Below are 144,179 nucleotides of genomic sequence, written 5' to 3' on the forward strand. Positions count from 1 at the left end.
CAAAAACACAGATGGACTTATTGAGGAAAACAAGGGGAGCAATTTCAGAAAAGCTGAATTTAAGTCCGGGGGTAATCTCTGAGGTATTTCAATTACCTTTTACTTATGTTATTGGAGTGCCTAAATGTTCAGATGATGATTTAAAGAAGTAATTTGGTCCTAGAGAGGGAGGAAGGAAATATTACATGCTTAAGAATGTTGATTACTGTAGACGGGAACAACTTAGCTATCATTGTTGACCTCGTGATGTGGACTTGAGTTGGAGACATGATGCTCTACAATGTCAACTAGTCACCCAAGCCTTAGAATGTTTGCACAACACAAAGGTAGCATGGAAGTGAGCCTCAACGTCAATTTTGTCCCAATTTTGTGACAAGGAAAGTATGATCCTAGCATGTCTAGTTTTGAACATTTCTCGCTATTGGTGTGCAAAGGCCTTGGTATGGGGCTTACACACTACAACACATGTGCCCATCCCCTTTTGCGATGTTTACACCATATTAAAAATATAATTTTAAATTTCCAGCTAGGGCTTGCCAAAAACATTTTTCCTAACCGAAGAAAATACGAACACACCTAAAACTCTTTCGGTTTTTAGGTTAAAATTTGAAGTATTTGCCGGTAATTATATACTAAAATCTGTTGAATTTTTCTGTTTTTGTCAAGGCAAGCTCAGAAACCAACCAAGATTTTGCAATTTTAATCCATTAAAAATACTCGAAGGTGAACACTGTTTCTACCTATCAATGACGACATAGTACCGTATTGGTTCAATGTTACTATGGAGCAAGGCTCCATGCTTGGACATGCAATCTTAGCTGCCCATATTTTTGTCCATCCCCTGAAATGCGGGTCCAATCTCTCGGCGCGAAGTTTGGGCAACCGGTGTGTGAACTTCTTCTGCACAATCCTTAGCTGACACGTGGCACCAAAGGTGACATTTTAAAATGCGTGCGCCACACTATACGGGATCACCCATTGCCAGTGAATTGGCGATGGGTGCCCGCGATTATGGAGCTGCCTTGGAAGCTCTCTCCTCTCTCATCACCAAGCGTTCCCGTGGCGATGGCACCAACCGGGGCGACTCCTTCGATCTCATGCCTCGCTACTTACAGGTATGGAAAACTGAGAGAGAGAGAGAGAGAGAGAGAGAGAGAGAGAGAGAGAGAGTGTGTTGACGGGGGACTTGGGCGAGCGTCTATGTGTTTTTGTTTTTGGTCATTTCCTTCTTGGGGGTGGAGTTGACCCTGGCAACGAGGTCTTTGTTATTGGCAAGGGTTGCATGGTTCTCCCCTAGTCGAGCTACTGCTCTAGCAGTTCTTATGCAGCCACCTTGCAAGTGGACCGACTCTCAAACTGTGCGTCTTCCTTTTGCGTTTGTTCCAGTTTAAAGACCGTTGGTTTCCTACCTCTCATTGTATCTTGTCGTTTGGCTTAAGCTGTAATTTTCAACATGCAAATTCTGGCAGCTTTTGGGACTAATTATTTACTCTAGTCGACTCCAGAGCCTTAGATAATGAAAGTAAATGCTTTTGGACTCAATTGTCAGCATAGAAGGCCAAGAGCCTATAAATTGGTGGACAGAGCCAATTTGCAATACTCAATGCGTGGGCAAACACAGTTGTAAACAGTCTCTGATGATAACAAAGAAATACCACGAGGGACGTTCAACTTGAGGGTCAACACTCTCAAGAGGGAATTGTGTCTCTTGTGTCGTTTGCAAAGTGCAAGTGTGATCTTTTACATTCTGTTCAAGTCTTTCAATTGCAGTTTTATGTGTTTGATAAGTATTAGAGCTCAACCTTCTTCTTGGTCTCACAAATTGATTGCTCATTTTCAATAGAGGCTACTTTGAATCCAACCCTGACTTTGGCAAAGGCAATCAATGTAACTTCACAGAACCCTCCTATTTCTGAGACTTTCGCAACGATTTCCTTTGATTGCAAATATTTGGTTGACCTCTTTGAGAATTGCAGACAACTACTACTTTGGAGCAGTATGCACCTTATATGGAAGGTTGATTTACAAAATTTTTATGAGATTTTGGGATGCTTGGTCAGTACCTTCTTCTCAACCTCAATCCTTTGTTGCTGCAATGCCTCACGTGTTCCTTCTATTCCACTGAGGTCTATGCGATTTTAGCTCTTCATAAGCTTTTCTACTCATTTCTGGGCCTGAAATTTTGTTGTCCTCCGGTTTCTAATCCTCTTACTCCTCCTGCACAATCTTCTACGATAGGAGGTGTTTTCTGCACCATTCTGCACCATGGCTAATGAGAATTCTATTTTGCAGAGTCCTCATGTTTATAGTTCCTTCTTCTTTGCCACCACCCCTCCCTCCACCACCTTTAAAGTAGATGACTTTCATAATGAATCTCCCTCACTTTGATGTCCTTTTGGGCATGCCATGGTTAAACAAGAAATTTGCAGCGTTTGATGTGCGGAAGAAAGTCATCACTTTACCATAAGAGAGAACAAATTATTTTTATGGATGTGGAATCTTCATAAATATCGGTTGTATAGTTTCTGTTGTTGGATTGATGTAGTGGTGTTAAATTGCAAGAGGGGGCTATGTGTCTAGAGGGTACAAACCAACACTGTATTGATGTTCTGGATTTAACGCGTGATAGAATGGCTTAGTAGTGTATGCTTTGCTGCGCATGACTACGGAGCCATGTATGACATTGGCAGAGAGACCCAACGTTGGATTGATCTGTCATGCGAGAACTTGAGCTCTTGTTGCATTGCGCACCAGAACACTTGATACAAACCATCATTGTATTGATGTATCAACCCCCCCCCCCCCCCCGGATCTTAAAGCGTGGTCGTACACAAATGTATACATTCTCTGAGGGCCAACACTCTTCCGAGGGAAACTACGCCTCTCTCGGGTTGTCTACAAAGTGCAAGTGTGATGTTTTTTTATTTTGTTCAAGTTTTTCAGTTGCAGTTCATGTGTTCCGGTGAGTCATCCATTTGGCTGGTGATTAGAGTGATATGAAAGCTCAACCTTCTTCTTGTTCCAACAAGAAAAACAATCATTTTATATGGAGTCTAATCTGAATCCAACTTTGATTGAGGCAACCAATGGACCTTTTGTTTTCAAGACTCCCGCAATAGTTTCCTTTGGTGGACCTTGTTCCTTTGCTCTGCCCACCAATTTACAGGCTCTTTGCCTTAACTGCTTTTAGACTCAGTTTTCATCATAGATTTTTAAGTTTCTTTTGTCAAGGCCAAGAGCGTGTAAATTGACCCCAAGTCGTAAGTGAGATACTCAATGTGTGGGTGCACACAGTTGGGCGCTCGACTAGAGGGCCAACGCTCTCCAAAGGGGAACTACGCCTCTACCATGTCGTCTACAAAGGGTAATAATAAGAACACAAGCTCAAGAAGCTTCTAACTTCATGAACATTCTTCAAATCTGGCCAACCGCGGATAATGTCAATCTTGGCTGGGTCCACTTGTACTTCTGCTGCTGAGACGATGTGTCTCAGAAAGTGTATCTCCGACAAGAAAAATCCACTCTTTTTGGCATTGATAACTAATTTGTGATCACGCAATGCTTGAAAGACCTGTAGCAGATGGTGTCGATGTTCTGCTTCATCCTTGGAGAAAACTATAATATCATCAAAGAAAGTGTCGATAAAAGATCGACGCTCTTAGAAAATCCTATCCATCATTCGGTTGAAAGTTGCTGGACCATTGGTAAGTCCAAAAGGCATCACCAAAAATTCATATAAACCAAAACTTGTCCAAAAGGCTGTCTTGTAGACATCTCCCGGAGCGATTCTGATATGATGATTTCCGCTTTTCAAATCATCCTGCTGAAATAAGAGAATCCCTGAAGTCGGTGAAGAATATCGATCCTTGGAACCGGAAATCTGTTCTTGATAGTGATTTTATTGAGATCTCTATAATCCATACACATTCTCCAAGATCCGTCTTTCTCGGGAGAGCAGTAGGGTGAAGTACTTGGCTGGATAAGACCCTTTTCAAGAAGGTCTTCCACTTGGTTCACGATTTCTTCATTCTGGGCTCGACTAACACGATAAGGTGGCCGGTTCGGTGGTGTGCTTCAAGGAATCAGATCAATAGTATGATCCTTAGGACAAGATGGGGGTAACTCGCCTGGCAGGCCTTTAGAGAAACAATCAGCATGTGTGTGGAGAAAATCTTGGTTTTCTTTGTCAAGTTCAGACATGTTTGTTCTGTGTTCGTCATTTAACTCTTTCAAATAGATCGAGTAAACAAAAAGACTGGATTTCATTAATTTTGAAATGGCCGAAGCTGATACAATAGGGACGGACTCGCCCTTCAGTTTTATATCTAGTATAATTCTTTTGCCCTTTTCATTTGTCAAAGTCGCTTTCTTGGCCCGATAGTCAACCACAACGTTGTTCTTATGGTACCAAGGGACTCCTAGGAGGACGTCACACCCTTCCAAAGGCATGATGTAGAAGTCCTCATGCCCTAAGTACCCCTGACAATGCAAACGGAGATTTCCAATGGCAGGCGTAATGGCTCCCGTCCGGGCGTTGCTAGAACTGCCTTTGTTGGTGGCCCCATCCTATCGGGTGTAATCTCGAGCCGCGCCGCCAAATTCAGGTGAAATGAAGTTGGCCTTGGCTTTTCCATCGAAAAAGATAAGGGCTTCCTGATCTTTCACTTTGCTCCAAGCTCGGCAAAGTTCTGTACTTTCATCTATCTGGCTTGGGTCGGTTTCATGCAATCTGGTACCTGTTGTGCTTTCATCTTGCCTTTTCTGCCACGTTCCTCTACTGCTCTAGAACTCTCTGGCCTGTCTTTAGCCTGTCCTTACTGTGCCTTTTTGGGGCACTTTGCGGAGATGTGCCCTTGTTCCCCGCAACCAAAACACTTCCCCTCTTTGAGATAGTCAACCCTTTCTCTAAGAGTCAATCCGAGTCGTGTATCTTTCTTTTCTTGGGTACTCTTTTTCTTTCTACTTTCATTGTTAGAGGTCTGTCTAGTCCTTTGAGTCAAGATTTCATCAGTGGGTTAAGTTAAATTCCCCGAATGTATCGAGAAACCCCGTTTCGCATGACCCATTAATTCTTGAATAGAGTCCGACTTTTGTTAAAGGCAGTAATCTCAGATCTCTGTACGGTGTCTGCAGCAACAAAACCGCTCAATCTGTTCCTTAAAGGTGACCTTCTTAAATGAAGAGGTCGATAGAAAAGAGTCCCAAAACCTCTCGCAAAATAAGCATCCAAAGAATCTCCCTTGGTCATTCGAAGATGGTTTCAAGCGGTTCTTACATCCTGTTCGTACTCCAAGGTCAGCCAAGAAGAAATAAAGAGCTGTTTGAATTTCAACCACTTAACTAGAGCTTCTTTCCTCAGAAGAAGAGTGGACCACCATGTTCGAGCAATTCCTTTTTAGAAAAGATTCAGCCCTCCTGATCTTGGAGTGCTCTGAGTAATGCCCTCCAAATAAGGCTATGTCAAACTAGATGAAGGCCAAAGCCCTCGAAGCATCTCGGAATCTAGAAACATATTTTATTGACTGTCCAACCCTCTTTAAATTCCTTAGTCTTCTTACTCTTGTCTTCGAGGAAGTCGTATTGGTTGGCTCTGTTGAAATGCTTCTGCTTCGCGTAAACGGTTAAACATGTGGTCGTTAAAGTCCGAACTGTCAGAGGATGACTTCTCCGTAGAGCTATCAAAAACTGGTCGGAATCTGAGTTTCTTTGCCTTTTCCTTGCTCTTTCCGAAGCTTTGCTTTTTGCTTCGCTTCTTGCCCTTTCTGTCCTCCTCATTCGAATCGGAAGAGCTAGAAGAACTGTCAGAAGAAGAGGAAGAAGAACTGGGTAGGCCTTCAAAACGCACACGCTTCTTCTGCTTTCTTGCAAATGCAAAAGAAGATTGACGGCCCAAGTAACCAAGGTAGTTAGTTCCCTTCTTGCGCTTCTTCAATTGCTTTTTTGATGATTCTTCGAGTCCAAAAGCTTATTGATATGGGTCTGAACCACCTCTTGAAGTTCTTGTTTAGGGAATATCCTCTCCAGTGATTAGCAAAGATGAAGTTAACCCCTTCGAAGAATTGCTTGAGAAGGATTCCTCTTCACCAAATATTTCTTAGTTATTGGAAGATTTTGAACCAGAAGTCTTACATCACATGAAGGATTTTGAAGATCAATCTCTTGTTGCAGTCAACCTGATTAAGCCAGATTCTTCTTAAAAGTCTTTGAATGATGCAGTGACATGGGATTTAGCAGTCAAAGCAAAAAGGTTTCGCATGAAGCAAAGGTTCCAAATAACTCAAAGACTGAAGGTTTTCGGAGGTTCAATGCTTTTCCAAAGTTCTATCAACATCAGAAGTCATTTCTTTGACACAGGCTCTCATTTTAAATGGGAGGGAATGTCACGGTTGTGACGTATTCTTTGTCTTTGTATTATCTTCTTCGCTTGATTCTTTTGCAGATACAAAGATGCACCAGATCCGAGACCCCCCAAATCTCCAAAGGATGTCTCTTCACCCAAGAGTCGCACCTGTTCGGCGAATTGTCACAAAGTGATGACGTGGCGGATAGCAAAAACCCTAATTTATGCCAGAAACCCTAAAATTCCTGCAAACCCTAATTTTTGCCAAAAACCCTAATTTTTGAAAATCACGGAGGTGGAATATTATTATTATTGTTTTTTATTATTATTTTTATTTTTGGGGAAATTTTGAGCGACACAAATCTCAGTTTTTCGCTTTGATTTGGGAGAAATAAAGAGAAAAAGAGAACTTGCTTTTTACTGACTCTCATTGAGAGAGAGAGAGAATCTGCTTTTGCCTTGAAGCTTTTGGGGCTCTGCTTTTGGGCATCCCTTGTAACCTTTAAATAAGTGGTGAGGGTCTCACTTCTGAGGGCATCTGGACGCAGAGTCTGAGAGTGAAACCCTAACCGCTCTCTTGTACTTATAAAAAGAAAACCGAAAGGGGCGCCAGTCTTTGGGGCCAATATCTCTAGGCACGGAACTCCGCCGGGCCAGTGTACATCTATTGTGATCTGTGACTTGTTTTGAAGTGGTTATTTGGTGCTGTCGCTGTTGATTCTTGACCTGGAGTGTCCAAGTCTGTTACAGTGGTATCAGAGCACGGCCGATTTCTCTTCTACGGGAAATCCGATCCCCGAATTTTTTTTCCGCGGCACCTATGGCTTCACGCAAGGATCAGTCGACTCCCTCTGCATCTGGAGATGCGGGCTGGGATCACAACGAAGATTCAGGCAGAGAGTATGGCCCGCCTCGGCCTACTCAGGCGAAGCAAAGAGAGATGACGCGTCGTCAATTGATTGGCGATGCAACGAAGATGATGCTCAGTTTTGCCAAGGACCCGAAGATGGCAAAATATATGCCTCTTTGGAAGGTACAGATGGAGTGGCAGAGAACCACAACACCACTCCCGAAACCCGCTCTCAAGAAACCTTCTGCCTCCAAGAAATATACGGAGAAGGAACTAGAGACCGTGGTTGATGCATGGATTGCTCAGCTTTTCGACGTGCAAAAGAAGGACAAAAAGCATGGCAAAAAGCAGAAGAAAGGCACTGACTTCCCGGGATATTTGGGTCATCAGTCGACTTTTGACAAGGCAAAGAAATTGAAGAAGCGCGTCAAGTTTGAAGACCTACCCAGTTCTTCTTCTTCTTCTTCTTCTTCTGACAGTTCTTCTAGCTCTTCAAACTCGAGCGAAGAAGACAGGAAAAGCAAAAAGCGAAGCAAGAAACAAAGCTTCGGAAAGGGCAAGAAAAAGGCAAAGAAGGCTAAATCTCGTCCAGAGACTGACAGTTCTACTATGGACTCGTCTACAGACAGCTCAGATTCCGATGACGGAAAGTTTTATGCGAACAAGAAGAATTTTTACAAAGCCAACCAGTATGACTTTCTCGAAGATAAAAGCAAGAAAGTCCGAGAGTTTAAGGAAGGTGGCCACTCGATCAAGTTTGATACTTTTTTAGGATACTCAGATGCTTCGAAGGCTTTGTCTTTTATACAGCAGTTTCACATCGCTTTCGCGGGAGGACGCTATTCAGAGCACTCCAAGATTCGGAGAGCTGCCTCTTACTTTAAGGGGAATGCTCGTACTTGGTGGTCCACGCTTCTTTTAAACAAGACTGCGCCAGTTACATGGCTGAAATTTAAGAGGCTCTTTATTTCTTCTTGGTTGACGGAAGAGTTTAAACGAGATATACGAGCTGCTTGGAACCATCTTCGGATGACCAAGAAAGACACAATCAATGCTTATTGTGAAAGATTCTGGAGCTCTTTTCTACCCGCCTCTTCATTCAAGAAGATCTCGTTCAAAGAACAGATTGAGCGGTTTACCTTGGGTCTACCTACAGAGATCCGAGATCACTGCTTGGAACAGAAGTCAGCTTCTATTCAGGAATTGATGAGTCATGCGAAGCGGGGCTTTGCCATTCACTCTGGCAGTCTGACCTACCCCACAGATGAGGCCATGACACAACGAGCCGAACAGACTTCTGGGAATGAAAGTAGAAAGAAAAAAGAGCAACCAAGAGAAAAATGATGCACGACCCAAGCTTACTCCTGAGGAGAGAGCTCGCTTCATCCGAGAGGGGAAGTGCTTTGGATGCGGGGAACATGGACATATCTCCGCGAAGTGCCCTGATAAGGCACAGAAAGAACAGAATGATAAAGATGACCATAGGTCTGAGAGTTCGAGAGCAGCTGAGGAATGTGGTAGAAAAGGCAGATAGAAAAGCAGAACTGGTACCACATGGCGTGGGACCTGCACCGAATCTAATGATGAAAGTACAAACTTTGCCGCTTTTGGGGCAAAGTGCAGGATCAGGAAGCTCTTTTGAAGGAGCCAAGGCCAACTTCTTTTCACTTGGAATTGGCGGTTCGATTTGGAATTACGCCCGACAGACTGACGCCACAGGCGGAGGTAGTTCGACTGGCACCCGGATGGGATGTTGCCATTACACCGAGCATTGGCAAACTTTGTTTGCAATGACAGGGGTGTTCAAGGCACGCGAGTGACGTTCTCCTCGGGATCCCTTGGTACCACAAGAACTACGCCGTGGTTGACTACCGGGCCGAGAAAGCAACTTTGATAAATGAAGGGCTTAGAGATTGTACTTGATGAACTTCAGTTTCTTACTCATTCTTTTGGAAGAGAACTGAACGATGGATAAAGGTTGAATATGTTTTGACCTGATCAAAAGAACGCCAAGATTTTTCTCCACACTCATGCCGATTGCTTTTCAGTGGGCCTGAAGATCAAACCATTGATCTGATACCTGGAAGCACGCCACCGAATCAGCCACCTTATCGTGCGAGCCGAGCATAGAATGAAAAGATTATGAACCCAGTGAAAGACCTCTTGGAAAAGGGTCTTGTCCAGCCTAGTACTTCACCGTATTGCTCTCCAGTGTTGTTGGTTTTGAAGAAAGACGGATCTTGGAGAATGTGCATCGATTATAGCACTCTCAACGAAATCACCATCAAGAACAGATTTCCGATTCCTAGGATCGATGATATACTCGACAGGTTACAGGGGTCCTCGTGCTTTAGCAGGATTGACTTGAAGAGTGGATATCATCAGATGAGGATAGCGCCAGGAGATGTCTACAAGACAACTATTCGGACGACTTTTGGGTTATTTGAGTTTTTGGTGATGCCTTTTGGCTTAACCAATGCTCCTGTGATATTTAACTGGATGATGGACAGGATTTTTCGAGAGTACATGCTATTTGTTGGCACTTTCTTTGACGACATCATTGTTTTCTCCAAGAATGAGGCAGAACACAGAGATCATCTGCTTCAAATCTTTGAGGCATGATGAGATCACACGTTAGTGATTAATGCAAAGGAAAAGTGAATTTTTCCTACCAGAGATACACTTTTTGGGACACATTGTGTCAGCAGCAGGAGTGCAAATGGACCCGGCCAAGATAGAGACTATCCGTGATTGGCCAGATTTGAGGAATGTCCGTGAAGTTAGAAGCTTCTTGGGACTGTGTTCGTACTACAGGCAGTTCATACGAAAGTTTGCAGAGGTTGCTTCCCCTTTGCATACCTTGACACAGAAAGGAGTACCTTTTTCGTGGGGACCCACAGAGGTGATTGCCTTTCGGACATTGAAAGAGAAATTGACTACGGGACCTATTTTGACTTTGCCGGACTTCCAGAAGTCATTTGAAGTATATTGTGATGCTTGTGGTCGTAGTCTGGGTGCGGTCTTGATGCAAGAAGGCCATGTCATAGCTTACGAGAGCCGTTTGTTCTTTAGGCCGGAGATACAGCACAGATCTATGAGAAAGAGCTTTTGCCGGTTATCCATGCTCTTACTCAGTGGCGGCATTACCTTCTCGGAGCGGATTTTACTGTCTTTACAGACCATCAGAGTTTGCGCTACTTCTTGTCACAGAAGCAGCTTTCGGAAAAGCAAATGCGGTGGGCGAACATCTTGTCATAGTTCCACTTCCAGATTGTCCATGTGCAGGGACAGAAGAATGTGGTGGTAGATGCTTTGTCTCGGAAACCGTTGGTTCTGGCTATTTCCGCGATACATCATAGGAGCTTCGAGGATATGGTCGATCAGTATGCCACAGATACAGATTTTGCAGATATTTTCACACGGATACGGGATGGGGAGATAGTAGCTGGATACTCCCTTCGGGAAGGCTACTTGATGAAAAAGACTATGTTGTGCGTTACACAGCCGTTGAGGGAAAAGGTTATGACTGATTGCCACTGTCCACCTTTTACTGGTCACCGCGGCATTGCTACCACCATGAAAGGGGTAGAGAGATATTTATTTTGGCAGAGACTCAAGAAGGATGTGGAAGAGTTTGTGCGCAGTTGCTTGGTATGCCAGAAGGTCAAGTTTGATAGGCATAAGGCACAGGGATTGTTACAGCCTTTACCTATACCCACTCGCCCCTGGGAAAATATTGAAATGGATTTCATTTTTTTGATCTCCCGAGAACACAAAATGATCACGATGATTTTCCGATTACATGGCACGTCTGAGACGATTCTCTCCGACAGAGACCCCAGATTTATGAGTTGGTTTTGGAAGGCAATTTGGGAGAACATTGGCACGCTATTGCAGTTCTCGTCATCGTGCCACTTGCAGACTGACGGGCAATTTGAGATTGCCAATTCAGTGATTTTAGATTTATTGAAGTCTTGTATCTCGGATCAGAAGATTCAATGGGAAAAGAACCTACCTTTGGTGGAATTTTCCTACAGTAACACGATACACTCTTCGACGGGGAAGACGCCATGTGAGATTGTTGAAAGTGCTGCAAAGGTTCCATCCTTCCTGAGCACGGAAGATTAGATATTGGAAGCGGATGAATATTCACGAGATTTGGATACGGCTTTTGCCAAGGTTCGCGAGACTTTGCAGGAGTCTCAAGAACGACAGAAAAAGGCAGCGGATCGCCATCGTCGCGACTTGAAATTGAAGGAGGATGATTGGGTGCTCTTACTTTTGAGCCAGACACTTGGAGGATTCACAATGCATTGCATGTGAGTCTCTTGAAACTTGTTAAGGGTGATGTGCCTGATGATGGGGAGCTTGATGAGCAACCCTAAGTGGAAGAAAAGGAGAAGATCCTTGTTCCTGAACAGATTTTGGCACATAACGATACGAAGAAAGGTAAAGTCCGAAGGCGGTTCTTGGTTAAGTTCAAGAACTTTCCTGCATTTGATGCGAAGTGGATGGAGGAGGAGGACCTAGCAGATACTCCTCGGATTGTGAAACTTTACCTCGATGTTTTGGTTTAGCATAGTCTACTCCAAACAGAACCCAGAAACTCAGCTTGGCCGAAGATCTGGTGCAGTGGGATGCACAAGAGGGGAGTTACTCCGCTCCTTTGTCAACAGATGCCTCGATTTTGATACTAAAGTCACTGATGTCTCTTTGAGCTTCAGGGATACTGAGAGCTGACTGTATTCTGCTGGATGACTTTATGAAATGGAATTCCTGATTATGATACTGATTTGTTCTTGACTTCTTGTGAGTGCAGGAACTGATAGACGAAATGACTGAAGCATTTTGGTCTGATTGATCTCGAATAGACATGGTTGCAATAGGGGTTAGTCAATCGGACATCGATGAGGTCCCGATTGGACCTAGATGTGATTGCTAGCTACATTGCCGATAAATCATGGTCTAAGATCCGAATGAATGTTGAATGTCATGTGATGTCTGGTGATGCCCTGCGATGTCGTGTGATGTGACTGTCGATTTTGTACATGTGCTAGATGTGTGTTCCTAGTACGTAGGTACTAACAGTCAGTGTTTGCTAAGACGGTTTATGGCTTTTGTCGGTTTTGCAGGCGTAATCGCGGTCGATTACAATGCTTTCAAGAGGGGGGTATGTCACAAAGTGATGACGTGGCGGATAGCAGAAACCCTAAAATTCCTGCAAACCCTAATTTCTGCCAAAAACCCTAATTTCCGGAAATCACGGAGGCGGAATATTAAATTTGTTTTTATTTTTTTATTTTTTATTATTTTTTTTTTTGGGAAATTTTGAGCGACGCAAATCTCAACTTTTCGCTTTGATTTGGGAGAAAGAAAGAGAAAAAGAGAACTTGCTTTTTACTGACTCTCATTGAGAGAGAGAGAGAATCTGCTTTTGCTTTGAAGCTTTTGGGGCTCTGCTTTTGGGCATCCCTTGTAACCTTTAAATAAGTGGCGAGGGTCTTACTTCTGAGGGCATCTGGACGCAGAGTCTGAGAGTGAAACCCTAACCGCTCTCTTGTACTTTGATTTGATTAATATAAAAAGAAATACCGAAAGGGGCGCCAGTCTTTGGGGCCAATATCTCTAGACATGGAACTCCGCCGGGCCAGTGTACATCTATTGTGATCTGTGACTTGTTTTGAAGTGGTTATTTGGTGCTGTCGCTGTTGATTCTTGACTTGGAGTGTCCAAGTCTGTTACACGAATAGCCATGCCTTTTCAACGAATGGCTGCACCTTTACGCCGAAGGGTCACGACTCTACATCAGTACGCGACCATTGGCCTAAAGTCATGTCTCTTGACCTATGGTCATGTCTTTTCATCATGTCTCTTAAGTTTCTATATAAGAACACCCTTCTAATACATTTCAATAAATCAACACACATTCAGTCTCTTGAGTCTTTGTCTTTGTTCTAGTTTAGTTTCAGTTTTTATCTAAGTTCAGTTATGAATAAACACACATAGTAAGAGTGTTCTTTACGAGAACTCCTTCCCTAGAAGCGTTGGCCCTCAAGACGAGCGCTCCCGAAGGGTATTTCTTTTATGTTGCAAAAGAATACTAGTTGTTGTCACAAGTGCTCAAAGACTTCTTGATCTTCACAAGACTCAAGCCTTTGACGTCTTCAAGAATTGCTCAAAGAGAGAGATCGCTCAAAAACAGATGATCCCACAAATGCCCTCAAGAGGTCTTTATATAGGTAAAGGCTTAGCCTTTTGGGTGCCCTTGATTCTTGGCTTTTCAATTGTCCGACCTTTGGCTTCTCATTTGTCCGACCTTTAGCTTTTCATTTGTCCAACCTTTGGCTTTTCATTTATCCGACCTTTGGTTTTCCATTTGTTCAATCTCTTGGCTTATAAAGAGAAGGGCACCTCACTTTCTAGGGTTGATTTGTGTTATGCGCCTCACTTTTAGGGCTGATTTGTTTTGGCTTTAGGTATTTTTTAACTTATTTGTCAAAGTTTTGGGTAGGGCAATTTGCCTAGGCTAGTATTCTCATCCCCCAGTGTATAATCATGCCAAGTTGGTTGGTTCAATTGTGTGTGTGTGTGTGTGTGTGTGTGTGTGTATGTGTGTGTGTGTGTGTGTGTGTGTGTGTGTGTGACAATCTTGGTCACCTCCAAGACGAGAATCCAACATGACACACGAAAGAATCATTTAAAATACTTCAAAACTTAAAATCACATTTCAATTTTGGTTGACACGGCTCGGCGTAGCTCCGTGCCGAGAGAGATGGGCCCCAAAGACTGGCGCCCCTTTCGGTATTTCTTTTATATTAATCCTTGAGCAAAGTATAACTCCCGAAGGGGTCCTTTGCTCTCAAACTTTGCGTCCAGATGCTCTGAAGAGTGAGGCCCTTGGGCTCCTTATATTCTTACAAGGGATGCCAAAAGCAGAGCCCCAAAAGTAGTCAAAAGCAATTGGCTCCAAAATCTGCCCTAAAAAGCATCAGCGTAAATTGCGGAATTCCGTACATGCTGTCAGCGCAATTTATGGAGCTGCCATGTCATCAGCCTGACATCGCAACTTGCGGGCAGTCCGTACTGTTCTGCCACGTCATCGTTTGTCTGCCACATCATCATTCTGCCACGTGTGTGTGTCCAGGTAGCATGGCCACGCCATCATTTTGTGACACTCTCTCTCTCTCTCTCTCTCTCCTGCTCATTTTACACTTCCACATTGTCAACTTTGACAATACTAGTCCCCTTGCACAACATTTTCTGCTAAACTAGGTCTTGTGAAAGCGGACTACAGAAACCCATTCAAAGTATTTGTTACTCTTCCATTCTAAGAAGGTTTTTCCAAAATTGCGAACAAAAGGGGGCTACCAGCTGATCAAATGTCTCCTATGGTACAACAGTTAGATACAACAGGCTATATCATATAATGGAAAGTGACAAGATTCTCAGCTTTCATAAAATCTTTATGGCTGACACTCTATATTATGCGTGTAGGTAGCTGGACTTGACGAGCCTCTTTCCAAGTTGAGTATCATTCATGTTGCTGGAACAAAAGGCAAGGTATATTGCTTTTAGTGTTTGGATATGAAATCATAACTACTTTTTAGATATCAAAACTTATTTGCTGGGTTGATGTAGGGATCCACGTGCACATTTTCAGAGAGCATTTTGGGAGAATGTGGTTATAAAACAGGTCTTTTTACTTCTCCACATCTTATTGATGTCCGAGAAAGGTTTAAAGTTAATAGGTCAGCCCTCAGCTATTTTTGACTGTCTTCTTTTAACAAATAAAGTCCAATTTTTTTTGATGATTACTTATTGTAAAGAATTCACCAGGGCAAATGTGTCAGAGCATGTTTTTTTGAAGCACTTTTGGTGGTGCTGGGACCAGTTTAAGGTATGCTGCTTTGGTGATTTCAAGCTTTTATAGATTTTCAGTTCTTTATTATGAAGTGGCCTCCTTCCTAGGATACACTAAATCAAACCACTGCTTTTACTTGACTGAATGTGTTTGCCAGATGAATGTTGGGATTGATATGCCTATGCCAACATATTTTCGGTTTCTGACATTGTTGGCCTTCAAGATCTTCATTGAAGAGAAGGTAAATCGTTAGCATGTATTGGGAGCTTATTTTGAAAACAAATTTACTAATTTAACTCTGGTTGCATGAAATGAGGTTGAGATTTGGACTATTGTTTTAGTGGGGGGGGTTTTATGGAGAGATGCTCCAGTTGCAGGGGGCTTGGAAGCTTATGTTAAGCGTAGCATTTGAGATCATCAATGATTGCGAGCGGAGCACTTGAGGGGGGTGTAGAATTCAGAACAAACAACGATCATCATGTCTGATTTGATGTTTGTAGGTGGTTCACAATGCTGATGTAGTGCTAAATTCTTGAGGTCGTGTTTTTCTTTTGGTGTGGCAGAATCAGCATCTGTTAAATGTTCTTTCCCTCTGTTTCCTACATCATAGGAACATGTAATGGTGTAAGCTGTAGAAATATAGAAGAGGGCTTCACCCACTTGATGGGATCTGATGCATATTTTTTCTTGTCCCACTGAGTATCAGGAAAATTCTTTAGCAAGGCACCATTAGGCTCGTACATTTCAGAGAGCATTTTTTAAACAAATTTGTTGTAATTGTCCAACTCTTGGAATTAGTCCTTTAAAAAGTGCAGTCTTTACTAAGTCTTTTAAACTTTTTTTTTTGCAGGTGGATGTTGCTATTTTGGAAGTTGGGCTTGGTGGAAGGTTTGACGCTACCAATGTTGTAAGATTTTGTTTTTTGTTTCTTCTAAGAAAAAACTAACTTTTCCTTTTGTAGCACCGTGAGTGCAAAAATCTGCAAAGACTGAGATAACAGAGGTGTAGTCCCAGAAATTTTGATAAATCGATCAAAGGTTTTATGCTTGGATCTCAATTTTGGATCCCCTAGGTTCCAGCTCCAAACATAGGCGCACATGTACCAGGAGTCATACATCCAGAATGGTCTAGAAAGGGTTTCAAGATAGGGGGTGGCTGTGCTATAAGTGTGCTAAGGTAGAAGCAATGTCCATGGAAGTTGGCTTCTCTCCTCTTGGATTTCTCTATATTCATTCTCTGTTTTCTTTTGGAGTCACCTATGGACTTCTTTTTATAGCATCTTTTTTTTTTGCTTTTTTTGTTGCAAGAAGTGGCCGCTTTCTATTACTTGAGAAACCCTCAGAGCCCAAACGGTGCTGAAGTACAAAACTGAAATACAAAAAATGCCCGAAGGTGAGTCTGACAAAACTATATACAACTAGCCACATAGGAAAAAACTGAGAAACGAATGGTTAGGGGAAAAAACCTCTCCTAAAGAGAGTTAAAAGTGCCCTGGCCATCTAAGGGGGAGAGGATGACAGCTGCCTTTGAAAGATAGGCACTCCCCACCAAAAGCAGTCTCTGCAACTGCCACCAAAGTCCAAAGATGACCAGAAAGCCACCAGTCGTGTCATTGAATAAGGAACTTGCTGCCAAGGCAGCTGTTTGATGTCGGGTGAAGCCCGTGAACTGGTATCATCTGAAACCATAGAGTTGAAGAAGCACATAGTAGAGGGAACAGTCGATGACGAAGACGATAAATAAGAAGCAACTGGCATTACCAAGAAATTTACTGGGGAAATTTTTAAAGGAACCAGCAAGAGTGCTAAATTGGAGCTGCCAAAAAGGTCTCCTCCACTGGAGAAGACAGTCCACTTGCTGAAGGTGGCTCCTATAATCCAAAGCTGGGGAGGAAACTCCAAGAAGACAATTCAGCAGGCTCCATGGCTCGCTAGGAGAAGACCATCGGTAGAAAATCCGGTAGAGAACGTAAAGCTCAACCCAAGTGCACCTCAATATGCCAACACAAACAAGCAAAAGCAAAAACCAAACCAAACAAAACAGTAAGACATGCACAAGAACAAAACAAAAACAAGTAAAAAACGAAGAAAAACAAATTAAAAACACTCTACGAGACAAAACAAGCTTCACACCCATGCGCGCGTGCACACACTCTTATTACTTTTGAATTTCTATTGTGAAACCTCAAAATGAGGAAAATCCATAGAGTATATCATATACAAGAAATGCCTAATTTCATAGTGAACAAAGGCACAATCGAAACACATCTAAGAAAAGGGCATACAATGATGGGTCAATCTCCTATGGAGATAGACAATCATAAAGAGACTAATGCAAAGATTGTATGAAAAAAGAGGTGGTCTAAATTTGCTGTCAAAGGTGCAGTGGAAAGAGTGAACAACGGGTGATGATCTCATTTGCAACCGTGAGCAAACGTCCTCTCAGGGCCTTGCAACCAATTTTTCACGATAGATCTACTCGAAAATGTCCTCCGATCGTGCCTCGCCTACTGAACGGGCACAAGAGGGGGAGGAGAGGGGCGATGAAGTGCTAGAGAGGATGCAATCGCTAGGCAAAGCGTCACAGAGAGGAAAAACGCTAGTGAGAGAAAAATGCTAGAGAGACGAAGCGTTGTACACACACACACACACACACACACACTAGAGAGAGAGTGTGCCCCAAACGTTGACTGCTGTGCTAATCATTGATAGGTCCAAAAGCATTTATAGGGACAAGAAAAAAATGCCCTACCTCATCTGGAACCCCATGACTTGGGAAAATGGGCCAAACTCCCAATAACATGTGTAAAGTTTCTTTAGTGACACATTGCCCACATTTTAATAGGAAAACTACATAACACTAGAGACTCCGACCCTAGGAAACCCTAGGAATAGGGGTCCTGCCTCATGCAAGCCTACTGGGTGGGAAATACCATGGAATGCACCACCCAGAACGTACGTCTACCTCAGGTACAGCCGGGCATAGCCACAAGTGACAAAACAGCCCTCACTGGGAGATACTGGAGCCCCATCGGCGGACAAGAATCTGAAACTCTTAACACCCCCTCTCAACTCGTAGATGAGGAACCAATCCAAGGGAGCTGGCATGAGAGGATAATGTTACTTGTGGTAGAGGTTTGGTGAAGATAACAACAGGGTTGTCTTCTCACGATTATAATGGTACTGTATCTCTATATGCTTGGTTTGGGCATGAAAAACCGGGCTCCTTGCAATGGCTATACAACTCTGGTTGTTAGACTAGATCGTGGTCGTCTACTGTGGCAAGCCAATCTCCGAAAGTAGTCTTCGTAACCACACTGACTCACATGTAGCATTGCAAACAGCCCTATACGCTGCATCTATGGATGATAAGGCAATTGTAGACTGTTTCTTATTGCTCCATGAAACTGTTCCCGAGCCAAAAGATAAGGTGTAACCTTTAGTCGACCATCGTCCATCCGGATCTCCACTTCAATTTGAATCACTTCATCCTCGAAGAATGATCTTGGAGTCCTTACCTTTAGCCGCAATGAAAATGCCTAATGATTTTGACTGCTTTAAACACCGTAGATCTCAAAGAGCATGCTCCATATGTTACTTCGCGAGTCTTTGCATGAAAGAACTGAGAAGTCCCATCGAAAAACTGCCATCAAAATGGGTGTTGAGTACCCAAATAAGGGAATCGACCAGCTTCCGATAGCATGTGCTACATCTAAGGGGTCATACTGTGACAACTTCAGGCTGGGATCCATAGGAGATGAGATAGGTTTACACTCAAATCATACCAATGCTTCCAACAACTCTTGGACATAGCGCTGCTGAGAGAGAAAGATGCCTCCCTCTGTTCGCCATATTTCCAACCCCAGAAAGTAGTGAAGCAAGCCGAGATCTTTCACCTCAAACTCCTTAGCCAAAGTCTCCATAGTACTGCGGATGTGCTCAACATGGCTACTTGTAATCACAAGATCCTCCACATAGAGGAAGATGCTCTAATACGACTGTTGGGAGTTGAGAGCTTGTGGGTGCCTTAGCCCTATCAGTGTTGCTTACTTTCGCTCTAGTGCTCTCTATCAAATGTCCCTACCTGGTCAGTCCAAAAAAGGATGGTTCATTAAAAAATTATAAACTCAATGGCATGTCTCAATTAACTCACCTCCCAACCTTTATTTTCCTTGGTAATGTCCCCTTTCACATTGGCCACATTACCCTTGGAAAACTTCCCAAGCACTTGGCCTTGAATATTTTTTACATTCCTTGCCAGCACATGGATGCTCCCGGACCATCTTGACCCTCTTGGCTGGGTCCTCACATTATTTATCTTCTTTAATATTTTTCTAGATCATCCTAGGCCATCTCAAGCCTCTTGACCGGGTCCTTAAATTTGCCGTCTTCTAATAGATTCCGTTGCCACGTTAGCCAAACTAGATTTATTTGGACAGATCCTCTGAATACGGCCAGGTTCACCAACAATTGGTTGCTTGGAAGTTCTGCTAAATTCAAAACTATCTCCCTTCTATTGTATTTACTTGTAAGTTGATTTTGTGGATGTCTATCCAGTCAAGACAAAAAAGCCATATCCAAAGATCTATAATTGGTCCTCCTGATCCACTGCCTCCTCACCCATGTCAAGTAAGTGCTCTAACCGCGTCGATGGCGGTGTCACGTGCTCCGGAACTCTCCGCAGTTGTCAGTGCCCTTCCGGAATCCGCATTGTTAAGTCAATGCAAAGTCACAAGGAAATAGAGACAAATTTAAACTTGAAACATACAGAAAGCAAAACCTTCCAAGAGTAGATCTCCACACTGCTTTGGCAACACAGAGGTACACTGGGCTGAAATGCTCTCCAAAATCAGCCCCGTGTCAATGATACTTGACTCAACACTCTCCTGCCAGCTGGATAAAAATTGCTAGTGAACCTAGCTCTGGGCTGGAACCACCTCTCTTGCTATCAAATAGTAGCCATGAACATGCCTTCTACCTTGCAGGGAAAAGCAGCAACATTCCTTCCACCCTACTGGCTAAACAATACAGATCCAAGAGGTTTCTTTGTGACAAATCCTTGGTAAATCACCACCAGCCCCCTCTAGCTGCATAACTACAAAGTTAAAATCGCAGCCAAGAGCTGCCCCACTGCTGGCTAAAAATCAGCACTTCCTCTTAAACATAAGGAGAGTCGTAGACAAGGCTAGGTTCTGACACCATGTCAGAGTGCAGGGGAAGGGGTGTGGACACGAGAGCGCAAATGGAGGAGAGAGAAATGAAATGATATATTAACGTCTGCAAAAGGCCAAAATGACCTATGAGACCAAACTGATTACAATGGTGAGTCTATTACCAAGTCTGGGTACAAACAAAGAAAACTACAAACTAGAAACTGAGATAGGAGTGCTACCGACTCCTATGGGTGGCTGGTAAGCTGAGCAACCGTATAATGCCACAAAGGCACAAAGTGGGGATAAGTGTCACCATGATACAATATAGCAGTAACATGAAGCCTATCCTAGGTGTCGTGCTAGAATCCTGTGGATCCTGTGCCGCAATCTCCGTTGGTGCTGCGTGGCTCCCCTCCTCAGTCGTGGTCGTCTCGATCTTCCCAACTCTAAAGCTCGGTCAATGAGAGTACCACTGGTGTGTGTCTGGGTGGGAACCGAGCTTTGTGGTGGTGGTGGCCCCTCTGCCTCTATGGTGCTCGGACTGAAGAAATCTGAGATGCGTCTCTGGGACAATCTCTGTCTATACCCTCTCAATAGAGAGTCTCTATGTCTCTGTATCTCAAGTAGAAATAATCCGAGACATCTCCGATCCTGATATCTCACGACTCTATCTAACCAGTCAAAACGATCTCTGAATAAACAGTGAAAGCGTCCCCGAATTTCATAGTAGATTGTGCAGTAACATATGAAGTGAAACTCTGTCTCTGGCTCTGCATGGCATAACTGACATATCCTCTTGTCTGTTGGTATGCCTCTGATTCTACCTGTCTCAATCCCAAGCTGGTGTGAAGATGTGCGTATTTGGCCTACGGCACATCGTAACCCATGAGATAGATGTGTGTCCATGTAGTTGGGCCGTGTGACAAAACCGTCTGTCGTGAGCTGGAGAAGATGCTCTCTATAGAAAGCCCTCTTCGTACCCAACTCCCGTGATGGCTCTATCCATGTCCTGGTATCAAGCTGGATCTTATGTGTCCATGTAGTTGGGCCGTGTGACAAAACCGTCTGTCGTGAGCTGGAGAAGAAAGCCCTCTTCGTACCCAACTCCGGTGATGGCTCTATCCATGTCCTGGTATCAAGCTGGATAAGATCCTTCGGAATGAGTCTAGTAATCTCCATCTGTGTAAGAGCCAAAGATGGTGCATCAAGAGAATATTGGAAAGGGGGCAGCCTGTGCATGCTGAAACCATGAGCTCATCTGTGCATACCAACATGATGTATCTCCTTGTAATGCCAGCTGTCTGGATGACTCAAGAGCAAGCCTAGTATATCTGTCCCTAGTGGTGTCCCATAAGCTGTGTACAAATGATACTGATCTGGTAAGTGCCTCAATCTCCATAGGTGGGGCAGCCAGCTCCGCTCGTATGATGTCATGTGGAATTGAGGTCTTGGCTCTAATCAGCCCAGAAATCATAGATACCAAGGGCCTCTCCATATTACTCCATCCAACACTGTCAATAGATGGTCCCCAAACCTGAACCCTGTAGTGCATAACTGAAGCGACCAAAGTGTCGAAGAGCCAGAGCTTTGTTCGAGGTTCTTGGAGCTGAACCTACGAACAAATCCTCTCTAAACCGCCTAGGGCTGCATAGGCACGAGTGAATCTAGTGTCTACTGCCGCTTTCAGTGTGAACCTCGGTCCACTAAAGACCACCCCAAGATATGGAGTCCAAAGAGAGAGAGAAAGAAAGAAGAAAGAAAGAAAGATTTTTAACGTCTATGTCAGGCCGAAATCGGCCTATGAGACAAATCAAATGTACATGGTGTGTATGTCATCCGTCTATCGGAAAGACAAATGAAACAAAACTGATACAAAACTGAACTGAATGTAGGTAGTGGAGTATCTGAGGAGGGATGGAGCTCTATCTCTAGGGGTATATGCATGTCTATATGCTCAAGGTAGTACAATCATGAGAATGCATCAAGCTATCTAGCTCCATCCTGTACTAATGGGGGGATGTAAGATGTGGTACATGGGCGGGTCTGGTGCCAAGGCTACCCGGATGAAAGCTGTCGGGTCGGCCCTCATCTGAGCCACTCGCTCCTCAGTGGCACGGCGCTCCCGGGCTCGGATCTCCTCGATCTGTCGGTGGTGGGAGCTCGCGTCCCTGTAGCGTGTGACTCGTGGTCGTCGTCTAGCTCGGCTCACCTCCGCCTGTGGGAGTGTCACTCCCCTCTGAGTGTCTCGTGAGGGAGGGGCGGCAATCCTCTGAAAGAAGTCTGTGAGCTGCGACTGTCTCCCCTCTGTCTGTGTAGCTGTGTGTGGCTGTAGTAGTGTGTCCCGATGGCTTTGTATCTCTAGTAAGAAACGTCCGAGCTGTCTCTGATCTCGAGAGTCCATGATCTCTCGGAGAGTGGGCTGTCCTCTGAATAAGGCCTCATACCTGCCTCTGATCTCAGTGTATGCTCTGCATCTACATACAAAGTGCTCCTCACTCTCCACCTCCTCTGTGCAGGCTCTGCAGACTCGCTCCTCCCTGGGAACACCAATATGTCTCCCGATCTCAATCTCTAACCTGTGTGAAGCCACTCTCAGCTGACCAATCACCACCCGTGAGCTATGTAGCATCTATGTGTCCATGTAGCGTGGTCTCTGTATGAACCCCCCAGACAATATGGTGAGAAACTGGTCTCTGTAATCTGACATCCTCGTCCCCAAGCCAGGTGACTCCCAGACTCTCCTAGTGTATAGCTGCCACAGATCCTGTCTCAATACCAAGTTCCTCTCACTGCGAGAGAGGTGAACATATGGTGAGTGGGGGTCGTATTGGAATGGTGGTAGGCTCTCCATGTCAAGACCGTGTTCCTCAAACCATGCTCTGACCTGTGAGTACCATGCTCTCTCATGCCCACTCTCTGATAGCTGTATAGCTGCCTCAAATGCTCTACGAGTAAGTCTGTCAGGAGGTAGCTCTCTCATCCTCTGGATGAAGCAGACTGTCTGGAATAGTGCCTCTACAACCATAGGTGGTGTGGCGAGCTCGGCTCTAATAATGTCATGTGGCACTGTCTTCTTGCTGCGGAGCAAGCGTGAGATCATACATACCTGTGGCCTCTCAAGCTGTGTCCACTGGTCAGCTGTCAATCCTGGTGCCCATACTGCCGCCGAGTACATCAAGGCCGGGGTGACTAAGGTGTCGAAAAGCCACCCCTTCGTGCGGGGCTCCTGAAAGTGTGCCTGGTGGCATCTCCGCTCTAGCATGGCCAGAGCTGCATATCCTCGGGTGAGCCTATCAGCAGCAGCCTGCCTCATAGTAAAGGGTCCTGGTAGGCTGGTGAATGTGATGCCAAGGTAGACATAGGAGGTGACTACATCAACCTGTCCTCCTGCTGCTGTGAAGGTGGCAGCGCTCCTCACTGCACTGGATGTGTGAAAGATCATAACCTTGGTTTTGCCAAGGTTCACAGTCAACCCCCTGTGTATGCTGAATTCGTGCAAGGCCTCAAGATGGCGTTGCAAGCCCTCGGGTGACTCTGAAATCAACACAATATCATGAGCATATAACATGATGTGGACCGGAGTACCTGCCAAGTCGCTCCCCTCTCACCCTGCTCGCAGTATGTAGTCGGAGATCTCGTCGATGTAGAGCCCAAAGAGTGTCGGGGAGAGTGGGCATCCTTGCTTAACACCAATGGTGCTAGCAATGGTCTCTGAAAAACCGCCTGGGCAACGAACTCGACCCGTCACCCTCTCGTAGAGAGCATATATGGCCCAAATCACTCTGTTGGTACCCCAATGCTGTGAAGGCGCTGGAAGAGTCTCTCGCGTGGGACTGTGTCAAAGGCCTTGCGGAAATCCACAAAGCAGCAGTAAAGCCTCTTCTTCCGCGCCTTTGCCCCATCAATGAGGCAGCGCAGAACGAAGATGTGATCAGTGGGGGAGAAAGCTCGTCTGAAACCTGCCTGGCCTGGAGCTCGTAAACCCTCGATCTCTGCGTAGCAGCTGAGCTTTGCCTCAAGTACTGCTCCATATAGCTTGGCCATCGTGTGGCCAATCATGATAGTCCTGTAGTTCCCTGGGTCCAGGGTGTCGCCAGATTTGTGGATAGGCACTATGGTGTGCTGTGTCCACTCCTCTGGGAAGCCCTCCCCTATAGCCCGGTTGAAGACATGTGCAATCAACGGGGCTATAGTGGAGGCCGCATAAATGATGTGCTCACTCTGTAATCCAGTATGGTCAGCTGATCGTCTGTGCTGCATGCGGCGTATGGCCCTCTCTACCATCTCTGTTGTAAAGAAGGAGGAGCACGTGGGGCGTGGCTCGTGTGGCTGTGAGATAGGAGGCTGCCCTGGCACCTCATAAAGTCGCTCTGCATAATCATGCCATATATGTGGATCCTCAATAGCTGTAGTCGGACTTGGCTCGCGCAGGGTGCGCCATGCCGTCGCGCTATCCATGCTCATGAATAGGCGGTATAGCTCAAGCTCCTGTGCCTCTTCGAATGCTCGCCGCTTTTGGCGTGTCAGCGTCTTCATATGCCGTATGGCCTCTCTCTCTGTGATCTCTCCTAAGGCTCGCCGTGCACGGAGGCGTCGGTATAGCTCTCTGCACTCATCATCATACCAGCGGTTCTGAGGCATAGTCCCGGGGGGGGGAGTGCGTCCTGTGTGAGTGGTGTGGGGAAAAGAGCTAATAGCTGAAGTGTGGAGAACGGAAGAGATATGTGATGTGAGAACTGAGAGTGGTGTGGATGGGTGGAGGAGGCATGGGCCATGCTCGACCTCGGCCGAGTAAAGAGAGGCTAGCTCATGTGTGAAATGGATGGTGGTGTGTGGAGTGTGTGCTGTGGAGCTGTGTGGGATGGTATCTCCGGTGATGGAGAAAGAGAGGTATGTGTGGTCGGCTCCGATGGGTATGGGTGGAATGGTGAAGGATGTGATAAGGTGTGTAGCCTCCCTGGGTCCCAGAATATAGTCGACCGTACTCCCCCCTCCCTCTGCAACTCCATGTGGCATACAAGTCAGGCCCCCTGAGGTGGGCCACTGGACCATCCCGTTATAAATAACGAGACGGTGCTGGGAGCCAAGTCGAAGTAGATGTCGTCCGTAGGCTGTGACTGGAGCTCTGTCTGCTGTATCTCTCATAGTAGCCTCCTCATCTAGAGTGTGTAGTGCCTCTGGGTCCTCGTGGTCATATGCCTCACACTGCTCACTGCGCGTACGAGCATTGAAGTCTCCCATAAGGAAGACTTTACCCAGTGTGGAGTACTCCATAATCTCCTCCGTGAGGCATGCGTACGGTGACTCCTGCTCAATAGGGGCGAATCTGGAGCCTGTGGGAGCAAAGTAGCAAAGGGCAATGTAGACGATCCTGTCTCGTGAGAGCTCGAGGCGAATCCACATGTAGCGGGCCTGTGGGTCCCGGGCAACAATGTGTAGTCTGCTGTGAAGCCCCTGTCTAAAGAGTATGGCCACTCCTCCTGAGCCGCGAGTGGTGTGCTGGCGCATACATCCCCGATGTAGAGACTCCCACTGGAATCCATGTATCCGTGGTAACCCTCTCTCTGGGCTCTCGTGTGTCTCTGTAAGTAGAATGATGTCTCGACCTCTCATCACCTCCTCAAGTCTCTCTGGGTGTGTCCATAGGTCTCCATTGCAATTCCAAACCGTGACATTAATCTCCTCGTGTGTCCCACAGGCCGCGAGTCCCTATGTGATGGTGTTGCCATCAATGATAACCCTACCATCTCGATATATTGCCTTCTTCCCTTCTTTGCGGGCTTGGTGGACTCTAGGCATGCACGCGCGACGGTGATCTTGTTGCATCTTTGTGAGGTCATCATCAAGATAAATCGGGGGGCCTTCTAGCCCTCTCAAGATGACCCTCTTTCGGAGGAAAGAAGTTCGAGACTCCTCGGAGGCGAATTGGAGGATGAGAGCTCTCTTCTTTGGATCTTTGCCGGCTCTCCAAACTTTGGAGAAAGGGATCTCTTCTTCCTTGTATCCCACTTTCTTGCATAAAGATTTCCCATCGCTCTCGGGTGTAGACCCTTCTTCTTCTTTGATGCCGGTCACTCGCACATTGAGACGGCGAGCTTGTCGCATCTTCTCCTCCTCGATGGTTGTGTGTACGATGAGTACCTCATCTTTTTGGGCTTCCTCTCTTGCTACCTTCTTGATGTTCTTTTTGACCACTTCGACCCATCCTTCTTTGGTGGCCTCTAATTTGTCCTCAATGCTTGCGGTGAGGGCTTTGGTGATCTCCTCCTTGAGGGCTTCCTTAGCCTCCTCTTTAATCTCTCCTTCCTCGGGGGTGAGGGATGTGATGGAAGCGTGAAGGAGATCGATTTGTGCCTTCATCTCTTCTTGCTCTTTCCTCCATCTCTCCCTCTCCTTCTTGTTCTCCCGTTCCCTTCTCTCCTTCTCCTCTGGATTTCCGCTCTCATGTCCTCCTTCTCGTCGTTCCATAGCTTGATGAAGGTGGCTTTCTCCTCCTCCCATATCTCTCTCTCCATCCGCCATTCTTTCATGTCCTTCTCCAATTGTGCAAGCCTCTTGTTCGTGAGCATGAAGGTTGTCTTCATTGTCGATGTCGGCATCTTGATGATGGGGGAAGACATGGTTGTCTTCGTAACTACCCTCTCTTCATATTGTGAAGAAGAGAGGAGAAGGGGAAGAGAGGGAGTACGTGTGTGTATGCGTGTATGTGTGTGTGTGGGTATGTATCTGTGTGTGTGTGTGTGTGTGTGAGAGAGAGAGAGAGAGAGAGAGAGAGAGAGAGAGAGAGAGAGAGAGAGGCTGCGTGAGAGAGAGAGAGAGATGGCTGCGTGATGGGGAGCGAGGAGGGGCTGTGTGAGAGGGAGGGAGGGGCTGCGTGAGAGAGAGAGAGAGAGAGAGAGAGAGAGAGAGAGGCTGCGTGAGAGAGAGAGAGAGATGGCTGCGTGATGGGGAGCGAGGAGGGGCTGTGTGAGAGGGAGGGAGGGGCTGCGTGAGAGAGAGAGAGAGAGAGAGAGAGAGAGAGAGAGAGAGAGAGAGAGAGAGAGAGAGAGAGAGAGAGAGAGAAGACCAAGAAGAAGAAGAAGAAGAGAGTTTTAATGTCGTAGGAAACTATCCCAAGAGACCTTGAAGATCTAGCCGACGAGGAGTTGAACTCAAGACTTGTTATTCAAGAGGGAAATGGCATAACCAATCTACCACACTTGGGTGATGGAAATGTTATATCATTTTCCTCTTTTTTTAGTAGTGCACACACACACACACACCCACGCACCCGAGAAGAAGAGAGTTTTAATGTCGTAGGAAACTATCCCAAGAGACCTTGAAGATCTAGCCAACGAGGAGTTGAACTCAACACCCGTTGAGAGAGAGAGAGAGAGAGAGAGAGAGAGAGAGAGAGAGAGAGATGATGAAATGAAATGTTATATTAAATGTCTTCAAAAGGTTAAAATGACCTATGAGACCAAACCAGTACAATCCTGATGAATTTGATACAATGTCAGGGTTCAAAATATAATGAATATGATACTATGGAATCCTAAAGTTGCTAGAGGTGAAACCAAGCAGCTAGCTGGGCTAGCTAAATCACAGTAGATCCAACATCGGCCGTTGGCGGATCTCATCAATCTCTCCATGGTGCAGTATTATGACCGGGCGTCGTGCATGTTGGGCCAAAGTGATCCGAATCCTCTGATGTAACCTTCGTCGATACTGTGTAGTCCTCTGCAGTTGTGGGCGTCTGGATCTCCCCAGCTCAGTCGCTCGCTCGATTAGCGTGCCTCTGGTGCGAGGCGAGTGTGGGCTCTGTTGCGGTGATAGCTCCTTCGGGTGTCCAGTGTCTGCTCTACAGAAGATTGTGATCTGTCTCTGAGACTGGCTAGCCTCTCCTCTCATTAGGCTCTCTCTATGTTGTCTGCACAGCTCGAGCAAAAACAAACCAAGGCATCCCTTGTCCTGGTACCCCATGACTTTGGAGAGTGGTCCAAAACCCTCTTTGAACAAGCAATGAAAGCGGCCTCGTATCTCATAGTAGACTGGGCAGTGGCATGTGCATTGTGTAGTGCAACTCTGTCTTAGGCTCTATGTGACACAAGGGGCATATCGTGGCGTCTATTGGTACTCCGTTGTATCTCCCAGTCTCGACCCGAGTTGGTGTGAAGATGTGCGTATCTAGCCAATAGCACATCGTATCCCATGAGACAAGTGGGTATCCATGTACATGGGTCTCATCACAAAGCTGTCCTCCGTAAGCTTGAGAAGATGCTCTCTGTAGAAGGCCATCTTCGTGCCCATCTCTTGTGTTGGTTGTATCCATGTCCTCCTGGTGTCTAGCTGAGTCAGGTCCTGGTGGATGAGCCTGATGATTTCGGACTGTGTAAGAGTCAAAGAGGATGCATCCAGTGAGTATTGGAAGGGGGGCAAACTGTCTATGCTGACCCCATGCGCCTGAAACCATGATGTCATCTTCCCATACCAACGTGCTGTGTCTCCCTTCATGGCTAACTGTCGCGAGGACTCAAGTGCAAGGAGAGCATATCTGTCCCTGGGAAGTTCCCATATGCGGTGTATGAAGGAGACTGATCTGGTGAGCGCCTCAACCATTAGTTGTGTGTGTGGGGGGGGGGGGGCAGCTTGCTCTGCTCGTATAATGTCACATGGTACTGAAGCCTTGGCTCTAATGAGCTGCGAGATCATAGATACCAGAGGCTTCTCCATGTCCTCCCATCCATCAGTACGACCCGACCTCCCGTGATGATCCAATGAAGGTCCCCATATCTCAGCTCCTTAGAGCAATGCAGAAGCCACCAGAGTGTCAAAGAGTGAGAGCTTCGTCCGAGGCTCCTGAAACTGAACCTGTGAACACATCCTCTCCAATCTACCCAATGGTGCATGGGCTGTGGTCAGTCTAGTTTCTGCTGCTCTCCTCAATGAAAATGCTGGTCCACCAAAGACCACTCCAAGGTAAGTGTAAGCATCTGTATACTCCACCGTCTCGTGGTGGTATGTGATCCTTACTTGTTCCTTGATTTCCTGGATTTCATCTATTACCGAGGGCTGAAGTTCGCCTTCCTCTAGTCCACTGCTTACTCTATCAGCAAGCTCCTGTTGAAGGGCTGAGACTTCTTTTTTGACTGTCCGTATCTCGGCGTTTGGGTTCTCTTGTTTGAGGGCTAAGACTTCTTCTTTGAGTGTCTGTATTTCTGCGTTAAGGCCCTCTTTCTCCTTCTTCCACTGTGCACCTTCATTGAAGACCATCTGAAGGAGGTTGTCCTTCTCCTTCCACCATCCTTCCACCATCCTTCCATCTCTGTTTTCCACTCCTTCATTTCCCTCTCCATCTGCGCCATCCGCTTGTTCGTGAGCATGAAGGTTGCCTTTGCTCGCGACTTGCAAACATGTGAGACATTGACGGCTTCCGTGTCCTGTGTAGGGTCTTGTGCAGGGGAGATTGCTTCCATGTTTTGTCGTTCATGAGATGTATCGGGCTCACTTACCATTTCGCACGCAAAATTTTACACTGAATCCTACGCGTATGATTTCCCGTATGATGCCTTGCTGAGCTACGCGTATGATGACCCTCCTACACCTAATGAGTAAAAGCGCCTACCTGAGTGAATGATGTTACCGCCTACACGTATGATGATGCCGCCCGTGTGCTCTTGCTTCCGTCTACGCGTATGATTTCTTTGTCTGCATTGTTTCCGCCTGCGTATCTGACCGCCAGCTTCTGCTGTCCAGCTAGGGGGCATGGGGCAGCATCGTGAAAGGGGGGCAACATAAGGGGGAAGGGGGTTGTAGCGTGCAGGGGGCGAGGCTGCAAGGGGCAGCGCGCAGGGGGTGATGCGAGCAGGCAGGGTCAGGGCAGACAGGGTGCGAGCAGGCAGGTAAGGGCGGGGCAGACAAGACGCGAGCAAGGGGTCAGGGCGTGAGCAAGGGTTGACGCGAGCAGGCAGGGGCGGGCACAGCAGGGACTCCTGTCTAAGGCGCACGCATTAGGGTTCGCGTCACCTGCTGCCTGTGTGCGCGTTGCCCAACTCTGTGACCTGCTGCCTGTGCACGCCTTAGGGTTCGCGACCTGCTGCTTGTGCACGTCTTAGGGTTCGCGACCTGCTGCCTGTGCACGTCTTAGAGAGAGAGAGAGAGAGAGAGAGAGAGAGAGAGAGAGAGAGAGAGAGAGAGAGAGAGAGAGAGAGAGAGAGAGAGAGAGAGAGAAAATGAAATGTTATATTAACGTCTTCAAAAGGCCAAAATGACCTATGAGACCAATGTGTTACAAAATGCTGAATCTAATACCTTGTCTGGGTACAAAAGAACTAGATACTACTACTAGAATCCATCCTCATTTGCGTTGTGGATATCGAGAGAGTATGGCTCGTATCCTCTGTTGTAGTCTCCGTTGATGCTGTGTCGCCCCTCTCCTCAATCGTGGCCGTCTGGATCTCCGTAGCTCCAGTGCTCGGTCGACGAGAGCTCTGCAATGATGACTGCTCCTCTGGCTGTCCCATATCTAGTGAAAAGAAATCTGTAATCTGTCTCTGGGACTGTCTCTCTCTATCTCTCCCCAGTAAAGTGTCTCTATGTCTGTGTAACTCAAGTAGATATAGCCCAAGACATCTCTGATCCTCATAACTCATGACCCTAGAGAAAGGACCGAAACCCTCTCTAATATAAGCAATGGAAACAGCCCCGTATCTCATAGTACACTGTGCAATGACATATGTAATGTAGCTTTATCTCTTGCTCTAGCTGGCATAAGCGGCATATCCTGATGTCTGCTGGTATCCCTCTAAATCTACCAGTCTCAATCTCCAGCGGATGTGAGGATGTGCGTATCTGACCAATGGCACACCGCAAACCATGAGACATATGCGTGTCCATGTAGCTGGGTCGAATGACAAACCCATCTCTTGTGAGGTGGAGAAGATGCTCTCTATAGAAAAGCCATCTTCGTGCCCAACTCCTAAGGCGGCTCTATCCATGTCCTCCTGGTATCCAACTGGATCAGGTCCTGACGAATGAGTCTAGTAATCTCCACCCGTGTAAGAGACATCGAGGGTGCCTGAAGAGAGTACTGGAAAGGGGGCAGCCTATCCATGGTGAAACCATGCGTCTGAAACCATGACGTCATCTGTGCTTACCAACAGGAATTGTCCCCCTGAAGAGCTAACTGTCTAGAAGACTCAAGGGCCAATCTAGCATATGTGTCTCTAGTAGTATCCCACAAGCTGTGCACAAAGACGACTGATCTAATAAGCGCCTCAATCTCCATAGGAGAGGCAGCTAGCTCTGCTCGAATGATAGTGTGGGGTACGGAGGCCTTGGCTTTAATGAGTCGAGAGATCATAGATACCAAGGGCCTCTCCATACGTCTCCAACCATCCTAGCGAACAGAAGGTCCCCATGTCTGCACCCATACAACATAGCTGAGGCTACTAAGGTATCAAAGAGCCATAACTTTGTCCGAGGTTCCTGGAACTGAACCTGCGAACACATCCTCTCCAAGCCTCCCAAGGCCGCAAAAGCTCTAGTCAGTCTAGTCTCTGCTCCTCTCCTCAAAGAAAACCTTGGCCCAGTGAAGACAACCCCAAGGTAAGTGTATGCATCTGTATACTCTACAATCTCTTGACCATATGTGAAAGTCGGTGCTGATCTCCTGATCCACTGTGGTGTGGTGTTAAACACCATAACCTTGGTTTTACCAAGGTTTACAGACAATCCACTATCTTCTGCAAATTTGTGTAATGCATCCAGTTGTCGGTGCATACCCTTTGGTGAGTCAGAGATCAACACAATATCATCAGCATATAATAACAATGGGATGCATGTCCCTGCCAACTGGGCACCTCTATCACCCACTCTGTCAATGTAATCAGACACCTCATCAACATACGTACCAAATAGAGTAGGAGACAATGGGCAACCCTGGTTCACCCCAATGGTGGAGTGAACTAAATCAGATATCCCCTCCGGAGTGCGTACATGTCCCATCACTGATCTGTATAGAGCCATAATCCCCCAAATCAACACTATGGGCACCCCCATCTCATGCAGTCTGCGCATCAATCGAGCTCTGGGTACCATGTCAAATGCTTTGCGGAAATCCACAAAGCTACAGTAAATCCGTCTCCCATGTGACTTGCCCTGCTCAATGATGGCTCTGAATGTCAGAATATGATCAAGAGTGGAGAAACCCCTCCTGAAACTGGCCTGGCCCTTTGCTCGTACACCCTCACCCTCTGCCCAATTATCCAATTGCTGCTCAAGAATGGGTGCATACAACCGTGCCAATGTGCCCAACCATAATAGTGCAGTAATTTCCAGGCTCTGTAGGATCACCTGCTTTCTAGATAGGCACAATATTAGACAATCTCTAAGTTTCAGGTAACCCCTCACACATGGCACGATTGAACAACATTGCAAGAACCTCTACCAACATATCCCTAGCATGTGTAAAGTGCTCTGCTACTAGACCATCATGATCATATGCCTTGCTGGTGCTCATCCTGTCAATGGCTCTCTTTACCATCTCAGTGGTAAAGAAGGTGTTGGTAGGTGGGCATAGCTTTGTAGGATCTGGAAGGGGGTCTTGTCCAGGAACCGTATATAACGAGGAGGCATACTGGCCCCACACATCAAGAGAAGTAATCACTGGGGGAGGGGAGTGCTCATGAAAGAATCGCCATGCCTCTCCCGAGTCTCTACTCAAGAACAACTGATACAAGTCTCGCTCCATCTAGGCCAAGTAAGCTTGTTTCTTCTGTCGCACAAAGCGTCGGGAAGCAATCTGAGATGTCTGTAAGTGATGATTCCTAAAAGAAGATCCCTCTGAAGCTGGGCTCTCATCTCTCTGCACTCCTTATCATACCAACTATTCTGGGGCATGCTCCAAGAATATTGCCTTCGACGCGGCTGAGTGTGTGGGTATGCCTCTGATGCTGCACCATGCAGTGTCTCAGTCAGTAAAGTGGTGCACTCCTCCACTGAGAGGCCAGGACCAGTTGTGCATAGACGGCTATAGATCTCCTCGGTATAAACCGAGTCAGTCTCTGGTGTAAATGTATAACGGGTATGTGACCTACCTCCTGATGTGTGGGCTGTACTATACTGAAATGAAACAGAAAATGTCAAAAGTGCATGATCCACTGCTACGCCCACTGGTCTGGCTCCCACTATGAAATCCTGATTACAAGGAATAAAGCTCGGCTGTGCCATAACACATAGTCCACTGTACTGGCCCCATGTACTGCCCTTGTGTCTGTGTGGAAAGCATGTGAAACCGGCTGCTCCAGGAATTGCTGTAAGCCATTAAGTATGGCTAACCCATGTGCAGTCGTCATCTCCGTGAGGTATCTCCCATACTCTGTGTTCTCTCTGTCATGTGAGCATCTGTCAAGCCCCAACTCACCCACATCTAGCTCTCTAAGCATCTCATCTGAAGTGTCGTAGAAGATTGTTTGAGAGTTGTCCGTTCGGGCATTGTAGTCCCCTAGGAGGATGATATCACCATCCCTAGAAAACTCCCATATATCATCATCTAGTATAGAGAAAGGCGACTATCCTCTGGATGCAACATAGGCTCACGTACTTGGGGGTGTGGGGAGTAACATATGGCAATGTATAGAAATCGGCCTGTGTGAGCTCTCAACCTCATCCACATGTATCTAGCATGATCATCTCTTCATACAATATGTAGTAGTGGTTGTAACTCCTCCCTAAATAGCACTGCTACTGCTCCTGAACCTCTACTCCCATGCTCAGATCTCGCGAATGTCCTATGGGCTATCTCCCATCTGTATCTCTCCACATGTGGCATAAGCTGGTCGGGGGCCTGATGCGTTTCTGAGAAGAAAACAATGTCCCTATCTCTGAAACTGTCCTCAAAGGCACCAACGTCCAACCTTATAGATCCATTACAATTCCAAGTAGCCATTGTCAGTGTGGTCCCATAGGTCTCACACCGTCATGTAGAGCGCCGCTCTACAATCACCACCCGACCATCTCTGTAAAAGGCCATCTTTCCCTTCTTCCTTGCTGCCGTAATCTCTGGCATTACCTCTCTCGTATGTGCAAGCTGTGAGAGAGTGAGATCATCACTGAGAAAAATACCTGTCTTCTTGAGAGTAGGCCTCTTTCTCAAGAATTCCTTCTTCTCTTCCAAGGAGGGGAAGCGTAGTATGAGAGCTCTCCCTTTCGAAGATTCTCCCGGGCCATCACTCTTCTTGCCCACTGTCCATGTCTTTGTGTGTGAAGGCTTGTCCAACCCCATCATGGTTGTGAGGCTTGTGACCTCTTTTTCCACATTGTTTATCTCCTTGAGGCCGGTTACCCTCACATGTAGATCCCGCATCCTCCTCCTTTGTTCCTCTTCGAGGGTCATGTTAAAGTGGGTGTACAAGGAGCTTCCTTACCTTTCCCTTTCTTGGCAACCTCAATCCATTTTTTGGCCTCGTCCACTTTCTTTTGTGTTGCGGAGATGACCGCGGCCCATGACTTCTTCTCCTCACCTTCCTTGATGACCCGTATTTCTTCTCTTATGGTATTCAATTCTTCCATCATGGATGACTGAATTTCGCCTTCTTTGAGCTGCCCACTTTTTGCTTGAAGATTTCGGATGACGGAATCTTGGATGACCACTTTCTCCTTGAGCGAAGTGATCCTCTTACACATGCCATCTCTTTCTTCGGTCCATCTTTGAAGAATAGTGCTCCTCTCCTTTCTCTACTCTTTAACTTCGTTTCTCCATCCTCTCATTTCCTTCTCTATTGCTAACATCCTTTGCTTTGTCCGGATGAAAGAGGCTTTGTGAGCGGCCGGTGAGGGATGCGTCTTCTTACACGTGGGGGAAGCCGTTGACACTTCGGACGCTTCCCATGATTGAGAGAGAGAGAGAGAGAGAGAGAGAGAGAGAGAGAGATGAAGAAGAAGAAGAGAGTCTAAAACAACAAAAAAATGTAAGAAACCCTAAAAAACAGAAAGAAACGCTTGTGAAACCTTAAAAAACAGCAAAAACACAGATTTGAAACCCTAAAAAACAGCAACAAACAGTGGCAAAACCCTATAAAAACGTATGAAACAGACACGAAACCCTATAAAACAGCAAAATACAGTGACGAAACCCTAAAAAACAGTAAAAAAACCCTAAAAACAGCAAAAAAATAGTGCGAAACTCTAAAAACAGCCAAAAGGCAATTTCGAAACCCTAAAAACAGCAAAGAAGAAGTGGCGAAACCCTAAAAACAGTGAAAGACCCATGCGCGAGAGAGAGAGAGAGAGAGAGAGAGAGAGAGAGAGAGAGAGAGAGAGAGAGAGAGAGAAAGGAAGATTTTTAATGTCTATATGAGAGAGAGAGAGAGAGAGAGAGAGAGAGAGAGAGAGAGAGAGAGAGAGAGAAATGAAATGAAATGTTATATTAACGTCTTCAAAAGGCCAAAGTGACCTATGAGACCAGAAAGTTACAAGGTGGTGGATCTGATACAAAGTCAGAGTAACAAAATAACAACAATACAAAACAAAGATATATACTATGGGATCCTAGACCGGTCGATGTGAACTAAGCAAAAATGGGCGGCTTGCTGGGATAGCTGAATCAGAGGAGATCTAGCATCGGTCGTTGGCGGATCTCATGAATCTCCTCTACGGCTAGTAGTCTAACCGGGCGTCGTGCGTGCCTGGCCAAAGTGCTCCAAATCTTCTGACGTAGCCTCCAGCAATGCTGTGTAGTCCTCCGCAGTCGTGGGTGCCTGAATTTCCCCAGTTCAGTCGCTCGGTCGATCAGTGTGCCTCTGGTGTGAGACGAGAGGGAGCTATGCTGTGGGAGTGGCTCCTGCGGCTGTCGTGTGTCTGCTCTGAAGAAGTTTGTGATCCATCTTTGAGACTGGCTAGCCTCGCCACTCATCAGGCTATCTCTGTGTCTGCGCAGCTCGAGCAAGAACAAACCCAGGCATCTCTGATCCTCGTATCCCATGACTCTTGAGAGTGGTCCAAAACCCTCTCTGAACAAGCAATGGAAGCGGCCTCGTATCTCGCAGTAGACGGGGCAGCGGCATGTAGTGCAACTCTGTCTCAAGCTGCATGTCACACATGGGGCACGTCCTGGCCTCTGGTAGTACTCCGCTGTATCTCCCAGTCTCAATCCGTAGCTGGTGAGAAGATGTGCGTAACTGGCCAATAGCACATCGTATCCCATGAGACAAGTGGGTGTCCATGTATCTGGGTCTTGTCACAAAACCATCCTTCGTAAGCTGGAGAAGATGGTCTCTGTAGAAAGCCATCTTCGTGCCCAATTCTTGTGATGGCTGTATCCATGTCCTCCTTGTGTCTAGCTGGGTCAGGTCTTGGCGGATGAGCTTGGTTATCTCTTAGAGACTCTGACTGTGTAAGAGTGAGAGATAGTGCATCCAAATATGAGTACTGGAATGGTGGCAGCCTGTCTATGCTGAACCCATGCGCCTGAAACCATGATGCACTCTCCCCATACCAGCATGCTGTATCTCCTTGCATGGCTAACTGTCGAGAGGACTCAAATGCAATGCGAGCATATTTGTCTCTAGGAAGTTCCCATGTGCGGTTTATGAAGGAGACTGATCTGGTGAGCACCTCAACCACTAGTGGGGGGGCCGCTAGCTCTGCTCGGATAATGGCCCGTGGTACTGATGCCTTGGCTCTAATGAGCCGTGAGATCATAGAGACGAGAGGTTTCTCCATGTTCCCCCATCCATCAGTGCGACCCGGCCTCCTGTGGTGATCCAATGAAGGTCCCCATATCTCAGCTCCATAGAGCAATGCAGAAGCCACCAAAGTGTCAAAGAGCCAGAGCTTCATCCGGGGCTCCTGAAACTGAACCTGCGAACACATCCTCTCCAATCTACCCAATGCTGCGTGGGCTCTAGTCAGTTTGGTCTCTGCTGCTCTTCTGAGTCAGAATGCAGGTCCGCTAAAAACCACTCCAAGGTAAGTGTAAGCATCTGTGAACTCCACAGTCTCCTGGCCGTATGTGAATGTAGGTGCTGACCTCCTGATCCATTGTGGGGTGGTATTAAACACCATAACCTTGGTTTTACCAAGGTTGACAGACAAACCACTTTCGTGGGCAAACCTATGCAAAGCATCCAATTGACGTTGCCTTCCCTCTAGAGATTCGGAGATCAACCCAATATCATTAGCATATAACAAAAGTGGAATCCATGTCCCTGCCAACTGTGCACCTCTATCACCATCGCTCTCAATGTAGTCAGAAACCTCATCCAGATACATACCAAAAAGAGTAGGAGAGAGCGGGCAGCCCTGCTTCACCCCAATAGTGGAGTGAACCGGTGTAGAAAGTCCCTCAGGGGTGCGTACATGCCCTACTACTGATCTGTACAATGCCATGATCCCCCAAATGAGCTCTGTGGGTACTCCCATTTCGTGTAATCTGCGCATCAATCTAGCTCTTGGTACTGTGTGAAAAGCTTTGCGGAAGTCCACAAAGCTACAATAGATCCGTCTCCCATGAGATCTGCCCTCCTCAATGATGGCCATGAGTGTCAAGATATGGTCAAGAGTAGAGAAGCCTCTCCTGAACCCTGCCTGCCCAACTGCACGCATTCCTTCCCTCTCTGCCCATCTACGCAACTGTTGCTCAAGAATGGATGCATGCAACCGTGCGAGTGTGTGTCCAATCATGATAGTGCGATAATTCCCAGGCTCCATGGGGTCTCCTGACTTGAAGGTAGGTACAATCGTAGATAGGCTCCAAGTGTCCGGGAGGCCCTCACACATGGCACGGTTAAACATAACTGCTAGAAGCTCTGCTAGTAGGTCTTTGGCATGCATGAAATGCTCAGCGACTAAGCCATCATGATCATATGCTCTCCCAGTCCTCATCCTGTCAATGGCTTTCTTCACCATCTCAGCGGTGAAAAAGCACATGTGTGTGGGCATGGATCGGGGGGGTTGGGCAGCGGCGGTTGTCCAGGTACTGTGTACAAAGATGATGCGTATTGTCCCCAGGTCTTTGTGGAGGTAACAGCGGGGGGGGGGGGGGGGGGGACTACTCATGAAAGAGCCGCCACGCCTCACGCGAGTCCTGACTCAAGAATAGCTGGTATAGATCCTGCTCGAGTATTGCCAAAAAAGCCCTCTTCTTCTGCCGCACCAGCGCGTCGGAAGTCAGTCTGTGACTGTTTGTGAGTGACGTCCCCCAAAAACACCTCCCTGTGAAGTCTAGCTCTAGTCTGGCGGCACTCCTCATCGTACCAGCTGTTCTGAGGCATGCTCCCCGATCGGTGTCTCTGCTCAGGTTGGGTGTGTGGGTATGCCTCTGCTGCTGCATCATGTAATGTCTGTGTCAGTATATTAGTTAGCTCCTCCAGAGGTCGCCCCGGGTCGTGAGTGCATAGGCGTTTGTAGATCCCGTCTATGTATACAGAATCCGTCTCCCGTGTGAAGGTGTAGCGAGTAGGGGCTGCTACCCGTGGCCTGTGTGCTGCACTGAACTGGAAGGAGATGGTCATCGACAAAAGAGCATGATCCACTGCCACTCCGACTGGTCTGGGCCCAACTGTGAGATCCTGGATACTAGAGATGAGATTCGGCTGTGCCATGACATAGTCCATTGTGCTGGCTCCATGTCTGTGTGGGAAGCATGTAAAACCTCCCGTAGCAAGAAATCTCTGTAGGCCATTCAAGATGGCCAATCCATGTGCGGTGCCCATGTCTATCAGGTGTCGCCCATACTCAGTATAATCCACATCGTGTGATAGACTAGACAGGCCCGTCTCTACAACATCTAGCTCTCTCAGCATCTCCTTTGAAGTATCATAAAACACTGTCTGGTGATGGGCAGTCCCACAGAGAAAATGAAATGAAATGAAATGTTATATTAACGTCTTCAAAAGGCCAAAATGACCTATGAGACCAATCAGTTACAAAATAGTGAATCTAATACCATGTCTGGGTACAAAAGAACTAGAAAAGAACTAGAAGTGGAACAAAATACTACTACTACTACTACAATCTAAAACTACGTGGGTGTAGCAGCTGATACAATAGGTACCCGGTAAACTGGATGTAACAGTGTGTGAAACAAAGATGGAAGAAATGGTGAGGATCCATCCTCATCTGCACTCTGGATGTTGAGAGAGTATGGCTCGAATCTTCTGTTGTAGTCTCCGTCGATGCTGTGTAGCTCCTCTCCTCAGTCGCGGTCGTCTGTATCTCTGTAGCTCCAATGCTCGGTCGATGAGAGTGCCAGTAGTGGTCGAATGAGTGTGGGACGAGCTCTGCAGTGGTGGCTGCTACTCTGGCTGTCCCATATCTAGTGAAAAGAAATCTGTAATGTGTCTCTGGGATTGCCTCTCTCTAGCTCTCCCCAGTAAAGTGTCTCTATACCTGTGTAACTCAAGTAGATATAGTCCAAGACATCTCTGATCCTCATAACTCATGACCCTAGATAGAGGACCAAAACCCTCTCTGAATAAGCAGTGGAAACGCCCCCGTATCTCATAGAACACTGTGCAATGACATATGTAGTGCAACTCTGTCTCTGGCTCTCTCTGGCATAATCGGCATATCCTGCTGTCTGCTGGTATCCCTCTGAATCTACCAGTCTCAATCTCGAGCTGATGTGAGGATGTGCGTATCTGACCAATGGCACAACGCAAACCATGAGACATATGTGTGTCCATGTAGCTGGGTCGAATCACAAACCCATCTCCTGTGAGGTGGAGAAGATGCTCTCTATAGAAAGCCATCTTCGTGCTCAACTCCTGAGGCGGCTCTATCCATGTCCTCCTGGTGTCGAGCTGGATCAGGTCCTGATGAATGAGTCTAGTGATCTCCACCCGTGTAGGAGACAACGAGGGTGCCTGAAGAGAATACTGGAAAGGGGGCAACCTGTCCATGGTGAAGCCATGCGTCTGAAACCATGAAGTCATCTGTGCATACCAGCATGAAGTGTCCCCCTGTAGAGCTAACTGTCTGGAAGACTCAAGGGCCAGTCTAGCATATGTGTCTCTAGTAGTATCCCATAGGCTGTGCACAAAGGACACTGATTTGGTAAGCGCCTCAATCTCCATGGGGGGGGGCAGCTAGCTCTGCTCGAATGATCGCGTGAGGTACGGAGGCCTTGGCTCTAATCAATCGGGAGATCATAGATACCAAGGGCCTCTCCATACGTCTCCAACCATCCTGGCCTACAGAAGGTCCCCATACCTGTACCCCATACATCATAGCTGAGGCTACTAAAGTATCAAAGAGCCATAACTTTGTCCGAGGTTCCTGGAACTGAACCTGCGAACACATCCTCTCCAAGCCTCCCAAGGCCGCATAAGCTCTGGTCAGTCTAGTCTCTGCTGCTCTCCCCAAAGAAAACCTCGGCCCAGTGAAGACTATCCCAAGGTAAGTGTATGCATCTGTATACTCCACAATCTCTTGACCATACGTGAAGGTCGGTGCCGATCTCCTGATCCACTGCGGTGTGGTGTTAAACACCATGACCTTGGTTTTACCAAGGTTTACAGACAATCCACTATCCTCTGCAAAACTGTGTAATGCATCCAACTGTCGCTGCATACCCTCTAGTGAGTCAGAGATCAAGACAATATCATCAGCATATAACAACAATGGGATCCACGTCCCTGCCAGCTGGGCACCTCTATCACCCTCTCTGTCAATGTAATCAGACACCTCATCAACATACATACCAAATAGAGTAGGAGACAATGGGCAACCCTGTTTCACCCCGATAGTGGAGTGAACTAAGTCAGATATCCCCTCTGGGGTGCGTACATGTCCCATCACTGATCTGTATAAAGCCATAATCCCCCAAATCAACACTGTGGGCACCCCCATCTCCTGCAGTCTGCGCATCAGTCGAGCTCTCGGTACCATGTCAAATGCTTTGCGGAAATCCACAAAGCTACAATAAATCCGTCTCCCATGTGACCTGCCCTCCTCAATGATAGCTCTGAGTGTCAGAATATGGTTAAGAGTGGAGAAACCCCTCCTGAAACCTGCCTGTCCCTTTGCCCGTACACCCTCACCCTCTGCCCAGTTACTCAACTGCTGCTCAATAATGGATGCATACAATCGTGCCAGTGTGTGTCCAACCATAATAGTGCGGTAATTTCCAGGCTCTGTAGGATCACCTGCCTTGAATATAGGCACAATAGTAGACAACCTCCAAGTCTCAGGTAATCCCTCACACATGGCACGATTGAACAACACTGCAAGAACCTCCATCAGCATATCCCTAGCATGTATAAAGTGCTCCGCTACTAGACCGTCATGATCGTAAGCCCTCCTGGTCCTCATCCTGTCAATGGCTCTCTTTACCATCTCAGTGGTAAAGAAGGTGCTCGTAGGTGGACATGGCTCTGTAGGATCTGGAAGGGGATCCTGCCCAGGAACCGTATATAACGATGTCGCATACTGGCCCCACACATCAGGAGAAGTAATCACTGGGGGAGGGGAGTGCTCATGGAAGAGTCGCCATGCCTCGCCTGAGTCTCTATTCAAGAACAACTGATACAAGTCTCGCTCCATCTGGGCCAGGTAAGCTCGTTTCTTCTTTCGCACAAGGCGCCGGAAAGCAATCCGCGACTGTCTGTAGGTGATGACTCCTAAATGAAGATCCCTCTGAAGCTGGGCTCTCATCTCTCTGCACTCCTCATCATACCAACTATTCTGGGGCATGCTCCCAGAATGTCGCCTCCGATCCGGTTGAGTGTGTGGGTATGCCTCTGATGCTGCATCATGTAGTGTCTCAGTCAGTAAAGTAGTGCACTCCTCTACTGAGAGGCTTGGAGCAACTGTGCATAGACGATCCCAGATCGCCTCTGTATAAACGGAGTCAGTCTCTGGTGTAAATGTATAACGGGTGTGTGACCTGCCTCCTGATTTCTGGGCTGTACTAAACTGAAAAGATACGGACAGTGTCAAGAGAGCATGATCCACTGCTACGCCCACTGGTCTGGCTCCCACTGTGAAATCCTGAATACAAGGAATAAAGCTCGGCTGTGTCATAACATAGTCCACTGTACTGGCCCCATGTCTGTGTGGAAAGCATGTGAAGCCTGCTGCTCCAGGAAACCGCTGTAAGCCATTAAGTATGGCTAGCCCATGTGTAGTCGTCATCTCCGTGAGGTATCTCCCATACTCAGTCTGCTCTCTGTCATGTGAGCATCTGTCAAACCCCAGCCCACCCACATCCAACTCTCTAAGCATCTCATCTGAAGTGTCGTAGAAGACTGTCTGACAGTTGCCCGTTCGAGCATTGAAGTCTCCTAGGAGGATGATATCACCATCCCTAGAAAACTCCCATATATCATCATCTAGAATTGAGAAAGGCGACTGCCCTCTAGATACAGCATATACTGACGTACTGGGGGGGAAGTAACATATAGCAATATATAGAAATCGACCTGTGTCAGCTCTCAGCCTCACCCACATGTATCTAGCCTGATCATCTCTCCGTACAATATGTAGTAGTGGTTGTAGCTCCTCCCTAAACAACACCGCTACTCCTCCTGAACCTCTACTCCCATGCTCAGATCTCGTGACTGTTCTGTGGGCTGTCTCCCATTTGTATCCCACCACATGTGGCAACAGTTGGCCAGGGGCCTGATGAGTCTCTGAAAAGAAAACAATGTCCTTGTCTCTGAAACTGTCCTCAAAGGCACCAACATCCAACCTCATAGACCCATTACAATTCCAAGTCGCCATCCTCAATGTGGTCCCATAGGTCTCGCACCGTCATGTAGAGCGCCGCTCTACAGTCACCACCCGACCATCTCTGTAAAAGGCCATCTTCCCCTTCTCCCTTGCCGCTTGAATCTCGGACTTTACTTCTCTCATATGCGCAAGTTGTGAGAGAGTGAGGTCATCGCGTAAGAAAATACCTGTCTTCTTGAGAGTAGGTCTCTTCCTCAAGAATTCCTTCTTCTCTTCCAATGAAGGGAAGCGTAGTATGAGAGCTCTTTCCTTTGAAGATTCTCCGGGGCCCTCACTCTTCTTGCCCACTCTCCATGCCTTTGTGTGTGAAGGCTTCTCCACCCCCATCATTGATGTGAGGCTTGTGACCTCTTTTTCCACATTGTTTATGTCCTTGAGGCCGGTTACCCTCACATGTAGAGCCCGCACCCTCCTTCTTTGTTCCTCTTCGAGGGTCATGTTGATAAGAGTGGGTGTACAAGGAGCTTCCTTACCTTTCCCTTTCTTGGCAACCTCAATCCATTTTTCGGCCTCCTCTACTTTCTTTTGCGTTTCGGATATGACCGCGGCCCATGACTTCTTCTCCTCATTGATGTTGTCAATTTATTCCCTCAAAGAGGGCTGAAATTCCCCCTTTTCAAGCCCATTTTTTGACCGTGTTTCCAACACTTCTTTGTGGAGGTCCAAAATGCTATTCTCCAACGTGGCGATCTTGTTGAGAAGATGATCCTTCTCGTCCTTCCACCTCTTCTCCTTTTCTTCATTTTCTCGGAGGAAAACGGTCTTCGCGTTCCTCCAATCTTCCATCTCTTTTCTCCATGCTTTCATTTCCAATTCAATGATGGAAATTCGTTTGGAGTGAAGCATATATTTGAGTTTGCTTGTTGCCATAGGTGAGGTTGGGGATGACATGAGAGAGAGAGAGAGAGAGAGAGAGAGAGAGAGAGAGAGAGAGAGAGAGAGAGAGAGAAGAGAGGATTGATGTTTCTAAAGTGCAGAAAATGCAGCAAACCCTAAAACGCAGATCTGTCCAACAACCCCCCAAAAAAAAAATAAAAAAAAAATCGCGAACCCTAAAATACAGGTCGCGAGCCCTAAAAACAGGTCGCGAACCCTAAAATACAGCAGCGAACCCTAAACGAAAGCATGGTAAAGAGAGAGAGAGATGGCGTGATGAGAGAGAGAGAGAGAGAGAGAGAGAGAGAGAGAGAAGTCAGTATGACAAAATGACAAAACAAATATACTATGGAATCTTGGACTGCCAGGTGTGAACGGGGCAGAGCAGCTAGCTGGGGTAGGTAAATCACAAGAGATTCAGCATCGGTCGCTAGCGGATCTCATCAATCTCCTCCATGGTCAGTAGTCTGACTGGGCGTCGTGCATGTCGCGCCGAAGTGATCCGAAGCGTCTGATGCAGCCTTTGTCGATACTGTGTAGTGCTCCGCAGTCGTGGGCGTCTGGATTTCCCCAGCTCGGTCGCCCGGTCGATCAGTGTGCCTCTTGTGTGAGGCGACGGGCTCTGCTGTGGTAGTGGCTCCTCCGGGTGTCGAGTGTCTGCTCTCAAGAAGTCTATGATGTGTCTTTGAGACCGGCTAGCCTCTCCTCTCATTAAATTCTCTCTGTGTCGGCGCAGCTCGAGTAGAAACAAACCCAAGCATCTCTGATCCTCGTACTTCATGACTCTAGAGAGTGGTCCAAAGCCCTCTTTGAACAAGCAGTGGAAGCGGCCTCGTATCTCGTAGTAGACGGGGCAGTGGCATGTGTAGTGCGACTCTGTCTCTGGCTGCATGCCACACAGGGGGCATGTCCTGGCCTCTGCTGGTACTTCACTGTATCTCCCAGTCTCGATCCGCAGCTGGTGTGAAGATGTGCGTATCTGGCCAATAGCACGTCGTATCCCATGAGACAAGTGAGTGTCCATGTATCTGGGCCTCGTCACAAAACCGTCCTCTATAAGCTAGAGAAGATGCTCTCTGTAGAAAGCCATCTTCGTGCTCAGCTCCTGTGCTGGTTGTATCCATGTCTTCCTTATGTCTAGCTGAGCCAGGTTCTGTCAGATGAGCTTGGTGATCTCGGACTGTGTAAGAGTCAGAGAGGGTGCCTCTAATGAGTACTGGAAGGGGGGCAATCTGTCTATGCTGAACCCATGCACCTGAAACCATGATGTCATTTCACCATACCAGCATGCTGTATCTCCCTACATGGCTAATTGTCGAGAGGACTCGAGTGTAAGGCGGGCATACCTGTCTCTGGGAAGCTCCCACATGCGGTGTATGAAGGAGAGATGATAAGCGCCTCGACTACTAGTGGGGGGGCAGCAAGCTCTGCTCGGATAATGGCACGTGGTACTAAAGCCTTGGCTCTAATGAGCCGTGAGATCATAGAGACCAAAGGCTTCTCCATGTCCCCCCACCCATCACTGCGACCTGTCCTCCCGTGATGATCCAATGAAGGCCCCCATATCTCAGGTCCATAGAGCAATGCAGACGCCACTAGAGTGTCAAATAGCTAGAGCTTCGTCCGAGGCTCCTGAAACTGAACCTGTGAACACATCCTCTCCAATCCGCCCAATGCTGCATGGGCTCTGGTCAATCTAGTCTCTGTTGCTCTCCTCAGTGAAAATGCCGGTCCACTAAAAACCACTCCAAGGTAAGTGTAAGCATCTGTGTACTCCACTGTCTCCTGGCCGTATGTGAATGCGGGCGCTGACCTCCTGATCCACTGTGGGGTGGTATTAAATACCATGACCTTGGTTTTACTAAGGTTGACAGACAAACCACTTTCGTGGGCAAATCTATGCAGAGCATCCAAGTGACGTTGCCTCCCCTCTGGAGAGTCGGAGATCAACACAATATCATCAGCATAGAGCAATAGTGGAATCCATGTCCCTGCCAGCTGTGCACCTCTATCACCATCTCTCTCAATGTAGTCAGCAACCTGATCCACATACATACCAAATAGAGTAGGAGAGAGCGGGCAGCCTTGCTTCACACCAATAGTGGAGTGAACCGGTGCGGACAAACCCTTTGGGGTGCGTACATGCCCTACTACTGACCTGTACAATGCCATGATCCCCCAAATGAGCTCTGTGGGTACTCCCATCTCCTATAATCTGCGCATCAATCTAGCTCTGGGTACTGTGTCAAATGCTTTGCGGAAGTCCACAAAGCTACAATAGATCCGTCTCCCATGTGATCTGCCCTCCTCAATGATGGCTCTGAGTGTCAAGATATGGTCAAGAGTAGAAAAGCCTCTCCTGAAACTTGCCTGCCCAGCTGCACGTAGCCCTTCTCTCGCTGCCCATCTACTCAGCTGCTGCTCAAGAATGGATGCGTACAATCGTGCCAATGTGTGTCCAATCATGATAGTGCGTTAATTCCTTGCTCCATAGGGTCTCCTGACTTGAAGACGAGTACAATCGTAGAAAGGCTCCAAGTATCAGGTAAGCCCTCACACATGGCACGGTTAAACATAATTGCTAGAAGCTCTGCTAGTAGATCTTTGGCATGCATGAAATGCTCAGCCACTAAGCCAATCATGATCATATGCTCTCCTAGTCCTCATCCTATCAATGGCCTTCCTCACCATCTCAGCGGTGAAAAAAGCACATGTGTGTGGACATGGATCGGGGGGGTCGGGGAGGGGCGGCTGTCCAGAAACTATGTACAAAGATGATGCGTACTGGCCCCAAGTCTCTGTAGAGGTAATGGCAAGTGGGGGGGATTGCTCATGAAAGAGCCGCCACGCCTCACATGAGTCCTGACTCATGAATAGCTGGTAAAGATCCTGCTCTAGTCGAGCCAAAAATTCCCTTTTCTTCCGCCGCACAAGCCGTCGGAAGTCAATTTGTGACTGCCTGAGTGATGTCTCCCAAAAGCACCTCCCTTTGAAGTCTAGCTCTAGTCTCGCGGCATTCCGCATCATACCAGCTGTTCTGGGGCATGCTGCCAGAACGGCGTCTCTGCTCAGGCTGGGTGTGTGGGTATGTCTCTGTTGCTGCATCATGTAAAGTCTGTGTCAGTAGGCTCCTCAGTGCACAAGCGTCTGTATATCCCATCTATGTATACAGAGTCCGTCTCCCGGGTGAAGGTGTAGCGAGTAGGGGCAGCTGCCCGTGGCCTGTGTGCTGCACTGAACTGGAAAGAGATGGTCAATGACTGAAGAGCATGATCCACTGCCACCCCAACAGGTCTGGGCCCAACAATGATATCCTGGATACTAGAGATGAGGCTCGGCTGTGCCATGACATAATCCACTGTGCTGGCTCCGTGTCTGTGTGGAAAGCATGTGAAACCTCCCGCAGCGGGAAATCTGTGTAGGCCATTCAAGATGGCCAATCCATGTGCAGTCCCCATGTATATCAAGTGCTGTCCATATTTAGTATATTCCCCATCCTGCGATCGTCTAGATAGGCCCGTCTCCACCACATCCAACTCTCTCAGCATCTCCTCTGAGGTATCATAAAACACTGTCTGATGATGGGCAGTCCTAGCATTGAAGTCCCCTAGAATGATAATGTCACCATCTCTAGAGAACTCCCATATGTCATCATCCAAGATAGAAAAGGGGGATTGTCCTTTAGGTGGTGCATATACTGACGTACTCGGGGGAAAGTAGCAAATAGCAATGTAAAGATATCTACCTGTCTCTGCTCTCAATCTCACCCACATGTACCTAGCTTGCTCATCCCTGCGAGCTGTATGTATCAATGGCTGCAGCTCCTCCCTGAATAACATTGCCACTCCTCCCGAGCCCCGCCCTCTGTGCTCCGATCGTGTCTCCTATCTATAGGCTGTCTCCCATCTGTATCCGCTAATGTGAGGCATAGACTGCCCGGGAGACTGATGCGTCTCAGAGTAGAAGATGATGTCTCTCCCGGAAAAACTCTCCTCAAAAGCACCTACATCAAGACGCATAGATCCATTACAATTCCAGGTAGCACCTTTGAGTGTAGTCCCATAGGCCTCACACCGTCATGTGGAGCGTCGCTCCAATATCACCTCTCTTCCATCTCGGTAAAAGGCAATCTTGCCTTTTTCCCTTGCCGCTCTAATCTCTGGCATTACCTCCTGCATATGAGCGATCTGTGAGAGGGTAAGGTCATCCCCGAGAAAGATACCCGTTTTTTTAAGAGTTGGTCTTTTCTTCAAAAAGTCTTTCTTTGCTTCCATGGAGGGAAAACGGAGGATGAGTGCCCTTTCTTTCGAGGTTTCCCCATTGCTCCCATTTTTCTTGTTGCCCACTCTCCAAACTCTTGAGTGCATCGGCTCATGAACCCCCATCAAAGCCATGAGTTCTTTTACCTCTTCGTCTACATTTTCTTTGTCTTTAAGACCGCAAATTCTCACATGTAGAGAGCGCACACGTCGTCTTTGCTCCTCTTCTAGGGTCAAGTTGATAATGGTGGGTGTCGACGTTGTTTCCTTGCTTTTCCCTTTCTTGGCCACCTCAATCCGTTTCTGGGCTTCATCTGCCTTCTGCTGAGTCTTTGTAATAACGTCCACCCAGGAAGTCGTCATCTCTTTGTGCTGCTCTTCCCCCTCTTTGATGGGTCGCACTTGCTCTTTGATTGAGTTTAGTTCTTCTATTACTGAGGGTTGCAGTTCTCCCTGTTCAAGTGTGTTTCGTGATTGTGCCTTTGCGAGCGCCTTCTTGAGTGACACAATCTCTTCGTCTTGGGCCGTCACACGATCTCCCATTGCAGTGATCTTGCTTTCTTGGGCAAACACATGATCTTGGAGCATTTTTATTGTGCCTAGCAGGTTGCGGTTGATCTTGTTAATAGTTTCTGTCATTTCTTCTTTGCATTTTTGAAGTGCATCCTCTATAGGATCGGGTTTATCATTCTGCTTCCTCATGCTTGGTCGCCACCAGAAACGAGGTCTGCAGTTTTTGAGTTTCCTGTAATTCCCTGTAAAATTCCGAATATTGCGCTCTCTGTTTGTTTTCAATTTCCTGCAGGGCTCTTCGGAATGCTCGATTGGGTGTGTGTGTAACGGTGTGTGGGTCGACCTCTGAAGTAGCAGCTACAGGCGGGTGGTGCTGCAATGGAGCAGCAGCAGGAGCAGTGCTGTCGGGGGGCGGGGGGGACAGTGCGCGGGGTAGGGGGGAGAAAGAGAGAGAGAGAGAGAGAGAGAGAGAGAGAGAGAGAGAGAGAGAGAGAGAGAGAGAGAGAGAGAGAGAGAGAGAGAGAGAGAGGCAACACACGATAGACTTAAAACTTAAAGTTAAGAAATGAAAGAAACGACTTAAAAAAATTAGCACGATAGACTTAAAACTTAACGTTAAGAAACTTAAAAAATGTGGGGTTCGCGATAGACCCAGCGCGCGCGAGAGAGAGAGAGAGAGAGAGAGAGAGAGAGAGAGAGAGAGAGAGAGAGAGAGAGAGAGAGAGAGAGAGAGAGAGAGAGAGAGAGAGAGAGAGAGAGAGAGAGAGAGAGAGAGAGAAATGAAATGAAATGTTATATTAACGTCTTCAAAAGGCCAAAATGACCTATGAGACCAATCAGTTACAAAATAGTGAATCTAATACCATGTCTGGGTACAAAAGAACTAGAAAAGAACTAGAAGTGGAACAAAATACTACTACTACTACTACAATCTAAAACTACGTGGGTGTAGCAGCTGATACAATAGGTACCCGGTAAACTGGATGTAACAGTGTGTGAAACAAAGATGGAAGAAATGGTGAGGATCCATCCTCATCTGCACTCTGGATGTCGAGAGAGTATGGCTCGAATCTTCTGTTGTATTCTCCGTCGATGCTGTGTAGCTCCTCTCCTCAGTCGCGGTCGTCTGTATCTCTGTAGCTCCAATGCTCGGTCGATGAGAGTGCCAGTAGTGGTCGAATGAGTGTGGGACGAGCTCTGCAGTGGTGGCTGCTCCTCTGGCTGTCCCATATCTAGTGAAAAGAAATCTGTAATGTGTCTCTGGGACTGCCTCTCTCTAGCTCTCCCCAGTAAAGTGTCTCTATACCTGTGTAACTCAAGTAGATATAGTCCAAGACATCTCTGATCCTCATAACTCATGACCCTAGATAGAGGACCAAAACCCTCTCTGAATAAGCAGTGGAAACGCCCCCGTATCTCATAGAACACTGTGCAATGACATATGTAGTGCAACTCTGTCTCTGGCTCTCTCTGGCATAATCGGCATATCCTGCTGTCTGCTGGTATCCCTCTGAATCTACCAGTCTCAATCTTGAGCTGATGTGAGGATGTGCGTATCTGACCAATGGCACAACGCAAACCATGAGACATATGTGTGTCCATGTAGCTGGGTCGAATCACAAACCCATCTCCTGTGAGGTGGAGAAGATGCTCTCTATAGAAAGCCATCTTCGTGCTCAACTCCTGAGGCGGCTCTATCCATGTCCTCCTGGTGTCGAGCTGGATCAAGTCCTGACGAATGAGTCTAGTGATCTCCACCCGTGTAAGAGACAGCGAGGGTGCCTGAAGAGAATACTGGAAAGGGGGCAACCTGTCCATGGTGAAGCCATGCGTCTGAAACCATGAAGTCATCTGTGCATACCAGCATGAAGTGTCCCCCTGTAGAGCTAACTGTCTGGAAGACTCAAGGGCCAGTCTAGCATATCTGTCTCTAGTAGTATCCCATAGGCTGTGCACAAAGGACACTGATCTGGTAAGCGCCTCAATCTCCATGGGGGGGGCAGCTAGCTCTGCTCGAATGATCGCGTGAGGTACGGAGGCCTTGGCTCTAATCAATCGGGAGATCATAGATACCAAGGGCCTCTCCATACGTCTCCAACCATCCTGGCCTACAGAAGGTCCCCATACCTGTACCCCATACATCATAGCTGAGGCTACTAAAGTATCAAAGAGCCATAACTTTGTCCGAGGTTCCTGGAACTGAACCTGCGAACACATCCTCTCCAAGCCTCCCAAGGCCGCATAAGCTCTGGTCAGTCTAGTCTCTGCTGCTCTCCCCAAAGAAAACCTCGGCCCAGTGAAGACTATCCCAAGGTAAGTGTATGCATCTGTATACTCCACAATCTCTTGACCATACGTGAAGGTCGGTGCCGATCTCCTGATCCACTGCGGTGTGGTGTTAAACACCATGACCTTGGTTTTACCAAGGTTTACAGACAATCCACTATCCTCTGCAAAACTGTGTAATGCATCCAACTGTCGCTGCATACCCTCTGGTGAGTCAGAGATCAAGACAATATCATCAGCATATAACAACAATGGGATCCACGTCCCTGCCAGCTGGGCACTTCTATCACCCTCTCTGTCAATGTAATCAGACACCTCATCAACATACATACCAAATAGAGTAGGAGACAATGGGCAACCCTGTTTCACCCCGATAGTGGAGTGAACTAAGTTAGATATCCCCTCTGGGGTGCGTACATGTCCCATCACTGATCTGTATAAAGCCATAATCCCCCAAATCAACACTGTGGGCACCCCCATCTCCTGCAATCTGCGCATCAGTCGAGCTCTCGGTACCATGTCAAATGCTTTGCGGAAATCCACAAAGCTACAATAAATCCGTCTCCCATGTGACCTGCCCTCCTCAATGATAGCTCTGAGTGTCAGAATATGGTCAAGAGTGGAGAAACCCCTCCTGAAACCTGCCTGTCCCTTTGCCCGTACACCCTCACCCTCTGCCCAGTTACTCAACTGCTGCTCAATAATGGATGCATACAATCGTGCCAGTGTGTGTCCAACCATAATAGTGCGGTAATTTCCAGGCTCTGTAGGATCACCTGCCTTGAATATAGGCACAATAGTAGACAACCTCCAAGTCTCAGGTAATCCCTCACACATGGCACGATTGAACAACACTGCAAGAACCTCCATCAGCATATCCCTAGCATGCATAAAGTGCTCCGCTACTAGACCGTCATGATTGTAAGCCCTCCTGGTCCTCATCCTGTCAATGGCTCTCTTTACCATCTCAGTGGTAAAGAAGGTGCTCGTAGGTGGACATGGCTCTGTAGGATCTGGAAGGGGATCCTGCCCAGGAACCGTATATAACGATGTCGCATACTGGCCCCACACATCAGGAGAAGTAATCACTGGGGGAGGGGAGTGCTCATGGAAGAGTCGCCATGCCTTGCCTGAGTCTCTACTCAAGAACAACTGATACAAGTCTCGCTCCATCTAGGCCAGGTAAGCTTGTTTCTTCTTTCGCACAAGGCGCCGGAAAGCAATCCGCGACTGTCTATAGGTGATGACTCCTAAATGAAGATCCCTCTGAAGCTGGGCTCTCATCTCTCTGCACTCCTCATCATACCAACTATTCTGGGGCATGCTCCCAGAATGTCGCCTCCGATCCGGTTGAGTGTGTGGGTATGCCTCTGATGCTGCATCATGTAGTGTCTCAGTCAGTAAAGTAGTGCACTCCTCTACTGAGAGGCCTGGAGCAACTGTGCATAGACGATCCCAGATCGCCTCTGTATAAACTGAGTCAGTCTCTGGTGTAAATGTATAACGGGTGTGTGACCTGCCTCCTGATTTCTGGGCTGTACTAAACTGAAAAGATACGGGCAGTGTCAAGAGAGCATGATCCACTGCTACGCCCACTGGTCTGGCTCCCACTGTGAAATCCTGAATACAAGGAATAAAGCCCGGCTGTGTCATAACATAGTCCACTGTACTGGCCCCATGTCTGTGTGGAAAGCATGTGAAGCCTGATGCTCCAGGAAACCGTTGTAAGCCATTAAGTATGGCTAGCCCATGTGTAGTCGTCATCTTCGTGAGGTACTCCCATACTCAGTCTGCTCTCTGTCATGTGAGCATCTGTCAAACCCCAGCCCACCCACATCCAACTCTCTAAGCATCTCATCTGAAGTGTCGTAGAAGACTGTCTGACAGTTGCCCGTTCGAGCATTGAAGTCTCCTAGGAGGATGATATCACCATCCCTAGAAAACTCCCATATATCATCATCTAGAATTGAGAAAGGCGACTGCCCTCTGGATAGAGCATATACTGACGTACTGGGGGGGAAGTAACATATAGCAATATATAGAAATCGACCTGTGTCAGCTCTCAGCCTCACCCACATGTATCTAGCCTGATCATCTCTCCGTACAATATGTAGTAGTGGCTGTAGCTCCTCCCTAAACAACACCGCTACTCCTCCTGAACCTCTACTCCCATGCTCAGATCTCGTGACTGTTCTGTGGGCTGTCTCCCATTTGTATCCCACCACATGTGGCAACAGTTGGCCAGGGGCCTCGTGAGTCTCTGAAAAGAAAACAATGTCCTTGTCTCTGAAACTGTCCTCAAAGGCACCAACATCCAACCTCATAGACCCATTACAATTCCAAGTCGCCATCCTCAATGTGGTCCCATAGGTCTCGCACCGTCATGTAGAGCGCCGCTCTACAATCACCACCCGACCATCTCTGTAAAAGGCCATCTTCCCCTTCTCCCTTGCCGCTTGAATCTCGGGCATTACTTCTCTCATATGCGCAAGTTGTGAGAGAGTGAGGTCATCGCGTAAGAAAATACCTGTCTTCTTGAGAGTAGGTCTCTTCCTCAAGAATTCCTTCTTCTCTTCCAATGAAGGGAAGCGTAGTATGAGAGCTCTTTCCTTTGAAGATTCTCCGGGGCCCTCACTCTTCTTGCCCACTCTCCATGCCTTTGTGTGTGAAGGCTTCTCCACCCCCATCATTGATGTGAGGCTTGTGACCTCTTTTTCCACATTGTTTATGTCCTTGAGGCCGGTTACCCTCACATGTAGAGCCCGCACCCTCCTCCTTTGTTCCTCTTCGAGGGTCATGTTGATAAGAGTGGGTGTACAAGGAGCTTCCTTACCTTTCCCTTTCTTGGCAACCTCAATCCATTTTTCGGCCTCCTCTACTTTCTTTTGCGTTTCGGATATGACCGCGGCCCATGACTTCTTCTCCTCATTGATGTTGTCAATTTCTTCCCTCAAAGAGGGCTGAAATTCCCCCTCTTCAAGCCCATTTTTTGACCGTGTTTCCAACACTTCTTTGTGGAGGTCCAAAATGCTATTCTCCAACGTGGCGATCTTGTTGAGAAGATGATCCTTCTCGTCCTTCCACCTCTTCTCCTTTTCTTCATTTTCTCGGAGGAAAACGGTCTTCGCGTTCCTCCAATCTTCCATCTCTTTTCTCCATGCTTTCATTTCCAATTCAATGATGGAAATTCGTTTGGAGTGAAGCATATATTTGAGTTTGCTTGTTGCCATAGGTGAGGTTGGGGATGACATGAGAGAGAGAGAGAGAGAGAGAGAGAGAGAGAGAGAGAGAAGAGAGGATTGATGTTTCTAAAGTGCAGAAAATGCAGCAAACCCTAAAACGCAGATCTGTCCAAAAAAAAATAAAAAAAATAAAAAAAATAAAAAAAATATCGCGAACCCTAAAATACAGGTCGCGAGCCCTAAAAACAGGTCGCGAACCCTAAAATACAGCAGCGAACCCTAAACGAAAGCATGGTAAAGAGAGAGAGAGATGGCGTGATGAGAGAGAGAGAGAGATGGCGTGATGTGAGAGAGAGAGAGAGAGAGAGAGAGAGAGAGAGAGAGAGAGAGAGAGAGAGAGAGAGAGAGAGATGAAATGAAATGTTACATTAACGTCTTCAAAAGGCCAAAATGACCTTGTGAGACCAAAGAGTTACAGAGAGAGAGAGAGAGAAATGAAATGAAATGAAATGTTATATTAACGTCTTCAAAAGGCCAAAATGACCTATGAGACCTATGAGAGAGAGAGAGAGAGAGAGAGAGAGAGAGAGAGAGAGAGAGAGAGAGAGAGAGAGATTGCGATAGACAAGCGGGTGCGGGGGCAGCGCGCGAGCAGAGGGCGGGGGTGCAGGGGGCAGCGCGCAAGCGGGGGGCGGGGTGCAGGGGCAGCGGGTGAGCAGAGGACGGGAGCAGGGGGCGGGGGTGCAGGGACAGCGTGCGAGCAGGGGGCAGGTGCAGGGGCAGGGAGGAGAGCAGGGGGCGGGGGTGCAGGGATCGCGCACGAGGGGGGGGGGGGGGGGGGGGGGGGGCGGCGTGGGGGACAGCTCTGCGAGGCATTCCATAATGCAGGACTTTGTTTCCAGTCAAGTAATTAGCTCATTCCAAGGAATGTCTGCCTATTTGTGATTTTGTTCTAGTCAATCAGTTTTTTAATTGTCTTTTTCAGGTTAGAACACCTACCGTTTGTGGCATTACTTCTCTTGGGTATGATCACATGGAAATTCTGGGTAAGTCTTTTTTCACTCAAGTGTATGGCTCGTAAAAGACCTTCAATAATCTAGTAGATAGAGCGTCTCTAATGGATGGAATTCTTATGGAACTCTGTTAAAATTGTCATTGTGAAGGCTACACACTACCTGAGATTGCTGGAGAAAAGGCTGGCATATTTAAAGTAAGTTTTTCTCTTTAGAAAAATTCATGACAAATAATGTTGTTGAAGTTTCATGGTTTGAAACTTTAAAGCATTAAGGACCGTTCAAAATGAAATTATTTGCTGCTTTTCCATTTCAGCAAGGGATTCCTGCATTCACTGTTGCACAACAGAAAGAGGCTATGGACGTTCTTCAGAAAAAAGCATCCGAATTAGACGTATGTAAAATATTTTGTTGATAAACGACTTTTCACTGTGTTCTTACAGTAAGGCTTGCATCATATTTCAATAGAGTTGCTAATGGACTTTGTATTCATGGCCTTTCAACGTTACTTTACTAATTACGAGAGAACTTGGTATTTTGATGTGTACAAGGATTTTTTTACTCCATATGTTGGCTAACTGATGGATAGCAGTTTTGGATTTGGATGTGATATTAATCATGTCAGCAATCATCTTATAATGTGTTGATGTGGCTGTCTGCATTATTTCTCCGTAAGAACGAACTTGCTGTCCTACAATCTTGCCAATACTGTTTTTCAATCAAGCAGACATTTTGGATGTGAAGCATTGTGGAACCAATTTAGCTTCAACTCAATTTGAAGAAGTAAGGATATTGTGACAATCTATAATTTTGTGTTTGATTTGACAAACAGATACGGCTGCAAGTTGTTTCCCCTCTTACGGAGCAGCTACTGAATGGTTCACAACTATCTATGGAAGGAGAACATCAGTTGTCCAATGGGGCTCTTGCTGTAGCTTTGTGTCATTGTTGGGCCCATAGACGAAACGAGAAGAAGCACTTGGCTATGTTTGATGATGTAAGTGCTCTGATTGTAAATGTGTGTGCGCATAAATTTTCATGGAATTTTGTTTTTGATCGCTTCAATGAGGCTTTGCAATGAAGGTGGTTTTAAGCGCAAGTTTAAAAATGTTAAAGAGTCGTTGAGGACTCCAAGTTCTAAAATAGAGTTGATGGTGGTTGCAACATGCTAAGTATGATCTTAGGTTATTTAAATACGTGTATTATCTGTAATTGTTAAGGTCACTCATAGACTGTTGTCATGCGTAGTGGAAAGAGAAGAGACAAGATCTAGCAATCACACAATCACAATTTTTAGGTTCCTTGGATTATATGATGTTTCTATCAAATTCACCAGTTTGTAATGGATCGGTCTCATAGGTCATTTTGGCCTCTTGAAGACGTTAATATATCATTTGATTTCATTTTATCCCCAATTAAAGTTGAGGATATGTGTTGATAGATGGGGGAATAGATATCTCAACTAGATAGGCAGATCTAAAAGAGAGAAAATGAAACAAAATGAAATGTTTATTCACGTCTGCAAAAGGGCTTAAAGACCCATGAGACCAGAAAATTACATGATCGAAATGTTCGATACAAAAATACAAAAGACTATGGTGACAAATGCTGAAAATGTAACAAAGAAGTGAACCAGTAGAGTCAGCTGGTAGCGCATCTCTAAAAGTGTGATATTCTGAGTGGCTGTCGTGTAAGCATCATCACCTAATCTCTCTCATGGGCTGCTGCATCGTGGCATCGATCTCCAACTGTGTAATGAACCTCGTAGGAGCTGCTCTATGCCTGCCTATAATGCCCTGGATGAGGCGATGATAAATGTAGTCCTTAGGTTTTTCTGAGGGCTGCTGTTTTGGGAGAAATCTGTAACTTGCATCTGAGTGGGTCCTCTGCTGGAGCGTGCTCGACTCTGTTATAAAGCATGTTTGTGGCTGCAAACCTCTAAGAAAAGCCTAGGGCATCTTGGATTAGTGTAATCCACCACTCTCAACAGAGGACCGCAACCGTCTCTGAAGAGACAATGAAATCATCCCCGTATCTTGTAACATAATGGGAACCGACATGTGTAATTTGTTGTCTCTCTGGCTCTAAGTCGCATAGCTGACATATTCAATGCTTTAGAGGTGCCGAAAGGTATTTATCTGTCTCATCTGTACTTGAAGGCAGGTGTGAAAGCTGTCCTATAACACATGGTAGCCCATGCAAGAGGTGTGAGTCCATTTATCTCGGCTGTGAATTGAAGTCCATCCTTAGTAATGCAAAGCAATTGCTCTTTGTAAGAAGCCTTTCCTTCCCCAACTCCCAAGGAGTCGTTTGATGTCCTTCCTATTTCAATCTGCATGAGATCCTATCGGATAAATTTGTTGATCTCTGAACGTATGAAGGCGATGGATGGTGCGTCCAAGGACTATTGAAAGGGTGGCATATTGGTGATAGTAAAGCCAGCCTGACATCTTTGCATACCTACATCTAGAATCTACCCCCATGGCTAGTTTAGCATAACAATGACTTGGAAGCTCCCACAAGCCATGTAATTTACTAATCTAGTCAGGGTCTCAGCCACAACACATGTAGCCCCTATTCAGCTCTGACTTCCTCCTTTGTATAATCATGGAGATCATAGGGACTAGTGGTCTCCCCATAGCTCTCCATCCATCGTACATCTGAGTAGACCGACTACGATGGTCTAGACTAGGTTCCCAAATTTGTGCCCCATACAATAATGTGGGTGCCACCAATGTATCAAACAATCCATACCTTAGTGTGGAATTTCTGAAACGATACCAATGAGAACGCTTGCTCCAATTGTGCAAGGGTTGCCTATCCTCGCATACGTTTTGAAGTTGGCGCTTCTCCCATAGAGATAGAGGGACCTGTTAGGTGCAGTGGAAGTATTGATGGTAGGTTCCCTTACTAAATGGGAGATGTGCAAAGGGGGCGGGGGGGGGGGGGGAGGAGAGAGAGAGAGAGAGAGAGAGAGAGAGAGAGAGAGAGAGAGAGAGAGAGAGAGAGAGAGAGAGAGAGAGAAAAGAAAGAAAGAAAGAAAGAAATATTTTTAACGTCTATGTCAGGCCGAAATCGGCCTATGAGACAAATCAAATGTACATTGTGTGTATGTCATCCGTCTATCAGAAAGACAAATGAAACAAAATTGATACAAAACTGAACTGAATGTAGGTAGTGGAGTATCTAAGGAGGGATGGAGCTCTATCTCTAGGGGTATATGCATGTCTGTATGCTCAAGGTAGTACAATCATGAGAGTGCATCAAGCTATCTAGCTCCATCCTGTACTAATGGGGGGATGTAAGATGTGGTACATGGGTGGGTCTGGTGCCAAGGCTACCCGGATAAAAGCTGTCGGGTCAGCCCTCATCTGAGCCACTCGCTCCTCAGTGGCACGGCGCTCCCGGGCTCGGATCTCCTCGATCTGTCGGTGGTGGGAGCTCGCGCCCCTGTAGCCTGTGACTCGTGGTCGTCGTCTAGCTCGGTTCACCTCCGCCTGTGGGAGTGTCACTCCCCTCTGAGTGTCTGGTGAAGGGGGGGCGGAAATCCTCTGAAAGAAGTCTGTGAGCTGCGACTGTCTCCCCTCTGTCTGTGTAGCTGTGTGTGGCTGTAGTAGTGTGTCCCGGTGGCTCTGTATCTCTAGTAAGAAACGTCCGAGCTGTCTCTGATCTCGAGATTCCATGATCTCTCGGAGAGTGGGCTGTCCTCTAAATAGGGCCTCATACCTGCCTCTGATCTCAGTGTATGCTCTGCATCTACATACAAAGTGCTCCTCACTCTCCACCTCCTCTGTGCAGGCTCTGCAGATTCGCTCCTCCCTGGGAACACCAGTATGTCTCCCGACCTCAATCTCTAACCTGTGTGAAGCCACTCTCAGCTGACCAATCGCCACCGGTGAGCTATGTGGCATATATGTGTCCATGTAGCGTGGTCTCTGTATGAACCCCCCAGACAATATGGTGAGAAACTGGTCTCTGTAATCTGACATCCTCGTCCCCAAGCTAGGTGCCTCCCAGACTCTCCTAGTGTATAGCTGCCACAGATCCTGTCTCAGTACCAAGTTCCTCTCACTGCGAGAGAGGTGAACATATGGTGAGTGGGGGTCGTACTGGAATGGTGGTAGGCTCTCCATGTCAAGACCGTGTCCCTCAAACCATGCTCTGACCTGTGAGTACCATGCTCTCTCATGCCCACTCTCTGATAGCTGTATAGCTGCCTCAAATGCTCTACGGGTAACTCTGTCAGGAGGTAGCTCTCTCATCCTCTGGATGAAGCAAACTGTCTGGAATAGTGCCTCTACAACCATAGGTGGTGTGGCGAGCTCGGCTCTAATAATGTCATGTGGCACTGTCTTCTTGCTGCGGAGCAAGCGTGAGATCATATATACCTGTGGTCTCTCAATTTGTGTCCATTGGTCAGCTGTGAATCCTGGTGCCCATACTGCCGCCGAGTACATCAAGACCGGGGTGACTAAGGTGTCGAAAAGCCACCCCTTCGTGCGGGGCTCCTGAAAGTGTGCCTGGTGGCACCTCCGCTCTAGCATGGCCAGAGCTGCATATCCTCGGGTGAGCCTGTCAACAGCAGCCTGCCTCATAGTGAAGGGTCCTGGTAGGCTGGTGAATGTGATGCCAAGGTAGACATAGGAGGTGACTACATCAACCTGTCCTCCTGCTGCTGTGAAGGTGGCGGCGCTCCTCACTGCACTGGATGTGTGAAAGATCATAACCTTGGTTTTGCCAAGGTTCACAGTCAACCCCCTGTGTGTGCTGAATTCGTCCAAGGCCTCAAGATGGCGTTTCAAGCCCTCGGGTGACTCTGAAATCAACACAATATCATCAGCATATAACATGATGTGGACCGGAGTACCTGCCAAGTCGCTCCCCTCTCACCCTGCTCGCAGTATGTAGTCGGAGATCTCGTCGATGTAGAGCCCAAAGAGTGTCGGGGAGAGTGGGCATCCTTGCTTAACACCAATGGTGCTAGCAATGGTCTCTGAAAAACCGCCTGGGCAACGAACTCGACCCGTCACCCTCTCGTAGAGAGCATATATGGCCCAAATCACTCTGTTGGTACCCCAATGCTGTGAAGGCGCTGGAAGAGTCTCTCGCGTGGGACTGTGTCAAAGGCCTTGCGGAAATCCACAAAGCAGCAGTAAAGCCTCTTCTTCCGCGCCTTTGCCCCATCAATGAGGCAGCGCAGAACGAAGATGTGATCAGTGGGGGAGAAAGCTCGTCTGAAACCTGCCTGGCCTGGAGCTCGTAAACCCTCGATCTCTGCGTAGCAGCTGAGCTTTGCCTCAAGTACTGCTCCATATAGCTTGGCCATCGTGTGGCCAATCATGATAGTCCTGTAGTTCCCTGGGTCCAGGGTGTCGCCAGATTTGTGGATAGGCACTATGGTGTGCTGTGTCCACTCCTCTGGGAAGCCCTCCCCTATAGCCCGGTTGAAGACATGTGCAATCAACGGGGCTATAGTGGAGGCCGCATAAATGATGTGCTCGCTCTGTAATCCAGTATGGTCAGCTGATCGTCTGTGCTGCATGCGCCGTATGGCCCTCTCTACCATCTCTGCTGTAAAGAAGGAGCACGTGGGGCGAGGCTCGTGTGGTTGTGGAATAGGAGGCTGCCCTGGCACTTCATAAAGTCGCTCTGCATAATCATGCCATATCTGTGGATCCTCAATAGCTGTAGTCGGACGTGGCTCGCGCAGGGTGCGCCATGCCGTCGCGCTATCCATGCTCATGAATAGGCGGTATAGCTCAAGCTCCTGTGCCTCTTCGAATGCTCGCCGCTTTTGGCGTGTCAGCGTCTTCATATGCCGTATGGCCTCTCTCTCTGTGATCTCTCCTAAGGCTCGCCGTGCACGGAGGCGTCGGTATAGCTCTCTGCACTCATCATCATACCAGCGGTTCTGAGGCATAGTCCCGGGGGGGGGAGTGCGTCCTGTGTGAGTGGTGTGTGGAAAAGAGCTAATAGCTGAAGTGTGGAGAACGGAAGAGATATGTGATGTGAGAACTGAGAGTGGTGTGGATGGGTGGAGGAGGCATGGGCCATGCTCGACCTCGGCCGAGTAAAGAGAGGCTAGCTCATGTGTGAAATGGATGGTGGTGTGTGGAGTGTGTGCTGTGGAGCTGTGTGGGATGGTATCTCCGGTGATGGAGAAAGAGAGGTATGTGTGGTCGGCTCCGATGGGTATGGGTGGAATGGTGAAGGATGTGATAAGGTGTGTAGCCTCCCTGGGTCCCAGAATATAGTCGACCGTACTCCCCCCTCCCTCTGCAACTCCATGTGGCATACAAGTCAGGCCCCCTGAGGTGGGCCACTGGACCATCCCGTTATAAATAACGAGACGGTGCTGGGAGCCAAGTCGAAGTAGATGTCGTCCGTAGGCTGTGACTGGAGCTCTGTCTGCTGTATCTCTCATAGTAGCCTCCTCATCTAGAGTGTGTAGTGCCTCTGGGTCCTCGTGGTCATATGCCTCACACTGCTCACTGCGCGTACGAGCATTGAAGTCTCCCATAAGGAAGACTTTACCCAGTGTGGAGTACTCCATAATCTCCTCCGTGAGGCATGCGTACGGTGACTCCTGCTCAATAGGGGCGAATCTGGAGCCTGTGGGAGCAAAGTAGCAAAGGGCAATGTAGACGATCCTGTCTCGTGAGAGCTCGAGGCGAATCCACATGTAGCGGGCCTGTGGGTCCCGGGCAACAATGTGTAGTCTGCTGTGAAGCCCCTGTCTAAAGAGTATGGCCACTCCTCCTGAGCCGCGAGTGGTGTGCTGGCGCATACATCCTCGATGTAGAGACTCCCACTGGAATCCATGTATCCGTGGTAACCCTCTCTCCGGGCTCTCGTGTGTCTCTGTAAGTAGAATGATGTCTCGACCTCTCATCACCTCCTCAAGTCTCTCTGGGTGTGTCCATAGGTCTCCATTGCAATTCCAAACCGTGACATGAATCTCCTCGTGTGTCCCACAGGCCGCGAGTCCCATGCGATGGTCTTGCCATCAATGATAACCCTACCATCCCGATATACTGCCTTCTTCCCTTCTTTGCGGGCTTGGTGGACTCGAGGCATGCACGCGCGACGGTGATCTTGTTGCATCTTTGTGAGGTCATCATCAAGATAAATCGGGGGGCCGTCTATCCCTCTCAAGATGACCCTCTTTCGGAGGAAGGAAGTTCGAGACTCCTCGGAGGCGAATTGGAGGATGAGAGCTCTTTTCTTTGGATCTTTGCCGGCTCTCCAAACTTTGGAGAAAGGGATCTCTTCTTCCTTGTATCCCACTTTCTTGCATAAAGCTTTCCCATCGCTTTCGGGTGTAGACCCTTCTTCTTCTTTGATGCCGGTCACTCGCACATTGAGACGGCGAGCTTGTCGCATCTTCTCCTCTTCGATGGTTGTGTGTACGATGAGTACCTCATCTTTTTGGGCTTCCTCTCTTGCTACCTTCTTGATGTTCTTTTTGACCACTTCGACCCATCCGTCTTTGGTGGCCTCTAATTTGTCCTCAATGCTTGCGGTGAGGGCTTTGGTGATCTCCTCCTTGAGGGCTTCCTTAGCCTCCCCTTTAATCTCTCCTTCCTCGGGGGTGAGGGATGTGAGGGAAGCATGAAGGAGGTCGATTTGTGCCTTCATCTCTTCTTGCTCTTTCCTCCATCTCTCCCTCTCCTTCTCGTTCTCCCGTTCCCTTCTCTCCTTCTCCTCTTTGAGATTTTGGATTTCCGTTCTCATGTCCTCCTTCTCTTCGTTCCATAGCTTGATGAAGTTGGCTTTCTCCTCCTTCCATATTTCTCTCTCCATCCGCCATTCCTTCATGTCCTTCTCCAATTGTGCAAGCCTCTTATTCGTGAGCATGAAGGACGTTGTCTTCGTTGTCGGTGTCGGCGTCTTGATGATGGGGGAAGACATGGTTGTCTTCGTAGCTACCCTCTCTTCATATTGTGAAGAAGAGGGGAGAAGGGGAAGAGATCACTCGGCTTCTGTGTATGCAGGGGGCAGCGGGCAGGCTTGGCGTGCAGGGGGGGGGGCAGCGCGCAGGAGGGAGCAGCACACAGGGGTGAGACAGCGCGCAGGGGAGGCAACGCGCAGGAGGGAGCCACGCGCAAGGAGCAGCGTGCAGGGGAGGCAGCGCGCAGGGAGAGAGAGGGGAGGCGAGGGCCGGCAGCGCGCAGGGGCGAGAGCTGGCAGCGCGCAGAGAGAGAGAGAGAGAGAGAGAGAGAGAGAGAGAGAGAGAGAGAGAGAGAGAGAGAGAGAGAGAGAGAGAGAGAGAGAGAGAGAGAGAGAGAAGAGAGGAGAGAGAGAGAGAGAAATGAAATGATATATTAACGTCTACAAGAGGCCAAAATGACCTATGAGACCAACTGATTACAATGATGAGTCTAGTACCAAGTCTGGGTACAAACAAGAAAACTACAAACAAAGAAATGATAGGAGTGCTACCGACTCCTATGGGTGGCTGGTAGGCTGAGCAATGGTATCATGCCATAAAGGTACAAAGTGGGGATAAGTGTCACCATGATACAATATAGCAGTAGCATGAAGCCTATCCCGATCGACATTCTGGGTGTCGTGCTAGAATCCTGTGGATCCTCTGCCGCAATCTCCGCTGGTGCTGCGTGGCCCCCCTCCTCAGTCGCGGTCGTCTCGATGAGAGAGAGAGAGAGAGAGAGAGAGAGAGAGAGAGAGAGAGAGAGAGAGAGAGAGAGAGAGAGAGAGAGGAGAGAGAGAGAGAGAGAGAGAGAGAGAGAGAGAGAGAGAGAGAGAGAGAGAGAGAGAGAGAGGAGAGAGAGAGAGGAGAGAGAGAGAGAGAGAGAGAGAGAGAGAGAGAGAGAGAGAGAGAGAGAGAAATGAAATGAAATGTTATATTAACGTCTTCAAAAGGCCAAAGTGACCTATGAGACCAGAAAGTTACAATGTGGTGTATCTGATACAAAGTCAGAGTAACAAGATGACAACATGACAGAATGACAAAATAAAATACTATGGAATCCTAACTGCTAGGTGTGAACTAAGCAGCTAAGAAGCTAGCTGGGATAGCTAGATCACAAGAGATCCAGCATCGGTCGCTGGCGGATCTCATCAATCTCCTCCATGGCTAGTAGTCTGACCAGGTGTCGTGCATGTCGAGCTAAAGTGATCCGAATCCTCTGATGCAGCCTGCGTTGATGCTGTGTAGTCCTCCGCAGTCGTGGGCGTCTGGATCTCCCCAGCTCAGTCGCTCGGTCGATCAGTGTGCCTCTGGTGTGAGGCGACGAGCTCTGCTGTGGTAGTAACTCCTTCGGGTGTCCAATGGCAGGTCTAAAGAAGTCTGTGATCTGTCTCTGAGACTGGCTAGCCTCTCCTCTCATCAGGCTCTCTTTGTGTCTGCGCAGCTCGAGCAAAAACAAACCCAGGCATCTCTGATCCTCGGACCGCATGACTTTGGAGAATGGTCCAAAGCCCTCTCTGAACAAGCGATGGAAGCGGCCTCGTATCTCGTAGTAGACGGGGCAGTGGCATGTGTAGTGCAACTCTGTCTCAGGCTCGATGTCACACAGGGGGCATGTCCTCGCCTCTGCTGGTACTCCGCTGTATCTCTTAGTCTCGATCCGCAGCTGGTGTGAAGATGTGCGTATCTGGCCAATAGCACATCGTATCCCATGAGACAAGTTGGTGTCCATGTATCTGGGCCTCGTCACAAAACCATCCTCCGTAAGCTCATGCGCCTGAATGATGTCATCTCCCCATACCAGCATGCTGTATCTCCTTGCATGGCTAACTGTCGAGAGAACTCAAGTGCAAGGCGGGCATATCTGTCTCTGGGAAGTTCCCACATGCGGTGTATGAAGGAGACAAATCTAGTGAGCGCCTCAACCACTAACAGGGAGGCAGCTAGCTCTGCTCGTACAATAGCACGTGGTACTGAATCCTTGGCTCTAATGAGCCGCGAGATCATAGAGACCAAAGGCTTCTCCATGTCCCCCCATCCATCACTGCGGCCTGTCCTCGCGTGATGATCCAATGAAGGTCCCCAAATCTCAGCTCCATACAGCAATCCAGAAGCCACCAAAGTGTCAAAGAACCAGAGCTTCGTCCTAGGCTCCTGAAACTGAACCTGTGAACACATCCTCTCCAATCTACCCAATACTGCATGGGCTCTGGTCAATCTAGTCTCTGCTGCCCTCCTCAATGAAAATGCTGGCCCACTAAAAACCACTCCAAGGTAAGTGTAAGCATCTGTATACTCCACTGTCTCCTGGCCGTATGTGAATGAGGGCAGTGACCTCCTGATCCACTGTGGGGTGGTATTAAATACCATGACCTTGGTTTTACCAAGGTTGACGGACAAACCACTTTCTTGGGCAAACCTATGCAAAGCATCCAAGTGACATTGCATCCCCTCTGGAGAGTCGGAGATCAACACAATATCATCAGCATAGAGCAATAGTGGAATCCATGTCCCTGCCAGCTGTGCACCTCTATCGCCTATTAATTACTTATTTTTCACTTATTAATTTAAGTGACTTTCCAACAAAAGTAGGTAGGGCAATTTGGGTAAGAAAATATATAAGCAAACCAAAGCTAGCACTATTTGGCAGAAGAGGTAGCAGGAGTACATGCTCAACAGGCACCTTCTCAGCAGAACCCCAACAGAACCCCCCCAAGAGACCTAGCGTTTTTTCCACAGCAACAGCCTAGCGTTTTTGGACCAGATCAGCCAGTGATTTGCACTTGCAGATTCCGGGAGCAGCAGGATATCAGAGCAGCCTAGTGTTTTGCATTTGCAAGACAACCGGCGTCAGAATTCGAGATTTTCAGCCCTAGCGTTTTTGCATCTGCAGCCAACCCTGGCGTTTTGCAGACTCTTCGCGACGGGAAGTCAAGGAACATCAGCGTTTTCAGTTTTCAGTAGTTAGTAACCGCAGATCAAGTCCCGAACCTCGCAGATCTCACCTTCCCGCAGCAGTTCCTCGTCGCACAGTCAATTTCCGCAAGGTTTGCAGTTTCAGCCCGGAAAACATCTGCGTTTTCAGCGCGTGGTCGTCGCATCGTTGTCATCGACATCATCACCGACATAGAGTGAGAATTCAGTAGATAGAACATTCGCAGATTTCAGCCCATAGCGTTTTTGGACAGAAGTAGAAAGATTGCAGAATTCAGCCTTAGGTCGACTTCGTCATCACCGTCGTCATCGTCGACATAGCGTAGACTTGCATCAGTCTCATGCATACCATTTGTACCAAATTGTGCAATCATAAGTAGACCACTCTTGCAGAGGAGAGTGGGGCCTTCGAAGGAGGGTTTTACAACGTCTCTGGTGTCGTATCTCTCTTCTCTCTCTATCTCTCAGTCTCAGACACTTGCACGCATAGTTTCCATTCACTTTGTTTGTGATCATAGCACTCTCTCATTAAGAACGAAAGGCTCTCCCTTCCCTAAGAACAAAAAGGAACCTTGAGCACAGTTCGGAGCACTCATCTTCAGCAAAGCGCAAACATTCATTCCGCTGCACCTAACATTGGTATCAGAGCTTTGGCAGTGTTGTGTATCACTCAAGGAAAGAACCACAAGAACCACATAATTTTTTTTTGCTTGTTGAGGTCGCACGAACCCAAGTTCACTTGGCCGTGTCGATTCCTAATCGTGTTTTTGAAGAGTGGCAGGAATCCCAAGAAAGAAGGGCTTGTCTAGCCTCCCCTTGTGTCCCTTTTCACTCATTCAGAGCGGACTGTGCACTTAGCGGCTGGCCAATTGACATGAGGTGGAAAAAAGCAACCTTGGTGTGAGCGCAAGGCCGCCAAGGGGTGCACCCGCAGAAAGGAGTAGAACTCAGGTGAAGAGAAGATCCTTCTCCAACACGGTTTGCAAGCAAAAGAAAACCTCAAGACTCTCAAGAACTCAAGAACCCCAAGATCCAAGACCCCCAAGAACCCAAGTTCCTCATGAACTTAAGAACCGAAGACCCACAAGAACTCACAAGAACCCACGACTTCAGAATGGTCATCACTCGAAGCGGAATGGATACTTCGCTTGGAGGTGATGAGCATCAAAGAGGCGAAGAAGAAATTTTCCCACAAGGAGGTTTTTCCGACCCTTCCCCATCTACGACGACGATTGCACTAACTCCTATGGAGGAGTTGGAGCTGATGTTTCTGGAACAGAATTTAGAACGCAAAGCAAGAAATGCAGCAAGGATGGCAGAAATGAAACGCAGACACGCAGAAGACAAAGCAGAAAGAGAAGCAGAAAGAAAGGCAAGACAAGAACAACGCGACCGACACATGCAAGAGTTCTTGTGACTCTTTTCTCCGGTGCCGGCACAGATGCAAGAGATTCAGGAGACAGAGACTCTCTTAGTCTCTTCTTCTCCCAAGCATGACACACAGGATTTGCATGATTATGCGAAGCATGATGATTTGAATGATAATGATGACCATGATGATTTGCATGAAGATGATGTGATTGTTCACAAGGATGATATGTTAGTGGATACTTTCTCTAGTAATCTCGTTGTAGATTCGATCAATCACGAAGGATCGATCTTGGCTCTCGAGCCTAGGTCCAAAGAACCCCCTTAAGAAGAAGCGATCTTGGCTCTCGAGCCTAGGTTCAAAGAATCCTTACAGGAAGTATTATGTGTTCGCATGATTAGTACGCACGCATTGTTCGAGTGTTTCATTCGTGATCGTTTCCTGTATTTTAGTCAGCGTCTTTATGTGATCCCTTTTCCTAGGCATGACATATTGTACGTTGAGCACGTTTCACTCATGAATGAGCTCAATGTATGCGGATTTTTCATGAAAAGTTGAAAAGTATACATTCAAGGAAGTCACAGTCCATGTCTCTTCCTTGGCACGACACAGTTGTAGAAAGAGCACATGAAAGTATAAGCACCAAGCATGGGCATTTCCGTTGTGAATTGCCACAGTTGATTGCTCTAGATCAAAAGAGAAAGAGTCAATCTCATTGTTTGCATGTGTTTGATGAACGGTTTGTCACTCCGTCTCTTTGTTCATCTACATTGCATGCACAGTCTTTGAGGAAGACATGATTATTTCCACTCACTTTACATGGAATAGGTATGTTCATGGTTTTGTGTTGGAAATGGTTTCAGGAATTTTCAGCCATGGAGATTCTTGAATAAGAAAGGAGCATGACTCTAGACAAAGTTGAAGCATCGAAGGAGCCACATAAGACTTTGTGTCACTTTCGGCGCGGCCCTAAGAAGCAAGCGTTGCAGACCTTTATGAAGTTCAAGTACCGCACGACCTACACATCAGAGTGGGCCGACGAAGAGTCCCTTCCAGGATTTCGGATGCTATTGGCGATCTCCCTCGACGCCATACAGTTCGGTACCAGTACCTCACTTTGAAAAGGAGGGAATGTCACGTGACACATCCATCCCTATGTGTCCGTGGACAAACTACAGCACGACAAGGGTTCAATCAGTTCAGTCAGTCTAGATTTAGAAGTGATCTGGCAATTTTGTGAGTCTATTCATAGACCGTGCATGCCGAGTCACTTAGTGTAGATGCATATCCTCTGGTTGCACACAGCATGATCATTAGTATTCCCATCAGAATCCACAGATTCCATCAGGGGAATTTTCCAGTGCATTTAGCCTATTTTACCTATTTTTGGCATTTTTCACTTACTAATTTAAGTGACTTTCCAACAAAAGTAGGTAGGGCAATTTGGGTAAGAAAATATATAAGCAAACCAAAGCTAGCACTATTTGGCAGAAAAGGCAGCAGGAGCACATGCTCAACAGGCACCTTCTCAGCAGAACCCCCCGAAGAGACCTAGCGTTTTTTCCACAGCAACAGCCTAGCGTCGTCGTCATCGACATCGCAACTATCGTCACCGATTGTTGATTTGATCTGGTCGTCAATGATTTTTGGTCGTCAACGATTTTTGGACCAGATCCGTCCTCGCATCGTTGTCATCGACATCGTCAGCGACATAGAGTCAGAATTCAGCAGATAGAACATTTGCAGATTTCAGCCCATAACGTTTTTGGACAGCAGTAGAAAGATTGCAGATTTCAGCCTTAGGTCGACTTCCTCATCACCGTCGTCATCGTCGACATAGCCTAGACTTGCATGAGTCTCATGCATACCATTTGTACTAGATTGTGCAATCATAAGTAAACCACTCTTGCCGACGTGAGTGGGGCCTTTTGAGGAGGGTTTTACGTCGTCTCTGGTGTCGTATCTCTCTTCTCTCTCTTCTCTCTCAGCCTCAGACACTTGCACACACAGCGTCCATTCACTTTGTTTGTGATCATAGGACTCTCTCATTAAGAACGGAAGGCTCTCCCTTCCCTAAGAACAAAAGGAACTTTGAGCACAGTTTGGAGCACTCATCTAAAGCAGAGCGCAAACATTCATTCCGCTGCACCTAACACATAGACTGCCCAGGGGCCTGATGTGTCTCAAAGTAGAAGACGATGTCTCTTCCGGTAAAACTATTTTTCAAAAGCACCCACATCAAGGCGCATAGATCCATTACAATTCCAGGTGGCAACTTTGAGTGTGGTCCTACAGGTCTCGCACTATCATGTGGAGAGAGAGAGAGAGAGAGAGAGAGAGAGAGAGAGAGAGAGAGAGAGAGAGAGAGAGAGAGAGAGAGAGAGAGATGAAATGAAATGACATGTTATATTAACGTCTTCAAAAGGCCAAAATGACCTATGAGACCAAACTGTTACAAAATTGTGAATCTAATACCTTGTCTAGGTAGAAAAAGACTAGAACAAAATACTACTACTACTAGAATCCATCCTCATTGCACTCTGAATGTCGAGAGAGTATGGCTCGAATCCTCTGTTGTAGTCTCCGTCGATGCTGTGTAGCCCCTGTCCTCAATCGTGGCCGTCTAGATTTCCGTAGCTCTAGTGCTCGGTCGATGAGAGTGCCGGTAGTGGTCGAATGTGTGTGGGCCGAGCTCTACAGTGATGACTGCTCCTCTGGCTGTCCCATATTTAGTAAAAGGAAATCTGTAATCCGTCTCTAGGACTGTCTCTCTCTAGCTCTCCGCAGTAAAGTGTCTCTATATGTGCGTAACTCAAGTAGATATATCCCAAGACATCTCCGATCCTCGTAACTCATGACCCTAGAGACAGGACCGAAACTCTCTCTGAATAAGCAATGAAAACAGCCCCGAATCTCATAGTACACTGTGCAATGACATATGTAATGTAGCTCAATCTCTGGCTCTAGCTGGCATAAGCGGCATATCCATGTAAGGTGTAGCACTTTCTCAAGATGAGTGTTCCATATTTTGCTCAAGGTTCCTTTTAGTTCTTAGGGAAAGAGAGAGCTTTCCGTCTTATGGAGAGTGCTATGATCACGAACAAAGTGAGCAGATACTGTGCGTGCAAGTGTATGAGACTGAGAGATAGAGAGAGAAGAGAATACAACACCAGAGACTATTGGAAAACCCTCCTCCGAAGGCCCCACTCTCGTTGGCGAGAGTGGTCTACGATTGATTGCACAAACGGGTACAATGATGATGCATGAAGCTAATGCAAGTCTAGACTTTGTCGACGATGATGACGGGGACGGCGAGGCTGACAATAGGGCTGAAAACTGAATGGTTTTACCTGCTGTCCAAAAACGCTCACTGCTGAAATCTGCTGCAAGTAAAACGCTGAAATTCGAGGCTGACTTTCGGCTGCAAAAAAACGCTGAAATTGCCTGCTAAAAACGCTGAATTTACTGCTGCATTTTGGGCTGAAAACACTGCCTGATCTGCTGCAGTTCAATGATGAAAACGCAAGTTTATCTGCAGTGGTTCAAGGCTGAAAAAAAAACGCTGAGAAGGCAGCCTGCTGGCGATGTTGAAATCGCTGGATGCAAGGGGGAAATGTTGTACGATATCTGCTGAAAAACACCAAGGCAAAGGCTGGCGATGATGCAAAAAACGCTAGGGCAAAGGTGTGCTGAAATCGCCAAGGTAAGGGGTGCTTGGTGGTTCTTGTTGAGAGAGGGGAGAACCTATTGCCAATGGCCTGCTGTTCTCCTGGCTCATCTACCGTTTAGTGCTAACTTTGGTTTGCTTCTATATTTTCTTACCCAATTTGCCCTACCTACTTTCCAACAAAAGTCACTGAAATTAATAAGTGAAAAATGTCAAAAATAGGTAAAATAGGCTAAATGCATTGGAAAAATCCCCTAACTGATTCTAATGGATTCTGATCCGAATGCTTATGATCATGCTGTGCGCAAAAAATTCTTGTGATTCTTGTGGTTCTTTCCTTGAGTGATACAGAACACTGCGAAAGCTCTGATACCAATGTTAGGTGCAGCGGAATGATTGTTTGCGCTTTGCTTAAGTTGAGTGATCCAAACTGTGCTCAAGGTTCCTTTTGTTCTTATGGAAAGGAGAGCCTTTCATTCTTAATGAGAGAATGTTATGATCACAAACAAAGTGAATGGACGTTGTGCGTGCAAGTGTATGAGACTGAGAGATAGAGAGAGAAGAGAGATACGACACTAGAGACGTTGTAAAACCCTCCTCCGAAGGCCCCACTCTCGTCGGCGAGAGTGGTCTACTTATGATTGCACAAACTGGTACAAACCGTATGCATGAGATTGATGCAAGTCTAGGCTATGTCAGCGATGACGACGGGGATGACGACACCGACCTAAGGGTTGAAATCTGCAATCTTTTATCTGCTGTCCAAAAAATGCTATGGGCTGAAATCTGCGGGTAGTCCAAAAACGCTGATTTTGGGGGCTGAAAACTGAGGTTCTTAAGGGCTGAAACTAATGGTCTTTCCGGGCTGAATCTTCTACTCTTTTAGGGGCTGAACTTGATGGTCTTTCTACTGCTAAAAATCGGCAAGGCCGAAGGCTGTAAAGGCTGAGATCTGTAGCGGCTGAGGTGGGGACCAAAAACGCTAGAGGCTATAGTCTGTAAAACGCCAGGGCTTGGTTCTGCTGGCTATCCTTGCTTGAAGGAAAAACGCTAGGGCTATTGGGTTTCCCGTGGTGAAGCTTGGAGATGGAAACGCCAATGGCTGATGTTGATGCAGAAAAGGCTAATGCTGAGTCTTATTGGAGGGAAGTCCACCAAGGTCTTGCTTGAGAAGTTGCCTGCTGAGCTTGGCTCGTGTTGCCTCTTCTGCCAATTAGTGCTAGTCTAGGTTTTCTTATATACAAACTTGCTCAATTTGCCCAACCTACTTTCCAACAAAAGTCACTTAAAAATAATAAGTGAAAAATGTCAAAAATAGGGGAAATAGGCTAAATGCACTGGAAAATTCCCTTGAAGGATTCTGATGGATTCTGATGGGAATGCTTATGATCATGCTGTGTGCAACCAGAGGATATGCATCTACACTAAGTGTTTGGGCATGCATGGTCTGCGAACAGACTCACAAAAGTGCCAAATCACTACTAAATCTAGACTGACTGGACTGACTAAACCCTTGTCGTGTTGTAGCTTGTTCACTGACACATAGGGTTGGATGTGTCACGTGACATCCCCTCCTTTTCAAAGTGAGGTACTGGTACCGAATTGTATGGCGTCGAGGGAGATCGCCAATAGCATCCGGAATCTTGGAAGGGACTCTTTGCCGGCCCACTCTGATGTGTGGGTCGTGTGGTACTTGAACTTCATAAAGGTCTGCAACGCTTGCTCTTTGGGCCGCGCCGAAAGCGACACAAAGTCTCCTGTGGCTCCTTCGATGCTTCAACTTCGTTGAGAGTCATGCTTTTGTCTTCTTCAAGAGTCTCCATAGCTGAAAATTCCTAAACCCATTTCCAACACAAAACCATGAACGTACCTATTCCATGTACAGTGAGTGGAAAAAATCTTGTCTTCCTCAAAGATTGTGCATGCAATGTAGATGAACAAAGAGATGGAGTGCTAACGCGTTCACCACACACACGCAAACAATGAGATCGAATCTTGTTGTGCTTTTCTAAATCAATCAACTCTGGCAATTCACAACGGAAATGCCCAATCTTGGTGCTCATACTTTCATGTCCTCTTTCTACAACTGTGTCATGCCAAGGAAGAGACATGGAATGTGACGTCCTTGAATGTATACTCTTTAGCTTTTCATGAACAATCCGCATACATTCGTGCTCATCCATGAGTGAATTGTGATCAACCTACAATATGTCATGCCTAGGAAAAGGGATCAAATAAAGACGCTGACTAAAATACAGGAAACGATCACGAATGAAACACTCGAACAATGCGTGCGTATCAATCATGCGAACACATAATACTTCCTGTGAGAGCTCTTTCGACCTAGGCTTGAGAGCCAATATCGGTTCTTCCTGCGGGGGTTCTTTGGACCTAGGCTCGAGAGCCAAGATCGATCCTTCGTAATTGATCGAATCTGCAACGAGGTTAGCTTCGTTAGAAAAAGCATCAACTAACACATCATCCTTCTTGTGAACAATCACATCCTTTTTATGCAACTCATCATACTTGTGAGAAATCACATCTTGATCATGCAAATCATCATGCTTGTCAGAAATCACATCTTGATCATGCAAATCATCATGCTTGTCAGTGGCATCCAAATCATCCTGCTTATCAATATCATTCAAATCATCATGCTTATCATCATGCAAATCCTGTGTATCATGCTTGGGAGAAGAAGAGACTGAGAGAGTCTCCGTTTCCCAAATCTCTTGCATTTGTGCCTGAACTTGAGAAAAGAGTCGCCAGAACTCTTTGTTGTGTCGGTCGCTCTGTTCTTGTCTTGCTTTGGCTTCCTTTCTTGCTGCTTCTCTTTCTGCTCTTCTTTCTGCATGTCTTGCTTCACGTTCTAACTTTCTTTCCAGAAACGTCTAGTCAAAAGCCTCCATAGGAGTTAGTGCAATTCTTGACGTAGATGGGGAAGGGGGAGGGTTGGAAAAACCTCCTGGTGGGAAAAAATCTTCTTCACCTCTCTCATGCTCATCATCTCCAAGCGAAGTATCCATTCCACTTTGAGTGATGACCATCCACTGAAGTCGTGGGTTCTTGTGGTCTTGGGTTCTTATGTTCACGAGGAACTTGGGTTCTTGGGGGTCTTGAGTTCTTGAGGGTCTTGAGGTTCTTGAGTGTTTTCTTTCGCTTGCAAACCGTGTTTGAGAAGGATCTTCTCTGCACCCCTTGGCAGCCTTGCGCTCACACCAAGGTTGCTTTTTCCCACCTCACAACGATTGGCCGGCCGCTAAGTGCACTGTCCGCTCTCAGTGAGTGAAAAGAGACACAAGGGGAGGCTGGACAAGCCCTTCTTTCCTGAAAATTCGTGTCACTCTTCAAAAACACGATTAGGAATCGACACGCTGAAGCGAACTTGGGTTCGTGCGACCACAACAAGCAAAAAAAATTCTTGTGATTCTTGTGGTTCTTTCCTTGAGTGATACAGAACACTGCCAAAGCTCTGATACCAATGTAAGCTGCAGCGGAATGATTGTTTGCGCTTTGCTCAAGATGAGTGCTCCGAACTGTGCTCAAGGTTCTTTTTGTTCTTATGGAAGGGAGAGACTTCCGTTCTTATTGAGAGAATGCTATGATCACAAGCAAAGTGAATGGACACTGTGCGTGTAAGTGTATGAGACTGAGAGATAGAGAGAGAAGAGAGATACGACACCAGAGACGTTGTAAAACCCTCCTCCGAAGGCCCCACTCTTGTCGGCGAGAGTGGTCTACTTATGATTGCACAAATTGGTACAAACGGTATGCATGAGACTGATGCAAGTCTAGGCTATGTCGGCGATGACGACACCAACCTAAGGGCTGAAATCTGCAATCTTTTATCTGCTGTCCAAAAACGCTATGGGCTGAAATTTGCGGCTCTTTCAATTTTTTCCAAAGTGGTGCGCATTCCCCTGTGCCCACCCGTGAGAGAATATGTGCATCATGCAATATGGTTGGCCTGAGAGAGGGCAACACACATAAACGTTGACGAAAAAACAACAATCCATCACGAATGAGATAGTTGCTTGGCCCTTGGGAAGCAAGAGCCTGCAACGAATGCTTACCAAACTCGGAATCGGCATACTGATTCTTCATGCTGTCAAAAGACTCAAGAGCCAAAACCTGTTCTTTGCGACTCAATGCATCTGCAGCAGGGTTAGCTTTTCCAGGCACATACTCAATCAAACCTCCAAATTGCTCAAAAAATTGTGACCACCGTGCTTGGCGATCAACTCCAATGTGCACTAGGCATAGACTGGAGCCACTTGAGGGATTGATGATCTGTGTGCACTGTAAACTCTCTACCATAAAGAAAATGCTTCCAATTCTTAAGAGAGTGAATGACAGACAAAAGTTCTTTATCATAAACTGAATAATTCTTTTTCGCACTATTGAGCTTCTGGCTAAGGAAAGCGGCGAAAGCCTCAATGGCTGCCTCAGGCAAGTCTACGCGCTGACGGCGAGTCTTTACCCCTTTTAAAACATCAGTCATAGGTGCATTAATGCGTGCAAAATTCTCTATGTGCGAACTATATGCTTGACATAACCCAAAAAAAGAACGCACATCATATGCAGTTTTGGGCAAATCCCAATTACGAACCTGTTCCACCTTCGCGGGATCTAGCTTGACGCCTTCTGCAGAAATGATATAACTCAGATAATTGACTTCAGTAAGAAAAAATTCAGACTTCTTAGCTGCAATGTACAACTGACACTTACCCAAACGAGTTAGTACCCTTTCGGCATCTCTTTCATGTTGTTCCCACGATGCAGAAAAAATGAGAATATCATCCAAAAAGATGAACACACATACACCGACCATATCGTCGAAACGACTTACCATGAGACGATTAAATGTACCCACGGCACCTGTCAATCCAAAAGGCATAACAATATACTCCCATTGCCCTCGCTCGGTGCAAAAAGCGGTCTTGAAAATGTCGCCTTTGAATAGCCGTACCTGATGGTATCCACTTTTGAGATCGACCTTGCTGAAAACCTTTGCCCCATTGAGCCTATCCAGGATATACTCAATGCGAGGCATCGGAAACTTGTTCTTCACGGTCATCTTGTTTAATGCCCTGTAATCAACACACAAACGAGACGAACCGTCCTTCTTGCGAACAAACAAAATAGGGGAAGCAAAAGGACTTACACTAGGACGTATGAATCCTCTAGCCACCAACTCCTTGAGTTGCCCTTGTTCAAACGATAGGGAGCCTTACTGACAAGCTGTGCCCCCTCCATAAGCTCGATGCAATGGTCCTCCGGCCGCTCGGGTGGGTGACAAGGTGGAAGATCATCCTGCAAAAAGAGATGTTTAAACTTCGTAAACAACTCTGAATACTTAGCTGGAGCCTGAATGCTCTGGGAAACCGGAGCAGCATAGATGAATGCTGCTTGTGCTCCTCCTCGTAATTCACGCTTTGCCTGCACATGAGAGATGAGAGGCAAAGAATGCAAGCCCTCCTCAGCACGAATGATGACGAATGATGATGGGGGAATCAGTTTTGGCATGTAAAGTGAGAGTGTTAGCCTCCCAATCAATGAGAGGGTTGAGTTCACGAAACCATCTTATGCCCAAAATCATATCACATCCTGAGAGAGGAGACACAAGAAATTTCCTACTAAAAGAAGCTTGTTGAATGGTAAACATCACATCAAGGCACTCCTTCGTGATGAGAGAGTCCATACTAGGAGCGAAGCCAGAAACCTCAAGAGGAGATTTCTGACTAACCTCTAGGCGGGCTCTCGCAACAAGAGAGGGACTAATCACATCATTCATACTGCCTAGATCAAACAATATGATAAAATGTTGACCCTTTACATGATCATAACACTTCATGAGAGACTCATCAATGTGTGTGTCAGAGGCATGAGAAGATTCAGGGTGGTATGTGAGAGTGCTTGTGGTTGCTGTGGGTGCCTTTTGTTCTTTAGGTGGGACTGTCTTAGGAGAAGCCTTCTTAATGTGACCCTTGACGTGACATTGAAAACATCTACCTACCTTCTTTAGCATAAATCACTTGTTCTTCAGCCGTGATGTATCCTCCTACAATTCCTTGCGAAGCTTTTTCATTTGGGGTTAGCTTAGGTTTTGCAGGTGCTTTAGCTTTACCCTTAGATTCATTGTTAGAGTTCTTTTCCGAGGAATTATAGGAAAAAGGGCTAGAAGAATTACCATTCTTACCGTTCTTACCATTCTGCGTGGTCTGAGAATTCTGAGAGGTCCCTTGAGAAGTCTTGTTCTCCTTAGGCTTTCCCTTGTTGTGCTTCATCTCTTGGGAGAGAGCAATCGCTACCGCCTTGTTGAGATCCAGAGGGTCAAAGTCTAACCCAAAGAGGAAAGCCTCCTTGCGCTCATCATCCGATTTGCACAATATCCAATACAAAAAGAGAAACACAAACAAATCAAAGATAATCATTACTATTGGATTATAAAGCAAATATTACATTCAAACAGTGTCTTCTATCTATGGACCTTCGATTTGAGGATTACATCCAAGCTATAGCATCCACAATCGCCTGCCCAACACTTTTGTTGAAAAGAAATATCAAAGATATTTACACAAATAATTTCAATCCAGCCATTTCAAAGCTTTGGGATGCGAATTTAGATATACAATACATTTTGAATGCACACGGAGCAGGTGCCGAGCTGCAAGACACGGTTAGAAAAAGACATGACTGGCATACCATGTTTCTTGAGATTGCGCCAATCTTCCTTCAATCGTGCTAGGTATTGAGTAGGCATAAACCGTGCCTTGAGCTTGTCTTGGAAATCAGCCCAACTGAAGGACAGGGGCGTGAATTTGTCGGCTTACTCTAGGTGCACGGCTAACTGTGCCTCTTGCCATGCGTGGTACCAATTGATGGCATCGCCGGCAAGGTACATGGTTGCCGTCAAAACTTTACTATTTCCTGTCTTCTTAGTTGTCGCAAAATAAGCATTAAATTGATGCAACCAAGAATGAATAACCGTAGCATCCATCTTACCATCATACTTAGTGAAAGTCAACTTCTCTGTGACTGGATGGTTGGAATCTGCATCGTGGCTTGCGCCACTTGAGGAACTCCCACGATCTTTGGCTGGTTCGGACTTCGAGGCAAGTACTTGTCGAATCAATTCTTGAGTGCGTAGTTCTCTTTGAGCCTCATAGGCTCCCATCTATGTATACAGAGTCCGTCTCCTGCGTGAAGGTGTAGCGAGTAGGGGCTGCTACCCGTAGCCTGTGTGCTACACTAAACTGAAAAGAGATGGTCAGCGACACAACATCATGATCCATTGCCACACCAACAGATCTAGGTCCAACCATGAGATCCTGGATACTAGAGATGAGGCTCGGCTATGCCATGACATAATCCACTGTGCTGGCTCCATGTCTGTGTGGAAAGCATGTAAAACCCCCCGCAGCGGGAATCTCTGTAGATGGCCAATCCATGTGCAGTCCCCATGTCTATCAAGTGTCGTCCATACTCAATGTGTTCTCCATCTTGTGATAGTCTGGATAGGCCCGTCTCTGCAACATCCTGTTCTCTCAGCATCTTCTCTGAAGTATCATAAAATACTGTCTGATGATAGGCAGTCCTAGCATTGAAATCCCCTAGTATGATGATGTCACCATCTCTAGAGAACTCCCATATGTCATCATCCAAAATAGAAAAGGGGGACTGTCCTCTGGGTGGTGCATAAACTGACGTACTAGGGGGAAAGTAGCAAATCTGCCTGTCTCTGCTCTCAATCTCACCCACATGTACCTAGCTTGCTCATCCCTGCGGGCTATCTGTATCAATGGCTGCAACTCCTCCTTGAATAACACTGCCACTCCTCCTGAGCCCCTCCCTCTGTGCTCTGATCGTGTCTCCTGTCTACAGGCTGTCTCCCATCTATATCCACTAATGTGAGGCATAGACTGCCCAAGGGCCTGATGTGTCTCAGAGTAGAAGACGATGTCTCTTCCCGTGAAACTATCCTCAAAAGCACCCACATCAAGGCGCATAGATCCATTACAATTCTAGGTGGCAACTTTGAGTGTGGTCCCATAGGTCTCGCACCGTCATGTGGATGGAGAGAGAGAGAGAGAGAGAGAGAGAGAGAGAGAGAGAGAGAGAGAGAGAGAGAGAGAGAGAGAGAGAGAGAGAGAGAGAGAGAGAGAGAGAGAGAGAGAGAGATGATGATGAAATGAAATGACATGTTATATTAACGTCTTCAAAAGGCCAAAATGACCTATGAGACCAAACTGTTATAAAATTGTGAATCTGATACCATGTCTGGGTAGAAAAAGACTAGAACAAAATACTACTACTACTAGAATCCATCCTCATCTGCACTCTGGATATCGAGAGAGTATGGCTCGAATCCTCTGCTGTAGTCTCCGTCGATGCTGTGTAGCCCCTCTCCTCAATCGTGGTCGTCTAGATTTCCGTAGCTCCAGTGCTCGGTCGATGAGAGTGCCAGTAGTGGTCGAATGAGTGTGGGCCGAGCTTTGTAGTGATGACCGCTCCTCTGGCTGTCCCATATTTAGTGAAAAGAAATTTGTAATCCGTCTCTGGGACTCTCTCTAGCTCTCCCCAGTAAGTGTATCTATATGTGTGTAACTCAAGTAGATATAGCCAAGACATCTCCGATCCTCATAACTCATGACCCTAGAGAGAGGACCGAAACCCTCTCTGAATAAGCAATGAAAACGGCCCCGAATCTCATAGTACACTATGCAATGACATATGTAATGTATCTCTGGCTCTGGCTCTAGCTGGCATAAGCGGCATATCCATGTAAGGTGCAGCGGAATGAATGTTGTACTTTCTCAAGATGAGTGTTCCATATTTTGCTCAAGGTTCCTTTTAGTTCTGATGGAAGGGAGAGCCTTCCGTTCTTAATTGAGAGTGCTATGATCACGAACAAAGTGAGTGGATACTGTGCGTGCAAGTGTACGAGACTGAGAGATAGAGAGAGAAGAGAATACGACACCAGAGACTGTTGGAAAACCCTCCTCCGAAGGCCCCACTCTCGTTGGCGAGAGTGGTCTACGATTGATTGCACGAACGGGTGCATGAAGCTGATGCAAGTCTAGACTATGTCGACGATGACGACGGGGACGGCGAGGCCGACAATAGGGCTGAAAACTGAATGGTTTTACCTGCTGTCCAAAAACGCTCACTGCTGAAATCTGCTGCAAGTAAAACGCTGAAATTCGAGGCTGACTTTAGGCTGCAAAAAAACGCTGAAATTGCCTGTTAAAAACACTGAATTTACTGCTGCGTTTTGGGCTGAAAAGGCTGCCTGATCTGCTGCGGTTCAATGATGAAAATGCAAGTTTATCTGCTGTGGTCCAAGGCTGGAAAAAAGCGCTGAGAAGGCAGCCTGCTGGCGATGTTGAAATCGCTGGATGCAAGGGGGAAATGCTGTACGGTATCTGCTGAAAAACGCCAAGGCAAAGGCTGGCGATGATGCAAAAACGCTAGGGCAAAGGTGGGCTGAAATCGCCAAGGCAAGGGGTGCTTGGTGGTTCTTGCTGAGAGAGGGGAGAACCTGTCGCCAATGGCCTGCTATTCTTATGGCTGATCTGCCGTTGAGTGCTAACTTTGGTTTGCGTATATATTTTCTTACCCAATTTGCCCTACCTACTTTCCAACAAAAGTCACTTAAATTAATAAGTGAAAAATGTCAAAAATAGGTAAAATAGGCTAATTGCACTAGAAAAATCCCCTAACCGATTCTACGGATTCTGATGGGAATGCTTATGATCGTGCTGTGTGCAACCAGAGGATATGCATCTATACTAAGTGATTGGGCATGCACGGTCTACGAATAGACTCACAAAAGTGCTAGATCACTTCTAATCTAGACTGACTGGACTGACGGAACCCTGTTATGCTGTAGCTTGTCCACGGACACATAGGGTTGGATGTGTCACGTGACAATCCAGCTGTCTGCTGGTATCCCTCTGAATCTACCAGTCTCAATCTCCAGTTGATGTGAGGATGTGTGTATCTTACCAATGGCACACCGCAAACCATGAGACATATGTGTATCCATGTAGTTGGGTCGAATCACAAACCCATCTCATGTGAGGTAGAGAAGATTCTCTCTATAGAAAGCCATCTTCGTGCCCAACTCCTGTGGCGGCTCTATCCATGTCCTCCTGGTATCCAGCTGGATCAGGTCTTGACGAATGAGTCTATGTAAGGTGCAACGGAATGAATGTTGTATTTTCTCAAGATTAGTGATCTTTAGGTGCAACGGAATGAATGTTGTATTTTCTCAAGATTAGTGATCTTTATTGCTCAAGGTTCCTTTTAGTTCTTAGGGAAAGAGAGAGCTTTCCGTCTTATGGAGAGTGCTATGATCACGAACAAAGTGAGTGGATATTGTGCATGCAAGTGAATGAGACTGAGAGAAGGAGAGAGAAGAGATACGAAACCCGAGAGGTTGTGAAACCCTCCTCCGAAGGCCCCACTCTCGTCGGTGAGAGTGGTCTACTTTGATTGCACAAAGGTGTGCAATGCGTATGCAATGGACTGATGCAATGGGACTATGCCGATGACGACGACTGAAACCGGCCTGTTCAATCCAAAAAGGAACTTAAAACCTTATTTGCTTTCACCCATTTAATTTGTCGTCCACTTTACCTGTACTTTCAAGACACAACAAAGGGGAGAGGGATACAGGTTGCTAGATTGCACCTGTATGAGTAGACCGACACCAGATTGGCCCCTAACTTAGGCGCCCCTTTCGGTATTTCTTTATTGTTCAAAAGAGGGAATAAACGTTGTGGTTCCCTACAAGCTGCCCCGCACAAACTTGGCTGAATTTCAACTGTTCCGGCCCGATTTCGGTAGCATAACTGTACTAGGACCCTTCACAGTCAGTATTCCCACGCATTGATTGACTTTCCCGACGCATACGGACACTTTGCAAAACCTGGCGAGAATCTGCAGCACGCTGAATTCTCTGTTTTCAGCCCTGAAAATGCGCCAGATCACCTGTACAGCGGTCCCCTCGCGTCCCCGAACCTCCTGGGGGCATTAGGGACCGTTTAGGGCCAAAACCCTAAACTTGCAAAAATACACAGTAGGCTGTAATTTACTGTTTTGGGCTCCATTTCGCGTGCCGGTCGCATCCGTAGCAAGTCCTCGAGCTCCCGCACCTGTAGGGCTACTTGCCCTTTGAATCGGACTAGATTTCTTGCGTGAAACCTCTCTGAATTCACTTGTACATGTGGGGGATTAGCCGCTAGCTAATCCAGTACCTGTGCAAGAGGCTCTTGCCTCGGCAATCGCGCATGAACCCACACAACTGTACATTGGTCAAATGAAAAGCCCACTAGAGGGGCATAACATACTGCCATAGGGGGGAGAGAGGGCAGTGAGTAGCGTGCAGGGCATCACTCCTGGCACCGCACTGTACATAGGAGGGAAAGGAAGCACTCCATAGCTCTTAACCTGTGACAAAACTGAAAAATGAGCCTTCTTCCTCCTAAATTCAGCGCCACTTCTTGTTGCACGAGGAAAGTGCACCAGAAGGTGCCACTTGGCACATTTACAAGCATTTTCCCGTTTCGGGGTTGCCGCCTAAAAATCTCCCAACCAGTTGCCCAGTTGACTTCACGGCAGAGTAAGAAAATGTTCCCCTTGTCATTCCGGAGGTAATGACGCAAACACATTTTCAGGTCCCAAAATAGCAGTTCCCTAAATTTTAGGAGATGCTGCCATTGTATCTTTCTAGGTCATCTGACCCCCTTTGTACATTGCAGCCACACCCAAAACTGAAATGTAGCCTCTTTAGCAAATGATTTCACTTTGGCTAGTCAATGACCTCACTTTGGCTAACCATAGTCTTTGTCCAACCTTAGTGTTCTCTTGCCCTCAGGCCTGGACTCCCTTTGGACAGTTCCACACTAGCCATGCAATGCAGGGCAGCTAGATTTCTCGAGGGGTGTTTCCAAGAAGTGAAAGTAAATCAATAAGAAAGAAATCAACAAAAAGGATAGATAGTAGTCACACGGTGGTGACATACCCCCCTCTTGAAATCTCAAATGTGCTCGTTTGCATCTATGTCGTACATGCTCCTAGTCAACACTGATGTATTCAACACCTGTCGACACATGTACGACATATACATGCTCATTGTCAACCCTGGTGTATTCAACACCTCGTCGACACATGTATTGCCTGCGTGTGAACCCTGTCCCAATGACATAGTGGTAGCTTCGCACTCTGCCATTGCTTTTAGTCATTAACTTTCCAATGACAAAATGGTAGCTTCACATTTTGCCATTGTCTTTTTAGTATACGTTGGATCCAGTAACACTTTCGAGCATACCCAAACCGACAGTATAAGAATGCAGTTACATATGTACCCTTTAATAGAAGCAATTACTGTATCCTTGACAAACTGACAAGAAATACTCACTTCTATAGCATTAACCACACTTTTGGACATTCCGTAAGAGCAATTGCCAAACTGACAATCTGTATAGCTCTAACATTCATGTAACACGTATTTCATTTGAGCTCACTTTAAATACCATGTACATCATTTGTTTCAGAAGCCATTGTCACACTGACAATCCATGTAGCTTTGAAACTCAAGGGGTCAAGGTAGGTTGCAAATCGAAGGCTTCAAGGTAAAGTGATAACACAGTTGGTGACTCTGCAAGTTCACCTTCTTCCATCCACTTAGCATCCATTGGTGGATAGTTTCTGAACTTTACCAAGTAACGCCTAGCAACCTTGCCTTTCACTTTTCTTTCCTTATGTGCCAAAATCTGTTTCGGGACCAAGATCTCGTCAAGATCCTCGACTTCCGGCTGATCTTCAGCTGGCATATCTTCTGGGACATCACCCACATAGGGTCTGAGAAGACTCACATGAAACGCATTGTGAATCTTCCAACTCTCAGGCAATTTTAGCCTATATGCAATATCATTGATTATGTCACATACTTGAAAAGGCCCATAGTAACGCATGCTGAGCTTTGGAAACAATCTTTCGTTGCCCTTCATCTTCTTTAACCTTGCCTTTTCAAAGCGTAGAAGCACCCAATCACCAAGTGAAAATACCACTTCACGACGGTGACGATCAGCTGCTTTCTTTTGCTTTGCCTGAGTCTTTTCTAAGGCCACTTTGACCTTCTTGTACATTTCATCCATGTCCTGAATATACTTGTCTGCTTCAAATATCTTGTCCTTTGTATGCAGTATGGGAGGAACTTTCTTGCCACCTTCAACTATCTCAAAAGGTGCCTTGCCAGTTGATGAATGCACTGTATTATTGTATGCATACTCCACCAATGGCAAATATTACTCCCACTTTCCTTTATGCTCTGACACAGAGCACTTCAGCAGATCTAGGACAGTAGAATTTGCCTCTTCTGACTGCCCATCTGTTTGAGGATGAAATGACGAAGAGAATTTGAGCGTTGTGCCCATATTCTCAAACAAGCCTCTCCAGAACAAACTTGTCATGCGTGGATCACGGTCGCTAACAATCGACTATGGCATGCCATGATACTTGAAAATATTGCTCATAAACAAGCGTGCCATCTGATCTGGTTTTATCTTCTTCCTGACAGGAATAAAACGAGCCTGCTTGCAAATGATGGTCCAAATGCCATCGTTTCCTGTCTGCGTTCTCGGAAGATCAAAGATAAAATCCATAGCAATACTTTCCCATGGTTTATCTGGAATAGGTAGTGGTTGCAATAACCCTGGTGCCTTTTGCTTGTCAAACTTGACCTTCTGGCAAATTAGGCATTCTTGCACAAAGGCATCCACATCTCTTCTCAATGTAGGCCAATAGGAGAATGTCTCAACCGCTTTAACTGTAGCATCGATACCACGATGCCCTGCATACGGTGGGACATGACTCTCTTCCATAACTTTGCGTCGCAATGGCTTTGTGACAAACAATCTGCCATGCATCATCATGAACCCGTCTTTAAGAAGATAGTGTTCATGACATTGTCTATCCATTAGCTGCTCGAAGACCCTTTCAAAATCTTCATCATTTGCATACTTTTCCCTCATATCATCAAGTTCATGATGATAAGGAATTGACACAACTGAAATTTGTGGCTTCCTTGACAAGGCATCAGCCACAACGTTCTTCTGGCCTTCCACATGCACAATCTGAAAATGGAACATGGACAAGATATTTGCCCATCGCATATGCTTCTCAGATAACTTTGCCTGTGTTAAGAAGTATCGCAAGGTCTGATGATCCGTTTGTACAACGAAATCTGCACCTAGCAGGTAGTGTTTCCAACTTAAGAGCGCATGAATCACGGCCTGTAGTTCTTTTTCATAGACTTGCATAGTCTTTTCTGGCCCTTGCAAGATTCTGCTCCCATAGGCTACTACCCTGCCATCTTGCATTAGCACTGCACCAATGCTACTACCGTAGGCGTCACACTGGACCACAAATGACTTCCTAAGATCTGGCAACACAATGACTAGATCTGAAGTAATCTTTTCCTTTAAGAGATTAAATGCTGAAATCTCTTACTGTGTCTATCTAAAGGAGACTGCCTTCTTTTGAAGAGCATGTAAAGGTGAAGCAATCTCTGCGAAATTTCGGATAAACCTTCTGTAATAGGAGCATAGTCCCAAGAAACTTCGGACATCGTGCACCGTCTTTAAATCTGGCCATGACTTGATCGCTTCAACTTTTGCAGGATCCATTCTGACACCATCCTTTGAGACAATGTGTCCCAGAAAGTGAATATCTTCCAGAAAAAATTCACTTTTCTTTGCATTGATGAGCAACCTATGACTGCGTAGCTCTTTGAACACAATGGACAAGTGATGCCTATGCTCCTCTTCATTCTTTGTGAAACCGGCCTGTTCAATCCAAAAAGGGCGGTAGACTTTAAACTTAAACCTTATTTGCTTTCACCCATTTAATTTGTCGTCCACTTTACCTGTACTTTCAAGACACAACAAAGGGGAGAGGGATACAGGCTGCTAGATTGCACCTGTATGAGTAGACCGACACCAGATTGGCCCCTAACTTAGGCGCCCCTTTCGGTATTTCTTTATTGTTCAAAAGAGGGAATAAACGCTGTGGTTCCCTACAAGCTGCCCCGCACAAACTTGGCTGAATTTCAACTGTTCCGGCCCGATTTCGGTAGCATAACTGTACTAGGACCCTTCACAGTCAGTATTCCCACGCATTGATTGACTTTCCCGACGCATACGGACACTTTGCAAAACCTGGCGAGAATTTGCAGCACGCTGAATTCTCTGTTTTCAGCCCTGAAAATGCGCCAGATCACCTGTACAGCGGTCCCTTTGCGTCCCCGAACCTCCTGGGGGCATTAGGGACCGTTTAGGGCCAAAACCCTAAACTTGCAAAAATACACAGTAGGCTGTAATTTACTGTTTTGGGCTCCATTTCGCGTGCCGGTCGCATCCGTAGCAAGTCCTCGAGCTCCCGCACCTGTAGGGTTACTTGCCCTTTGAATCGGACTAGATTTCTTGCGTGAAACCTCTCCGAATTCACTTGTACATGTGGGGGATTAGCCGCTAGCTAATCCAGTACTGTGCAAGAGGCTCTTGCCTCGGCAATCGCGCATGAACCCACACAACTGTACATTGGTCAAATGAAAAGCCCACTAGAGGGGCATAACATATTGCCATAGGGGGGAGAGAGGGCAGTGAGTAGCGTGCAGGGCATCACTCCTGGCACCGCACTGTACATAGGAGGGAAAGGAAGCACTCCATAGCTCTTAACCTGTGACAAAACTGAAAAATGAGCCTTCTTCCTCCTAAATTCAGTGCCACTTCTTGTTGCATGAGGAAAGTGCACCAGAAGGTGCCACTTGGCACATTTACAAGCATTTTTCCGTTTCGGGGTTGCCGCCTAAAAATCTCCTAACTAGTTGCCCAGTTGACTTCACGGCAGAGTAAGAAAATGTTCCCCTTGTCATTCCGGAGGTAATGACGCAAACACATTTTCAGGTCCGAAAATAGCAGTTCCCTAAATTTTAGGAGATGCTTCCATTGTATCTTTCTAGGTCATCTGACCCCCTTTGTACATTGTAGCCACACCCAAAACTGAAATGTAGCCTCTTTAGCAAAGGATTCCACTTTGGCTAGTCAATGACCCTACTTTGGCTAACCATAGTCTTTGTCCAACCTTAGTGTTCTCTTGCCCTCAGGCCTGGACTCCCTTTGGACAGTTCCACACTAGCTATGCAATGCAGGGCAGTTAGATTTCCCGAGGGGTGTTTCCAAGAAGTGAAAGTAAATCAATAATAAGAAAGAAATCAGCAAAAAGGATAGATAGTAGTCACACGCTGGTGACAACGACGACTCGATGGCTGAAATCTGTGGTCTTCTATGTGTTGGTTTTCGTGACTGTTTCGGTGGCTGAAAATGACTGTTTTGGCTGCGTTTTGATGGCTGAAAATGGGGGAGCATCTGCAACCAACTTTGGGTGAATCTGCTACTGTATCCTAGGGCTGGAAATGCTATAGATCTGAGGCAGTTTGGCTGAAAATGCACTAACGCTGGCTGATGCAGTCTCTTGCCAAAAACGCTAATAGGCTGCTGTAGAAAACGCCAGCAAGGCTGATTTGAAAACGCTGGCTGGGATGCTGAGGTGATGGCGATGGCCTGTAGTAGAAGGAAAACGCCAGGCTGGGGTGTAGATGCAAAAACGCTAGGGATGGGTGAAGATGCAAAAACACTAGGGATGGTCTGAGGGGGTACTGCTGAGAAGTTGCCTGTTGAGCGGGAAGCTCCTTCTGCCTCTTCTGCCAGAAAGTGCTAACTTGGGTTTGCGTATATATTAACTTAGCAAAATTGCCCTACCTACTTTTGTTGGAAAGTCACTTAAAAATAATAATTGAAAATAACCAATAAATAGGAAAATAGGCTAAATGCATTGGAAAATTCCCCTAACTGATGCTAATGGATTTTGATGGGAATTCCGATGATCATGGTGTGTGCAACCAAAGGATATGCATCTATGCTAAGTGACTGGGCATGCACGGTCTACGAATAGACTCACAAAAGTGCCACATCACTGCTAATCTAAACTTGACTGTACTGACTGAACCCTACTGTGGTCTAGCTTGTCCACGGACACATACGGTTGAGATGTGTCACGTGACAGTCTAGTAATCTCCACCCGTGTAAGAGACATCGAGGGTGTCTCAAGAGAGTACTGGAAAGGGGGCAGCCTGTCCATGGTGAAGCCATGTATCTGAAACCATGATGTCATCTTTGCATACCAGCATGAAGTGTCCCCCTGAAGAGCTAACTGTCTGGAAGACTCAAGGGCTAGTCTACCATATCTGTCTCTAGTAGTATCCCACAAGCTGTGCACAAAGGAGATTGATCTGGAAAGCGCCTCAATCTGCATAGGAGGGGCAGCTAGCTCTACTCGAATGATAGCATGGGGTACGGAGGTCTTGGCTTTGATCAATCGAGAGATCATAGATACCAAGGGCCTCTCCATACGTCTCCAACCATCCAGGCCTACAGAAGGTCCCCATGTTTGCACCCCATACAACATAGCTGAGGCTACTAAGGTATCAAAGAGCCATAACTTTGTCCGAGGTTCCTAGAATTGAACCTGCGAACACATCCTCCCAAGGCCGCAAAAGCTCTAGTCAGTCTAGTCTCTGCTGCTCTCCTCAAAGAAAACCTCGGCCCAGTTGAAGACAACCCCAAGGTAAGTGTATGCATGTGTATACTCTACAATCTCTTGACCATATGTGAAAGTCGGTGTTGATCTCCTGATTCACTGTGGTGTGGTGTTAAACACCATAACCTTGGTTTTACCGAGGTTTACAGACAATCCACTATCCTCTAAAAACTGTGTAATGCATCCAACTGTCACTGCATACCCTTTGGTGAGTCAGAGATCAACACAATATCATCAGCATATAACAACAATGGGATCCATGTCCCTGCTAGCTGGGCACCTCTATCATCCTCTCTAGAGAGAGAGAGAGAGAGAGAGAGAGAGAGAGAGAGAGAGAGAGAGAGAATTGAAATGAAATGATGTATTAATGTCTACAAAAGGCCAAAATGACCTATGAGACCAACTGATTACAATGATGAGTCTAGTACCAAGTCTGGGTACAAACAAAGAAAACTACAAACGATAGGAGTGCTACTGACTCCTATGGGTGGCTGGTAGGCTGAGCAATGGTATCATGCCACAAAGGTACAAAGTGGGGATAAGTGTCACCATGATACAATATAGTAGTAGCATGAAGCCTATCCTGATCGACACTCTGGGTGTCATGCTAGAATCCTGTGAATCCTTTGCCGCAATCTCCGCCAGTGCTGCATGGCTCCCCTCCTCAGTCGTGGTCGTCTCGATCTCCCCAACTCTATAGCTCGGTCAATGAGAGTACCGCTAGTGTGTGTATGGGTGGGAGCCGAGCTCTGTGATGGTGGTGTCCCCTTTGCCTCTGTGGTACTCAGACTGAAGAAATCTGAGATGCGTCTTTGGGGCTGTCTCTGTCTATGCCCTCTCAATAGAGAGTCTCTATGTCTTTGTATCTCAAGTATAAATAATCCGAGACATCTCTGATCCTGATATCTCATGACTCATCTAACGAGTCAAAACCATCTCTGAATAAACACTGAAAGCGTCCCTGTATCTCATAGTAGATTGTGCAATGACATATGTAGTGAAACTCTGTCTCTGGCTCTGCATGGCATAATTGACATATCCTACTGTCTGCTGGTATGCCTCTGAATCTACCTGTCTCAATCCCAAGCTGGTGTGAAGATGTGCGGATCTGGCCTATGACACATCGTAACCCATGAGATAGATGCGTGTCCATGTAGTTGGGCCGTGTGACAAATCCGTCTGTCGTGAGTCGGAGAAGATGCTCTCTATAGAAAGCCCTCTTCGTACCCAACTCCTGTGATGGCTCTATCCATGTCTTCCTGCTATCAAGCTGGATAAGATTCTGCCGAATGAGTCTAGTAATCTCCATCCGTGTAAGAGCCAAGGATGGTGCATCAAGAGAATACTAGAAAGGGGGCAGCCTGTCCATGCTGAAACCATGCCTCTGAAACCATGAGCTCATCTGTGCATACCAACATGATGTATCTCCATGTACTGCCAGCTGTCTGGATGACTCAAGAGCAAGCCTAGCATACCTGTCCCTGGTGGTGTCCCATAAGCTGTGTGCAAATGATACTGATCTGGTGAGTACCTCAACCTCCATAGGTGGGGCAGCCAGCTCCGCTCGTATGATGTCATGTGGAACTGAGGCCTTGACTCTAATCAGCCTAGAAATCATAGATATCAAGTGCCTCTCCATTTTACTCCATCCAGCACTATCAACAGACGGTCCCCAAACCTGAACCCCGTAGTGCATAACTGAAGAGACCAAAGTGTCGAAAAGCCAAAGCTTTGTTCGAGGTTCCTCGAACTGAACTTGAAAACAAATCCTCTCTAAACCGCCTAGGGCTGCATAGGCACGAGTCAATCTAGTGTCTGTTGCCACTTTCAGTGTGAACCTCGGTCCACTAAAGACCACCCCAAGATATGTGTATGCATCAGTGTACTCCATACTGTCCTGCCCATATGTGAATGTAGGTGCTGATCTCCTAACCCACTGTGGCGTGGTATTAAATACCATGACCTTGGTTTTACCAAGGTTGAGACAATCCACTGTCCCCTGCAAAACTATGCAATGTGTCCAAATGTCTCTGCATACCCTCTGGTGAGTCTGATATCAACATGATATCGTCAGCATACAATAAAAGAGGGATCCATGTCCCTGCAAGCTGAGCACCTCTATCTCCTCCTCTGTCAATATAATCAGAGACCTCATCAACATACATACCAAATAAAGTAGAGGACAATGGGCATCCCTGTTTCACTCCGATAGTGGAGTGAACTATGTCAGATATCCCCTCTGATGTGCGTACATGACCCATCACTAAACTGTACAATGCCATAATCCCCCATATCAGCTCTGTGGGTATCCCCAATTCCATAAGTCGGCGCATCAATCTGGCCCTCGGTACTATGTCAAAAGCTTTGCGGAAGTCCACAAAGCTGCAATATATCCGTCTACCATGTGCTCGACCCTCCTCAATGATAGCTCTGAGTGTAAAGACATGATCTAGTGTGCAGAAACCCCTCCTGAAACCAGCTTGCCCAGGTGCCCGTATGCCCATAATCTCTGCCCAACTGCTCAGCCTATGCTCAAGGATGGATATGCATACAACCGTGCCAATGTGTGTCCTACCATAATTGCAGCTGGTGTGAAGACGTGCGTAACTGGCCAATAGCACATCGGATCCCGTGAGGCAGGTGGGTGTCCATGTATCTGGGTCTCGTCACAAATCCGTCCTCCGTAAGCTGGAGAAGGTACCCTCTTTAGAAAACCATCTTCGTGCTTAGCTCATGTGCTGGCTGTATCCATGTCCTATTGGTGTCTAGCTGAGTCAAGTCCTGGCGGATGAGCCTGGTGATCTCGGACTGTGTAATAAGAGTGAGAGATGGTGCATCCAGTGAGTATTGGAAGGGTGGCAGTCTATCTATGCTGAACCCCCAGAAACCATGATGTCGTCATCTCCCGATACCAGCATTCGGTATCTCCCTGCATGGCTAACTGTCGAGAGGACTCAAATGCAAGGCGCGGGCATATGTGTCTCTGGGAAGTTCCCACATGCGGTGTATGAAGGAGACTGATCTGGTGAGCTCCTCAACCACTAGTGAGGGGGCCGCTAGCTCTGCTCGGATAATGGCACGTGGTACTGAAGCCTTGGCTCTAATGAGCCGCGAGATCATAGAGACTAGAGGTTTCTCCATGTCCCCCCATCCATCAGTGCGACCCGACCTTCCGTGATAATCCAATGAAGGTCCCCATATCTCAGCTCCATAGAGCAATGTAGAAGCCACCAAAGTGTCAGAGCTAGAGCTTCGTCCGAGGCTCCTGAAATTGAACCTGTGAACACATCCTCTCCAATCTACCCAATGCTGCATGGGCTCTAGTCAATCTGGTCTCTGCTACCCTCCTTAATGAAAATGCTGGTCCGCTAAAAACCACTCCAAGGAAAGTGTAAGCATCTGTATACTCCACTATCTCTTGTCCGTATGTGAATGTAGGTGCTGATCTCCTGATCCACTGTGGGTGGTATTAAACACCATAATCTTGGTTTTACCAAGGTTGACAGACAAACCACTTTCGTGGGCAAACCTATGGAAAGCATCCAAATGATGTTGCATCCCCAGCGGGGAGTCGGAGACCAACACAATATCATCAGCATATAACAATAGTGGAATCCATGTCCCTGCCAGCTGTGCACCTGTATCACCATCGCTCTCAATGTAGTCAGCAACCTCATCCACATACATACCGAATAGAGTAGGAGAGAGCGGGCAGCCTTGCTTCACCCGAATAGTGGAGTGAACCGGTGTAGATAGACCCTCTGAGGTGCGTACAAGCCCCACTATTGACCTGTATAATGCCATGATCTCCCAAATGAGCTGTGTGGGTACTCCCATCTACTGTAGTCTGCGTATCAATCTAGCTCCGGGTACTGTGTCAAATGATTTACGGAAGTCCACAAAGCTACAATAGATCCGTCTTCCATGTGATCTGATGGCTCTGAGTGTCAAGATATGGTCAAGAGTAGAAAAGCCTCTCCTGAACTCTGCTTGCCCGGCTGCGCGCAACCTCTTCCTGTCTACCCATCTACTGAGCTGTTGTTGTTGCACAGAGAGAGAGAGAGAGAGAGAGAGAGAGAGAGAGAGAGAGAGAGAGAGAGAGAGAGAGAGAGAGAATGAAATGAAATGATATATTTACGTCTACAAAAGGCCAAAATGACCTATGAGACCATCACGTTTACAAAATGGTGTATCTGATACACTGTCTGTAGAACTGAAAAGATGAAAAAAACTATGAAAGAAAAACTAGATTGAAAGCTGTAGTGACAAGGGGGGGGGGAGCATTGACTAGAGACTCTCTAGCCAGTACAACAATCCAATGATACAAACTCATGCACATGAAGAAACTGAGGGTGAGGGAGCATCTGCACATCAGGGTCCCAAGATGTCCAGCATCGGCCGCTGGCGAATCTCATCAATGTCCTCCATAGTAAGCACTCTGGCTGGGCGTCTCCCATATCGTGCTAGAATGATCCTGATCCTCTGATGAATCCTCCGTCGATGCAGTGATGATCCTCGCAATCGCGGGCGTCTAGATCTCCCAAGCTCCATGGCCTTGTCAATCATGTCAATCAGTATATCTCTAGTGCAGGTAGGTCCTGGAGGTTGCTCTGGATCTTGCTCCTCTGACTGGCGCGTCTCCACACGAAAGAAATCAGTGATCTCCCTCTGGGACTGTCTCCCCCTATCTGATCTCCTCAAGAGGCTCTCTCTGTGTCTGCGCAGCTCTAGCAAGAATAGCCCAAGGCATCTCTGATCTTGGTATCTCATAACTCGAGACAGTGGCCCAAAAACCATCCCTAAAGAGGCAATGAAAACAGTCTCGTATCTCATAGTAAACTGGGCAATGGCATATATAGTGCAGCTCTGTCTCTGTCTCCAAATGGCAGAACTGACATATTCTGGCCTCTGCTGGTACTCTGCTAAATATACCCACCTCAATCTCCAGCTGATTAGAAGATGTGCGTATCTGACCAATGGCACATCGTAAGCCATATGACAGGTGTGTGTCCATGTAGCTAGGTCTAGTCACAAAACCGTCCTCTATGAGCTGGAGAAGATGCTCCCTGTAGAAAGACATCTTCGTGCCTAGCTCATGGGTCGGCTCTATCCAAGTCCTCCTGGTGTTCCGTTGAGTCACATCCTGTCTGATGAGTCTGCTAACCTCTGTCCGAGTAAGGGACAAGGAGGGTGCATCCAGCGAATACTAGAAGGGTGGTAGCCTGTCTATGCTAAAACCATGAATCTGGAACCAAGAGGTCATCTGTGCATACCAACATGCTCTATCTCCTTGTGAAGCCAGCTGCCGAGAAGACTCCAGTGCTAAACGTGCATACCTGTCTCTGGGGAGCTCCCAGATGCTATGTAAAAAGGAGACTGATCTAGTGAGTGCCTCTACCACCAGCGGGGGGGCAGCCAGCTCTGCGCGGATAATCTCATGTGGTACTGAGGCTTTGGCTCTAATCATCCGCGAAATCATGGAAACCAGAGGTCTCTCCATGCATCTCCACCCATCAGTACTACTAGGGCGACTGCTATGAGCCACGGAAGGGCCCCATATCTGAACTCCATATAGCATGGCTGAGGTCACTAAGGTATCGAAGAGCCAAAGCTTTGTACGAGGTTCTGGATCTGTGAACACATCCTCTCTAATCTCCCCAAAGCTGTATGTGCTCTTGTCAGTCTCATCTCTGTCTCCTCAAAGAAAAACCCTGGGCCGCTAAAGACCACCCCCAAGTATGTGTATGCATCTGTATACTCCACTGGCTGATGGCCATAAGTAAATGCAGGAGCTGACTGTCTGACCCACTGTGGTGCGGTGTTAAACACCATAACCTTAGTCTTGCTAAGGTTTACAGACATATCACTATCGTGAACAAAATTATGTAAAGCATCCAGATGACGCTTCATCCCCTCTGGAGAATCAGAAATCAAGACAATATCATCCGCATATAACAGCAAGGAAATCCATGTGCCCGCCAACTGTGCTCCGCTGCCACCGTCCCTCTCTATGTAGTCTGAAACCTCATCAATGTACATCCCAAAGAGAGTAGGGAAGAGTGGGCATCCCTGTTTCACCCCAATGGTGGAGTGAACTAGACCAGACATACCCTCTGGAGTGCGTACCTGTCCCACTACTGTCCTGTACAGGGCCATAATCCCCCAAATTAGCTCTGTGGGCACACCCAGCTCATGTAATCTGTGCATCAACCTGGCTCTAGGGACCGTGTCAAAGGCTTTGCGGAAATCCACAAAGCTACAGTAGATCCTCTTGCCGTGCGCTCTACCCTCCTCAATGAGAGCTCTGAGCGTCAGTATATGATCAAGAGTAGAGAGTCCCTTCTTGAAGCCCGCCTGTCCTAAAGCCCGTATGCCCTGTCTCTCTGCCCATCTACTGAGGTGATGCTCGATAATAGATGCATACAACCTAGCCAAAGTGTGTCCAATCATGATGGTACGGTAGTTCCCTGGCTCCATAGGGTCTTCTGCCTTGAAGATAGGCACAATAGTGGATAAGCTCCAAGTGCTAGGAAATCCCTCACATGGCTCGGTTGAACATCACTGCAATCAGCTCTGCAAGCATATCTCTAGCATGTATAAAGTGTTCAGCCACCAAACCATCATGGTCATAAGCTCTCCCAGTCTTCATCCTGTCAAGGGCTTTCTTTACCATCTCAGCAGTGAAGAAAGTGCAAGTCTGTGGACAAGGCTCTGGGGGATTAGGTAAGGACTGCTGCCCTGGGATCGAGTAGAGAGAGGCTGCATATGTACTCCCAAGTCTCTGTAGATGTAATGGCAAGTGTAGAAGAATACTCGTGAAAATGTTAGAGAGAGAGAGAGAGAGAGAGAGAGAGAGAGAGAGAGAGAGAGAGAGAGAGAGAGAGAGAGAGAGAGAGAAATGAAATGTTATATTAACGTCTTCAAAAGGCCAAAGTGACCTATGAGACCAGAAAGTTACAATGCGGTGTATCTGATACAAAGTCAGAGTAACAAAATAAATTAAACTAGGATAACAAAATATAAATACTGCGGGATCCTAAACTAAGCAGTACAATGAAGGCCAAAATGACCTATAAAACCAAAAAGTTACAATGTGGTGAATCTGATACAATGTCTGAGTACCGAAAATAAAAAGAAATGAAAAGGTACTGTAACAGACTTGGACACTCTAAGTCGAGAATCCACCGCGACACCACAAGAAATCACTTCAGATAGTTCACAATTCACAATTGATTTGACACTGGCCCGACGGAGTTCCGTGCCTAGAGATGTTGGCCCCAAAGATCGGCACGCCTTTCGGTATTTCTCTTTGTATTAATCTGTAACTCAAAGTACAAGCGAGTGGTCGGGACTCTCTCAAACTCTGCATCCAAATGCTCTGAGAAGTGAGAGCCCAAACCACTATTAAATAGGTTATGTAGGATATGGAAGGGGGTCGTGTCCATGAATTGTATATAACGATGTTGCATATTCTCCCCACACATCGGGAGAAGTAATCATTGGAGGAGGGGAGTGCTCATGAAAGAATCGCCATGCCTCTCTAGAGTCTCTACTCAAGAACAACTGATACAAGTCTCGCTCCATCTGTGCCAAGTAAGCTCGTTTTTTCCGCCGCACAAGGCTGGGAAGCAATCCGAGACTGTCTGTAAGTGATGACTCCTAAAAGAAGATCCCTCTGGAGCTGGGCTCTCATCTCTATGCACTCCTCATCATACCAACAATTTTGGGGCATGCTCCTAGAATGTTGCCTCCGACCCGGCTGAGTGTGTGTGGGTATACCTCAAATGCTGCACCATGTAGTGTCTCAGTCAGTAAAGTGGTGCACTCCACTAAGAGACCAAGACTAGCTGTGCATAGACGGCTATAGATCTCCTCTATATAAACCAAGTCGGTCTCTGGTGTAAATGTATAATGGGTATGTGACCTGCCTCCTGATGTCTCGGCTGTACTATACTGAAATGAAACGGACAATGTCAAAAGAGCATGATCCACTGCCACACCCTCTGGTCTGGCTCCCACTATGAAATCCTGAATACAAGGAATAAAGCTCGGGTATGCCATAACATAGTCCACTGTACTGGCCCCGTCGTGTCTGTGTGGAAAGCATGTGAAACCGGCTGCTCCAAGAAATTGTTGTAATCCATTAAGTATGGCTAATGCATGTGTGGTCATCATCTCCATGAGGTATCTCCCATACTCCGTCTGCTTTCTATCATGTGAGCATCTGTCAAGCCCCAAGTCACCCACATCCAGCTCTCTAAGCATCTCATCGGAAGTGTCATAGAAGAGTGTTTGAGAGTTGCCCGTTCGGGCATTGATGTCCCCTAGGAGGATGGTATCACCATCCCTAGAAAACTCCCATATATCATCATCTAGTATAGCAAAAGGCGATTGTCCTGTGGGTGGAGCATATACTGACCTACTGGGGGGGGGGGGGGGGAGTAACGTATGGCAATGTATAGAAATCGGCATGTGTCAGCTCTCAGCCTCACCCACATGTATCTAGCATGATCATCTCTCTGTACAATATGTAGTAGTGGTTGTAACTCCTCTCTAAATAGCACTGCTACTTCTCCTGAACCTGTATTCCCATGCTCAGATTTCGCGACTGTCCTATGGGCTTTCTCCCATCTGTATCCCACCACATGTGGCATAAGCTATCCATGGGCTTGATGAGTCTGAGAAAAAAACAATGTCCCTCTCTCTGAAATTGTCCTCAAAGGCACCAACGTCCAACCTCATAGATCCATTACATATCCAAATAGCCATCTTCAATGTGATCTCATAGGTGGCACACCGTCATGTAGAGTGCCGCTCTACAATCACCACCCGACCATCTCTGTAAAAGGCCGTCTTTCCCTTCTCCCTTGCCGCCGTAATCTCTGGCATTACCTCTCTCATATGCGCTCTAGGCCAAAAAAGTAAAAAGTAAAAAAGTGAGATCGTCACCAAGGAAAATACCTGTCTTCTTGAGAGTAGGCCTCTTTTTTAGGAATTTCTGCTTCTCTTCCAAGAAGGGGAAGTGTAGTATGAGAGTTCTCTCTTTTGAAGATTCTCCCGGGCCATCACTCTTCTTGCCCACTCTCCATGGCTTTGCATGTGAAGGCTTGTCCACCCCCATCATGGATGTGAGAATTGTGACCTCTTTTTCCACATTGTTTATGTCCTTGCGGTTAGTTACCTCACATGTAGAGCCCGCATCTTCGCCTTTGTTCCTCTTCGAGGGTCATGTTAACAAGAGTGGGTCTCTCTCTCAACCCGGGGATCAAACAATGCTCGGACTTGCCGACGATGGCGATGACGACGACAGGAGCTTCCTTAGCTTTCCCTTTCTTGGTGACCTCAATCCATTTTTCGGCCTCCTCTACTTTCTTTTGTGTTGCGGAGATGACCGCGGCCCATGACTTCTTCTCCTCATCTTCCTTGATAACCCGTATTTCTTCTCTCATGGTATTCAATTCTTTCATCATGGATGGCTGAATTTCGCCTTCTTCGAGCCGCCCACTTTTTGCTGCAAGAAGTTCACCTTGGAGAGTTTGGATTGTGGCTTCTTGTGAAGCTGCTTGCTCTTCGACGCAAGAAATCCTTTCGCATAGGTTCTTCTTCTCCTCTTTCCATTCCTCCGTCTTTTGAAGAAAGGTTTCCTCCATCTCTTTCTTCCACTCCTTCACTTTAACTTTAAGTGTTGATATCCGCTTGTTGGTAATCGAGATCTTCATGTTGAGAGGGAGGCATCCTCTGGGATGAAGATTCTTAGAAACAATGGTTGAGGCCAATTATTTTATGGAGAGCAGACAATTTGCAGATTTGTTTGAGAGTGAGTTTAGAGAGGCCATAGAGATGTGCATCTTGGTACCTTCCCTTGGCTTTTGAGGTGGAGTGGGTCCCCTTGCCTCTCTTAAAGTTTTGTTGGTGTCGTAGATCCACTTCCTTTTTTGGGGTACACCATCAGGCAATGTTAAGAGTGGATGCAGATGATTTTGGAGGCACGGCCTAGGGTTTTCACAGTCCTTTGGCTTGTGTGAGCTACTATAGGAGTTTTTCACTGAGGATGCTTTATATCAGTCAGATAAATAGCACTGGACTTGGTGGTTTTCACCAGACCGCCTAAGGTGGACATAGTCTTGGGCAGATTCGTGTAGACTTGATCACTATCCAGATAGCTACACTTCACTACCTGTTTAGAGTATCTTTATCATGAGATGTATCCTGTGGTTTGTTACGAGATTTTGACCCATGATCTCATTGTACATTCGTTAGGTTTTTTCCCATATTTCTTGTAGATGGATTTATGGTCGATTTTATGTAATGCAAAGGGTCAAAGCTCGAGTTGAGAGAGAGAGAGAGAGAGAGAGAGAGAGAGAGAGAGAGAGAGAGAGAAATGAAATGAAATGTTATATTAACGTCTTCAAAAGGCCAAAATGACCTATGAGACCAATCAGTTACAAAATAGTGAATCTAATACCATGTCTGGGTACAAAAGAACTAGAAAAGAACTAGAAGTGGAACAAAATACTACTACTACTACTACAATCTAAAACTACGTGGGTGTAGCAGCTGATACAATAGGTACCCGGTAAACTGGATGTAACAGTGTGTGAAACAAAGATGGAAGAAATGGTGAGGATCCATCCTCATCTGCACTCTGGATGTCGAGAGAGTATGGCTCGAATCTTCTGTTGTAGTCTCCGTCGATGCTGTGTAGCTCCTCTCCTCAGTCGCGGTCGTCTGTATCTCTGTAGCTCCAATGCTCGGTCGATGAGAGTGCCAGTAGTGGTCGAATGAGTGTGGGACGAGCTCTGCAGTGGTGGCTGCTCCTCTGGCTGTCCCATATCTAGTGAAAAGAAATCTGTAATGTGTCTCTGGGACTGCCTCTCTCTAGCTCTCCCCAGTAAAGTGTCTCTATACCTGTGTAACTCAAGTAGATATAGTCCAAGACATCTCTGATCCTCATAACTCATGACCCTAGATAGAGGACCAAAACCCTCTCTGAATAAGCAGTGGAAACGCCCCCGTATCTCATAGAACACTGTGCAATGACATATGTAGTGCAACTCTGTCTCTGGCTCTCTCTGGCATAATCGGCATATCCTGCTGTCTGCTGGTATCCCTCTGAATCTACCGGTCTCAATCTCGAGCTGATGTGAGGATGTGCGTATCTGACCAATGGCACAACGCAAACCATGAGACATATGTGTGTCCATGTAGCTGGGTCGAATCACAAACCCATCTCCTGTGAGGTGGAGAAGATGCTCTCTATAGAAAGCCATCTTTGTGCTCAACTCCTGAGGCGGCTCTATCCATGTCCTCCTGGTGTCGAGCTAGATCAGGTCCTGACGAATGAGTCTAGTGATCTCCACCCGTGTAAGAGACAGCGAGGGTGCCTGAAGAGAATACTGGAAAGGGGGCAACCTGTCCATGGTGAAGCCATGCGTCTGAAACCATGAAGTCATCTGTGCATACCAGCATGAAGTGTCCCCCTGTAGAGCTAACTGTCTGGAATACTCAAGGGCCAATCTAGCATATCTGTCTCTAGTAGTATCCCATAGGCTGTGCACAAAGGACACTGATCTGGTAAGCGCCTCAATCTCCATGGGGGGGGCAGCTAGCTCTGCTCGAATGATCGCGTGAGGTACGGAGGCCTTGGCTCTAATCAATCGGGAGATCATAGATACCAAGGGCCTCTCCATACCTCTCCAACCATCCTGGCCTACAGAAGGTCCCCATACCTGTACCCCATACATCATAGCTGAGGCTACTAAAGTATCAAAGAGCCATAACTTTGTCCGAGGTTCCTGGAACTGAACCTGCGAACACATCCTCTCCAAGCCTCCCAAGGCCGCATAAGCTCTGGTCAGTCTAGTCTTTGCTGCTCTCCCCAAAGAAAACCTCGGCCCAATGAAGACTATCCCAAGGTAAGTGTATGCATCTGTATACTCCACAATCTCTTGACCATACGTGAAGGTCGGTGCCGATCTCCTGATCCACTGCGGTGTGGTGTTAAACACCATGACCTTGGTTTTACCAAGGTTTACAGACAATCCACTATCCTCTGCAAAACTGTGTAATGCATCCAACTGTCGCTGCATACCCTCTGGTGAGTCAGAGATCAAGACAATATCATCAGCATATAACAACAATGGGATCCACGTCCCTGCCAGCTGGGCACCTCTATCACCCTCTCTGTCAATGTAATCAGACACCTCATCAACATACATACCAAATAGAGTAGGAGACAATGGGCAACCCTGTTTCACCCCGATAGTGGAGTGAACTAAGTCAGATATCCCCTCTGGGGTGCGTACATGTCCCATCACTGATCTGTATAAAGCCATAATCCCCCAAATCAACACTGTGGGCACCCCCATCTCCTGCAGTCTGCGCATCAGTCGAGCTCTCGGTACCATGTCAAATGCTTTGCGGAAATCCACAAAGCTACAATAAATCCGTCTCCCATGTGACCTGCCCTCCTCAATGATAGCTCTGAGTGTCAGAATATGGTCAAGAGTGGAGAAACCCCTCCTGAAACCTGCCTGTCCCTTTGCCCGTACACCCTCACCCTCTGCCCAGTTACTCAACTGCTGCTCAATAATGGATGCATACAATCGTGCCAGTGTGTGTCCAACCATAATAGTGCGGTAATTTCCAGGCTCTGTAGGATCACCTGCCTTGAATATAGGCACAATAGTAGACAACCTCCAAGTCTCAGGTAATCCCTCACACATGGCACGATTGAACAACACTGCAAGAACCTCCATCAGCATATCCCTAGCATGTATAAAGTGCTCCGCTACTAGACCGTCATGATCGTAAGCCCTCCTGGTCCTCATCCTGTCAATGGCTCTCTTTACCATCTCAGTGGTAAAGAAGGTGCTCGTAGGTGGACATGGCTCTGTAGGATCTGGAAGGGGATCCTGCCCAGGAACCGTATATAACGATGTCGCATACTGGCCCCACACATCAGGAGAAGTAATCACTGGGGGAGGGGAGTGCTCATGGAAGAGTCGCCATGCCTCGCCTGAGTCTCTACTCAAGAACAACTGATACAAGTCTTGCTCCATCTGGGCCAGGTAAGCTCGTTTCTTCTTTCGCACAAGGCGCCGGAAAGCAATCCGCGACTGTCTGTAGGTGATGACTCCTAAATGAAGATCCCTCTGAAGCTGGGCTCTCATCTCTCTGCACTCCTCATCATACCAACTATTCTAGGGCATGCTCCCAGAATGTCGCCTCCGATCCGGTTGAGTGTGTGGGTATGCCTCTGATGCTGCATCATGTAGTGTCTCAGTCAATAAAGTAGTGCACTCCTCTACTGAGAGGCCTGGAGCAACTGTGCATAGACGATCCCAGATCGCCTCTGTATAAACCGAGTCAGTCTCTGGTGTAAATGTATAACGGGTGTGTGACCTGCCTCCTGATTTTTGGGCTGTACTAAACTGAAAAGATACGGACAGTGTCAAGAGAGCATGATCCACTGCTACGCCCACTGGTCTGGCTCCCACCGTGAAATCCTGAATACAAGGAATAAAGCTCGGCTGTGTCATAACATAGTCCACTGTACTGGCCCCATGTCTGTGTGGAAAGCATGTGAAGCCTGCTGCTCCAGGAAACCGCTGTAAGCCATTAAGTATGGCTAGCCCATGTGTAGTCGTCATCTCCGTGAGGTATCTCCCATACTCAGTCTGCTCTCTGTCATGTGAGCATCTGTCAAACCCCAGCTCACCCACATCCAACTCTCTAAGCATCTCATCTGAGGTGTCGTAGAAGACTGTCTGACAGTTGCCCGTTCGAGCATTGAAGTCTCCTAGGAGGATGATATCACCATCCCTAGAAAACTCCCATATATCATCATCTAGAATTGAGAAAGGTGACTGCCCTCTGGATACAGCATATACTGACGTACTGGGGGGGAAGTAACATATAGCAATATATAGAAATCGACCTGTGTCAGCTCTCAGCCTCACCCACATGTATCTAGCCTGATCATCTCTCCGTACAATATGTAGTAGTGGCTGTAGCTCCTCCCTAAACAACACCGCTACTCCTCCTGAACCTCTACTCCCATGCTCAGATCTCGTGACTGTTCTGTGGGCTGTCTCCCATTTGTATCCCACCACATGTGGCATACAAATGAAATGAAATGTTATATTAACGTCTTCAAAAGAACAGCAAGTTACAAGGTGGTGGATCTGATACAAAGTCAGAGTAACGAAAATAACCTACCAACAGTACAAAACAAAGATATATACTATGGGATCCTAGGTTGGTTGACGTGAGCTAAGAAAAAGACTAAGCAAAAATGGGCGGTTTATCACAAAAAATCTAGCATCGGTCGTTGGCGAATCTCATCAATTTCCTCTATGGTTAGTAGTCTAACCAAGCGTCGTGCATGCCTGGCCAGCGTGCTCCGAATCTTTTGACGTAGCCTCCATTGGTGCTGTGTAGTCCTTCGCAGTCGTGGGCGCCTGGATTTCCCCAGATCAATCGCTCGGTCGATCAATGTGCCGCTGGTGTGAGACGAGGGGGAGCTCTGTTGTGGGAGTGGCTCTTGCGGCTGTCCTGTTTCTGCTCTGAAGAAGTCTGTGATCCGTCTTTGAGACTGGCTAGCCCTGCCATTCATCAGGCTCTCTCTGTGTCTGCGCAGCTCGAGCAAGAACAAACCTAGGCATCTCTGATCTTCGTATCCCATTACTCTTGCGAGTGGTCCAAAACCCTCTCTGAACAAGCAATGGAAGCGACCTCGTATCTCGTAGTAGACAGGGCAGCGGCATGTATAATGCAGCTCTGTCTCCGGTTACATGTCACACAATGGGCATGTCCTGGCCTCTGTTGGTACTCCGCTGTATCTCCCAGTTTCAATCCGTAGCTGGTGAGACGATGTGCGTAGTTGGCCAATAGCACATCGTATCCCATGAGACAAGTGCTTGGTCTCGTCACAAAACCATCTTCCGTAAGTTGGAGAAGGTGGTCTCTGTAGAAAGCCATCTTCGTGCCCAATTCTTGTGCTGGTTGTATCCATGTCCTCCTAGTGTCTAGCTGGGTCAGGTCTTGGCGGATGAGCTTGGTGATCTCCGACCGTGTAAGAATGAGAGATGGTGCATCCAATGAGTACTGGAATGGTGGCAGCCTGTCTATGCTGAACCCATGCGCCTGAAACCATGATGTCATCTCCCCATACCAGCATGGTGTATCTCCTTGTATGGCTAATTGTCGAGAGGACTCAAGTGCCATGCGAGCATATCTGTCTCTGGGAAGTTCCCATGTGCGGTTTATGAAGGAGACTGATCTGGTGAGCGCCTCCACCACTAGTGGGGGGGCCGCTAGCTCTGCGCGGATAATGGCCCGTGGTACTGATGCCTTGGTTCTAATGAGCCGCGAGATCATAGAGACGAGAGGTTTCTCCATGTTCCCCCATCCGTCTGTGCGACCCGACCTCCTGTGGTGATCCAAAGAGGGCCCCCATATCTCAGCCCCATAGAGCAATGCTGAAGCCACCAAGGTGTCAAAGAGCCAGAGCTTCGTCCGGGGCTCCTGAAACTGAACCTGCGAACACATCCTCTCCAATCTACCCAGTGCTGCGTGGGCTCTAGTCAGTGTGGTCTCTGCTGCTCTTCTGAGTGAGAATGTGGGTCTGCTGAAAACCACTCCAAGGTAAGTGTAAGCGTCTGTGTACTCCACAGTCTCCTGGCCGTATGTGAATGTAGGTGCTGACCTCCTGATCCACTGTGGGGTGGTATTAAACACCATAACCTTGGTTCTACCAAGGTTGACAGACAAACCACTTTCGTGGGCAAAGGTATGCAGAGTATCCAGTTGACGTTGCATTCCCTCTGGGGATTCGGAGATCAACACAATATCATCAGCATATAACAGAAGTGGAATCCATGTCCCTGCCAGCTGTGCACCTTTATCCCCATCGCTGTCAATGTAGTCAGAAACCTCATCCACATACATACCGAAAAGAGTAGGAGAGAGCAGGCAGCCTTGCTTCACCCCAATAGTGGAGTGAACCGGTGTAGAAAGTCCCTCCGGGGTGCATACATGCCCTACTACTGATCTGTACAATGCCATGATCCCCCAAATGAGCTCTGTGGGTACTCCCATTTCTTGTAATCTGCGCATCAATCTAGCTTTGGGTACTGTGTCAAAAGCTTTGCGGAAGTCCACAAAGCTACAATAGATCCGTCTCCCATGAGATCTGCCTTCCTCGATGATGGCCCTGAGTGTGAAGATATGGTCAAGAGTAGAGAAGCCTCTCCTGAACCCTGCCTGCCCAGTTGCACGCATTCCTTCCCTCTCTGCCCATCTACTCAGCTGTTGCTCAAGAATGGATGCATACAACCGTGCCAATGTGTGCCCAAATCATAATAGTGCGATAATTCCCAGGCTCCATGGGGTCTCCTGCCTTGAAGATAGGTACGATTGTAGATAGGCTCCAAGTGTCCGGTAGGCCCTCACACATGGCACGGTTAAACATAACTGTGAGAAGCTCTGCTAGTAAGTCTTTGGCATGCATGAAATGCTCAGCGACTAAGCCATCATGATCATATGCTCTCCCAGTCCTCATCCTGTCAATGGCTTTTTTCACCATCTCAGCGGTGAAAAAAGCACATGTGTGTGGGCATGGGTCGGGGGGGTTGGGGAGGGGCGGTTGTCCAGGTACTGTGTACAAGGATGATGCGTACTGACCCCAGGTCTCTGTGGAGGAAATTGCAAGGGGGGGGGGGGGGGGGGGGGGGGGGGGGGGACTGCTCATGAAAGAGCCGCCATGCCTCCTGCGAGTCCTGACTCAAGAATAGCTGATATAGATCCTGCTCGAGTCGAGCCAAGAAAGCTCTCTTTTTCCACCGTACTAGGCGTCGGAAGTCCATCTGTGACTGTTTGAGAGAGAGAGAGAGAGAGAGAGAGAGAGAGAGAGAGAGAGAGAGAGAGAGAGAGAGAGAGAGAGAGAGAGAGAGAGAGATTTTGAAACCTTATATAATATGGCAGACTTGCACAGGCTATGTCCAAGGGCTATCTTCCTGAACCATACATCAAAGGGCTCATTAGTGCTCAACTTCTAGGGCGTGCTCAGCAGATACAAGATCAAGCTGTGAAAGGATTGTCGTTTTTTCTTGATGGTGCTCATAGCCCAGAAAGTATGGAGGTTTGTGGGAGATGGTTTTGTGTGGCTGTTCACAAAGCAAATTGTACTAGCGAAAGAGAGCTGCATGCGACAGATATGAGCAATGAACAACTTGATGCGCATGCTGCCAATAAAGGGGGATCTTCCATATTCAAAATCCATAAAACTGATGGAACATCAAAAAGGGTAATTATTTGAAATTGCTCTAAACAGTTTTACTTAATGATCTGATTGAAGATCCTGAGATTGTCAATGATTGATAAAGATTTTTCTAGACGATCTAAGGTGGCTTGAAGAAGGGCCTAATACCGTCATAAATTGCTTCATTTGGATTTTGGTGGCCTTGTCTTTCCTGGAATTTCAATTGTGTTTGGAGCTGTCTTTTAGAATTATGGGTTTTCTTTGAAATTTTTGGGATGGTAATAAATTTTGCACAAGTCTGATTACCCTTCTCTCAAATATAGAATGGGTACGTGTTTGGGTGTAGGAGTTCTGGGGCTCGTGCATGTGTGCACTCTTTAAAACCAAGAATAAAAATGAAAGTGAATGCGTCCTGATTTGTTAGCAGATTCAGTCCTTCATATCAAACTTGGATGGCTTTTTCCTGGGTAATTGTTCAATGTGCTCAGGCTGTATGTGTATTAACCTCGTGGCTTATCTGCTGTGCATTTCCTATGTGGCAACTATAAAATTGCTAGGCAGAGAGTATGCAGAGAGCAATTGCGGAAAATCATGGGCTCAAAGACAACCTACATAGAAAGCTTCGGATGTTTCTGCTTGTCAATCTGACTGAATCAGCTCTTCTCTGCAGTACTACTCTCAGGTCAGATACGGTAGTGACAAGTCACCATTTTGTGACAAAAGATGAATCTTTAAATTTTGATTAGGCAGACCTGGTAGTGAGAGATACATTTTCTATAGAGGATGATAGGTCTGAATAGATAGAAAGTAGATCTGGCAGGGAAAGTGATAGGGAGATAGAGAGAAAAGATCACACATCTATTGATCCCAAACAACCCTCTCAAGGACCTTTCATCCAGTTTTGAGAAATTGAACGAGGTGTACAATAACCGTACCTTGATGCTCATGCAAAGATAGTGGTACCTTCGACGGAGATCTCTCTGAATACCGAGTTGGTACCGGCTATCTTGGCACTGGCTATTGCTCTCTTTGAGACAATTTGCTGCTGAGAAGTCACTTCAAGAAACTTTTTGTGACAGGCATTTTTTGGGGCTGCTGTCTACCTGAATGGAGAAGCTAGATCTAGGGGTTTTCTTGGCTGTTGATGACGTGCAATAGGAGATCTAAGGGACAGATCTGATTTGAGAGGCTTCTAGGGTTATATCCAACTCTTTTTCTATCCATCTATGGGCTGAAATCTGCAGATCTAATGGCTGATTACTGGCTGCACCAAAATACAGATGAGGATTGCTTGTTCTCCTTGTTCTTGTGATGAATAGCTCCTAAATTCTGTAGTCGAGGGTGACTCACAACAGATCTGCCATGCACAACAGAAAAATGCAAGAGAAATGGGTGCCTAGCTGAGAGGAGGGGCTACAAAAACACTGGATGAGGGTGAGGGATGCCCCTAAAACCGCCCTGTCAACCAACTAGACCTCATGTAAATCATTAATGTAATGAGGGCTATTAGGTGTTCTAAGTGAACTAATGGAACTCTCCGGACATGTAGATCTCACGAAGAGGATCACAAAGGTGCTGGTACACCCTCTTCTAGGATTACCTTAGTTTATGGGTTGGCTCTGGTCCGTTGTTGCATGTCCTCGAGGCACATCGAGCCCATGTGCATGTGGCAAGGGCTGAGTTCCCCTCGGAGAAGTATTGGCCCCTAAGGTAGGTGCCCTTGCGGTACTTCTCTTTATTAATGCAACACATAACAACAATTCCCTGCAACCCAAAGAAGGCAATCCGACTTGGAGAGTGGACGAAATTGAGCACTAGGCTCTCTTTTTCAGCTTGAGTTTCTGAAAAAAGAACTCTCTTGAACCGATTTGGTTTTACAAGAATAGCAAACTGATAAAAGCATCTTCTTAGGGAAAAGCGCAAGAGAAAAACAGCTGCCTTGTCATCGCATGCCACATCAGCAGCTATCTGCCACACCATTGTGCTGCCACATTAGCATTTGTGCCACATCCCATCTGCAGCAGGTCATCCTTTGGTGACACCTTCTTTTCAGGGAAATTAGTAGACCCACTCAGCTTCCGTAAGTACTTTTATGGGGCCCTATCAAATGTGGGTGCAGGATAGCTTGTGGGAGTTGCAACTTGCCATACATGAGTACAGGGTATGTAAGTTGTTTGTGACTTAATTCAAACACTTGGCTATGCATGAAAGAAATGGATTCAGATGTTTCATGAAAGAAATGGATTCAGATGTTTATGTATGAGAAACTGCAAGGGTCTTGAAAGTGAGGTGAAACCTTAAAGAGATCAGGTGGTATCATGTCGTGAAGGAGAATAGCAAGGTTAGGATTGGATTGAGGTTCTTCCTTGTTATTTTCAAAGGCTATCAACTTTGAAGATTCTGCAGTTATTACTGGAGGCGTGGATTAAGTCACCTTTTAACAGGAAAGATCACTTTTTCCCTTTTTTTTTGGGTTTATCAGGTCTTGCTGTTTAACTGTATGCCACAGCGCGACCCCACTGTATTACTACCTCGTCTCATCAATACATGTGATAATCATGGTAGGAGATTGTTTTAGTTGATCTTGAGACTTCTCTTATGATCATTTAACTGACAGTAAAATCAGCTATGGCCAGGCTTTCCTTTTCATCATGCAATGTTTGTCCCGGGTCTGTCTTCATATACACAAGTCACTGTCGACCTTCCATCAGCTACAAAAGATGGAAGCTCTGAAAATGAGGACCTGTCATGGGAGAACTCCATTCAAAAAGTATATGACAGTTTACCTCAATCTCAAAGTGGAGGTAATGGTCAGCCAATTGTTATGCATACTTCTTTATCAATGTAATTGGTGTATTTAACTTTGATTTCATTAAAGGTACAGCTGAGAAGCAAAACAAAACAAGTGAGCTGTTTGGTGGTGTTCGGAGTTGTGTGGTGCCTTCCTTGCCAGCTGCATTAGATCTACTTCGTCAATACTGTCATGATCATTCTTCTCATAAGTTGCAGGTCAGTTTGGAGTCCTTTCCTGAGGTTGAATAAAGAAGAAATGAACAGTTTTTTTGTGTCTTTAGTAACAGACAATGGGATATCTGTTTTCCTTTGTCTTTTTTTTTGGGGGGGTGGGGGGGGAGAAGCAGATAATAGGGACTGTATAGAATGTAGCAAGTGGTGATGTTGAAGGTGAATTTGCACCTATGATGGAGTGTATAAGGTTGTTTGTATCACACGAGTAGCAAAGTTGCAATCTAAAACAAGACTGGGGGCGGGCCCTTCTGCAAGCTTATGTACATTCTGTACATAAATGAAGTCAGATTGGTCATGCATCGTAGTGTTTTTCTGCACAGTGTTGTCTTTATGAGGAGATTGCGCAATTTGCCCAAGCTACAACAGAAATTGTGCCTTCAGGTGGGTGATGCCCTTCGCGTGGCTGTCTCCCCCTATACCAGTAAACAAGTGAAAGATCAGGATGGCTTGCCAATATTTTTGGAGGGCAGACTTATCAGACCAGAAGTCACAAGATATGTCAGATATGAGCTGTGTTTGTCTGTGTGTGTGTGTGTGTGTGTGTGTGTGTGTGTGTGTGTGAGAGAGAGAGAGAGAGAGAGAGAGAGAGAGAGAGAGAGAGAGAGAGAGAGAGAGAGAGAGATCCTTATAATTGTTCACCAGGTGTTGGTGACTGGATCCCTTCACCTTGTCGGAGATGTCCTTCGAATGTTAAAAAAATAGAACCTCAATCCATCAAAAGGAGCACTCTGAAGCTGGGCAAAGTTTGCAATTACTCTGACATGCTAAAAAGGAGGTTTGGTGGTGAAGGGCAGTAAATTCCACATATCAAAGGGAGTCCTCATTGTTAGCCAAGAAACACTAAAAAATGAGGCAACGACTTTCAGCGGACTTTGAATGTCCGATGTGATTATCCATCAAAAGCATTTTTTTGTAGTAGAGAATAGCCAAATTCATTTGTAACCTATGAAGGAAAGTCCTGTGGCGCTTAGTGCTTAATTGTGATCTTGACCAAGATACCCAGCATGGTTTGTACAATCAACTCTTTATGGAAAGAGCATCCAAAAAGGTTTTCCAAAGAAAAGTAACATCTCTGTGTGCTTCTTTACATGGTTCTTCTCAACATGAGAGTAGCAATGCTAGCAAAAAGCAATATGCAAACTCTTCACTTTACACACTCCATATATGAGCTTGCAGTTTTGGATTCTATTGTAGCATTACTCTCAACTAGGCTACACAAAGATACAAAAGAATCATCTCTTGTAGCTGTGGACGACACGTTCTGCTCGGGCTTTACATATAAGGTACTACAACTGGTAAGGTGGTGAGGCAAACTTTGGACAAATATAAAATCGTGTAAAGAGCCTTTGCAGCAAGGTGGATGTTGTCATCTTATCTAATTTAGAAGATGGCCGTATCGGTCTCCATAATTTTGTAAAATAAATAACATCTACTTTGCCACAGAGGAGTGATTATGGAGAAAATGAAAAGCTCCATTTTGAGGATTCAAACGAACCTTGTATTCTTTGTTTAAAATGGTTATATAGCATGCATAGAATGTGAGCTTCTTATGCATCTTCTTCTTACTTTTCCCTTAGTCTTTTCTTCCCTTGTGAGTTTCCTTGTATTTTTTTATAATTGAATTTATATCTTTGGATGCCACGAGGGACAATGTTGTCACCGTGTGTGTTTAGAAGATGGCCGAGATGATCCGGAGGGGATGCATTGTCCCTTACACGGTTTGTACACATTTGCTCATGATAGTGAATTGTTTGTTAACCTTGGCAAAACCTAGGTTATGGTGACATCACATCACAGTGGGCCACAGTTACATATGGCCAACAGACGGTGGAGTATGCAGAGGCATACATCTATCTTGGGGTAGTCTTCAGTGGACCGATGTTTTCATTGAAAGTAGCAAAGACTAGACTGACGAGAGCTTATGCAGCCTTGGGAGGATTGGAGAGGATGTGTTTGTAGGTTCAATTTTAGGATCCTCGAACAAAGCTCTAGCTTTTGACAATAGTGGCTTCAGCTATGCTTTACGGAGTTCATATATGGAGACCCTCAGTGGACCACCACGTCATATCTGGTAGCACTGATGGATGGAGAGGCCTTTAGTCTCTATGATTTCTCGGATGATTCAGGCTAAGGCCTCCGTGCCACATGAGATTATTCGAGCTGAGCTAGCTGTCTCACCACCGCCCCCTCCCTCCCAGTCGAGGCACTTACTAGATCATTATCCTTCATGCGTAGTTTATGTGACCTCCCCAGAGCTAGATATGCTAGGCTAGCCCTAGAGTCATCTTGGCAGTAGGCGCTACAGGGGGATACAACATGCTGGTATGTACAGATGACATCATGGTTTCAGCATGTATAGACTGCCTCCGTTTCAGTACTCCTTGGATGCACCCTCTTTATATCATATAGGGACAAAGATCACTAGACTCGTACGTCAGGATTCGATTCATCTAGATATCAGGAGCACATGGATACAGCCAATACAGGAGTTGGGCACGAAGATGGCTTTCTATAGAGAGCATCTTCTCCAAGTCACGGAGGACAGCTTTGTGACTAGGCTCTGATACATGGATACACACATCTCTCATGGGATACGGTGTGCTATTGGCTAGATATACATATCCTCGCATCAGCTTCAAATCGAGATTGGCAGATTTTGAGGAGTACCAGCAAAGGCCAGGATATGTCGCTTATGTCGTATAGAGCCAGAGATAGAGCTACACTACATATGTCATTGCCTGGTGTATTATGAGATACGAGGCCACTTCCATTGTCTGTTTAGAGAGGAGCTTGCTAGAGTCATGAGATACGTAGATCAGAGGTATCTCGGATTGTTTTTACTCGAGTTGTACACATATTAGAGAGAGCTTGCTGAGGACTTCAGGGGAGAGCGAGTCTCAAAGGCATAGCACAAATTTCTTTACACAAGCCAGTGGACAACTAGAGGAGCAGCCGTTCACAACAAATTTAAGATCCCACCCACACCAGAGGTACGTTGATTGATCGAGCGATTGAGCTAGGCGAATTTAGGTGCCCACGACCACAGAGGTGCCTCACAACATCGACGGAGGTTGCAGCAGAGGATTCGGATCACTCTAGCTCAACATGCGAGACGCCCCGCCAGAGTAGAGTTTGATCCACCTACCTCTGTTGATTTGTTGACTTTACACACAGGAAATACTGGCACCTTCACTTTGGGTAAGAGATTGTTGCATCTCATGCGACAATCAATAATGAGTGGTTTCAAATCTGGGAGTGGTATTCTTGTTGGCTTTTGAAGTTTACATTTTCTCTTAAGATTTGTGCGGTCTTTCAGCTGCCCGCCCTCATGCTTGTGATGCAAATGCAAGTGATTATGAGTGTAACGTCGCATGCATAAGACAATGAAAACTAATTAGCAAGTATAGTAAGAGAGCTCCCTACATACCTACCTTACCTCTACACAAAGCATGAGTAGACTTACCTTTTAGGCATTGCAAAAGGCTTAATTTTCCAAACATAACGGCCTTGAGTGTGTTACACTCTATTCACACACATTCCTTCATAAAACTCTTCTTTCTTTTCTTTTTTTAAAAAAATTAGAATCTATCATAGGTTTGGCCTATTGACGATGCGGAAGCTTGGAGACCAAAAGGGGAGAGAGAGAGAGAGAGAGAGAGAGAGAGAGAGAGGAATAGAGTGTGACACTCTATTCCTTTATAAAACTCTTCTTCCTTTTCTTAAAAAAATTATTAAGAATCTATCACAGGTTTTATTGAATAAATTGTCAAAGTCGACGATGCAGAAACGTAGAGACCAAGGAGAGAGAGTATTCCTTTATTAAACTCTTCTTTTTTTTCTTTAAAAAAATATTAAGAAATTATCACAAGTTTGGCCTATTGAATAAATTGTCAAAGTCGACGATGCCGAAGCGTAGAGACCAAGAGGAGAGAGGAATAGAGTGTGTGACACTCTATTCCTTTACAAAACTCTTCTTTCTTTTCTTAAAGAAATAATTAAGAATCTATCATAGGTTTGGCCTATTGAATAAATTGTCAAAGTCGACGATGCGGAGCGCAGAGACCAAGGAGAGAGAGGAATAGAGTGTGTGTGACACTCTATTCCTGTATAAAACTCTTCTTTCTTTTCTTAAAAAAATTATTAAGAATCTATCATAGGTTTGGCAATGAATAACTCTGTGTGTGTGTGTGTGTGTGTGTGTGTGTGTGTGTGTGTGTGTGTGTGTGTGAGAGAGAGAGAGAGAGAGAGAGAGAGAGAGAGAGAGTCTTGTGAACCAACCAATCTCGGCAATGAATAACTGATGATATACAATGGGGACAATGGGTTGCATATATACCCATCTAAGTAAATTTTCCTACCCAGATTTTGACAAATAAGTAAAAGAAATGCCTACAACCCAAAATAAATAATGGGATCACATTGGGCAATTCACTTGAGATGTCATAACGCTAGCACCCTCTTTGCAACTCATAGTGGACATAAATAATGAAACTAAGTTGATGAAGAGGCTACCATGGACACCCCAACATCGGTATTGTTGGGGATTTGTTACTCTCAGCTTGGTACCTTAGAATAATGCCATCTTGAGCATTCCACAATTGTAACAATGGTTCTTGGTCTTCTTTCTGGAATCCGAAGCAGTAAGTGCTTCCACACCTTTCTCAGAAATTTGACTTTTGCTTTGATTTATCAACACAGCTTCCTCCTCAATGAGAAAAGAGTTGAGATAATCAAATTCTAGCTTTTCCTTCGTGATTTATAGCCAAAGTGTCTTAAACATCTTTTCATACGCCTCAGGCAACTTCGTGAGAACCAAAGTAGCTAGCATCTAACTGAGTACCGACAAGTGCACTTTTCATAGCCAATAGTTGATCATGAACAACTTTAGCTTTCATAAGAAATGATTGCAAAGAACTCCCTCATGGAAACTAGATGGCAAGAAGGGTGACTGCTCACATCATAGAATCTTGATCAAACATTTCAACGAGCTTGAACCACATATCGTTAAGTTTGACTGGTTGGAGAAATTTCGTTTGTAAGAGATTTCGCAATGGTGACATTGCCTTCACATTACAAGCATCCCAGTGGACACACAATTTTTGATACTCGTCATCTTGAAGACGGGTGTACCTGTTGTTGGATCACTCGTAAGGGCGAGGCTCTGAGCCATCGACTATGTCCCATAAACCCTTCCATGAGAACCAGAGTCGCATAATAAAATTCCAATGGCCGTAGTTCTCGCCATTCAATTTGTCGGTTGACGCTCGAGCAAGGAGGGGCCATGTTGAAGTTACAAGATCTGGAGAAATTTGACCTTCTCATGCTCCAAAGAGTGGCCGCAACAAATGCAAAGCCGCTCCTCAAAATCTTTTGTCCCTCTCTTGAGCTCCAATCTGCACTTCTCTCAAGCCGCCTCAAAGTACTTTAAAAGTAGCCGCGCGGTTGGCACGAAGCCGCTCCCAAAAACAATGCTCTCCGTAAATTTTACTCTTGAATTGGCCCTTGCAAGTCGTTTGTGCTCCTTCCAAATACGATCAAGGAGGCCCTTTGTTACCCCTCTCACAACTCCCAACTCCATAAGAAAGTCCACTTCCAGTGGTTGAAAGTGCTGACAAGGAGCCTTAATGGATCGAATCAAAAAGAGAGAGAGAGAGAGAGAGAGAGAGAGAGAGAGAGAGGGCAGGTTGTCAGCAATGAGGGGCAAGGGTAGTGTTTTTAAACACTGCTACAAGGTGATTTTAAAATTGGGGGTAGCAGTGTCCCTCAACGGGGACCCGGCTTTTTATTGGCCCCTTTACCCTAGGGCCTAAAGGCTTAGTACCACTTATTATTGATGATACAACTATTTGCTTGGTAATTCAACTTGAAACACTTGGTGGGATTCAAAGGGTCCAACTTATTACTGGGTCCGAATTAAATGACATCATGAGCCTTTAACTAATAAAAGGCTTGATTTAATACTAAATTGGTAATGAGGTACTCTTATGCCCTCTTAAGTGAGCAACTTCCTAGAATTATTTAAGAGATACAAGCTAAGTTCTGAATTGCTTTTAATCCATAAAGTTAGCTTATGAGTTGAAAAAACTTCTCATTTTTTAGGATATGTGTTCCTACTTTGAAGGTGTGTTTACAAAGCATTTCGAAACCTAAATTGTGTAAAGAAGTGTGCTTCTTTTGGCCATTTTCCATGAATTTGGCACTATTCCATCCTAAAACTCATCTTGGTGAGCTCTAGGGTGCTAAATAGCTAGCCTTTGTTGCTCTCAATAAGTTTTCATGTTTCTATTTGACATCATTGCATATTTATGACATAATTACCCATGCTTCTTGTGGTAGAGATTCGAAAGCAACAAAAAAGGTAGAATCATTGATGGGTGCAAGGGCTCAAGGAGGCTTGAAGGAGAAGACAACCATTGCTACACAATGAGTGAGTGAGAGAGAGAGAGAGAGAGAGAGAGAGAGAGAGAGAGAGAGAGAGAGAAAAGTATACTCAAGTTAGAAATGCAAATAATACTTTAGAATAGGATATGTACAACATAAGCTTTATTTATAAGGTTGGAATAGATATCCAACTAGGATCTTTGGCTTACATGTAGCCATAATAATTTAAAGGCTTACATATAGGATGATGGTGTGTTGGAATTAGGGTTGCAGAGAAACACACACAGCTTGGAGAAGACGAAGGAAGCTCAAGGCACACAATAGAGAGTGTGTTACTTAGTGTGCAATAGAAAGATAGATAGCCCTAGAGTGATGGGCGTATATAAAATGCACGGGGGAAAAAACCTCCTAAAGAGGGAAAAAATGCCCCGGCGGTCCTAGTGTGTTCACACACATCACTACCACATGTATATGGTAACAAATCCCCCCTGGAGTGATGCGGTGAACGAGAGCTGGCACATGAGTAAAGGGAAGTGCCATGCCCTGAGGACAGGATCAGTCCACAAAGGGGAGTAAGCCCAAAGCTTTGCGGAAAGCTTCAAGCTTCTCACGAGACAATGCCTTTGTGAAAAGATCTGCAAGGTTGTCCTGTGTTGGCACATAAGCCAAGCTGATCTCTCCTGCTGAGAGCCTCTCCCTGACATAGTGGTACTGCACCTCAATGTGCTTTGTGCGAGCATGAAAAACTGGGTTCCTCGCAACTGCCAATGCGCTCTGACTGTCAGTGTAGATAGTGTTGGCAGTGTCCTGTCCAACACCCAAGTCAGCCATAAGGCGTCTGAGCCATACACACTCAACCGTAGCTGTGAAGACTGCCCTGTACTCAGCCTCACAACTCGAAGTGGCCACAGTAGGTTGCTTCTTGCTCAACCATGATATACATGAACTGCCAAGCATGAAACAAAAACCACTTGTGGACACTCGCGTGTCAAAACAACCAGCCCAATCTGAGTCCGAAAAAGCATGTAAGTCTGGCGGCAATGATCCCCCCTTGGGATAAAACAAGCCAAGATGTAAAGTGCCACTAAGGTAGCGGAAAATCCTCTTGACAGCCTGCCAATGCTTAGACCCTGGGCTATGCATAAATCTGCTGACCTGCGAGACTGCAAACTGAATATCTGGCCTCGTGTTGCATACATAAATGAGGCAGCCAACAGCAGTTTGGTAAAGAGTGACATCAGCAGGATCGCCAGCATCATGTAGACTCAACTTCAAACCTGTTTCCATGGGAGTGGCAATAGGTTTGCAATCCTCAAGTCCAAACTTACATAGCAATGTCTCTATGTAACTTTTCTGACACAAGGCAATACCACCATCACACTGCTTAAACTGTATACCCAAGTAATGATGCAACAGCCCCAAATCTTTCATCTTGAAAGTAGCATTCAAATCAGCCTTAAATTCAGCAATATGTCTCTCATTTGGTCCAGTGATCAGCAAATCATCAACATAAAGAACCACAATGAGAAATACATCATCCTCACGCTTTACATACAATGTGCTTTCTGTTGGACTGTTACGAAAGCCTCGTTTAACCAAATGAGTGTCAGCTTTCTCATACCAAGCACGAGGAGATTGCTTCAACCCATACAAAGCCTTCTTACATTTGCACACTTTGTCCTCTTGTCCTTTTATGACAAAACCGCGAGGCTGCGTTACATAAACTTCCTCAAATATGTCACCATTCAAGAAAGCAGTAACAATGTCTGATTGATGTACATCCCAACCAAAATGAGCTGCCAATGCACATAGAAAACGCACAGTAGTCATACGACAAGTGGGAGAAAAAGTCTCTTCATAATCTATGCCTTTTTGTTGTGCATAACCCTTTGCAACAAGTCGAGCCTTATGGCGATCGATCTCACCATCCGGCTTGCGTTTCAACTTGTAAACCCACTTCGTACCAATGGCCTTTTTGCCAGGAGGCAAATCACATAAAGTCCATGTGTCATTCTCTATAAGTGCATCATATTCTGATTTCATGGCAGCAATCCAATTTTCTGAATTCTGTGCTTCATCAAAAGACAGAGGCTCCTCAACATCATGTAAACTAGACACAGCCAAAGCATAACAATCTGATGCATAAGATGCATGGCGAGAGCCTGAACGAGTACGACTAGATAAAGGTGCATCCAATTTACTGTCACGCAAAGTGTGCACCAGCCATTTTGGCATACCTCTAGCCTGCTCATTTTCAGCCCTTTCCTCATCAAGTACATCATGTACATCTGCATCAGTAATAGGCTGTTCTAAAACATTTTCAGAAACCCCCATAGGCTGTACATTTGCCTCATTGGAACTTACATTCGTATTTCCACCACTGAAAAGAGGCAACAAAGTGTCATAAATGTCCTGTGAGCTTACATTACTGTCTCTAGTACATGACAGCAAGGGTTGAACAGAATCTTCCACAAACACTACATCCCGTGAAACCAAAATACGTTTTGTTTGCGGATGATACAACCTGTAACCTTTGCTTTCAGCACTATAACCAACAAAAATACATTTGACAGCCTTATCATCCAATTTTCTGCGCTGCACTCGTGGCACCAAAGCATATGCCAAACAGCCAAAAACACGCATGTGCTCAATAGAAGGTTTTCTATCATGCCATGCTTCATATGGAGTAATAGACTGCAAAGCTTTCGTAGGACACCTGTTAAGTACATAAGTGGCACACATGATGGCCTCAAGCCAAAAAGAATGCGGCAAAGCTTGACTTTTGACCATACATCGTGCCATTTCCGTTAGTGACCTGTTTTTCCTCTCAGCAACACCACTTTGCTGAGGTGTATAAGGCACTGTACATTGGTGTTTTATCCCACGACTAGCCAGAAATGCATTAAATTCATGAGACATATACTCCCCCCCTCGATCGGAACGGAGGGTGCCCATAGTACATTTTGAGACATTTTCAGCCATAGCCAAAAATTGTTTGAAGCACATAAAAACTTCGGACTTCGCTTTAAGCGGAAATACCCACGCATGCCTGGAGTAATCATCAATGAAAGTCACGAAGTACAGGTAATTGCCCAAGGACGGAGTTTGCATGGGCCCACAAACGTCACTATGCACAAGCTGCAACCTGCATGTAGCCCTAACTGAACCATCCTTTGGAAACTTAGAACGCTGCATTTTACCCAGAATACAGCCTTCACAAACATGTTTGATAGGTGCTTCAAGAGGCGGCAAAGAAGCAACCATATCAGATTTCTGCAAACGCAGCAAACTGGCAAAATTCAGATGACCAAAACGTGCATGCCAAAGTTTTGCATCTGAAATAGCCCTTGAATCTGCAACAGCATTTGCAAAATTTTGTCCACACTTGTCATACAAAGTGAGCTTATACAGCCCACGGCACAAAAGCCCAGATGCAACAATTTCATCACCAAAACTGAGATCATGAACTGTACATCTGTCATCCACAAATTTGACTACAAGTCCAAGTCTAGCAAGTGCGGATACAGACAATAGATTCTTCTTGATCCCAGGTACATAAAGTGCATCAACAAGTGTGAAGGAACTGCCATTAGCAGCAGTGAGCACAATCTTTCCAACTCCCTGAACTGGATAAGAGGCGTTGTTGGCACAAGTGACAGAATTCCCATGAGGGACAGACTCGAGAGAGGTAAACAATTCACGATGTGAGGTAATGTGCTTTGTAGCACCACTGTCGAAATACCACACATGTGAATCTGCAGCAACTGACAAGCATGCATCATGGACAGCAGGATTGTAAGTGCACTCTGCGCTAAAAGCCCATTCTGCATCAACATCAGCATCACAATCTCCTTTCACAGAAGACTCAACAATGGGTGCATTTGTAGTGGAACCAGCATTTGCAGTGGAACCACCCTCTTTCTTCTTAGCCTCTTTGGCCTTCAACTTAGGACACGACTTGATCAAGTGATCATTGGCTTTACAATAATGGCAACGCATCTTCTTTTTGCCCTTATCACCAGAATTGCCAGACGAAGTGCTGCCAGCAGAAGCATTAGGAACAGAATTTTTGCCACTCGCAGCAGAACCATAAGAAGTGGTTGTATTACTGTTACCACCCTTTCTTTGAGAAGCAATAAAAGCCTGTTCAACTGCACGCTGCCTAGTCCTGTTTTTTCTAGAAAGTGACTCTTGCAACAGCAATGTGCATAATGCATCAAACTTGACAACTTCAGGATTTCCTTGGGTCATCAATCTCCAAGTACTAGCAAAAGTCTGGTAGGAATCTGGTAAGGCATCAAGAACAGTCTGCACAAGGGAACTGTCAGAAATGACTTCACCTGCAGAAATGAGTTGCTCATTGATATCCTTGACACTAGCAAGGAAAGTGTCCATATCATCTTCCTCATGCATAATCTTCGACTCTAGCTCTTTACACAGCAAAGCAATTTTAGCCTCATTGCGGCTTGCATAAAGACCTGCTAGAATATCCCAAGCCTGTTTTGCAGATTTTGCTGAACGGATGTGAGGAATAATGGTGCGCTTCACAGACAACGCAATCAATGCATGAGCCTGCGCATCCTTAACATCCCAACGAGCTTGTTCTGCTGTAGGCAAAACAACTCTAACAGCTGCAATCCTTGCAGCAAGACCTGCAACATCCTCAACATCGCCTACATCTTCAGAACCAGGACGTACATCAATGCCCTGCACAATGTTCCAGACACCTTTTGACACAAGAACATGTTGCATCATATAAGCCCACATAGGGTAGTTGTCCCCATCCAACCTGTCCTCAGCAGCAAACATCTTGAACACATCTGTGTTGTTGTTGTCAGCCATGGTAAATGCTGCACCTGATGTGAAAACTGCCCGAAAATAGGAGAAATGGAGCGGGAACAACTTGTGCTATATAGCACAAACCGTAGAAGACTATAAGGCACCTGTTATGCAGAAAACGGCACTGACAGAAAATCTGCACAAAATGACGAAATAGCCTGTGCAGTACTGCCCGTAGTGGAAACGGAGGCCGAAATGAGCCCAAATCAAAATTCTGAGCAGACCAAGCTCTTCGAGCTGTCCCAAAATATTTGTCGACCTGCGAACGCTTGCCAAAGCTCACTGAAATCGGAGAAAGTGAGCAGGCGTGTGCTGGAGCAGCTGGCGACTAAGCCCGGGAGGACGTGACCTGCTCTGATACCAATTGTTGGAATTAGGGTTGCAGAGAAACACACACAGCTTGGAGAAGACGAAGGAAGCTCAAGGCACACAATAGAGAGTGTGTTACTTAGTGTGCAATAGAAAGATAGATAGCCCTAGAGTGATGGGCGTATATACAATGCACGGGGGAAAAAACCTCCTAAAGAGGGAAAAAATGCCCCGGCGGTCCTAGTGTGTTCACACACATCACTACCACATGTATATGGTAACATGGTGCACATAATATCTAGATATTATTCTAGATAGCATGTGACCCATGCACTTATCTTCCACATAGTCTTTACAATTAGGAGATGTGCACACTAACAACTGGAGGAGGGGGAGAAGGCGTTCCTCAGGGGCCGGCCTCGCACCCTCTCTAATATAGAACATGCATATGACATGTCCACCCAACAATCCTCCCCGTGGGCATGGACTGTACTGAAGTAAGCTGGATGGAGACTTAAGGCCACACATGCTAATAGTCACATAGACTGGGGTAGTTACACAGACTATAGTCACATAGACTAAAAGGTCTCAATAGATATGGTGTCACACAAACTAAAGAATCGTCTCCTCAAATCAAGGAGTGGAAGACCATGCATATCTACAATACATCAGTATACTCGCGATAGTAATTAGGAGAGGTGTCTACTCGTGATCTTCATCTTCGTCTTCTTCCGCTACAAGGTTGACTTTGCCTTTTCCTTTGTCTTTGCCATCTTGCTGCTATTGTGATATTTTTTTGGTGGAAAACCTTTGATGCCGCATTTGCTACAAAATTTATTCTTGTAGCAATTTTTAGAAAAATGTGCTAATTTGCAACATTCATATCACTTTTTGTTATTCATCCTAGTTGATGAAGATTGGCCCTAGATAATGATGTGAAGAAAGCTCCTCCATAAGGCTTATCTTGCTCATTTTCTACTTGGCACCAATATTTTCCTCTAAAATGGTCCATGCTTAGAAGGTCGTGGTGCAATTATTACTGAAGTGCACATCATTATTATGCAATGAAGTGATAATTATGCCAAGAGCCTATTCATCTTTGGCTTGAATTTATGAAATCTGTGCTCTTGTGAGTATACTTTCAAATATGGATGGTTCATCTTTGGTTGAATTTGTGCAATCTGGGCTTTTGTGGATGTGCTTTCAGCTATGGATGGTTCAACTACTTATGGTTTGATTATAGACCATAGTTGTTTGCTACTCGTGGTTTGGTTGTAGACCATCGTTGTTTGTGCATGATATAGCCTCATAGCTTAGTTTGTTAGGTGTGGAAACTCTCGCCATTAAAGTTTTCAATTCTCTTTTCTCCCATAGTGCCGGTAGAGGGGTCCTAGAAATTAGTAGAAGCTAATGCCAGTGTCTTCTGTAGTATAAGTGCACTTGAGAAAATTACCCCCATATGTGAGAATTAAAATGCATGTAGTGCAAGGGCTACTATGCCATGGATACAAGGATTGAGCTTTGAATTACAACAATTTAGAGAGAAAAATTTCTTTGAGACTATGCTTATGCTTCCCTTTTAGCTGCCTTTAAGCTCGGAGTCCTTGAGCTCTTTGAAGTGAGATATAAAACTTTATAGTCTTAGAGTCTTAAGATCTTTTGAAGCTTGTTGGGGCTCTTTCAAGTTCTTTGAATCTTTGGAATGCCTTAAAGAAGCCCGATAATGGAAATGATCACCAAACAGTAAGAATAAGCTCTTAAGGGTTTGGGTGTGTGTGAATCAAGAACATTGACTGTGGGATCTTCCCCTTGGTTTTGGGGGTGGGGGGGGGGGGGGGGGGGGGATCATTTTCTTTAGTGCAGTAGGGCCATGAGAAAAGGGGCTTCACAAGCCCGGGTGTGAGGTTTGACAATCGATCACGGGATCTTTCCCTTTCGGGGGGGGGGGGGGGGGGCATCATTTTCTTTAGTACAATAGGGCCGTGAGAAAAGGGCCTCCACAAGCGCGGATGTGAGCTTTGACAATCGATTGTGGGATCTTTCCCTTTTTTTTTTTGGGTGGGGGGGGGATTATTTGCCTTGGGGCAGTAGGGCCACGGGAAAAGGGACTCCACAAGTGCGGGTGTTAGGTCCACTAGCCAAGGGGCAGTCAACTACAGCCAAAGAACATAAAAACATTGTTGGATGGGCAAATTGTGTCAAAAACGATTGAGCTGTTCAATAGCGGGCAACGACAAGATCGAGACAGACGTGCACATGTCAGGGATAGCCCGATTGGAACGTGTGCCTGATGCCCCTTGTGCCAACAAATGAAAAAAAAATTAATTTGGGGTGCTTTTCCTTGTGGTGAAGCACTCTGTTAGGGGTTTGAAAAAAGCTTGCAACTTGTCCCCTCCACAAAAATATACATGGGCATTAAATGTCCCCACATACACATACAAAAGCTTTCTTGAAGCTATTGCAAAAAACCAAGACTTTGGTCTTCAAAGGATGTCAATTAAATTGGATAATTGGGGTGGCAACCCTTGGGCAATTTGAGCTCGGAGAGATGCTAAAGAGAGCTCTCAAGAAGAACTACACACGCACATGAATTGGCAAGGCCAATTGTGCCAATAGCAGAGGCCAATGAGAAAAACATAACACATGAAAATCGATGCTAAAATGCAATGAAACTGCTAATGCATGCCCTACGCTATCAAGCTACCCTCTACACTAAAAATCCCCTATGTTAACAAGTCACTATGCTAACAATCCCCTACCTTGACAAGCCCCTATGTATTTTGTACATCATCTAGATAAGATGATATTTTTTTTGTGGTGGTGTCAAATTTTTGAGCATGGTACCTTGTACATTGGCTTCCATACATCTCTTGCTATAATTTTTATAAGAATGGTAAGCATTGTACAGTGCTATAAACTATAGTAAAGTGCCTTAGGAGTGCTTTGAAAGTGCCTCGAGCATGCTTTGAAGTGCTTTACAAGTGTTCTTAAAATCACTCCAAAAGTGATCTGAAATGCTATAGAGTACATTAGTAGTACTTCAATAGAGGTCTAAAGTGGCCTAAGGTGTTGTTGTGTAATGCCTTAAAAGTGTTTCAACACTATTGTAGAGTGCTTTGAACATGTTGCAAACTATTGGGAAGTGTTGCAAAGGGCTTAAGAAGCTTTTCCATGTGCTAGGAATTGATGAAAGTGCTCTAATTGTTTTTTGATGGATTACCATTGATTTCAATACTTTTGTGTGTTGTATTCTTAGGTACCCCCACTTTTCCACATGGTCTTCGTGGGTGCATTTCAACATTGGCCCTTTCTCCATGAATTGGAAAACTTCAATATGTCAAGATTGTTGACAACTTGCTGCAAAATATTCAATGCTCAAAATTTTGAAAATTTTGATATGACTAGTGCGTCCGAACGTGCCAAATCCCTAAGGTAGACTCCCGGATCACGTATCTCCGAGTCTGGGTGTTAGAGATATGCCAAAAAATATCCAATTTCGACTCGAAAAGGTAGCATAAACTTACTGTTGTTGCACCTGCTGTAATTTTGGTCAAAATTACAGAAAATGGACATCACCATCGCATTTAGAATGTGCCAAAACCCCTATCTAGACTCTTGGATCATATCGATCCGACTCCGTGTGATGGAGAGATGCAAAAAAAATAATCCAGAGCCAAAAACAGCAAAAATGAGGATCAACACTTCTTGTTCCTGATGTTTCTCCGCAGAATTCAGCAATGGCTTGCTACACAAGCTCTATATACATTGAATATACATACCTAATCTCAAATCTGCAATCTGTGTTTCTCATGTCCTGTTGTCGTCAATGCCCTTGTCGTTGCGGAGCCGTCGACTCAACCGTCATACTACACGCACGTGATACCAGTTGAAGGGTGCATGTGCGCGGATGTGTGCATGTGTGGTACAGAATACGGTGCGGTGTGCGTGCGAGAAGGAGAGAAGGAGAGAGTAGACAATGTGTGGGTAGGGTCAAGCTCTCAAATGAAGAGCTCCTTATTCTTGATATATGCACACAAGAATAAGGTGTCAGTGGGTGAACGCCCATAGCCTCGGCGATCGGGCAAGGCACAGACGCCTGTACCCCAACACTATGGAATCGTGATGTGTTAAATCCAGTGAGAACCACCACGATGCATCCCAAACTTCCAAGGTTGACTTCAATTAATATTGGCTGCTAGTTGAGCAGTTTCTCTACAAAGTCTAACCAAGGGGTTTGACAATGTAGATTTTAACCAAGGGTTTGGATTGCAAAGGAAACACCCGGGGTCACCAGTGCAATACTACTTGATTGTCACTAATTTTCAATTAGTGCTCCTAGGCCTTTGCCGGCGGGAAATTTGGACGTGTGCATTTCACTACGGGTAAGTGAACACTATGTTCAACCTCCAAGTACTCATTTGATTTGGTTTTATATATTTTTCAAATATGTTTTTGTTTATTTTTCCAAGTATGATGCATAAAATTCTATGTTTTCATCCATTTTTCTCTTTAAGAAACATGACATGATCATGTAGGAGAAAAGTATTTTGGGCTTTAGTGTCGGCCGCCCCCGCCTCGCCCCCGTGCTGGAGCCGGGACACAGTGGGCGAGGTGTCGGGGCCGGGGCCGTCCGTCGGCCGCGCGGCGGGGCGCCGGGCAAGGACGCTTTCCCTTCGCCCCGCCGCGCGGGCGGCCCCCCTCCTCCGTGCCGCGAGGCACGGGGCCGCTCGATACATAGCAACACTGAAGCTAGCTTTGTGCAAACAGCTGATGAGTACCTTGTGTGTCATGCCTCAAAATGCAATAGAAAAGTTTTCTTCAATCCAAACTTTTACCGAGTGAGAAACAAGTCATCCGACCATTTCTAGTAACAACACGTAACAGACCTCATAGAGAAAGACCTTATCGATGCAAAAGCCGCTCCAAGCCTACAGTATGTACTGCAGTTGTATCCCCAATACCATCTGAACCTTGCTTGACCTCGTCAGAGCAAGCCCCTTGCATACAGTGTACCAGATGTTTTATCAAGCCGGAACCTGAAAAGTAAACAGATTGATCAAGCACCGAGCACATCTATTTGTTGAGCATAATGTTCAATCACTTACAACAGTTGTCCAAACTCGCTTTCCATTACTCCGTAGCAATCTCTCTGAAAAGCATCACAAGGCTTGCCAATTGTAAAACATAAAACCACATATGGCCCATAAGTAAAGCTTCCTCCATACATGAAGAAAGGAAGAATCACAGGGAACTCGATGGGATAGCAAAAGCCTAAAACTCATTATAAGTCCTTGATCTCTACATGTAGGCTCTTGCAAAGTAGCTATGAGCTACAGATTTATTTCACTGATTATGAATCTTCATTTTTTAAACTATGTAAAACCAAGAAGGCCACAAATTTGATAAGATGTAAAATTCATTGGCTTTGAAGCCAGTATGATTATAACCATCAGATATAATTCAGTTTCACATCATGAACAAAATTTATTAGAGTAGTACCCATTCTAGGTGTCTCTGATTTTGTCTTCAACTTTACAAGAGAATGCTCCAATTTCTCAATATACCTAGTGGCACCCTGGTTGTGTGTGCCACTAAAAGGAAGGCATAGGTAGCCTAGCCTTCAGCTTACTGACTCTAGCTGCCTGTCATGCAAGAATAGCAGAATCAACATGGCTAGACATGTTGACAGCTCTACAGATCACTGGGATGAGTACATGAAGAAGAGGACAAATGCAACCACAACTTTACATGAGGGTGCATCCATCCATAAGGTCGAACATTACAAAGAGTGCGACCCCAAAAGTCATGCTTGAGACACCATACATTCCTCCAATATAAAACCTCTTCTTTGTGTTGAAAACTATGATTGAATTTCAAAAGCTATTCTGAGTCCGACTCTGCACTGTCCATACCCAAACAATTCTTTCCTACATTATAAACAAATGCACGTTGGAAGTTACCTTCCGTTTTTTGTCAATTATTCCTTTTCTGACTCTCTCACTCCTTATGTATGCAATGCTAGCTTATAAAAGAACTTAAACTATTTAAAGAATTAATTGAAAAATGGGAAACCCACCTGGGACTGATCGGTCATTTGCTGCTGCGCTGGCGCCTGAAGACTCTCCTCCTTAGGCCTACTACTAGGCCCAACTTCATCGTCGTGGGACGCTCTAGTTCTTATTAGAGCTCTGTCCTCATCATCAGATGTAAAATTGGCTCGGATCCTTTTAAATGCCATAACTTATTATCCTTATTAAAAGGACGTCTAATCATTAGGTAAATAATCCAAAAGCTAGACTTAACCTTTGTATCCAATTTTACCCAAATCTAGGTTAAATTTATAGTTTTAATTGGTAAATTCTTGACCTAGAAATTCCTTATTTGGCTAAATAGGCATGATAACATTTCCACAGCTTCCTTAAGGGTTTTCTAGTCTATCCTAATTTTCTATATCTTTTTCCTAATTTCCCCATCGAATCTTAAGCTTGGAATTTGCTTTTTTTGAGCTTAATATTTATTATATTTATTTTCTCTCAAAAACTTCATTTTCTTAACTTTATATCATAGGTTTACACTTACTATAATTTTTCTAAAAACTTTTGACTGCAAAGTCTGTTTATTTTAATGAATCTTTTACCAAAAATAGGACTTTTAGTCAATTATAATTTTTTAAACTCACTAATTAACTATGGTATAATTATCACAAGTAGATAAGGATATTTTTGACCTCTGGTAATTATCTTATTATTTTCCAACTTAATTATCTAATTTCCGTCTTTAATTTTCAGCTCAAAATAGTATAATTTGACTTAAATAAATATCTATACTACTTTTCTAACCTTGAAAAAATTATCAACATCTCTATATTTGGTAATCTAACTCTAATAAATAGAATGTAGTCATATAACATGATTTACTAATTTTCCCCTTTAAATTTCAGCCAAAATTAATATATTTTGACTTAGATAAATATCAATATTTGGTAATCTAACTCTGATAAATAGAATGTAATCATATAACATGATTTACTAATTTTCCCCTTTAAATTTCAGCCAGAATTAGTATATTTTGACTTAGATAAATATCAATACTAAGTTTCTAGCCTTGACATAATTATCATGGTCTTTTCAGCATGTAATCTAGCTCTGAAAAATAGCATGTAATCATATAGGATGATTTACTAATTTCCCACTTTAGTTTTCAACTAGAATTAGTATAATTTGATTTAGATAAATATCTATACTAAGTTTCTAACCTTTACATAATTATCACGGCCTTTTTATCATGTAATCTAACTTTGATAAATAGTATGTAATCATATATCATGATTTGCTAATTTCCCCCTTCAATTTACCCTAAAAAATAGTGTTTTTCTACTAAAATAATTAGCTAAGCTAATTATCTATCATTAAAATATTATCACGGGTTTTAAGATATGTTTTACCTCTAATAGTTATTTCAAAGCTTTTTGGATTAGTTTGCTATTTTCTCCCTTTTATTTTCCTTTCAAAACATTGTGTTTCAGCTGAGATAATTAGTTACACTAATTATCTAAGGTTAAGATAATTATCACAAGTTTATTAAGATGTATTTTACCTTTGATAATTATCTCAAAGCTTTTTGGATTAGTTTACTATTTTTTTCCTTGTATTTTTTCTTAAAAATAGTGTTTCTCTGATGAGATAATTATTTAAACAAATTATTTGAGGTTAAGATAATTATCACAGATTTCTTAAGATAAGTTTTATTTTTGATAATTATCTCAAAGCTTTTTCGATTAGTTTGCTATTTTCTCCCTTGTATTTTTTCTTAAAAACAATGTTTCTCTGATGAGATAATTAGTTAAACTAATTATCTAAGGTAAAGATAATTTTATGGGTTTCTTGATATGAGTTTTACCTGTGATAATTATCTCAAAGCTTTTTGGATTAGTTAGCTATTTTCACCTTTTTATTTTCCCTTAAAAACAGTGTTTCTCTGATGAGATAATTATTTAAAATAATAATTTGAGGTTAAGATAATTATAACGGGTTTCTTAAGATGAGTTTTATTTTTGATAATTATCTCAAAGCTTTTTCAATTAGTTTGCTATTTTCCCCATTGTATTTTTCCTTAAAAACAGTGTTTCTCTGATGAGATAATTAGTTAAACAAATTATCTGAGGTTAAGATAATTACCATGGGTTTCTTCAGATGATTTTTACCTTGATAATTATCTCAAAGCTTTTTCGATTAGTTAGCTATTTTTCCCCTTTTATTTTTTCTTAAAAATAGCGTTTTTTAATGAGATAATTAGTTAAACTAATTATTTGAGATTAAAATAATTATCACGGGTTTCTTAAGATAATTTTTACCTTTGATAATTATCTCAAAGCTTTTTGAATAAATTAGCTATTTTCTCCCTTTTATTTTCTCATAAAAATAGTGTTTTTTAATGAGATAATTAGTTAAACTAATTATCTCAGGTTAAGGTAATTATCACGGGTTTCATAAGATGTTTCTTCCTCTGATAATTATCTTAAAGCTTTTTGAATTAATTTGATTATTTCCCCCTTTACTTTTCTCTTAAAAATAGTGTAATTCTGCTTAAATAATTACAAGAATTACTCAGAAAATTAAAAGATAGTTTTCCTAGCATAATGACAATCTAACACAGCTTTGATAATTATCTCATCTTAATCTAAATTTAATTAATATAATTATCATTAATTTATGGTTAAAATGAGTAATTTCAACCCTAATATAATATAATAATTAATTAACTTAGTATTCCTAAGCTTAATCTCATAATCAACCGAGAATTTTGAATTAGGAGATAATTTTAGATTATAAATAGGTTTAATCTTCAATTAATTAAGAAAAATATAAATAGGTTAACATAGTTCTACTAATTAAAAAAGGTTAGTGCTAATTACCGTCGATTAACCAACTAGAGTTTTGCTCTCTAGTGATTTCTGCTTAGAGGTCCCTCTAGATGAGAGAGAATTTACCAAGGCTCCGAGTCTGTCTGAAATTGTGAAGCAAGGGGTCCTATTTATAAGTTTCTAGCACTCACAGGCTCTCATAGGTTGAAAAAGGCAGTTGCTTGCAGCTCAAGCAGCCCCAGGCTCAAGATGGCGCCCCCGCTACTAATGCTGTCTTGGGCAAGTTCCAAACAGCTCCACACAACCTCCCCAGCTTTCAGAATCGATTTCTGCTATTTTTCATGACTTTTAACGATTAAACTTGGAAATATCTGCACAATCTCTAGAACCTTAGGATAAAAAATCTTTAGCAGTAATAATTATTGAAACCATTCAATTTTACTTAACTAATTAGATTCATAGTGTAACCTTTCAGAGCCCGTAACTTTTCCAGATTTTATCGGAATTCGGTTCTGAAAAATTCTAACCATAGTAAAGCTCTGGTTACGGTTCCAAAAATACCAATATTTGCCATAGTTGGATCATTCTACATTGTTTTCATAACATCCATGTTGTCTTGTGCCTTCTGTAGTGAAGCCTGTGCATTCACATTGTGGTGGCTACCAATGTTAGGGTGGTAGCTACTTTTGGGGTGCTATAACTTAATGAGTAGTGAAAATCGAGAGAGGGACTAAGCTATAACTATGACACAATCACAAAGTTTTACATGCATAAAAGATCTTGAAAATGAGAGAAAAAAACCAATTATGAGACACTGCCATTGCAAAAAAGAAAAAAAATTGTAGATATTTGTAGGTAGTAGTAAAAAATCATCCTTGTTAATGTCATCTATTTTTAAATTTTTGCTTACAACTTGATTAATGAATCAAATTTGTAAACTTTTAAATTTATAGACTCACAAGGCTAAGCTTACCATCAATCATTAAAAAAGAGTATCATATTCTGCTGGGGTATAAAGCCCAATGTGGTCGCCCAGGTAAGTGGGCGGGCCGCCAGGTATGTACACATATTCTTTTGTAAAAACCTAATAAGAACTCACTATGCTCTACACATTACAGTAGAGCGAGTTCACCATATCGTTGTGCTCTTCTTCTCGCACTCTCTCTCGCGTCACACTTCCGCTCGTACTCCTTCAACTCGTATCAAAGCTCAGATCGAGGCACGGGGCAGCACTGCAGGAGGCTAGAGTCACCAGCTCAGATTGGAGTGAAATTCGACAGGCGAAGACACGGTCTGAATTTCATTCTGAGGTCATCTCGGCCATCGTTCGGCTTCGACAAAGGTCTGCGCAGGCCATTTTCGACTACGTGGTCTCGACGGGTGCAGATCCGACTCTGCAAATGTGGGGTTTTCGGCCTACGACTACAGGTGCTGAGGATATCGACACTCCCAGAGTGTTGATTTGTGGCTGTCTACACATCGAAGGACGGCTCACAGTTCTTGGAGGCGTGTCACATACGACACGGGCGCATCTACACACAGACTGTAGGCGACATCCACTAGTTCATCAGGTAGCTTGTGTTTGCTGCTTGGTATTCCAGATTTCATCCTGACATTGCAGGTACTTCCACATGGGATGTATTGTCAGAGATGATGTATGTCTGGTGAGGGTTTGCTAGCTGTGAGTCATGCAGCAAACAACCGCCGCAGCGGTTACAGCATACATTGGGAAATTTGTGGATGTATGACTTTGTGGGAAGTCTATGTACTGTCAGATTTACTGCAGCCTTTGTTGAGGGTCGAGTGAGGTTTTATTGAGCTGGGGGATTCTCGAATGTTGAGATCCTTTTGGTGATACAGGTCTTGGAGCGATCCCTCGAGCACCCTTAGATAGGCAGCTAGGATGTATTGACTGTGAGTTAGACAGTTGGGATTGCATCTTTGCTTTACTGCCGTTGAGGCATTGTCACAGTCTATGCTTATAGGACAGTGACAGGACAGTGAGAGACAGTACAGGTGCAGGACAGGTTTACCCGCAGCTTACAGTGTCAGAGAGACAATGTTTTTTGAGCTGTTTTTTGGTCTGTTTTTAGTACACCAGAGCCATTTTACAAAGGAGACTCTGCCAAAATTTTTGCAGAATCTGAAGCTTTCTTGGTTCATTTGACAGGTTGATATTGGTTCAGAGGTCAGTTTACAGGGGAAACTCTGCCGAATTTTTCCCAGAAAAGTAAACTACTGTGAAGCGTAGCTATGGCTGGATCACAGGACACTGCTCTTTACAATATCAAGAAGCTGATGGAACCAATTTCCCATTGTGGAAGAAGCAGATTTGGCACGTGTTGGTACAAAAGAAGCAGATAAAACCTATAAAGCTCAAGGGGATAAAACCAGAAGATATGGACGAAGATGAATAGAACGAAATGGATGAATTGGCACTTTCTACCATTATGCTGACTTTGGCAGAAAGCGTTTACTTCAATGTAGCAGACGAGATGTCGGCTTATCAAGCATGGTTAAAGCTGAGTGATCTTTACGAGAAGCAGAGTGCAGCTTCACAGGTATACTGGCTTAAGAAGCTTGTTGACTTGAAGATGAAAGAAGGGACACCTATGTCCAATCATCTGAATGAATTCAACACAATCTACAGTCAGTTGTCAGCTCAAGGTGTCAAGTTTGATGAACCTGTTAGAGCTATGTTCCTATTGATCACATTGCCGGAAAGTTGGGACACTTTTCGCACAGCTTTGAGTAATTCTGCACCTCCAGATGGTTTGAACATAGCAGGTGTAGAAGGAAGTCTACTTACTGAAGAAACCAATAGAAAGACAATGGACAAAGGCAAAGGAACAGCCTTAGTTGTCAGGGGAAGGACCAAAGAAAAGTACAAAGGTGGAAAGAGGAATCAGCCTCGTAGAAAGTCCCGCAGTGCTAAAGGCAAGAGTGACATAGAATGCTACCATTGTGGCAAGAAGGGTCACATGAAAAGAGACTGCAGAGAATGGAAAGCAGAAAAAGTCAAAGAGAAAGCTGAAGACCATGGTGAGAAGAACAAGTCCTCATTGAAGATTCAAGAAATAAATGTGACAAACACTGTTGCAGAGAATGACAGTCTAGTGTCAGGAGACATCTACTTCTTGAAGAATACAATGGACTCGGCTCTTCTTACAGCATCTGATGGAAATGCACTGAGTGACTGGATTATAGACTCAGGGGCATCACTTCATGTGTCTCCAAACAAGGAGTGGTTTACTTCTTATGTGACCACTAAAGATCATGTTCGGCTAGGCAATGGGCAGACATGTGAGATCTTAGGTGTTGGAGATGTTCAATTGAAGTTTCAGAATGGCTCTTCTTTCACGCTGAAGACTGTGAGACATGTTCCCACAATTACAAAGAGCTTGATCAGCACGGGTTTACTTGATGATGCTGGCTACGTCACCACTTTTGGACAGAACATGTGGAAGATATCCAAGGGTTCTAAGACAGTAGCACATGGAGTAAAGTCTGGAGGACTTTACATGATTTATGTATCAAATGTCTCTAAAAATGTAATCAATGTAACCGAGCAGCCGAACGTTTCTTTGTGGCATAGCCGGTTAGGACATATGTCCAAGAAGGAAATGGAAATCTTGTCTCGTTCTGGTTATTTGCCTGGCTTTTCATTTAATGATTTTGAATTCTGTGAACATTGTCTGTATGGTAAGCAAACACAGCAGCCACATAAGCATAGAAGCAGCAGAAGAGATACACAGTTGGCACTTGTTCATAGTGATTTGTGTGGACCTATGCCTAACCTATCTCTAGGGGGAGCTTCTTACTTTATGACAATTATAGATGATTACTTGAGGAAAGTATGGGTTTACTTTCTCAAGCACAAGGATGAAGCGTTTAGTGTTTTCAAAACGTTTGTGACACTTGTGGAGAATCAGAGTGGCAAGAAGCTTAAATGCTTACGCACTGACAATGGTGGAGAGTATGTTTCAAAGGCCTTTCAGGACTTTTGTGAGTCAAAAGGTATAGAACGTGAACTTACTGCTCCTTACAATCCTCCTCAAAATGGTGTTGCTGAGAGGATGAATAGGACCATACAAGAGAAGGTCAGAAGTATGTTGTCTAATGCGCAACTGCCAAATGGGTTTTGGGCTGAAGCTGTATCAACAGCTATTCATCTTGTAAATAGATCTCCTAGCAAGGTTTTGCAGAAGGATTCAGTGCCAGAGATGGTATGGTCAGGCAAAATGCCCTCATACAAGCATCTCAGAGTCTTTGGCTGTGAGGCATATACTCACGTTCCAAAGGAATTTAGGAACAAACTTGAGCCAAAGAGTAGAAAGTGCATCTTTCTAGGCTATGGTAATTCTGGTGAGATGGGGTATAGACTTTGGGATCCCGAATCCAGAAAGGTTGTCCGCAGCAATGATGTTCACTTTAATGAATCCAAATATCATTCTAAACCAGAGAGGGTTGAGGAGATTAGAAGAGTTGTCTTCCAAGAAGATGGACCTGCACGTGCAAGACAAAATGTCACGGCTCAAGAGGAGCAAGGACAGGATAGAGTGGAACCAGAGGTTGTGGATGAGCCTGAGCCACCTATTGTGCGTAGATCTGGACGTGTCACGCGACCTCCTGATAGGTTTGTTCCATCTATGAACTATGTCATGTTGACTGATTGCAATGAGCCTTCATGTTACAAGGAAGCAGTGCAAATGAAGGACTCCGGGAATTGGCAATTGGCCATGCAGTCAGAGATGACAGCTCTACATAAAAACCAGACATGGAAGCTAGTTAAATTACCACGGGGCAAAAAGGCTCTACCTTGTAAATGGGTTTACAGGTATAAGATCACCGCTCATGATAGTCAGCCAAAGTACAAAGCAAGGCTTGTTGCCAAGGGCTTTAAGCAAGAACAAGGCATTGACTTTGATGAAGTCTTCTCTCCGGTGGTCAAGATGACTACATTGAGATGCTTTCTTGCATTGGTTGCCATATTAGATTTGGTGTTGCACCAAATGGATGTCAAGACAGCGTTCTTGCATGGTGATTTAGATGTGGAAATTTACATGCAGCAGCCAGAAGGGTTTGTTGAGAAAGGCAAGGAAGATTGGGTATGCCAGTTGTTAAAAGTCTTTATGGCTTAAAACAATCACCGAGGGCATGGTACCATAAATTCCACAAGTTTATGCTTTCTCAAGGCTACAAACGTACTGAGTTCGATCACTATCTATATACAAAGAAGGCTAAGGATGGTAGTTGGCTGATCCTTATTTTGTATGTGGATGACATGTTGATTGCTGGCAAGCACTTGGAAGAAATTTCAGCTTTGAAGTCAAAGATGGCAAAATCGTTTGACATGAAAGACATGGGTGAGGCAAGTCATATACTTGGTATGCACATTGAGAGAGACAGATCAAAGAAGTTGATTTGGTTATCTCAAACAGAGTATATTGACAAGGTTTTGCAACGTTTCAATATGGAGAAGGGAAAGGCATTGACTGTTCCATTGCCACCATATGTGAAACTTAGCAAACAAGATTGTCCTGTGTCTGAGGAAGAACAGGCTGAAATGGATAAGATTCCATATGCGTCTGCAGTGGGTAGTTTGATGTATGCAATGATTGCTACTCGCCCAGACATTGCATTTGCAGTGGGAGTAGTAAGTCGATACATGTCAAACCCAGGCAAGAAACATTGGGAGGCAGTGAAAGGAATATTAAGATACCTGAAAGCTACAAAGAGTACGCGTATATGCTATGGGAGTCAGGAGCTAAGTGTAAAGGGTTTTACAGACTCAGATTATGCAGGTGACTTAGACAACCGAATGTCTACGTCAGGGTATGTCTTTACATTGGCTGGTGGAGCAGTATCATGGCGTTCTAGATTACAAGATTGTGTTACTCAGTCTACTACAGAGGCTGAATATGTTGCAGCATCAGAGGCATGCAAAGAATCAATTTGGCTTAATCGACTAGTAACAGATTTGGGAATCAAAGAAGAGATGCCTGTGTTATATTGTGATAGTCAAAGTGCTATACAATTGGCTCGCAATCCAGTTTATCACTCAAAGACAAAGCATGTGGATGTGAAGTATCATTTCATCAGGGAAATGCTCGAGGATAAGCAACTTCAGCTTGTCAAATTTCACACCATAGAAAATCCTGCTGATCTACTTACAAAAGGACTTCCCTCAGAGAGCTTTGCGCATTTTCGCAAGCAGTTAGGTGTAGGGTAGTACATCACTTCTCTACATCTCTTGTATATTAGCTTGTATAGTAGCTTCTCTCACACTTAAAGTACCACATTGGACTTTAAGTGGGAGGTTGTTGGGGTATAAAGCCCAATGTGGTCGCCCAAGTAAGTGGGCGGGCCGCCAGGTATGCACACATATTCTTTTGTAAAAACCTAATAAGAACTCACTATGCTCTACACATTACAGTAGAGCGAGTTCACCATATCGTCGTGCTCTTCTTCTCACACTCTCTCTCGCGTCGCACTTCCACTCGTACTCCTTCATATTCAAATTGAAAGTAACTCGACAAAATGGTGTGAAGACATCAATAGCACTTGAGCGATGCAAGAGTGTCAAAACAAAGGAGATTATTTTTCTTTTTCTTTTTTGAGAACATTATAGAGATAATATAGGTCTTTGTGATTATGGTTCTTCTATGTAGGCATCAATAATTTTTAAAGAAGCTCATTTGTATGTCAAGTAACGGACATTCAATTAGAGAAAAAAGATTGCTGATGTGCTTTGTTATTTTTGCCCCTTGAAAATGTCATATATTATTCGCAGTTGCTAAAGGGATCTACATGGCTTGTTTAGTGAGATAATAATTTTTAAAAATATGCTTTATATGTTATTTACATTATAGTTGTGGTTTTGCATGTGCTATTGTTGATACTCTCCTGTCATCTTTTGTTAACGTCATCACAAACATCTTTTGTAAACATCATCACAAAAAATATTGCTAGTTGAAGTGGAAAAACTACTTATGCCATAAATTTAAAGGGAATATCTAACTTGCATGTGCAAACAATTTAGCAATGATGGGGTCTACTCCTACCAAAAAACGATGTAGCTTGGAAAAAAACAAGATAATTGTGATGCTCAATAATTCATATATTTGTACTAGATATATAGGTGTACATACTTTTTTCACCGTGAGGTAGTAAAGATATCGATTGGACTATCCATCAAAAAGAGAAGCTAGGAAGCTTAGCGAAGAGAGAGATGACACTTATACCTATGGAGAAGAGCAATGACTTCGAAATGCTATCACTATCACTAGTAGAAAATTCCCCATCTTCTTATTGTATTTCGCTTTTATCCTCTTTCCTTCAAGATGAGTCTATTATTGAGCATGTTAGTCACCAAAAAAATCTATTTTTTAGCCCATCTTGATTGCACCCATGCCATGAGGGATTAAAGTCTCTTTGCCTCTTCATTGTCATGAGATCATCACTCTCCGCTTACATGTCTACACTATTGCATTGAGTAGATACCCCTAGGAGACTCTCCTCCTTAGCATTGCCTAAATGTACCATCATCATAATCTATTTGTGCCTTACTTCCCCCTAGGAGACTCTCCTCCTTAGCATTGCCTAAATGTACCATCATCATAATCTATTTGTGCCTTACTTCCACAGCTAGCCCTCATTATGCCAATGAAAGCGTAAAAGTCCTAATGCCATGAAGTTTATATGATTTTGATCTCATGAGAGCTTTCCAACTTGAGTTTGGATACGCAAGCTGGAAGGGCTTGGTGAAGACAAATCTGGTGTTTGTCTTCACCAAGCCCTTCCATGTTGCGTTTCCAAACTCAAGTTGGGAAGGGCCTCTGAGATCAAGTTAAAGAGAAAATAACAGCAAATCAGTGCGCTGCTAAATGCAGCACGCATGCAACAAAAAGGTGAGATTAACAAAGGCTGTTTTGAAACAAAGGAGATGAGTTTTCTGCCGCGGGCATGCACCTGCCTCATTCTGCACAAGGATTGGTAGATAAGCTCAGTTGGCCCCACAGTTAACACGAGCTAGAAACTTGCACCAGCATTTTGGGGCGATTTTAATTTTTGTGGGATGGGGAGAAATATTTTTTAGTTACAAAGCACATGGCAATTAAGCCTTGCACAGGCAACACATCAGGGAGATGAGGTTTAAGTAGATGCTAGCGGCAAACGGGAGCAAGGAGTTTGATGAATTGATGGAGCAGCGCACACTTATACTATTTGGCAATATCTCAAAGCATGATGTAGGTGATTATAGCAGCGTATATTCGTAGGATCAAGTCCCTCATGAACTCAAAGATCTGTGCACCCAACAAGTCTTGAACTCAAGGCCGGCTACTCAAGAAGAACTGGGGGGAGAGAGAGAGACAAAGAGAGAGAGAGAGAGAGAGAGAGAGAGAGAGAGAGAGAGAGAGAATTATCGTCCACGGAGGTCAAATATGACCTATGGGACCGAAAAGCAAAATGTTACATCTCAGTTAAGGACTGAGGGTCCAACGAGGGGTGAACAAAAGGGAAGATGTGATAAATAGAATCAAAAACCTAAGGGGGAGAGAGAGAGGGGGGAGCCATTTTGGGAGTTCGAAACTCTTGGATAATGGCTTTACCTCCTCGATAGACTGCCCATTTTCCTGCCGCGCGCGCTTCTCGTAACTTTTGTAGTTCTACCTTCTTGTGTTTGAGTTGGGTGGGTGTGAGGTCTTCTGCAAACCAGATTTTAGTGTCCTTGGGGAGCCTTGATTGCTCAAGGATTTTGATTCGGTCCGCCTTGGTCTTGAAAGTGAAGATCGCATGGTTGGTGCGTTGCTCATGTGTAAGAAAGGTGATTGTGGCTGGGTCCCACTCTATCATGGGGGTTGTTGCTTGGATGCGAGTAAAGCACTCATGGAACTTGAGGTCTCCCTCTCTTTTCCAATCGCTTGGAAGCCCGCCAATGCGAACATTAAGGGCGAGGTTCTCTTGCCGTTGTTGTTCGCGTAGCGTGGATGCCACGCGATCCTCAACTTTGTTGAAAATGACCTCCTGTACTTGATTTTTGACCGCCTTTGTGAGGGTGGTTTCTACTTCTTCTTTTGTTTTGTTGAGCTTGGCTTCCATCTGTTCCATTTCTTCCTTCTTGGAGTTCTCCATTGCAGTGAGCCGAGTCTCAATCATTACGAGCCTTTGTTTCAGCTCGTCATTTTCCTTGCGGAGTTTTCGACTTCATTCTGAAGTCGGATGGTGCTGTCCATTTTGGGAGGCGTTGCCACAATCGCTGCAAAGGTGGCCTTGCTGCGGGATGATGCTCGGGTAGCCATGGTTGTTGTTCGGGGTTGCATATTGTGGGTGAGCTTCGGCTAGGAGGTTACCGGCAGTGAAACCAAGGCTGAATGCCGCCACAAACTTTTGCACTGGTGGGAAAACACCACTCTCTCTTAGGTTGCAATTGGCTTACACTCAAATGGGGCTACTGGCGGGGGAACACCAAGTCGCGGGAAGGGGCGAGAAGTCGGGGTCGAGGCGGGCAAGGCGGCACTGTGCAAAGAAGTCGGGTTTAAGGCGAGAAACTGTGTGGGCGGGCTGTGCAGAGAGGTCGGGTGAGAACTGTGTGGGAGGCGAGTAGAAACGCAGCGCGAGCAGGTCGACGGGTTTGTGGTTGCAGGCGAGCTTGGGGGCTTGACGCCCCTCCTCATGCCGCCCTTGATCCTGGGAGGGACACAGGGTGTTGATCTTAGGGTTTCGCTTTCGCTGAAGCAGAGAGAGAGAGAGAGAGAGAGAGAGAGAGAGAGAGAGAGAGAGAGAGAGAGAGAGATATTATTATCATCCTAGGGGATAGGCTCAAGCATATAAGAGTGTCTATAGTTTCCTCTTTCGATGAAGAGCATGGTTTTGTTGTTGAGGGAAATATTGGTAGTGTAATGTATGAAGTGTGACACACCAGATACCTCCCAAGCCTTAGTACATTGGCATTGTAGAATTTTTAAGCTTCATATACCTGGGAGTCTATGGAGGCATCATGTAGCAATGCATCCCATCTCCTAAACCACTTCTTATTTTTTGCATCCCAGATTTTCAATAGCACTATTATCAAATGAGATGTCTCTACCACATACCACATAGGTACCAAGAGCCATTTTGAAGTTTAAGTATGAAGCATTTCATATAGATCTAAGATAATATCTCCTTCGTGTGGACTAATTTCCTTATGAAACAATTTCTCATCTATGCTTTGCTAAAGAATATTTTTCAATGCATTCAGGTGAGCACATTGGGGTTGTAATGACGAAGATCTTGCTAGATTGCATGCCATGTTTTTGTGCTTACCCACCAACAAAACTCTTAAACAAAGTGTCTTTTCAAGCAATTTATGAAACTCAAATATATGTCACTACCCAAAATACATATTGTCTCTCCCATTACCCCTAAACAAACACCTTTATTATGCATGGTGATTGGTAGGATTCTTACAACGACAATTTCCAAAAACTTATCCCTTCTAACCTTTCAAGGGAAGTTTTCAAGGAGCTGATTCTAAAGGGGTCTCTCTCTCTCTCTCTCTCTCTCTCATCCCAAGAAAAAACAAAGAAGATCTATGGGCCTCGTATAACAAATGGACGTTGGTAGCAAAGCATAGCTTGTTACTTTTTGGCTTTTTGGCAGGCATTTCTTGTTTGTGTTGTTTCTTGTATTAGGCTCTTGTGGTCTCTTTGCCGTGAGGTTTAAAAAATATTTCAGGTTACCATTTAGAAAGCAATACTAAAAAATATAATAAGTTGTTAATGGTTGAAGAGTGGAAATGGCTACCTCACTTAGTATTGTATTAGAAACTTTAGCTAGCCTTTTTATTGACTCTAGAATTTTGATATACTATAGCCATACAATGTATAAAATCACTGTAAAAACTTGCAATCTTGCTTGACTCCTTACCCTCACTCGCTTTTAGGAGCTGGTTCCTTGCTCGTTAAATGATAGCACCCCTACGTTTGGTAGATAATGTAGCTACCACAATGAGCTTGTACCTACCAAGATCACATTGGTATCTACTAGTGGTTAGATTGTACATTGCCTAGACTAGTAGTCACTAGTACAAGATCGATAGCTACCAACCTCATAGTGATATTTTCCATGCTATTCCTGGTAAAGGTGTCTACCAATATGGATTTGGTAGCTACCATTCTACCATGGAATTCTTGCTGGTATCAAGGTAGCTACCACTTTCAACTTAGTAGTTTCCTGTATCACTCTCAACACATAGTGGTGGCTACCATTGTTACGGTGGTAGCTACCTTTGGTAGATAATGTAGCTACCACTACAAGACTGGTATCTACCAAGATCACATTGCTAGCTACCAGTGGTTAGATTGTCCATTTCCTAGACTAGCAGCCACTAGTACAAGAGTGGTAGCTACCAGCCTCATATTGGTAGCCATGACAGATTGGTTACGGATACCAAAGGTAGCTACCACCGTACACAAAGCCAAGGAAGCCATGACAGATTGGCATCTACCAATAGCCTCATTGACAATCTAGATCACATTATATATGTTAGTAGTAAAGTTTGCAACAAAAGAACCTCATGATGAATATAGTTCATTTAGAGTTGAGGGCAAAGTTCCAAGTGCTATCAAGAGGATAAGGACATAGGTTCTGGTCTAAGTTGGGATTTTTGGAAGCTAGCAAGATTGGCATCACTGCATAAGGCACTTAGTGAATTCGTTTATGGCCTAAATTTCATCAATATAGGCGAGTTATTGGAGACAATCAAAGCTTTCAATATTGGAAAGACTTAAGAATTTGAGGATAATGATGATGCATCTAGGGATATTGGTGATAAATTAGACGTTGATGCATCTGGGAGTGATGGAGATGCATCTGGAGGTGATGAAGTTGGTGATGCATCTGGGAGTGTTGCAGATGGCGATGTATTCGGGGCCATTGAATATTTAAAGCACAAGGATGGGATGATGTATCAAACATGGGAGGATCCAACGAATACACTATTTGAGTCAAAGCTAGTTGTGTAATCCTCAATCTTAATGATGTCCTAGTGACTTCAATAGATAGCAAAGACCATGTAGATGCACCGTTCTGGTGGGATCAGCTCACAATTGTGGATATTACAACATGGGAGTCTGTTGGGTTCAAAAGGGATGCACCTGCCTTCTTGGACTGGTGCCTTTAGCACTTTGATGTGTTTTTGTAGACATGTTGTATGAAGAAGAAAGTAGGAAAACTATTGAAAAGTTGCTTTCCTTTGCACTTTCCTAAGTTCAAGGAAATTTTTGCACAAGAGAGGAGATTTGAAGTACATGATGGCAAGCTTGTATTTTACAAGAAGCTAACTTTTGGGAGACAAGCTATTTGTACACTCCCGCATCCACAATTCTAGTGGAGGACTCATAGTACAAGCTACCGTGGAATCCTAAAGGCACTTCTTGCATATTTAAGAATATGAAAGATCAAAATCCTGTTGAGATTCAAGATTAACTTACAATAAGCGTCACATGTCTTGGCTTTGTACCACAGATCGCCTCCATTTCGCCATGTACTCACCATTTTTGCAATCGATCGATAACGTGTAAACAATCAAGTACTTGATGTCTTAGAGAGTATTTTTTTCACTGTTAATGATGTATCTTGTTTTGTAATGAACCAAGAGATAAAATGTTTAATGCTTAATGTTGTAATGCGAGTTTTGTTGACTTGTACACTTGTTTACGTTTTCACATTGTTTATCACAACACCTACATAGTGACACACTTAGACAATGTTTTTGATACCGAGAAATGGTATGGGGATTTCCTCCTTTTTTTGGAAACAAGAAATGCATTTTTTGTTGCTTTTTCTGAACCAGTCAATAAATACCCCTTTCTGTTACTTATCTCAAACGATAAGTCTCTTACATCTATTTTTGTTGCATAGTCAATCTACTGCACCTGATTTGTAGCATTGCAATCACCCGTGTGTGACAAGGTATCAAGATTCAGACTTCAAGCTATTTATGGGTCATTTTGTTTATTGTTAATTCAAGTTTTAACATACATGTCTATGTTATGAGTTTGCAGACACATTGAAGTTATGTATATTGAAGTTTGCATACATTGAAGCCGTGAGTCTATGTATTGAGTGGTAGATTTAGGAGAATTTATTGGTAGCTACCAATCTATTTGGTAGCAAACCTTGTATTGACTCTACTATTAGTAAGCAAGAGCAGCTACCAATTTCTAATAGTGGTATCAACTAGTATTTATTGCATTAGTAGCTACAGTCTGCATGTTATTAATCTATGAATAGTAGCTGCATAGTCTTGTTGGTAGCACTAGTAGCAACTAGTGTAACCTTGTGTGCGCGTCTGTCGCACGTGTCAATGCAAGGAACTTGCCGATACACTGTGTGTGAGCCACAAATGGCTCCAAGCACACAACATGCCTAAACTAGTAAGCTCAAAGATGGCGATGGTGTGTCACTCACCACTCTATGCTTGTTGTCGTGAGGATTCCTCGCCGCGAAGAAGAGGGAGATGCCCCTATGCCGCGCTCAACCTCCTTGCCGCCATCGTGCCACTGCAATGCTCGATTGCACTCTCTCTCTCTCTCTCTCTCTCTCTCTCTCTCTCTCTCTCTCTCTCTCTCTCTCTCTCATGCATACACACACACACACACACACACACAAGGAGATGAAGAAGAAGAAGATGGAGATGGAGCAAGAGCACTCTTCAATTGCACAAATGAGAGAATGAGTGAATTTTAGGTTTAGTTGACTTTTATATGATCTCGCCCCATTCACACTTGGGCGCCCATGCTTAGCCAACTAATCCCTGGAATGTTCCAGTTAGAGTGCACCTCTCATCGGCGATCACTCTTACCCTTTTCCTATTGGACCAACAAGCCTGGTACCTGACTCTACCAAATAAATAATACAGCGTCCATCGTAGGTGATAGGAATGTGCGTGAGGGTTAACATGCCCCCTTCTTGATGTAGATTCCGTCCTCGAAAGCTATTGAGTTGAAGCTCGTTCGTCGAGGTGGAAGAGCATTTGAGATGAATGTCCTTAGCCTTCTTCAATCACTACAAAATCAAACAACATTGGCACAGTAATTGCATTATCATATACAATTAAAAAGCATATACAGTTGTAGGCAGACAATTTGATTGGTAACAGAATTTTAAACCATTTTTCAGCAATAAACATTAAATTGCAATATAATCAAACGCATAAACAGTTGGGAAGGTAAAAAACTAAACAAGTTCGGGGTCTCTAATTCGACAATCAAAAGGCACTAAAGATCGACTATTAATATCATAGGTAAGCTTCTTAATTTTCTCTGGTCAATTACGTTGTTTAATCGCGAGAGCCAAGTATTTCATGTTCGAGGGCTGACTAGAGGCTATACCTAGAAGACCTTGTAGTTAAGTTACGATAAAAGCAATTTCTCAGGAAATCATCGCCTGACTGATTACCTTTTCTTTGACCCCCCAAAGTCTTTTCACAGTGATTCAATTTTGATGTGTGTGCTTATTTTGTATGTCTTGGGTTTTTTGCTTTTCAAGGAAGAGCGTCCACACTGGGAACCTCTAGGGCTCTAGTACCATAGGCGATACATGTGAGTGAAGTACCCAATCAAGCTGAGATTTCTCTTCCAACTTAAGATTTTACATTGTGGCACTTTGATTTTATTTTTTGTTTTGCTGTTTTCAGTATTTTAATTTTGTAACTTTGGGGGGGTCATATAACACTGTTACACCTCCCCAGGCTCATCACACTAGTAAACTCCCTTTATAATACTTAAGCTAAAGGTCAATAGGGACTCAGCCCACTAGAAAGCCCTAGTACATTTCACACAATGCTGCCTAAATGGGATTAAGAACCTAAGTAACCATTGATAATTAGGAAGGCATTCTCCATG

At 45.4% G+C, this 144,179-nt stretch overlaps 3 protein-coding genes across 5 annotated transcripts; 1 reads left to right on the plus strand and 2 right to left on the minus strand.

The window, feature by feature from the left end:
- The first annotated feature begins 959 nt into the window (after positions 1 to 959).
- LOC147443162 (folylpolyglutamate synthase-like) lies at positions 960 to 110,450 on the plus strand. Of its 3 annotated transcripts, none has more exons than XM_086529071.1 (15): positions 960 to 1,115; positions 14,685 to 14,750; positions 14,829 to 14,938; positions 15,027 to 15,087; positions 15,209 to 15,292; positions 15,902 to 15,958; positions 55,015 to 55,075; positions 55,193 to 55,239; positions 55,359 to 55,436; positions 55,875 to 56,039; positions 105,603 to 105,914; positions 108,352 to 108,430; positions 108,506 to 108,673; positions 108,748 to 108,878; positions 109,539 to 110,450. In XM_086529071.1, exons 1-15 carry the CDS (start codon positions 996 to 998, stop codon positions 109,596 to 109,598), a joined length of 1,599 nt encoding a protein of 532 aa, XP_086385197.1. In that variant the 5' UTR covers positions 960 to 995; the 3' UTR covers positions 109,599 to 110,450. The 3 variants fall into 3 exon arrangements, with proteins under 3 accessions (XP_086385197.1, XP_086385198.1, XP_086385199.1); XM_086529072.1 differs by having other exon boundaries at positions 108,754 to 108,878; XM_086529073.1 differs by having other exon boundaries at positions 979 to 1,115; positions 14,685 to 14,745.
- LOC147443163 (uncharacterized) lies at positions 58,259 to 59,905 on the minus strand. Its single transcript, XM_086529074.1, has one exon. It carries the CDS (start codon positions 59,890 to 59,892, stop codon positions 58,315 to 58,317), a length of 1,578 nt encoding a protein of 525 aa, XP_086385200.1. The 5' UTR covers positions 59,893 to 59,905; the 3' UTR covers positions 58,259 to 58,314.
- Positions 110,451 to 125,351: 14,901 nt separating the features above from the next.
- On the minus strand, positions 125,352 to 126,250 carry LOC147443164 (uncharacterized). The gene is made up of 5 exons (XM_086529799.1): positions 126,174 to 126,250; positions 126,055 to 126,067; positions 125,925 to 125,939; positions 125,531 to 125,574; positions 125,352 to 125,461 (listed from the first exon to the last, which is right to left on the minus strand). Exons 1-5 carry the CDS (start codon positions 126,248 to 126,250, stop codon positions 125,410 to 125,412), a joined length of 201 nt encoding a protein of 66 aa, XP_086385925.1. The 3' UTR covers positions 125,352 to 125,409.
- Between the last annotated feature and the right edge of the window lie 17,929 nt (positions 126,251 to 144,179).

The sequence above is a fragment of the Adiantum capillus-veneris genome, chromosome 14 (genome assembly GCF_014529385.1).
Source record: "Adiantum capillus-veneris isolate H3 chromosome 14, ASM1452938v2, whole genome shotgun sequence".
Lineage (NCBI taxonomy): Eukaryota > Viridiplantae > Streptophyta > Polypodiopsida > Polypodiales > Pteridaceae > Adiantum > Adiantum capillus-veneris.

Coding starts and splice junctions, on each gene's coding strand:
- LOC147443164 (XM_086529799.1), bottom strand. CDS start 126,250: ATGTATGGTGTCTCAAGCATGACTTTTGGGGTCGCACTCTTTGTAATG. Junction 125,462..125,530: donor AGCGAGTTTGGACAACTGTT/GTAAGTGATTGA, acceptor TTTACTTTTCAG/GTTCCGGCTTGATAAAACAT.
- LOC147443162 (XM_086529071.1), top strand. CDS start 996: ATGGGTGCCCGCGATTATGGAGCTGCCTTGGAAGCTCTCTCCTCTCTC. Junction 14,751..14,828: donor TTGCTGGAACAAAAGGCAAG/GTATATTGCTTT, acceptor GGGTTGATGTAG/GGATCCACGTGCACATTTTC. Junction 56,040..105,602: donor ACTTGGCTATGTTTGATGAT/GTAAGTGCTCTG, acceptor AGACTTGCACAG/GCTATGTCCAAGGGCTATCT.
- LOC147443163 (XM_086529074.1), bottom strand. CDS start 59,892: ATGTTATATGCTGATGATATTGTGTTGATTTCAGAGTCACCCGAGGGC.